Source organism: Apium graveolens, chromosome 6, assembly GCF_009905375.1.
Source record: "Apium graveolens cultivar Ventura chromosome 6, ASM990537v1, whole genome shotgun sequence".
Classification (NCBI taxonomy): Eukaryota; Viridiplantae; Streptophyta; class Magnoliopsida; order Apiales; family Apiaceae; genus Apium; species Apium graveolens.
In genome coordinates this window covers 213,557,431-213,701,609 of record NC_133652.1, presented here as the reverse complement: position 1 = coordinate 213,701,609, position 144,179 = coordinate 213,557,431, and the positions used below count along the sequence as shown (strand labels likewise).

At 37.0% G+C, this 144,179-nt stretch overlaps 2 protein-coding genes across 2 annotated transcripts; both read left to right on the top strand.

Moving 5' to 3' along the window:
- Window positions 1–30,537: 30,537 nt before the first annotated feature.
- Window positions 30,538–31,488, top strand: LOC141665722 (uncharacterized). The gene has a single exon (XM_074471707.1). It carries the CDS (start codon window positions 30,538–30,540, stop codon window positions 31,486–31,488), a length of 951 nt encoding a protein of 316 aa, XP_074327808.1.
- A 1,467-nt stretch (window positions 31,489–32,955) lies between these two features.
- LOC141665721 (uncharacterized) lies at window positions 32,956–33,666 on the top strand. The gene has a single exon (XM_074471706.1). The coding sequence runs from the start codon at window positions 32,956–32,958 to the stop codon at window positions 33,664–33,666; it is 711 nt and encodes a 236-aa protein (XP_074327807.1).
- The last annotated feature ends 110,513 nt before the right edge of the window (window positions 33,667–144,179 follow it).

Below are 144,179 nucleotides of genomic sequence, written 5' to 3'. Positions count from 1 at the left end.
ACACGCAAGTATACGCGTTCACAAGTAATATATAATACTTTCTAGTTCGTTCCCACAGAGACTCAGACTAATTATTGTTTAATTAACTCACGCACCAATGTATGATTACTTCTCAATGTTAAGATACTAACACTTAGAATTGTTGACTAAATATTAACTATAATTAATTACTTAATTAATCACTTCAATTAACAATATTAAAACACTCATGAGATCACAACTTCATTACTACTTCCTTCAATAGTTATTGTTATTACCTTAGCATGTGACAGTGATGATATTAATCGAATAACACAAAACTGATAAAAGCCAACTTTCATTGTACTCATACCATTCTACCAAGCATCCACAATTAAGATAGAAGTTGAATAGGCATCAATTATGTTGAGTTCCTATATGTCTACAGAAATTGACAACATAACGATTTTAAGCACAAGTTATTCCTTTTGATTACACAGGGCAAATAAAACTGTTAGAGTTACCCACTAATCATGCACATCATACATGAACCTATGCTAGCATGGCAAGTTCTAAATCTCAAGATCCACCGTCGCTTCACAAGAGATTAACACCCTATCTTATATGTTCGCGACGCACATAAGACGAATACGCACAACCAATACTAGATATCATACAATCATCACACACTAAAGTATTAAACAATTAACTAAATAATTCCATAGTAAATCCGTTGCGACCCCATGATCACGATTAGCCCATAATAGCACTTATCGTCATCATGGGTTCATATGAAATCATGATAAACAAACACAAGAAAATAATAACTAAACTAATTATATTAAATCAGAGTACGTCACAAGAGTAATTAAGCTCAAAGTAAGAAAACTAGCATCCAACGTTACAACGAAATAAGAATCACAAGAAAATATGCTTCCTTTTTGTGGCTGTGTGCTAAAACGGTCTTCTTCCTTATCTCCTTCGCTCCTTGCTTAATACCACCATCCTCTCCGTGAAACGTCTCTAAATCTACTTATATAATAGTCCCATAAAACTCAGATTACATAGAAGTGGAAGCCAAACAGAAGTAGAAGTCCTAAAATAATTTATCTTTTTTCCCGACCTTGCGCGGCCGCTCAGCATAGCTGAGCGGGCGCTCAGGACCCTACTGGAAAAATCCTGAGTTTGCTCCGTTTCTTCGCTGTAATCTTCCCATTTCCTTCCTTTCGCAATGGTGAACACATGCCAAGGCTTATTCTTGATGATTACTCCTCCGAAATACAACTAATACCCTGAAATGCACAAACACTAGAAAAATGCATCAAATACACAAAATACTTGATTTCAAGGCACCAATTTAAGCTATTTTAAGACGCTCTAAGTGGTATAAAATGCCACTTATCACACCCCCAAACTTAAATCGATGCTTGTCCTCAAGCGTCACAGACTCAAAAACAAATAAAAACATGCATGAATGCAATCTATATGAAATACAGCGATCCCCCTTACTACGAACAAACCAACCAAATTGCAACATCTCAACAAATGCAGTTAGGCGACTAAAGAACAATAAACTCATGCAAATGAACATACAGCCAGAAACGTAGTGGGTGCAGATGCTTAACAGATATGCTTCAGAACTAGACCAGTTATTATGACTCAACTATCATCAAGGCAATCACATGATTATACAAAGAATAAAAATTCTAGGCACAAAGTGACATATAACACTACAAGAATTCTGGAGCTTATTACGGAATCATGCTTTTTATTCACGACAACAATGCTTATTTGACCGTGCAATGAGTGAGGTCCACAAAAGACTTATACAATGGTATCCATGTAGCGAACGTTAGGTTAGCGGATCCCAGACTCTAAAAGCCTTAGGTCACTAGGCACAAAGTCCCCTAAGAACTTAATAACTCGAATACCAAAGAGCCCACTCGTGATCAATTATGCATAAACACAATTTTTTTTTCTTTTTTTTTTCAAAATTTCTGAGCAAGTGCGTTTCGCTCCATCTTGCTCAACCCTAGACTACTCGCATAGCATGCGAGCCGACTACTAGCCATTTGACGCCTAACCACAACTAGCAACAAATTCCATTTTTACTCCATTTTTTTTCTTTTTCATGCCTTTATCACTAAGAACCTATTATCAAATTCTAAGCATAATAAATAGATTATCCTCGAAAACAATCAGATCATAACAACAATCTAGCCCTTAAGCATTCTCTAAGACTTAGTGAAAATACAAGTGCTTCTAGCATGCATATCAACCTACACGACTCAATATCACTTTAATGCTATCACTACACTCGCATCAATATCACAAATCAGTCGATAAATCATCGCAAAAGGGATCATGGTATATGCATGAGCTATATGATATGACAAACAAATAAAGCTATATATATAAAAAAACTGTATGGCAAAAATTATGCAACTATATGAACTAACTAACATGAATATGCAGCTATATGACACACACAAAATATTCCTTAACTACCACCCCCAAACTTAAAATCTTCACTGTCCCCAGTGAAGGTAGTAGAAAGGAACACAGGGTATACCTACTCGGATAAAACTACAGATTCATTTCACAGAAATAGATGGTGAAAGATTTTCAATGACTCCCACCTTGGCCTTATCCACCTCAAGACCCTTGCCAGAGACCTTATGCCCAAGAATAATGCCTTCACGCACCATAAAATGACATTTCTCCCAATTGAGCACCAAATTAGTTTCCACGCACCTTTTGAGTACGGCACGAAGATTATTCAAACATTCATCATATGAATGTCCAAAGACGGAGAAGTCGTCCATGAACACCTCGACATTATTTCCAATCATGTCGGAGAATATAGCCATCATACATCTCTGAAAAGTGGCCGGGGTGCCACATAACCCAAACAAAACTCTGCGAAAAGCAAACGTGCCAAATGGACAAGTGAAGGTAGTCTTTTCCTGATCCTCTGGTGCAATACAAATCTGATTATACCCTGAATAGCCATCCAGAAGACAATAATACTCATGACCAGCCAACCTGTCAAGCATCTGATCAATGAATGGAAGAGGGAAGTGATCCTTCCTCGTGGCTTTGTTCAACTTTTGATAATCCATGCATACTCTCCATCCTGTTACTGTTCGAGTGGGGATGAGCTCTTTCTTCTCATTTGCTACCACAGTAATACCTCCTTTCTTAGGCACACATTGTACGGGGCTCACCCAAGAACTGTCAGAAATAGGATAAATGATGCCTACATCTAGCCATTTCAGAATTTCTTTCTTCACCACCTCCTTCATGATAGGATTAAGTCTGCGCTGCTGCTCAACAGTTGGCTTACTACCTTCCTCTAGCAGAATCTTATGCATACAATATGAAGGACTGATCCCTTTGATGTCTGCTATGGTCCATCCAATAGCTGATTTGAATTCTCTCAAAATCCTTAAGAGCTTGTCTTCCTCACTACCTGAAAGGTCAGATGCAATAATAACAGGTAAAGTAGATGCATCACCCAAAAAAGCATACCTCAAGTGTTCTGGTAATGGCCTGAGCTCCAAGGTAGGTGCTTCCTCTATTGATGGTTTGAGCTTTCCTTCAGCATTCTTTAGGTCAGAAGTACCAAGAGATTCAAACGGCATGTCCAACTTTCGCTTCCAGGGGGAAGCATTCAGATATTGTAATTGCTCATTGCCATCTTCATCATCACTGTCAAAATCCCCCACTAAGGCCTTTTCCAATGCATCAGACATTAGCATGCGATCGAGTTCTGAAGTAACCGCAGAATCAATCACATCTACTTTTAAGCACTCCTCCTCTTCTGTAGGGAATTTCATTGCCTTGAACACGTTGAAGGTCACATCCTGATCTTGTACCCACATAGTAAGTTCACCTTTCTGCACATCTATCAAGGTACGGCCAGTAGCCAAGAAAGGTCTTCCCAAGATTATGGGAATCTTCTTATCTTCCTCAAAATCCAGAATAACAAAATCTGCAGGAAAGAAGAGCTTATCCACCTTGACTAGCACATCCTCCACTATGCCCCTTGGGTAAGTAATAGAATGATCAGCCAATTACAGAGACATGTATGTGGGTTTTGGATCAGGCAAATCCAACTTTTTGAAGTTCGAAAATGACATCAAATTGATGGTTGCTCCCAAATCACAAAGGCACTTGTCAAACGACCACTTGCCAATGGTGCAAGGAATGGTGAAGCTACCTGGATCTTTAAGCTTTGGAGGTAACTTTGTTGCAGAACAACACTGCATTCTTCCGTTAGAGCAACAGTCTCAAGGTCATCCAGTTTCACCTTCCTTGAAAGAATACTCTTCATAAACTTCGCATAACTAGGCATTTGCTCCAGAGCCTCAGTGGAAGGTATATTGATATGAAGTTTCTTGAACACCTCCAGAAACTTACCAAACTGTTTATCCAGCTTTTGCTGCTGCAATATCTTAGGGAAAGGTGGTGGAGGATAGAGCTGTTTCTCCCCGGTATTACTCTCAGGCAAAGTGTGTTCAACAGTAGTCTTCCTTGGTTCCGCCGCTTTCTCCTTTTGCTTAGCTTCTTCATCTCTAACTTCAGCTTCTCCTTCTTTTGCCTTTTCAGCATCAGCAACTTTCCCAGACCTTAAGGTAATAGCCTTGACTTGCTCTTTAGCTTCCTTCCTGCCTGGTACTTTCGTGTCACTGGGAAGTGTGCCAGGTTGACGATTGAGCACTGTATTGGCTATTTGACCGATTTGATTTTCCAAGGTCTTGATAGCAACCGCCTGACTCTTGCATAACAGCTTAAGTTCATCAAAATCAGCACTAGTAGGTGCAGCTACACTTCCCTATTGAGGACATGATTGCCTTTGAGTATACTGCTGTGGTTGCTAGAATCCAGGTGGATTAAACTGTTTACTCACACCTTGCTGATATGGTGGCTGAATAGCATTCTGATTATTACCCCAGCTGAAATTTGGATGATTTCTGTTGTTAGGATGATAAGTAGCTGGCACAGGCTGCTGTTGTCGCTGATAATTATTCACATACTGAACAGATTCATTGATAAGAGAACACTGATCCGTAGCATGAGAACCTGCACAAAGCTCACAAATCATAGCTAGAGAATCAACCTTCATTGACAGCGCCTGGAGCTGCGCTACAATAGCGGTGGCTGCATCGACTTCCAGAATACCTGCTACCTTCCCAGGCATCATCCTCTGAGTTGGGTTTTGATGCTCATTTGCAGCCATAGTCTCGATAAGATTATAAGCCTCAGTATAGCTTTTGGCCCATAAGGCGCCTCCAGCTGTTGCATCGAGCATGGGCCGAGATTGGGCCCCCAAACCATTATAGAAACCAGTGATCACCATCCAATCGGGCATTCCATGATATGGACACTTTCTCAACATTTCCTTGTAGCGTTCCCAAGCTTCGCACATAGATTCTGTCAGTTGCTGCGCAAACCGAGTAAGAGCACTCCTCATAGCAGCAGTCTTTGCCGTCGGATAAAACTTCACCAGAAACTTTTGCGCAAGATCTTGCCACGTAGTGATGGACCCAGCTGGTTCAGAATGTAACCTGTCCTTAGCTTTGTCCCTCAGTGAGAATGGAAAAAGCCTCAGCTTGATAGCCTCATCAGTCACACCATTATACTTGAAAGTGCTGCAGATCTCGACAAAATTCCTTATGTGCATGTTGGGGTCTTCAGTCGCAGCTCCTCCAAAAGAAACAAAATTCTGCACCATCTGAATAGTGCCCGGCTTGATTTCAAAGGTGTTAGCTTGAATAGCCGGATGAAGAATACTTGACTGAATGTCATCAATTTTAGGCCGAGAAAATTCCATAAGAGCTGGATCAACCTGAACAATACGATCACCCATGATTACTGGTTCTTTCTGCTCAGTTCCTGAATCCGAATCTTCAAAATCTATCTTTTTCGGAATATCAAGAACTTCGTCTGTCTCCTCAGCTGTATCTAAAGTCCTCTTGCGAGTACGAGAATGAGTTTGCATAAACACTCGCTAAAGTACCTGAAACACAACCAGAAACAATAAGTAACAACTACGTCCTAATCATAGAGTCCTAACGACCAATGATGGTAAGTACATAAACTAAACAAATACGCCGAGTCCCCGGCAGCTGCGCCAAAAACTTGTTAGGGCGGAAACACGCGCTAAAAATACACGCAAGTATACGCGTTCATAAGTAATATAGAATACTTTCTAGTTCGTTCCCACAGAGACTCAGACTAATTATTGTTTAATTAACTCACACACCAATGTATGATTACTTCTCAATGTTAAGACACTAACACTTAGAATTGTTGACTAAATATTAACTATAATTAATTACTTAATTAATCACTTCAATTAACAATATTAAAACACTCATGAGATCACAACTTCATTACTACTTCCTTCAATAGTTATTGTTATTACCTTAGCATGTGACAGTGATGATATTAATCGAATAACACGAAACTGATAAAAGCCAACTTTCATTATACTCATACCATTCTACCAAGCATTCATAATTAAGATAGAAGTTGAATATGCATCAATTATGTTGAGTTCCTATATGTCTACAGAAATTGACAACATAACGATTTTAAGCACAAGTTATTCCTTTTGATTACACAGGGTAAATAAAACTGTTAGAGTTACCCACTAATCATGCACATCATACATGAACCTATGCTAGCATGGCAAGTTCTAAATCTCAAGATCCACCGTCGCTTCACAAGAGATTAACACCCTATCTTATATGTTCGCGATGCACATAAGACGAATACGCACAACCAATACTAGATATCATACAATCATCACACACTAAAGTATTAAACAATTAACTAAAAAATTCCATAGTAAATCCATTGCGACCCCATGATCACGATTAGCCCATAATAGCACTTATCGTCATCATGGGTTCATATGAAATCATGATAAACAAACACAAGAAAATAATAACTAAACTAATTATATTAAATCAGAGTACGTCACAAGAGTAATTAAGTTCAAAGTAAGAAAACTAGCATCCAACGTTACAAAGAAATAAGAATCACAAGAAAATATGCTTCCTCTTTGTTGCTGTGTGCTAAAACGGTCTTCTTCCTTATCTCCTTCGCTCCTTGCTTAATACCACCATCCTCTCCGTGAAACGTCTCTAAATCTACTTATATAATAGTCCCATAAAACTCAGATTACATAGAAGTGGAAGCCAAACAAAAGTAGAAGTCCTAAAATAATTTATCTTTTTTCTCGACCCTGCACGGCCGCTCAGCATAGCTGAGCGGTCGCTCAGCTTTCTGCGCGGCCGCTCAGCATAGCTGAGTGGGCGCTCAGGACCCTACTGGAAAAATCCTGAGTTTGCTCCGTTTCTTCGCTGTAATCTGCCCATTTCCTTCCTCTCGCAATGGTGAACACATGCCAAGGCTTATTCTTGATGATTACTCCTCCGAAATGCAACTAATACCCTGAAATGCACAAACACTAGAAAAACGCATCAAATACACAAAATACTTGATTTCAAGGCACCAATTTAAGCTATTTTAAGACGCTCTAAGTGGTATAAAATGCCACTTATCAGAGCAGTTGTTCGCAGTTCAGGAGGAAGAGCCATGGTTTGTAGATATTGTGAATTATCTTGTCAGCAATATAATGCCTCCTAATTTGACCACATCTCAAAAGAAGAAGTTTCTGCATGAGGTGAAGTGGTATATGTGGGATGAACCGTATTTGTTTAGACAGGGAGCTGACCAGATCATCAGGAGATGTATCCCATTCTCTGAGATGGAGGGGATATTAGGAGACTGCCACTATACAGTTTATGGTGGACACTATGGTGGTGAGAAGACGGTAGCTCGTATTCTGCAAGCAGGTTTTTTCTGGTCTACTTTGTTTAAAGATGCTCATCAGTTCGTTTTAAGGTGTGATCATTTCCAAAGAGTGGGAAATCTTACGAGAAAGGATGAGATGCCGTTAAATGTGATGCTTGAAGTCGAGGTCTTTGATGTTTGGGGAATCGATTTCATGGGGCCTTTTGTCTCGTCCTGAAATAATCAGTACATCTTGCTGGCAGTCGATTATGTCTCAAAATGGGTAGAAGTCAAAGCTCTACCGACGAATGATGCAAAGGCGGTGTTGAATTTTCTTCATAAGCAGATTTTCACAAGGTTTGGAATGCCACGAGTAATTATAAGTGATGAAGGGTCACCTTTCTGCAACCATAAGTTTACTTCTATGATGCAGCGCTACAATGTGAATCATCGTGTTGCTACTGCCTATCATCCGCAAACGAATGGTCAAGCGGAAGTGTCTAACAGAGAGACAAGCGCATTTTAGAGAAGGTTGTTTCTCCGTCAAGGAAGGATTGGTCTTTAAAGCTCGATGAAGCTGTTTGGGCTTACAGAACAGAATATAAGACTCCATTTGGGATGTCCCCGTTTCAACTTGTGTATGGTAAGGGATGTCATTTACCTGCGGAGCTTGAGCATAAGGCCTATTGGGCGTTGAAGAAGTTGAACCTGAATCTAGATGCAGCTGGAAAGAAGCGAATGCTTCAGCTTAATGAACTTGATGAATTTCGACTCCAAGCATACGAGAACAACAAAATGTACAAAGAAAAAGTGAAAAGGTGGCACGACAGGAAGCTTCATCCTAAGTTATTTGTGCCGGGGCAGCAAGTTCTTTTATTCAACTCTCGTCTCCGACTTTTTCCTGGAAAGTTGAAATCAAGGTGGTCTGGACCTTTTATTGTCAAAACTGTGTTTCTACATGGAGCGGTGGAGATTTTTGAGAATGATCCGGATCAAACATTCAAGGTTAATGGTCAGCGTTTGAAGCACTACTACGGGGACACGGCAAACCGGGAAATGGTTAGTGCCATTTTATTGTCAACTTGAGTAAGGTGCTACGTCAAGGTAATGACGAAAAAGAAGCGCTTCTTGGGAGGCAACCCATGATTTGTTGTTACAGGAACCCTTAGAAGTTAGTAACCTATCCAAAACCACAAAAAAATCAGAAAAACAGGGCAAGGAAAAAAAATTTCCAGAAGACCCCTGAGCGCCCGCTCAGCTCTGCTGAGCGACCGTTCAGGGGCCGACTAGGAGAAATTTTTTAAGTCCAATAAAAATCCAAAAAAAAATTTGAAAAAAAAAATGCAGCCCATTATCCACGACCTATTTCCCCATTATCACATGTTTTTAACCCTCAAACCCACTCCTAATCAAATTTTACCCTAGTCCCTACCCTATATATACATACACCTATTCCATATACTCCCCATACACTTTCAAACCTTAAACTCTCTCCCAAATCCAAAAACACAAATCTTAAACACTTTTACTCAGTTTCGATGACACCCAAGAGATCCAGGACTATCGATAGCAGTAGCACTGTCCCTACTGCTGATTCTTCGAGGGGTAGTGCTGCGAGGCCTCGTTTGAATGATATGGCTGCTAAGGAGGAGTATACTAGGCTTCTGGGTAAGCCGATTTTGAAGGAGAGGGGGTTCTTACCATCAGGGAGGGATGGTAAGTTGTTGCCTATGATTGCTGAGAAGGGTTGGATTGCTTTTTGTGAGTCTCCTGAAGCAGTTCCGATGAGCGTGGTTCGCGAGTTCTATGCGAATGTGAAGGCTGAGAAGAATGGGTATTCTGTGGTTCGGGGGATGACGGTGGATTATCACCCTGCGGTGATTCGCCGTGTGATTGGGCAGCGACAGAGGAAGCCCACAGAGGAGAATTGGAATGAGAAGACTGCTGAGGATTTTGACTTGGACTTTATTTGTGCTACTCTCTGTAGGTCGGGCACAGTTTGGACCTTCAAGACTGGGACTAACGAGTATCGCCATTTTCCGGCGATTGCGATGAATAGGTATGTCCGTGCATGGAATGCTTTTATTTGTGCTAATATTCTACCTACGTCATATGCACATGAGGTCACAGTTGAGAGAGAACAGTTGTTATGGGGAATTTTGAATAAGGAGTACTATGTGGACCTTGATGAGTTCATCTACCAAGGAATTCTGAAGTTTTTGAGGGGAGCTAAGCACATGAACATCCCTTATGCATCTACGGTTACAAAGCTTTACCGAGTAGTGGGAGTTCAGTGGTCGTCTCATGAGCAGTTGTAGTTGCCGGCCGCTCCTATTGACTCCGGGACTCTGCATGCGATGCAGGAGTGGACCGGTGGTGAGCCCGAGGAGCATGGGCTGGGTTATCGTCTTCCAGGACGGCGTCCAACACGAGGAGCTACCATGGCGAGGCCAAGGCGAGATGAGGCTAGTTCTTCTAGAGCTCAGGAGGGTGCTGGGATGGCTGATGCCCAGTATAAGAGGCTGTCGAGGAGGATGGATGCTATGTATGAGACACAGAGCAGGTTTGCTCAGGAGCTCACCCTTGCACTTGTGACTGCTTTTCGAGGCCTTGGAGATGACATCCAGTGGCCAGTTTTTGGTGAGGACTCTGCATATCCGCCTCCTGATATACCACCCTCTGAGGGTGATGATGATGATGATTTCTCCAAGTAGGTATACCCTGTGTTCCTTTCTACTACTTCACTGGGGATAATAAAGATTTTAAGTTTGGGGGTGGTAGTTAAGGAATATTTTGTGTGTGTGTCATATAGTTGCATATTCATGATAGTTTAGTTCATATAATTGCATATTTTTTGCCATATAGTTTTTTTTATTATTTATAGCTTTATTTATCATGTCATGTAGCTCATGCATATACCATGATCCCTTTTGCGCTGATTTACCAATTAATTTGTGATGTTGATGCGAGTGTAGTGATAGCGTTAAAGTGATGTTGAGTCGTATAGGTTGATATGCATGGTATAAACACTTGTAATTTCACTAAGTCTTAGAGAATGCTTAAGGACTAGATTGTTGTTATGGTTTGATGGTTTTCAAGGTTAATCTATTGATTATGCTTAGAATTTTATAATAGGTTTTTAGTGATAAAAGGCATGAAAAGAAAAAAATGGAGTGAAAAATGGAATTCATTGCTAATTGTGGCTAGGCATCAAATGGCTAGTAGCCGGCTCGTATTTTTATGCGAGTAGTCTAGGGTTGAGCAAGATGGAGCGACACGCACTTGCTCAGAAAGTTTGAAAAAAAAAGAGAAAAAAAAATAGAAAAGAAGAAAAGAAAAGAAAAGAAAAATAAACAGTTAATGCATAATTGATCACGAGTGGGCTCTTTGGTATTCGAGTTATTAAGTTCTTAGGGGACTTTGTGCTTAGTGACCTAAGGCTTTTATAGTCTGGGATCCGCTAACCTAACGCTCGCTACACGGATGCCATTACATAAGTCTTTTGTGGACCTCACTCATTGCACGGTCAAATAAGCATTTGTTGTTATAAATAAAAAGTATGATTCCGTAATAAGCTCCAGGATTCTTGAAGTGTTATAAGTCACTTGGTGCCTAGAATTTTTATTCTTCGTATAATTATGCAATTGCATTGAGGATAGTTGAGTTATGATAATTGATCTAGTTTCGAAGCATATCTGTTAAGCATCTGCACAAACCACGTTTCTGGCTGTATGTTAGTTTGCATGATTTGATTGATCTTTATTCGCCTAATTGCATTTGTTGAGATGTCGTAAGTTGGTTGGTTTGGTCGTAGTAAGGGGGATCGCTGCATTTCATATAGATTGCATTCATGCATGTTTTTGTTTTGTTTTTGAGTCTATGACGCTTGAGGACAATCATCGATTTAAGTTTGGGGGTGTGATAAGTGGCATTTTATACCACTTAGAACGTCTTATTTTAGCTTGAATTGGTGTCTTGAAATCAAGTATTTTGTGTATTTGATGCGTTTTTCTAGTGTTTGTGCATTTCAGGGTATTAATTACATTTCGGAAGAGATTTCATCAATAATAAGCCTTGGCATGTGTTTAACATTGCAAGTGGGAAGATAGGAGCATATTGCATCGAAGAAAAGGGAGAAAAATGGATCAGTTTCCAGTAGGGGGTGAGCGCCCGCTCAGCTCTGCTGAGCGACCGCTCAGGAAGCTGAGTGTCCGCTCAGGAATGCTGAGCGGCCACGCAGGGACGGATTTTCAGAATTAATATTTTAGACTCCTATTTCTGTTTGACTTCCAAATTATGAGTTAGCTGGGCTTTATGGGACTCCTATATAAGTAGATTTCAGAGATGTTTCACAAAGGTTGGATCGTAGTATTAATCGAAGAGCGAGGAGATAAGGAAGAAGACCGTTTTAGCACACCGCAACGAAGAGGAAGCATATTTTCTTGTGATTCTTTATTTCGTTGTAACATTGGATGCTAGTTTTCTTTACTTTGAACCTATTTACTCTTGTGACGTACTCTGGTTTATTATAAGTAGTTTTAGTTATTATTCTCATGTATTATTATCATGTTTTCATATGAACCCATGATGACGATGAGTGCTATCATGGGCTAATCGTGATCATGGGGTCGTAACGGATTTACTATGGAATTCTTTAGTTAGTTGTTTAATACCTTAGTGTGTGATGATTGTATGATATCTAGTATTGGTTGTGCGTATTCATCATATGTGCGTCGCGAACATATAAGATAGGGTGTTAATCTCTAGTGAAGCGACGGTGGATCTTGAGATTTAGAACTTGCCATGCTAGCATAGGTTCATGTACGAGTATGCATGATTAGTGGGTAACTCTAACTGTTTTACTTGCCCTGTGTAATCAAAAGAAATAACTTGTGCTTAAATCGTTATGTTGTCAATTTCTGTAGACATATAGGGACTCAACATAATTGATGCCTATTCAACTTCTATCTTAATTGTGGATGCTTGGTAGAATGGTATTAGTACAATGAAAGTTGGCTTTTATTAGTTTCGTGTTATTCGATTAATATCATCATTTTTGCATGCTAAGGGTAATAACAATAGCTATTGAAGGAAGTAGTAATGAAGTAGTGATCTCATGAGTGTTTTAATATTGTTAATTCAAGTGTTAATTAAGTGTTTAATTCTCGTAGTTAATTGTAGTTAATAACTAGTTAATCAAATCTAAGTGTTATTTTCTTAACATTGAGAAATAATCATACACTGGTGAGTGAGTTTAATTGAACATAATTAGTCTGTGTCTCTGTGGGAACGAACTTGAAAGTATTCTATATTACTTGCGAACGCGTATACTTGTGTGTTATTAGCGCGTGTTTTTGCCCTAACAGCAACATCAAATGAATGTCTCTATCATTCTTTTCTATCTCAGACTGAACCAAAGAAAGTGGAAGAAGCTCTTCAAGATGCTGATTGGGTGCAAGCAATGCAGGAAGAGTTAAATGAATTTGAAAGAAATAAAGTCTGGACCCTAGTTCCAAGACCAAAGAACAGATCAGTTGTTGGCACAAAATGGGTGTTCAGAAACAAAACTGATAGTGATGGCATAATTACAAGAAACAAAGCAAGGCTGGTTGCTAAGGGTTACTCTCAACAGGAGGGTATTGATTATGATGAAACATTTACACCAGTTGCTAGTTTAGAAGCCATAAGAATCTTTTTGGCTTATGCTGCTCATAAAAAGTTTAAAGTCTTTCAGATGGATGTGAAAAGTGCTTTTCTGAATGGAGAATTGGAAGAAGAGGTCTATGTTGAACAACCTCCAGGCTTTGTAGATTCAAAATTTCCAAATCATGTCTACAGGCTTGACAAAGCACTTTATGGCCTTAAGCAAGCTCCTAGAGCATGGTATGAGACTTTAGCTCAATTCCTTCTAAAAAGTGGATTTCACAGAGGTACAATTGATAAAACACTGTTCTACCTTAACCATGGAAAGGACTTACCTTTGGTACAGATATATGTTGATGAAATCATATTTGGTTCTACAAATACCAAACTCTGTGAGAGGTTTGCAAAGCTAATGCAGTCAAGATATCAAATGAGTATGATGGGAGAACTTAGCTATTTTCTGGGACTTCAAGTCAAGCAAAATGAAGAAGGTACTTTTATTTGTCAATCCAAGTACACCAGAAATTTACTGAAGAAATTTGGAATGCAAGATTGTTCAACTGCATCCACTCCCATGGCCACTACAACCAAGTTAGATAAAGATACTGGTTCATCAGTAGATATTACTAACTACAAAGGTATGATTGGCTATTTACTATATTTAACTGCAAGTAGACCTGATATCATGTATGCTACCTGTTTTATGCAAGATTTCAGGCTGATCCAAGAGAATCTCACTTAATAGCCGTGAAAAGAATTTTCAAGTATCTTAAGGGTACAGCTGATCTGGGATTGTGGTATCCTAGAGAATCAGATTTTAAGCTAATTGGTTACTCAGATGCAGATTTTGCAGGATGCAAAATAAACAGGAAAAGCACTAGTGGAAGCTGCCAATTTCTTGGAGGAAGATTGGTTTCTTGGTTTAGCAAGAAATATAAGTCAATTTCCACATCAACTGCAGAAGCAGAATATATTGCTGCAGGAAGCTGTTGTGCACAGATTCTTTGGATGAAGAATCAGTTACTGGATTATGGGTTAGAATTTTCTAAAATCCCTATTTATTGTGATAATCAAAGTGCTATTGTTATGACAGGTAAATCCAGTTCAACACTCAATGACAAAGCACATCAGTATTATGTACCATTTTATAAGGGAACATGTGATGGAAGGTACAGTAGAATTGCATTTTGTTCCAAGAGATCAACAACTAAAAGATATATTTACAAAACCACTATGTGAAGCTACTTTTACAAGACTGGTAAATGAACTTGAAATGGTTTCAGTTCTTTCTCTAAATCTTCTTAGTTTTTATTCTCATGCATCAGACTTTATGATCAGTGTTTACGGATTGTCTTATCTTCATGAAAATCTGTTCTTAAAATGATAATTCATTAAATGCTGATTGTTATCTGATGTGGATCTTTAAACTCTAATAGTGTTTTGAATGTTCTGTGACTATTCAATCCAATGAGGATAACTGTGCTAGATGCTGACCTAATAGTCTTTAACATACCAGAAATCCCATGTTTAAATTAGTTGTTTATGTGGAAACTCATTAACACAGACAAATTCTGATTTTGAGCTTAGTCAAGTTTACTTTGTGCATCTTATTACTAAGTCACAAACTAGATTCTTGCTTCTCATCTGTTAAATTCTGATGTCAGTAAATCTTAAGGATGAACTAAATGCTGATAAGCCTCACTTATCAAAAGAAAAGAAAATAAAATATAAGTCAGTTACTCTTTTGAGATCTAGAGTAAATATGTGGAAGGGAAGACCCAAATGCATTGCTGGTATTAAGTAATATGCATTAGAAAAGAAATTAAATTTTCTTGGTGACTTTTCACATTCTCTGATTACTGGAGAAATACTCTGACAACAACATAAATTCTGATAAGTAGTCGTGACTCACTTACACTGAGAAGCCACTGTAAAAAGGAATTTCAAAAGATGCATAAAATGAGCACAAACAGTTGAGGTGGACTCTTGCATAAATTTGTTCTATAGTAGACTTCATGATTGATGACAGATTTTAAGCACTTTTCTTAGTTATGCCTTATTTCTAAGATGTACTGAAGTTTATCAGACTGTAATCTTTATCTGATATTCTGCTGAATGCACACACTTTCACTCCATATGAATGATGAAAATTACTGTGGTGATTAAGTTGTTTTTGACAAACAATTAAGTGTCATTTGCATAAATTCTGAGGAAAAGTTCTGATGGAAGTTCTGATGATTCTCTGAAGAATCAGGTCAGTATTTGTATGAAGAATCACTGAAAAAGATGTTCACTTTTTGAGTTGAGAAGCCATATTCTGATGACTGTTAAAATCTGATATAAGTTAAGTTCTGATATTAAATCCTGATGGAATCCTTGATGCTTACGTGGCATTATTCTTTACTTGACTTATTTGTGGTAAAAACTGAAATGGTCATATTTAATCAGAATATAATTAGGTGAGATAAAAATAGTCATAATCATTATGGGTTAGTGGTAAACGTGCCTGTCCTGAAAAACTGCATGTGCGCGGTAATTATTGCTTATTTTACGTGCCCATTTACTCATGCTTTAACTTTTTACTGACTATTCACATGTTGCCAAGTGTAAAGTGTATCCCATGCTTCAAAAATGTAACTGTTGAGTGGAGAGAGTATATATATGGGAGTTAAAAGATTTTCTAATCTTTTACTTACTTTTATATTCTTAATCTCTTTTATTCTCTCTCTCTCTAATATTCTCTGAAGCATTTTCTTACAGGACTTTTATCAAACACCTTGCAAACACTATCTTTCTCACTTAATTTCTTACAGAGATGGCACCAAAAGACTTGATTTTCCATGGAGCTAAGTTTGTTCCTAACAACTACTCGTCTATTCTTAGCAAGGCTGAAGCTCCATCGGAACTTCACTTTATTCAGGATTTCCTTGCTAATTCTGATATTGGGTATGCTTTGACCCAACCTGAAGTAATCTATGGAACCCAAGTGCTGGAGTTTTGGAGAAGTGGAATCTATGATGATGGTGGTGCTCAAGGGTCCCCAAGTATTATCTTTATAACAGGGGAGGATGAGCATGTTGTGACTTTGGCTACGGTTCACCAAGCATTGCAGTTGCCTAAGAACTGCGCTTATACAACTGTTGAGGAGCCAGTTCTTCAAAATATGATGGCCAGTCTGGGGTATGAAAAGACATTGGCAAAGCTGGGTCAATTGAAGAGACCTTACATAAGGAGGGAATGGAGTTTCTTCTTTGACTGCATTACAAAGGCCTTCGCTAATAAATGTTCTAATTTCGATGCAATCCCTATACTCAGTCAACAAATTGGGTATGCTCTCATTAATCAAACTGATTTTGATTATGTAAGTGTTGTTTTAGGCTTTATTGGGGATACGATGACAGAAGATAGGAATATTGTCTATTTTGCTAGATTTTGTCAGCTTATCTATAGTGTTTGTTGTTCTGATAAGCCCCAATTAGCTAGTGAATCACTTTCACCATTTAGACTAGCTAAAAGAGCTTTTAATGACTTATTATCTACTGATAATAAGAAGGCTGTGTTAAGACCCCTCCAAATTCCTTTATCTGTCAAACAAGCCTTAATAACCTATGATCCAGTTACATACACTGAACTATATCCTGTTGTCCAACCATCTGAACCTCAACCATCAACACCTACCACCACTACCCAAACACCTCAAACTTCTCAACCACAACCAAAATCTACCATCAGGACATCTTTCAAACCAACAACTCAATCATCTCAACCTGAATCATCAGTACAAATAATCAGATCTTCATCTTCCAGGCCAAAGAGGACAAAGTCTGTTCCTCAACCTCCACAAAAGAGAAGGAAGATGATTCTCAGAGATGAATCTGATAGTGAAGCGGAAACATTTGAAGCACAGGTTCATGCATCAGAACCTGTGATAGTTGGAGCTGAGAATGTTACTTCTCAGAAAGAAACTGCAGCTCAAAGTTCTTATACTTTGAAGAGGAAATCTGTAAGTTCTGAAGCTGCTAAAGCAACTCCTTCACTGGCAAGGAGACTAAAGAAAATGAGGGCAGAAAGGTACAAGGCCAAGCCTATATCTGAGGATTCAACTACAGCTGAGGAAGGGGATCAGGAATCTCTGATCTCATCAGAACCTGTGGTAATTGAAGCTCTGCCATTCCCTACTCAAGCTCAGGATACTGTATCAACACCTCATGTCTCTCCTATTTAAGCTACAGATGATGCTAAAGAACAAACTGAAAATTCTAAAATAGATATTCATAATCTGAATATACCAACAATTCTTTATCTGGAAATTTGTAATAACTCGAATTTTTGAGACCTTGTAAAATGTTTAATGAATAGTAACCCTGACGGACGGGAAAAACTTTTGAGCTCACACTATGTAGTGCATGAGAAAATGAGTTTCGGATTTGATATTACGATTATACGTACTAAATGAGTGTATCTAAACGCTATTAGTTTTCGAAGAAAAGAACTTTGAAAAATGACAGTATTTACGACTCATCGAGGATTACGGGAATCACAACATAATTACGAGATTAAAACCCTACGGATTTATATTAAAGTAGGATAAATAAAAATATAAGGAATAAATACGAAAGGAATTACATCGGGAACCATTTACGAGTGAGTATTACGAAGAACGTTTAAGTAACCGAGCGAACGCGTAAACGATTAAATAAACGTAACATACTACCTAAACCATGGTAAGGAAGTAACCATGGTTACTTCATCAAATAGTGAGCTAACCACAGGATGATCAAGCTAGCTAGCAAAATAGTGTACTAAGGAAGCTAAACCTTGTAGTTAGCTTGTAAGCTAGCAAGCTACAAAGATTTGTCCCTAAGATTTGCAACCAAGAATCAACCTAGAATGCTATGCTAGGAGAATAAAATCAATTTCAAAGATATCACCTCATCTTCCTAGAAGCAACCTAGCAAAACATCCAAGATAACCAACCAAGAGTAGTATAAATAACCCCCATCCCAATTGCTTCCATTCGACAATTTGAAGAAAAAAAGGGGAATTCAAATTCAAATCTCCAAGTTCTAGCTCTTATAAAATCATCCAATTAATTATCAAGCCTCCTAGAAATTAAACTAAGGTAATAAAATTCTTTCATCCCTTTTTATCAAGGTTTGATGGGTGGAATAAATTCAAGAAACTCACTAGTGAATAGTATGAATAGTAACCTCTCTTTGGTTTCTTGATTTCAATGGTGGTTTTAGGTTCTAAAAATCATACCAAGCACTTCCAAGACTCTACCATCCTCAAGAACATATCTCAAGCTTTCAAGAAAGGTAAAAATCTTTGGCCCAACTTTATTTAAGATTCATTTGAAGATCCATTTAGTATGTGGTAGTAAACCTAGTATAATGAGTGTTATGGGTGAAATCTTGATGATTAAGTTAAATAGATTTAAGGTTGGTTATTGTTGCCTCAAGAACATGATGTTCTTGAGAGGAGTTTGTGTGTTGATAATGATATGATGATGGTTGGTGGTTGTGTTAAGAGTTAGGGCGTAAACGAAACCTCGATCGTAAACGTAACTCTGTTAAAACCAACAAATTGTAACTTTAAGTTTTATAAGGATCGTTTAAGCGCTTGAATCGCTTGATTCCGATTTACGGATCAAAAGTTATGGTCGTTTTACTAAAAGTGATTTACGCGACAAAAACTGCTACGAATCACGAACTTTGAAAATATAAAGGATAGACTTAAATGTGTTTATAAATCATGAAATATTTACAGAGAGTAACATATTGAGTTTCTTAACTTCCATAAAAATTTCAAGTGAAAGTAATGATTTCTCAATTTTATAAAAATATCGGAGCCGAGACCGCGCGAGTAGAAACCCTGAGAATCCATAAGCGGAGCCGACGACGATAATAAGAATGAACCTAAGATACTTAGGAAAGTGAAGTGACCATAATGTGAATACGACTTAAAGAATGATAAGGGTATTGTAAGTTGAGAGGGTGCATAATAAGTAGCGCATGAGTGCGGGTTGCCGTAAATTAGAACGGAACCTAACGAAATGAAATGTGTTTATGGTTATAGATTTCCGAGCGGAACCTAGAGCATCCTCCACCTCGAGATACCCAGACAAGTTTACGAACCCAACTCCATTTTTACTGTTGTGTTGTGAAACGATTGTTTTACTATCTTTGCATAAATACCATGCTTGCCATGATACGTAGTTGTTGAAATTTCGCATAATGTAGCGATGTTGTATGATAAAGTATATATCGTGAAATGTTATTTCGCTTTAAGCGTGACGTATTATATAAGACCAAGAGTCGGTCAGGATTTAAGATAAAACCCGAGAATCATTCAGGCGATACTATAGGACGGTTATAAGTCCATAGTAGTACGTTTTAAAGGGACTCATCGTCCACTTACGAAACATTAAAACACCTCGAACTTTTATTAAAATGATTTCCCAACGATAATATTCCCTCAACTATATTTTATGATTCGAATAATAAATACTATATACTTATTCCTTATTATGGGAACAGTATACTCCAACATTTATTTATTTCAAACCCGATTAATCACTATAGATTATTAATTATGGAGACACAAACTAGTTGAGGAATATTATTTTAAATATTCTTTTAGAGAGTAAACCCATTCGGGGTTTAATTATTTATCGATTATCATTTAATTATTTATTAAAGGGTTTATTATTGATTTAAAAATTATAGATCCTGATTTAAAATATACTTTCTGATTTCAGAATATCATTCAAATAATTTCAGATCGTCTGTGAATATTATCCCGACTTATTTAATATCTTGAATATAGTTTCAAAGAGAAACTTTCCCCCCTTATTAATTATCTGTTGACAACGGTCAACTCACATCCTTAGTACTTCCTCCGAAATTCTCGGAAGTACATATATACATATATATACACTTATATCTTAGAGAGATAAGCTGTTTTTATCAACAAGCAAAATGATTGGGGAACTTAGATGTGGTTCGAGTTCTCGAGATTGATAGAATTCTTTTAAAGGACAAGGGAGGGGTAGACTTTGGTACTATGTGTGCTAGATGGACTACCAAAGGTACCGCAGGCAAAGGTACTCAGTGTACTCAGGAACTTGTGAAGTATGTGTATACCCGAAAATGGGACACGTAGCCCGAATGCGGCAAGGGTGATAATCGGGATACGAAGGTGTCATCCTTCTACTAGTAGAAAAGGTTAATATTATCATATTACGACTGATCATCATATACGGTGGCTCCAACGAGTGTCCTAATTCTTCTAATTGGAATTGCGATGCAATAGCGTAACCTAAGCCTAGGTGCTGGGATTACTATTAAGGTATTCGCAGGATATTTAAATCCCTTAAAGAATTGTTTTCATAAGAAGGTGTGTATCACCAAGGAAAACTATTTTCGAATAAAACATAACTATCATATATGATGTTATCATACAATCATTTTCATACTGTACTTTATTATGCTGGGCATTATAGCTCACACTTGTTTTCTTAAATTGACACAACACAACAGTGAATCAAGATGCCTGCCAGGAGAACCATAGCCAGGAAACAGGTAGGAAATGGCCAGCTGTTCCGTAGATTATTTGGTGTTGTACCACAGGTCGTCAGAATAAGTTGGATTAGTTTTCAGTTGTTTATAGTTCGGCTTATTTATAAGTATGACTTATGTAAGGTAAGAAACAAGAAATGTATATTTGGCTGGCGGACTAGCCTTACTTAAAGGTTCCTCCCGGTAAGATTAATTACTTTTGGGTTGTAATAAATATCACTTGATGGTTGATAATTACTCTAGTTATGATGGTTCATTTCCAAGACTATAACCTGTAAGTGTGTGTGTGTGATAAGAGTGAGGTCGTGAAGCGTGAGTATTTATATACTGTAGTGTGAGTTGAAGCCCAACATTGAAGCCCCCAGCCTCAGGGATGAGCAAGCTGCACCCAACCGACCCCTAGCTGCTAGGACCTTCAACATGACTGTTCAGGATACTGTCCGAAACACCGACGTAATAGCAGGTACCCTTTTGTTAAATTCTGAACATGCAAATGTCCTATTTGATTCTGGAGCAACCAAGTCTTTTATATCTCAAGATTTTTCTAAAAAGTTAAAACTTAATTCCATACCCTTACGTAAGATATTATGAGTGGAAATAGCAAACAAAGAAATAATTCCTGTAAATCAAGTACACCCTAAGTGCAAGTTGAAATTAGAAGGGAAGAGCTTCGAGGTTGACCTAATCCCATTCGCGTTAGGAGAATTTATGGTAATCTTAGGAATGGATTGGTCCATCTAGTAACGGAGCGCAAATAGATTGTGAATGGAAGAAAGTAAAGATAAGAGTGCAGAATGAAAAAGAAGTAGTGTTTAAAGGTCAACGACAGATCAGAAATTTTTAACCATGCTACAAGTAAAAAGATTGTTAAGGAAAGGTAACGAGGCCTATTTGGCTTATGTGATAGATACCAAGAAGGAAGTCCCTAATATACAGGACATACCCGTAATAAATGAATTCGAGGATGTATTTCCAGAGAACTTACCAGGATTGCCACCTGACCGAGAAATAGAGTTCGCTATAGAGTTAACACCAGGAACAACACCAGTATCCAAGGCCCCATATAGGCTAGCCCCATTTGAGATGAAGGAACTAGCTTCTCAACTGCAAGAGTTATTAGATAACGGAATGATAAGGCCCAGTGTGTCGCCATGGGGAGCGCTAGTACTGTTCGTAAAGAAAAAGGACGACAGTATGAGATTATGCATAGACTATCGAGAGCTGAATAAGCTGACTATTAAGAATAGGTACCCTCTCCCTAGAATTGATGACCTATTCGACCAACTCAAGTGAGCTGTACATTTTTTCAAAATAGATTTAAGAACAGGATATCACTAGTTGAAAATCAAACCAGAAGATATACCGAAGACTGCTTTTCACACTAGGTATGGACATTATGAGTTTTTAGTTATGTCGTTTGGGTTAACCAATGCACCCGCAGCCTTTATGGATTTGATGAACAGGGTGTTCAAAAAGTATCTGGATATATGTGTGATAGTTTTTATCGATGATATTCTGATCTACTCAAAGACAGAGCAAGAACACGCAGAATATTTGAGGATAGTCTTAGAAATTTTGAGAAATGAGAAATTGTATGCCAAGTTCTCGAAGTGCAAGTTTTGGTTGAGAGTAGTTCAGTTTTTAGGACATGTGGTGAGTAGCAAAGGAGTTTTAATCGACCCTGCCAAGATAGAGGTGGTATCCAATTGGGAAAGACCAACTACCCCAACGGAGGTTAGGAGTTTTGTGGGTTTAGCAGGATATTACCGAAGGTTCATGCAAGATTTTGCTAAGTAGCCGGTCCACTGACTAGACTTACCCGGAAGACAGAAAAGTTTGTATGGACAGAGAAATGTGAGGAGAGTTTTCAAGAACTGAAAAAGAGGCTGGTGTCAGCACTAGTGCTCGCTCTTCCCGATGGAAAGGGAGAGTTTGTAATATACAGCGACACATCGCTTAAAGGATTAGGATGTGTACTGATGCAACACGGTAAAGTTATAGCATATGCCTCTCGACAATTGAAGGAATATGAGAGCAGATACCCTACGCATGATCTAGAATTAGCAGCCATAGTGTTTGCCCTAAAAATTTGGAGACACTACCTATACGGTGAGAAATGTGAGATCTACACTGACCATAAAAGCCTCAAATATATTTTCACTCAAAAGGAACTGAACATGAGACAGATGAGATGGTTAGAGTTGATAAAAGACTACGACTGTGAAATTTTGTATCACCCGGGTAAAGCCAATGTGGTGGCTGACGCCCTTAGTAGGATGGAAAGACTCAAGATGATAATGACATCAGAGGAGTTGATTAAGGAATTTGAGAAGATGGAAATTGACGTGAGGATGACCGGTAGGGGAACCGAAGGATAATTTGAGATTAAGATAGTGCCAGAGCTAACGGAAAAGATACGAGTATGTCAGAAAAGGAAGATGAGTGAGGAAAGAGGAACGTTGACCGGTGAAAAAGTGAGATGCGAGAAGGATGAGAAAGGGATCATGAGGTATGCATCCCGAATTTGGATTCCAAATGTGCAAGAGTTAAAAGATGAGCTGCTGCACAAAGGGCACAACTCTAGATATTCAATCCACCTAGGAAGTACTAAAATGTACCGTGACCTTAAGGAATATTATTGGTGGCCTAACATGAAGAGAGAAGTAGCAGAGTGGGTCAGCAAGTGCTTGACATGCCAGAGAGTGAAGGCTGAACATCAGCGACCTAGTGGACTATTACGACCCCTAGAGATTCCGGAATGAAAATGGGACCATATAGCCATGGATTTTGTGACAGGCTTACCAAGAACAAAGGCCAATCATGATGCCATATGGGTTATCATAGATAGATTGACCAAGTCCGCACACTTCCTACGAATCAACGAAAGATACACCGTAGACAAGTTGATAGATATTTACTTGAAGGAAATTATAGTAAGACACGGCGTTCCTGTAGCCATAGTGTCAGATAGAGACCCAAGGTTTAATTCCCGATTTTGGAGAAGCTTCCAGAAATGCGTAGGCACTAGACTAAACATGAGTACCGCTTACCACCCCAAACTGATGGACAAAGCGAAATGACTATTCAGACTCTAGAAGATATGCTACGAGTATGTGCCATTAATTTCAAAGGAAATTGGGATGACCACTTACCCCTGATCGAATTTGCTTACAATAATAGCTATCACGCTAGCATAGGAATGCCCCCATATGAAGGTCTTTACGGAAGAAGATGTTGCTCTCCCCTATGTTGGGATGAAGTTGGAGAACACAAGATATTAGGACCAGAGTTAGTCCAGTAGACCAGAGAAATGGTAGGACTCATCAGGAAAAGACTATTAGCAGCCCATGACAGACAAAAGAAGTACGCCGACCAGACCAGGAAGGATAGGGAATATGAAGTAGGATATTATGTGCTATTGAAGGTATCTCCGTGAAAAGGAGTGATGAGATTTGGAAAGAAAGGGAAGTTGAGTTCCAGATTCATAGGACCCTTTGAAATTTTAAGAAGAATAGGACCTCTAGCTTACGAGCTAGCCTTGCCTCCTAATTTGCAACAAGTACACAACGTGTTCCACGTGTCCATGTTAAGGAAGTACCATGCAGATGCACGACATGTAATAGAATACGAGCATGTAGATTTACAAACAGAACTGACCTACATCGAGCAACCAGTAAGGATAATGGACCAGAAAGAACAAGTGCTGATGAACAAGACTGTGAAGCTGGTTAGAATCTTATGGAGAAATCAAAATGTCGAAGGGGAAAAATATCAAGTCGGTCACTCGTTTCTAACAAATATATCAAGTATGTCATTACTTTCCAGTTTGACTCAATTTGATCATTAATTTGAAATTTTATATCAAATAAATCATCTTCCGATGACAAAATCGATACAAAATCTTAACTTTTAAATAACTAAATTGATACAAAATTTCAAACTGGTAACCAAATTGAGTCAAACTGGAAAGTAATGACATATTTGATACATTTGGATAAAATGAGTGATCAATTTGATATTTTTCCCAATGTGAACAGTCAACTTGGGAACTTGAAGACACAATGAGAAATAGATATCCCCACTTATTTTCTAATTGATTCCGGGACGGAATCCTTGTTAGAGGGGAAGACTGTAATAACTCGAATTTTTGAGACCTTATAAAACGTTTAATGAATAGTAACCCTGACGGACGGGAAAAACTTTTGAGCTCACACTATATAGTGCATGAGAAAATGAGTTTCAGAGTTGATATTACGATTATATGTACTAAATGAGTGAATGTAAACGCTATTAGTTTTCGAAAAAAATGAACTTTGAAAAATGACAGTATTTATGACTCATCAAGGATTACGGGAATCACAACATAATTATGAGATTAAAACCCTACGGATTTATATTAAAGTAGGATAAATAGAAATATAAGGAATAAATACGAAAGGAATTACATCGCGAACCATTTATGAGTGAGTATTACGAAGAACGTTTAAGTAACCGAGCGAACGCGTAAATGATTAAATAAACATAACGCACTAACTAAACCATGGTAAGGAAGTATCCATGGTTACTTCATCAAATAGTGAGCTAACCATAGGATGATCAAGCTAGCTAGAAAAATAGTGTGCTAAGGAAGCTAAACCTTGTAGTTAGCTTGTAAGCTAGCAAGCTACAAAGATTTGTCCCTAAGATTTGCAACCAAGAATCAATCTAGAATTCTATACTAGGAGAATAAAATCAATTGCAAAGATATCACCACATCTTCCTAGAAGAAACCTAGCAAAGTATCCAAGAGAAGCAACCAAGAGTAGTATAAATACCCCCCATCCCAATTGCTTCCGTTCGGCAATTTGAAGAAAAAAAGGGGAATTCAAATTCAAATCTCCAAGTTCCAGCTCTTGTAAAATCATCCAATTAATTCTCAAGCCTCCTAGAAATTAAACTAAGGTAAGAGAATTCTTTAATCTCTTTTTATCAAGGTTTGATGGGTGGAATAAATTCAAGAAACTCACTAGTGAATAGTATGAATAGTAACCTCTTTTTGGTTTCTTCATTTCAATGGTGGTTTTAGGTTCTAAAAATCATACCAAGAACTTCCAAGCCTCCACCATCCTCAATAACACATCTCAAGATTTCAATAAAGGTAAAAATCTTTGGTCCAACTTTATTTAAGATTCATTTTAAGATCCATTTAGTATGTGGTAGTAAACCTAGTATAATGAGTGTTATGGGTGAAATCTTGATGATTAAGTTAAATAGATTTAAGGTTGGTTGTTGTTGCCTCAAGAACATGATGTTCTTGAGAGGAGTTGGTGTGTTGATGATGATATGATAATGGTTGGTGGTTGTGTTAAGAGTTAGGGCATAAACGAAACCCCGATCATAAACATAACTCCGTTAAAACCAACAAATCGTTACTTTAAGTTTCTGCAGAAAGTCCCAAAGTTGTAAACTGTAGTTTCTTGAAAAATAACCATTTTTAGGATAGATAATGTTATAAGGATCATTTAGGCACTTGAATCGCTTGATTCCGATTTACGGATCAAAAGTTATGGTCATTTTACTAAAAGTGATTTATGCGACAAAAACTGCTACGAATCACGAACTTTGAAAATATAAAGGATAGGATTAAATGTGTTCATAAATCATGAAAGTTTTACAGAGAGTAACATATAGAGTTTCCTAATTTCCATAAAAATTTCAAGTGAAAATAATGATTTCTCAATTTTATAAAAATATCAGAGCCAAGACCGCGCGAGTAGAAACTGTGAGAATCCATAAGCGGAACCGACGGCGATAATAAGAATGAACCTAAGATACTTAGGAAAATGAAGTGACCATAATGTAAATATGACTTAAAGGAATGATAAGGGTAGTGTAAGTTGAGAGGGTGCATAATAAGTAGCGCATGAGTGCGGGTTGCCGTAAATTAGAACGGAACCTAACGAAATGAAATGTGTTTATGGTTATAGATTTCCGAGCGGAACCTAGAGCATCCTCCACCTCGAGAAACCCAGGCAAGTTTACGAACCTAACTCCATTTTTATTGTTGTGTTGTGAAAAGATTGTGTTATGCCCAAAAGTTGGTATAACCAATATTAATATTGAGATTGATAAAATAGGCAAAATCGAAGGAGAAACGCCTAAAATCTAGGAAAAGATAAGATTGATTTTCCATAAGGCGCGTCCTAAGAACGTGCCCTATTGACTGAATAGCTGATTGATAGTTGTGGTTACCGTGCCTTAAAGGTGCGCCCTCAAACGTAGTGGGGAGGCGCGCCAAATAACTGAAGAGGGGTTGAGGAATTCCTTGATTGAGTTATGTCCCATGGTGAGCCTTAGGGCGCGCCCTAAGTGAGAAAGACTCCTTGGACGGATTACTCGGACATGATTACTTTGACAGACTCATACCTTGGCTTTACTTGGACAGAGTTAGGGCAAGCCCTAACGGTGAATAATTTAGGGCGCGCCCTATAATGTAGAATAACAAAAGAAGAGATCAAAGGCTGATGACACAGAGCAGCGCCAATGTACAGAAATGTTTGGGCGCGCCCTTAACTTCTACTTGGCACATAAATGCAATTTTGACATGCTACTTGAATGAACTCTTTGGAAGATTCAAGGAAGATGGAGAATGTTATTACTAACCTATTTGATGCAGGTACTCTATTGAAGAACTCCTTCCTGTAGCACATCTACAGGAAAGGCGGTGTCCGTGGTCAGAGACCTCCAGGGGTATGCCTGGACTGAAGGCCTCCTCCTGTAGTCAATGGGTGTCCTCATTGGGGATGTGGGGTGAAATCTGGTGTGTGCTTTGGGAGCTCTGTCTCTGTAGTCAACGGGTGTCCTCGTTGGGAGACTTTGGAGTATCCTGCACTTTGCACCCAAAAGCTTGGGATCACTTGTCCTGCAATCTGGTAGGGGTTCCTTATCGGGGGACAATGATGCATCCAATATTTGGCGTGAACCATGGCTATACCTGCGTACGTGGACTAGAGAAATAGCTGGTAGCGGAGGGTTATCCTTGGCCAGGGAGATGCCTTATCCGTGAAGTCTCAAAGTCGCGGACGAGCCCTGGGCCTTTGTGGTTGGGCCTCATCGGCGGACATTCATAAAGCTAGTAGAAGACGGTTTCCAGTGGATTTCCTACTGGGCCTCGGGATAAAAAATCTAAGCCCATTAGGTTTCTTGTTCCCCAAGAACTACGTGGGCTTGATCCCCTATAAATAGGGGTACTTAGGCAAATTGTAAGGGTTCAGAAGCGAGAGCGCAAAGGAGCCACCACTAACCCTAAGCAATCTCAGCCCCCAATAATCACCACAACCAAACACTGTTCATCTTTTTCGACGAATACTGTTCATCGGATCCACCGGTTACTGTTCACGTTTCCGACGAAGAACCGCCATCACAGATCTTGTTTCCGGCTACGAACCTCAAGTTTTGTTGCTCCCAAATTCCTCCGTCAACAAATTGGTGCTAGAAGGAGGGGCTCGAACAAGATCTGCATCTGGGAGGAAGGATGTCTCAATATCATGATGGAAGTTTTTATGATGGAAGTTCTGAAGAAGATTCTAATCACGGCTATGAATATGAACCCTACGTTCCGCCAATGACTGATCGTTCTATGCCGGACGTTGGGGGATAGCCGCCTGTGCTCATCAGCAACGCCGACTTGTTGGAACAACTGTATCGCATGGGCGATGCTTTGAATGATTTCGATTCAAGGTTGAGCACCGTGGAGCGACGCAAGGCCAGGAGGGGTCTTCGCCTCGGCCGTGCAACTCACGCACTTGGAAAAGCACCCATGACTGATAGGGATGTCTCAGCCGGCCATGGCCACACCGAAGGAGGGCGTGTGCCGATAACCCCGCGGTGCCTGGACTATTCCAATGACACGTCCCCAATTATCGAGCTAGTGGAAGAAGATGCTGATGGTCGGGAAATTCTGCGGGCGGGTAACCAGGGAGCCACCCATCCGCACCGGTCTGGACGTAGTCTCGAGAAACGCCGACAGGCGGAGTCGATGCCGAAGAATCAGCAACGGGGCTTCGCAGCTTTGAAAGATCGCTTGGGGATCCACTTGGGCGATGATGATTTAAGAATGTTGTTACTTGAATGGCAGAAAGAAGCTGATCGTGGAGATGTGACGCCCCATGATACAATGCGTGTGCCCCTGAATTCCCAGAAAAATCGGGAGCGGCACCGCGATTCAACGCATGTGCCCCTGAATTCCCAGGAAAATAGGGAGCAACATCGCGATCATGAGAAAGCTCCTCCCCGCAGATCGCTGGATCGATATGGGCGTGGGTATGGAAACGATCGTTGGAGAAGGCCTCAATGGAGAGGAAGAGGTGGAGGCCGAGGTAGATATTTAGAGGGATACCGTCGTGACAATTACCGTGGTCACCTTGATTCCTGCTGGAATAACCGAGTAGACAGCTATGACTATGCGGAAAATGATGATCACAGAGACGTAGAAAACTATGATCGCGGTACGGCTCGAGGCCGCGACCAGGGTCAAGAAGAAAACCAAGGGAGAAATCAAGGACGGAATCCTGAAGTAATTGTGATACCCGAAGACGCCCAGAACACGAACCAGCAGCAAGCCCCTCCCGGGGGGAATCAAGTGGAGGTACCTCCATTGCAACCCCAAGGTCCGCAGCCTCAAATGCAGACCATACCAGGCGTGGGAATTTTCAATGTGGGAGATCTAAAAAGGCTACTTAACCACCTGGAAGGCAGAGTGACGACCACAGCTGAAATCCCTTCCCCATTCTCGGTGGCGGTAAGAGAGGCACAGTTGCCGGCCGGGTATCGCAACACTACTAGCGATCTCCGTTTCCACGGAAATTCAGATCCAGTGGAATTCCTGGGTCATTTTAATATAGAGATGGATGTGTACCAAGTCCCGGACTTGGCTCGATGCCGTCTCTTGGCAACAACCTTTAGAGAAAGTGCCCAACAGTGGTTTCAAAAGCTCGGGCCAGGAGTGATCACCTCATGGGATCAGATGAAAACTCTGTTCTTAACCAAGTTCCAAGCCGCGGTGAGATACGCGCCCTCTGTCATAACTCTTGCCAATGTTAGGCAAAGGGAAAATGAAAGCTTGACATCGTACTTCAAAAGGTTCAATGCTGAATCTACCAGCATGGGGGAGCATTAGGCGAAGCCTTGAAAAGCTTCTTGATCGCGGGATTAAGGGTTGGCTCGGACTTTTGGAAGCACTTACAAGGGAAAGACCCGGCTACTCTAGCAGATGTCTTTTCTTTGGCAGAATCGTTTAAAGCTATAGAACAATCTCTGGCAGAGGTGCAACCGACTTCAGAGTCAAGTGAGAGAAGCAAAGGAAGATGGATAGGTCTCCAAGCCCAAGGTACAGAAGGATCAGTCGAAGCCCAGACCGGGTGAATACCGCGAGCACGAGGAGGGGATGGAGTCCTCCCTCAAACTATGACTACAGAACAAGCCGGTACACGCCCTTGGTCGCATCTATCGAGCATATCTTCGAAGTAAACAAAAATAGAGGGCTATTTAGAAAACCTAAAGCTTTATCATCATGGTAAGCAAAGACAAGAAAAAGTATTGCGAATACCATGAATCATCTGGACATAACACGCATGAGTGCCGACATTTAAAAGATGAAATCGAAGTGCTTATCAAGGAAGGATACCTTGGTGAATGGGTAGTCAAGGAAGTAAGGAAGCAGAAGGATGACAGAGCAAAGGAAGAAGAAAGGCGAGCCCCGCGCGGGTCAAACAATGATACCCTGGAGGAAAATAAATTTATCAGGGATGGCAGTATCCGAACAATTTACGGGGGAGATCTCGGGATGGAATGCAGTAACCAAGCCTTGGCAAGATACGCTAGGGAAGCCCGGTTCAGGCCTCTCACAGACATTCATAGGGTGGAAACTCGACCGCCCAAAGTATTTAAGGGCGAGTCCATGAATATCACCTTCAGAGAAGCAGATGCCCGATGGGTACATCATCCCCACAATGATGTGCTGGTTATTTCCATCCAGATCGGAACCAAAAACATCCATAGAGCCTTCGTGGATAATGGAAGCTCGGCAAATATCCTCTACTACAGCACCTTCAAGAAGATGGAAATACCTGATCGGGATATGTCGGGGGAAGACTCGTGGGTCTATGGCTTTTCTGGCGCAGGAGTTAGAGTCATGGGATCGATTCGGCTGCCATGTACTTTGGGGGAAAGCCAGTTGTCGGTAACAAAGATGTTCGAGTTTAAGGTCCTGAATCAGGAATCATCCCACAACGTGTTGCTGGGACGACCTTTTCTGCGGGAGATGAGGGTTATCACTTCAATCCACCACCTAACCATCAAATTTCCAACGCCAAATGGGGTGGGAAGTATAAAGGGTTCTCAGTATGACTCTCGGGAGTGCTACAGGCAAGCTATGAGAGGCTTTAGAAAAGACTCCCATGCTGAAGATACTTCGGACGAAGATCAAGAAAAGAGCATTGAGCAACCAATCGAGGAAATATGAGTCCACTATTATGTTGAGCAAGAAGATGAGCATCCCTCCGGGCTGCCCCCAATAACGTTGTACTTGGAAGATACAATCAGAATTGAGATGTTGGAAGAAGAGGAGGCATTGGACACCATAGTCCAAACATATTTCAATGGGGAACGGTTAGAAGGAAGATTCGATGTCTTGCAAAGCCTCAGATAGGATGAGTGTGAGGTAGATGCCATTCTCCCTGAAGGAGCACCCTTACCCACAAAACACACCAATGAAGCTGATGCCCCTGCTATGCAGGGCGCGCCTTCTAAAGAAGTCGACACTCCTCCTAAAGGGGATGCGCCTTCTCTACAAGACAATGAAATCCATGATTCACCTGACCTAGATCCCCGGATACCAATGCCGATGGAGAAGATGGGGCCAGCAGAAGATACAATTGAAATCCCTATCGATGAAAAAGATCCGAGTAAAGTTTTGAGAATAGGATCTCAGTTGGCACCAAGGTTGAAGGAGGGTCTTTCAATATTTCTCTTGGCGAACCTTGATGTATTTGCATGGAGCCATTCTGATATGGTAGGAATTGATCCAGAGGTAATGTGCCACCGATTGAATATCAACCCCAAACATAAAGGGGTTTGACAAAAATGCAGGGCCGTAAGCGGAGAGAGAGCTATAGTCCTAGCAGAGGAAGTAGAGAGACTCCTGGACGTCGGACTAATTCGAGAATCCTTCTACCCAGAGTGGCTAGCAAACCCGGTGTTGGTAAAAAAGCCCAACGGTAAATGGAGAACATGCGTGGACTTCACCGATCTGAATAAGGCGTGCCCGAAAGATAGTTTTCCCCTACCAAGAATCGATCAGTTGGTCGACGCCACGGCAGGACATGCCTTGCTCAGCATTATGGACGCATACTTCGGGTATAACCAAATTTATAGTATGAGCCTGACCAGGAGCACACCTCTTTTATTACCGATAGAGGGCTCTATTGCTATATCGAAATGCCATTTGGTCTGATCAACGCCGGTGCCACTTATCAAAGATTGGTAAACAAAATGTTCAAGAAACAGATTGGGAAGACGATGGAAGTATATGTGGATGATATGCTCGTAAAGTCTAAAAGGGCGGAAGACCACATCGCCGACTTAGCTGAAATATTCCATATTCTGAGACAATATTAGATGAAGCTAAACCCACAGAAGTGTGTGTTCGGTTTGGAGTCGGGGAAATTCTTTGGATTTATGGTCAACCACCGGGGGATTGAGGCTAACCCGACGAAAATCAAAGCTCTGCTAGACATGAAATCTCCCACCAGCGTCAAACAAGTACAGAGCCTGACAGGAAGGATTGCGGCCCTAAATCGATTTGTCTCAAAGTCATCAGATAGGTGCAAAATTCTTCAAGGCAATCAAAGGAAGGGGGAAGGATTTTTTGTGGACCCCTTAGTGTGAAGAGGCTTTTCTGAAAATCAAAGAGCAGTTTAGAAATCCTATGATGTTGGCCAAGCCAGAAGATGGAGAAACATTGATTCTTTACTTGGCAGTGTCTGAGTACTACGTCAGCGCGGTGTTGGTAAAGGAAGAAGCAAGCCACCAGTGGCCCGTATACTATGTGAGCAAAAGGTTGTTGGATGTGGAAACCAGGTATACCAACATGGAAAAACTGGTGTACGCTCTCATTCTTGCGGCACGAAAGTTAAGACCATACTTTCAGGCTCACCGAATAGAAGTTCGCACCGCTTATCTGCTTCGGCATATTCTACATAAACCTGAATCATCAGGGAGAATGTTAAAATGGGCAGTAGAGCTAGTACAATTTGATTTGGAGTATTGTCCTCGCACTGCAATTAAGGGACAAGCGCTGGCTGATTTCATACTTGAGTTCGATGCAGAAGTTGATGACAAGGCCATAGTGTTGGCGGAACCTACCTCGCAAGGAAGTTCTCATGATGAAAAGAGGCAGGAACTACCACACCCTTGGTGGATATTACATGTCGATGGGGCCATGAACAACAATGGATCAGGTGCCGGGATTGTCTTGGTCACTCTAGAAAGGCACTGTTTGATAAGTGCTATCCATTTCAAGTTCTATACTACTAACAATGATGCTGAGTATGAAGCTTTGATCAACGGTCTGAAACTAGCTCTGGAGGTGGGGGCCATGAATCTGATAGTCCAGAGCGATTCCGAATTAGTTGTGAACTAGGTGAACGGAGGTTTCCAGGCCCGGGGACCTCAGATGGAGTTATATATGAGATGTGCACAACGCCTATGGAATTTTTTTTTAAGTACCAGGCTAGAAAGTGTCCCGCGAGAAGAAAATAGTAATGCAGATGCTTTAGCCAAGATGGGGTCACAGATGGACAGCGTCCAACTTGGACAAATCCCTTTGGGAATCCAGGAAATCCCAAGTATTCCGGAGGTAGAGGTGTTTCACATGCAAGAAGTCCCATGAGAAAGCTGGATGGCCCCCATTCATAACTATATTCAGACAGGAGCTGTACCAGAAGACAAACTACAGGCTCGACGCCTTCGGTACCAGGCTGCAAAGTATGTCGAATATGACGAAGTATTATACAAGAGAGGATTTAACCAGTCACTGTTACGTTGTGTGGATATGGAAGAGGGAAATTATATTCCCAGAGAGGTGCACGGAGGGATTTATGGCAATCATTCGGGGGTGGTTCCTTGGCATTAAAAGTACTCAGACAAGGATACTACTGGCCAACTATGAGAGAAAATACCTTTAATTTTGTCCGGGCTTGTGATCGTTGCCAGCGATTCGCCAACTATTCCAACGCCCCGGCATCTACCATTACCTCATTGTCAAGTCCTTGGCCTTTTGCCATGTGGGGAATTGATCTCATTGGAGTGTTTCCCAAAGCAAAGGGGGGTGTGAAGTACGCCGTGGTAGCTGTGGATTACTTTACCAAATGGGCAGAGGCTATGCCACTAGCCACGATAACGGAAAAGAAGATAAGGGATTTTGTTTTCAATTCCATAGTATGCAGGTTCGGTATCCCCTACAAACTCATCACGGACAATGGGAAGCAGTTTGATAGTAAAGAGTTAAGTAAGCTTTGTGAGGACTTGAAAATCAAAAAGGACTTTGCCGCAGTTTATCATCCGTACAGTAATGGTCAGATGGAAGCCATAAACAAAATCATAAAACATACCTTGAAGGCAAAGTTAGAAGAGAAAAAAGGAGATTGGCCAGAGGAGATGCCCATGGTCCTTTGGTCTTATAATACGACCCCTAGATCGACCACAGGAGAAACCCCCTTTCTGCTGACTTATGGGTATGAAGCCATGGTTCCGGTGGAGGTAGGAGCTGGATCCCTCCGGAGAGACGTGTTTGTTGAGAAATATGCAGAAGTTAACTAGAAGCTTCACTTGGATTTGTTAGACGAAGCTCGAACGAACTCTCAATTAAAGCTTGCTGCATATTAGCAGAGAATCGTAAGGTATTTCAATATAAAGGTAAAGTCCGTGCCGTTCAAGGTTGGAGATCTTGTGTTGCGAAAGGTCATGCCTAACACTAAGATAGCTCAGCACGGGGTGCTTGGAGCTAATTGGGAAGGACCGTACAAGGTCAAAGCTATACTTTGGAAGGGAACCTATCGCTTGGAAGATCTGGATGGTAAACTTATACCTCGAGCGTGGAATGCAGAACATTTACGGAAGTATTATCAGTAGGGTGCGGCTGTGTCCCCCTTATTTTTTGCTTAATTCCTATGTAATAGACTATTAGCAAATAAATTCCTCCTAGTCTAAGGGGTAGTACATGTGACTGCAAACTTTGGAACTAGCAGAAGAAAGAAAATTTTCAAATAATTTCCCCATAGAGCATAATAGCCATGGGACTGGTGTAATTTATACACTAGAGCGCATTATCAATAAAAGGGAAAAGTTACTTTAAATTGCTTTATCTGCTTGACATGAAAAATTTTCATTTAAAAAACACCAAAGGCGCGCCCTATGTTAAGGCACGCCCTATCGAATAACTGTTGTTTTATAAGATAATATGCATATGGCTAGCCAAATGAGCTAAGGTAAGAGTCCTGCATTTTAAGGCGCGCCCTTGGACTGACACTTAAGTAAAATATCGTAAAGGTATTACTGATAAGAAATAGTACGTGTTATTTACAAAAGAAATAAGGCGCGCCCTCATTGCTAAAATGTTACGAAAAAGGGGACAATTTTGAGATCACATAAAAAGAAAAACATCCGAAAATATGTTAAAAGGCGCGCCCTATAGTAACATAATTCATGGAAACATAAAATGGCCAAGAAAAAATCAAAGTGCCTTAACAAATTTTTATGCATACGGGAAAAGATAAAATTAACATTGAGCCATACGAAATGTCATGATGCTAAAGTAAAAGAGTAGCAGAAAAATAAGTCGTACAACTTTGCACAGTATCAAAAGAGGGCTGGCTCCTCAGAAGTATTTGAAACTTAAGTACGAATAAAAGAAAAACATAAATCAAGGCGCGCCCTGAGACTGGTCTGTTGGAGGAATAGTTTGAAGAGGAACAGTGGGATCAACTTCAGGCGCATCCTTGGGGACTTCCTCTCGTGGCGCGCCCTCACCTTCTTCCTCCTCCAACCCAAGTTCTATTGTCCTTGCCTTGATTTCAGTAGCATGCTCCTTCTTAAATTCCACCATCTCAGCAACTGTCTCTTCCCCAAACTTCTCGAAAGTATAATCAGGGTCATTGGCCACAAAATCAACCCTGTAGAACTGAAAACCATTGGCAAATGCTTCATCAGCCATTTCCCTCTTCTCATCAGGCCAGCCCGTTTTCTGTTGCTCCTCAAGGTACTCAATCCTCAAGTTGGCTCCACCAAGCTCAGTGTGGAAAGAGGTAGCCTTTTTGTTAGAAATCTCTAGCTGAGAAGTAAGATTGACCACCTCATCCTTGAGAAAAGAGATTTCATAGTCCTTAGCTTTAATGTCCTTGGCATGCAGAAAGTCTTTGTCTTTGAGGGTGTTCCTCAGAATGTTATTATCACCCTGCAGCCTCTCTAGGCGCGCCCCCTCTTCAAGAAGCTTGTCCACCACTCGGGTGGAGTGGATGAACAACTAGAAAGATGCCTTTATAGAGGCACGAACGGCATCTCCCAAATCCATGGCTTGCCACTGTTCCACTTCTTCATCTGAAACGTGAAGGGAACCCATGGGGCCAAAAGCGTTCAAAACAGCAGATGAGCCAGATAACGCGCCCTCTGCTCCGTGCTTCTTGGGCGCGCCCTGTTTATCTGTGAGGCCAATCACGGGCCTTTTCAGGACATGAGTTGTTTTAGGGATATGAGTTGGAGTGGGGATGGATGCCTGTGCTGCAGGAGCATCTTTCTTTGGCTTAGGCTTGGGTTTATCACTAGGGCGCGCCCCAAAGGATTTGGGGATTCTTGGAGGAGCCATTTCTGCATAAAACATATAACATGTTAATTGAACGTGACAGTTAGATGTGCTGAACAGAGTAATAAATAAAGGCAATTGATAAAGATAACATTGATAAACATGTATAAAGTGCTACGCCTAGAGTGAAAGGGCGCGCCCTAAGGGGCGAAAAGATTGACCACAGTAACAAGGATTTATATCTAGTATGCAAATACAAAAGCTAAAAAAAAAGAAGAAGAAGCTAGGACACGCCAATTATAGAAGGGCGCGCTTCTAGACTCTGCAATTATTGAACCTGAAGGATCTTGGCCTTGAAAAGAGCTGTCTTCTGCTTCTTCTTCTTCTTCAGCCTCTTCTTCACTATCTAGGTCAATGACGCGAGAAACAAGAGCACCTTTCCTAAATTTTACATATTTACACTTCGTTCCTAATTGGTCAGAAAGGATTCCTACTCGCATCAAGTTGGTCCGGGTGACTAAGGTTTTTAAGTTCCACCTGTCAGCAGCCACTCTAAGAAGGGCTTCAGCTCCTTTTTTGGGCTCGCCCTTAAGTGGTTTAGCCACTGGTCTGTCTGAAAAAGTATAAAGATGTGAAAAGGAATAAAGAACATAGAAATAATGCAAGGAAAAGAAAGAAAGGGTGCGCCCTTACTTGGTGACTTGTTGAATCTTATCCTTAATCTGGGAACGTCATACAAGTAAAAGAAGTTTTCCTTCCAGCTTTTTTTATGGCTAAGCTTGCCAGAGGAAAAACCCTTCTTGTTGTGCTGCTTGTCTACAACCAAGTAGTTGTACCCATGGTGAGACTTTCTTAGGTTGAAAAAATAAGTGACTTCAGCCATTGAAGGCTAGGGGAAACCCAAGTCCGTATAGAGGATAAATAGAGCCAGAATAAACTTGTAGCTGTTGGGAGAAAGTTGGAGTGGAGCCACGCCATAGAGTTCTATCACTTCCCTAAGGTAGGGATGTAAGGGCACGCCTATACCCAAAGATGCCAGCTTGGGGCTGGTCACCATTCTAGGGATTTTGAAGTTCCTCCCATAGTTGAATATATGAGGCCGCATCATGCTTAAAGGGCGCGCCCATATACCTTCCATGTCATAAAATTCCATGAGCCATCCCAGTTGCTCATCTGAACAAGCTGAGGACAAGCCCACGCAGAAAAGCTTCCCGTGCTCCTTCCTGAAACGTTTCTTCACAGCTTCATTGCATGGCTCGAATTCATCCCAATCAAAGTCTAATTCACTGTCAGAAACTTCCCAGTATCGGAAGGGGATTAGAGAAGGTTCAGGAGAGGTAGAGAACTGGAAGGAATCCTCATCAAAGAAATTTGCTTCATCACGAAGTGGTGATGCATTTTCTTCAGGCGCGCCCTCGGAAATAGGAGAAGTAGGCGCGCCCTATGTTTGTTGAGTAGATGGGCTTGAGAAACAGCCCTGTAGGAAACTTTGGAAGGTCCAACACCTACATTGACACCCCTCTCAACACCCCTATACCTGTCGGTATTCAAACTCTCAAACCAGTCATCATCATCCAGTTCTGTCCTAAGTGGGGCTGAGGATCTATCCTTTTGGACCAGTTTCTGCTTTCCATGTCTACGAGATAAAGGGATGTTGTCCGTGGAAGAACTGTCTGAAGAGTCTGCCATCAAGGTACCCTTTTTGGAGTCTTGAACAAGGCGTGCCACCCGATTCAGAAATTTAGGAGTATGGTGAGCGTTTGGAGGCTGAGGATCGAAGTAAGTGTTTGGAGGCGAATAGATTCCTAAATTTATGAGGAAATCCTTGAAAGGGTTAAAAGGAGAAGACACGCCCTCGTCTTCCAGCTGTCAAGAAAACCAAAAGAAATATTGAAGGCGCGCCCAGTTCAGAAATTAGGAAGAAGGAAAACTAAAGAGCAGTGAAAGGAGGGTATTGAAAAGATACCATGCTCTAATAAAGGGGATGGGATTAAAATTATCCTATCACAAAAGACGAGACTTCTCATGAGAAGGCGCGCCATAAAGAAAATTCTAGCCTATTCGTAAGGATGTGTTTTATTACAAACAGGCGCGCCTTGTTATGGACATGTACAGATTATAAGAAGCTAAAGATAGGGCGCGTCCTAAGTTGCTGGTAAATTCTAAAGGCACAGATGGTCATGTGCAGATTGTAGGTAACGATTGAAATTCTCAAAAACACAAATTTAAAAGTTAGACCCAATGATTTTGGATCTAAAACAGCAAAATTCGGAGTTATACATATAAATACATAGATACATACATCATTTTATGTATATTATCAAGAACAGAAATGGGAGATGAAAAGGTAATATGACATGCAATGTGATTTACTTAACGGAATTCAGAAATATAAGAAGCTTTTTGTACCTTTTCGAATGGAGAAGAAGTTGACTAGAAAAGATCGGGAGAATGGTAACAGAGAAGGCTGGTTCTGAGCAAAAGTTCGCCGCTGGAGTTGAAGCTTTTGGTGAGGAAAGAGAAAGGGGAGAGTAAAAGTAAAAATGAAAATGACTGACAGTGACCTGTATTTATAGGTAAAAAGGACAGCTGTCAAATCTGTCATGTCAATCACGATTCCCGAAGAATAAGGAAAACCGTTTCAAATCATTTCAAATTTTAGGACGCGCCCTCTTGAAGGCGCGCCTCATAAGTTTGACGGCAGTTTGAAATTCGGAATGCGCGAAAGTAAGAACTCTTAACAGATCAAGCCCTGTTTAGGGCGCGCCCCAGTAAGTAGTACTAGAAAATTGTTTATACATATTTTGTTAAAGATAAAGAAAAATTCCAATCCCATTCTTAATGACATATGGAATTTGGGGGTAGTTGTTATGCCCAAAAGTTGGTATAAATAATATTCAGATTGAGATTGATAAAATAGGCAAAATCGAAGGAGAAACGCCTAAAATCTAGGAAAAGATAAGATTGATTTTTCATAAAGAAGAAGGCGCGCCCTAAGAACGCGCCCCATTGACTGAATAGCTGATTGGCAGTTGTGGTTACCGTGCCTTAAAGGCGCGCCCTCAAACATAGTGGGGAGGCGCGCCCAATTACTGAAAAGGGGTTGAGGAATTTCTTGATTGAGTTCTGTCCCATGGTGAGCCTTAGGGCGCGCCCTAAGTGAGAAAGACTTCTTGGACGGATTACTCGGACATGATTACTTTGACAGACTCATACCTTGGCTTTACTTGGACAGAGTTAGGGAAAGCCCTAACGGTGAATAATTTAGGGGTAATGTAGAATAACAAAAGAAGAGATCAAAGGCTGATGACACAGGGCAGCGCCAATGTACAAAAATGTTTGGGCGCACCCTTAACTTCTACTTGGCACATAAATGCAATTTTGACATGCTACTTGGACGAACTCTTTGGAAGATTCAAGGAAGATGGAAAATGTTATTACTAACCTATTTGATGTAGGTACTCTATTGAAGAACTCCTTCCCGTAGCAAATCTACAGGAAAGGCGGTGTCCGTGGTCAGAGACCTCCAGGGGTATGCCTGGACTGAAGGCCTCCTCCTGTAGTCAATGGGTGTCCTCATTGGGGAGGTGGGGTGAAATCTGGTGTGTGCTTTAGGAGCTCTGTCTCTGTAGTCAACGTGTGTCCTCGTTGGGAGACTTTGGAGTATCCTGTACTTTGCACCCAAAAGCTTGGGATCACTTGTCCTGCAATCTGGTAGGGGCTCCGTATCGGGGGACAAGGATGCGTCCAACATTTGGGGTGAACCATGGCTATACCTGCTTACGTGGACTAGAGAAACAGCTGGTAGCGGAGGGTTATCCTTGGCCAGGGAGATGCCTTATCCGTAAAGTCTCGAAGTCACGGACGAGCCTTGGGCCTTTATGGTTGGGCCTCATCGGCGGACATTCCTAAAGCTTGTAGAAGACGGTTTCCAATGGGTTTCCTACTGGGCCTCGGGATAAGAAATCTAAGCCTATTAGGTTTCTTGTTCCCAAGAAGTACGTGGGCTTGATCCCCTATAAATAGGGGTACGTAGGCAAATTGTAAGGGGTCAGAAACGAGAGCGCAAAGGAGCCACCACTAACCCCATGCAATCTCAGCCCCCAATAATCACCACCACCAAACACTGTTCATCTTTTCCGATGAATACTGTTCATCGGATCCACCGGTTACTGTTCACATTTCCGATGAAGAACCACCATCACAGATCTTGTTTCCGGCTACGAACCTCAAGTTTTTTTGCTCCCAAATTCCTCCGTCAACAGATTGTTTTACTATCATTGCATAAATACCACGCTTGCCATGATACGTAGTTGTTGAAATTTCGCATAATGTAGCGATGTTGTACGATAAAGTATATATCGTGAAATGTTATTTCGCTTTAAGCGTGATGTATTATATAAGACCGAGAGTCGGTCGGGATTTAAGATAAAACCCGGAAATCATTGAGGCGATACTATAGGACGGTTATAAGTCCATAGTAGTACGTTTTAAAGGGACTCATCGTCCACTTATGAAATATTAAAACACCTCGAACTTTTATTAAAACGATTTCCCAACGATCATATTCCCTCAATTATATTTTATGGTTCGAATAATAAATACTATATACTTATTCCTTATTATGGGAACAATATACTCCAACATTTATTTATTTCAAACCCGACTAATCACTATAGATTATTAATTATGGAGACACAGACTAGTTGAGGAATATTATTTTAAATATTCTTTTAGAGAGTAAACCCATTCGAGGTTTAATTAATTATCGATTATCATTTAATTATTTATTATTTATTAAAGGGTTTATTATTGATTTAAAAATCATAGATCCTGATTTAAAATATACTTTCTGATTTCAGAATATCATTCGAATAATTTCAGATCGTCGGTGAATATTATCCTGACTTATTTAATATTTTGAATATAGTTTCAAAGAGAAACTTTTCCCCCTTATTAATTATCTGTTGATAATGGTCAACTCACATCCTTAGTTCTTCCTCCAAAATTTTCAGAAGTACGTATATACATATATATACACTTATATCTTAGAGAGATAAGTTGTTTCTATCAACAAGCAAAATGCTTGGGGAACTTTGATGTGGTTCGAGTTCTCGAGATTGATAGAATTCTTTTAAAGCACAAGGGAGGGGTAGACTCTGGTACTATGTGTGCTAGATGGACTACCAAAGGTACCACATGCGAAGGTACTCAGTGTACTCAGGAACTTGTGAAGTATGTGTATACCCGAAAATGGGACACGTAGCCCGAATGCGGCAATGGTTATAACCGGGATACGAAGGTGTCGTCCTTCTACTAGTAGAAAAGGTTACTATTATCGTATTATGACTGATCATCGTATATGGTGGCTCCAACGAGTGTCCTAATTCTTCCAATTGGAATTGCGATGCAATATCGTAACCCAAGCCTAGGTGCTGGGATTACTATTAAGGTATTCGCAGGATATTAAAATCCCTTAAAGAATTGTTTTCATAAGAAGGTGTGTATCACCAAGGAAAACTATTTTTGAATAAAACATAATTATCATATATGATGTTATCATACTGTCATTTTCATACTGTACTTTATTATGCTGGGCATTATAGCTCACACTTGTTTTCTTAAATTGACACAACACAACAGTGAATCAAGATGCCTGCCATGAGAACCACAGCCAGGAAATGGGTAGGAAATGGCCAGCTGTTCCATAGATTGTTTGGTGATGTACCATAGAGTCAGAATAAGTTGGATTAGTTTTCAGTTGTTTATAGTTCGGCTTATTTATAAGTATGACTTATGTAAGGTAAGAAACAAGAAACGTATATTTGCCCGGCGGACTAGCCTTACTTAAAGGTTCCTCCCCGGTAAGATTAATTACTTTTGGGTTGTAATAAATATCACTTGATGGTTGACAATTACTCTAGTTATGATGGTTTGTTTCCAAGACAATAACCTGTAAGTGTGTGTGTATGATAAGTATGGGGTCGTGAAGCATGAGTATTTATATACTTTAGTGTGAGTTGTGTGAGTTTAGATGGCATGGCCTCCGAGACTCCTGACCCCGGGTTTTGGGGCGCCACAAAATTCCATCCACAGCAGCGCAACAATCTCCAACTCATTCTCCAATTTTAAATGCTGAGATATAATCTACACCAACCACACCAGCTCTGGAGATAAATTTTGATGCTCAGAATTTAGATAATGTTGTTCATGAATCTCTAGTTGCATCACACACTCTTGTACTGTCAGAACATAATGAGTCTTCCTCAAGTTCTGAAGATAGTGTTTCTATTGAGACTCCAGTTCCTATACTAGGCAAGGAAGCATTGGTAAAGAAATTTGTTGAACAGGATGCACCTATTCCTTGGGAGGATACTCACAGAGGTGTGGAATGGACCAAGAAGTGGAATGACACTGATTTCATTCCAAGTCCTAAAATTTTGTCAGAGCATATTGCTAAAGCTGATGAGTTGCTCACAAATGCTGATTACAAGACACACCTCAAGATCACAGCTCTGTCTACCAAACATCTTCAAGGTCTACATTCGTCTACTCATGAAAAGGTTGATACACTAAAGGAACATGCCGATAAGCTAGATCTACAGATCAAGCTTCACAAGAATAGATATATCAGACCTACTCTTGAGAAAATTGAAGCCATTGAGAAGATTCAAGAGAAGCAACAGGCCCAAATTGATGAGGTTCTGGCTAAGCAAGCTTCTCAGAAAGCTAAAATGGATGAAATCCAATCTTCAATTGAACTTCTTCTCTCTCTCTCTCTCTCTCTCTCTCTCTCTCCCCGATGATGCCAAAAAGGGGGAGAAGGTAGTTAAGTCCAAATGCTCACCTACTAAAATACTGAAGAAGAAGGATGACAAAGGTGATGACCAGGGAAACTCTGATAAGAGCAGAGGTCAAGGAAAAGTTCAAGGAAAATCTTCACAGAAAGTAATTTCTAATGTTAGCAAATCTTCTACACAGAACAAGTCAAGTTCTGATAAGCAAAGTCTGATGTCAAGTTCTGATATTCTGATTCAGTCAGGATCTAAAGACTCTCAGAAGTTTTTACAAACTCTGAAGCTGAAAGGGAAGCAGACTACTGTTTATTACAAAGATCCTAAAATCTAGACACTTGATGAGGAGATAGCTAGAAGATTATTTCTAAAACAAAATCCAGGAATGGATTTGGAAACTCTCAAGGAGGAAGAAGCTAGATTTGCAGCTGAGAAGACAAATCTTAAGTCTAAAGCTTCTGATGCAAAAAAACCTCAAAGGCCTAAGGAAAAAGGCATTGTGATCAGGGAAAAGTCAAATTCTGAGACTTCAAAGTCCAAGACTAGATCACAAACTGAGATTGATCCTAAGTCAAAAGGAAAAGAAAAGGTTGGTGAACCTTTAAAGATTGAGAAAAAGATAAGTTCTTCTGTTCCACTCTATTAAACTACAATGCATGATGATGATTTGATAGAAGATGAAACTGTTCAAATTCTGAAGAGAAGAAAGATAATTAAAGAATCTAAAACAACCTCTGACATTGCTCAAGTTGTTCAGAATGAAGAACAGCAAGTTACAGAAGAAATGTAATAACCCCAATTTTTGGAATTTTTGAAACCCTTACGAATAGTGATTTTGCTGATTATGCTGAATAAGAAAACTTTTCATACCACACTATGTAGAGGTTCTTTTATTGATTTTCTGAGATCTTATTAGTACTCTATATGATATATAAGTGTATGTAAAGATCGTCAGAATCCAAATTCGAACACTTTGATTTTTCCCGAAAATTCACCAGATATCGAAAGAATTGAGTATAAGGGAACAAGATAAAAATGATTTAAATTCAAGGATTATAAGAGAGGATCATAAAAGAAATATAATGTATTGAGAAAGGTTAAGGGAACCCAAGTAATAAGATCCCGGGTATGATCCCTCAAACGATAAACGAGAACGAAAGTTAAGCGAACCGTAAAACAAATAAACGGTCAAGAAATAAGCTTGTAAAAGAAGCAAGGGAGATTAATCAAGTGGAGTAGAAAATAGATGACATCATCACTCCATAAGAATTAGACAAGTGGCTAGATGGTGAGGTAAGCATGGTGATGCAAACATTAATCAAGATATTTATCCAAGATTAAACCTCCACCAAGTATTCTAATCACATTTTTTAACCAAGTAATCAACCAAGCAACTCCTTTCCTCTCTCCCCACCTTGTAGCTTCGACTTTTTCATGAAAAATGGAGGTTTAGAAATTCAAAGTCCAAGCTTGGCTCATTCATAATTCTCAAGGTAATTCCCATGGCTTCTTGATATTATAACTTAGTTATCCTAGAAGTTTGAGCTTCAAAAAATCATGTCTTTCTTAGCTAATTAATTCATCAAAGATGATGATGAATAGTAATGAATAGTAACTTTCAAGAACTAACTTTGATTTCTTGATTTCTTTTGGAAGTTCAAGGTTGTTTAAGCTTAGATCAGGGCTCTCTTAGGAATTTCAAGGCTCTTTGATGGTATTAAGAAGCTCCAAGAAGGTATAACCAAGCTTTCCCATTTGATTTAAGTTATAAGTTTGTATGAGCTTGGATTGTAAATGGAGGTTTTAATGGTTGAATTAGTGAATGAGAGATTAAGCATGTTTAGTTATGTATGTAAGTTATTGTAGTTAATTATTGAGCCGTTATTATACTTGGTATTAAAATTACGATCCATGGATGTTTTAACTTAGAAAATGGTGGAGTAGTATGTTGGTTTGTTTGTGGTTGATGTTTGGATTGTTGTGGTTGGTTTGGTGTTTATTGGTGGTGATTTGATATTAAATTGATTTGGTAAAATTTGGGAATCGCTAAGGTATAGCCGTCGTAATGCCCAATTTTCCTTAGACTGTTTTGTGCATGACTTTTGCACCCAAACACTAACTACCATGAACTGACCATTACCATTATTAGATAGTTTATGATTCAAGCTTCGTTTTGATATGTGGTTCGCTTGAATCCGATGTACGGTTTAGGAGAAACGACCGTTTTAAGTAACGACGTTTCGCGAACGAACCATTACCCCTCGCTTTACTTTGAAACCTTGGTTAAGGCCCTTAAATGACTAATTGGAGTATGAGGTAAAGTGGATTAGGCAGTTGGTAGAGTACTCGCGAAAGAATCGCCTAAAAATTCTTAATGGTTAATTTATTAAAAATGGTGGAGCCGGGGGTACTCAAATGACTTATGTGATTCGTTAAGCGTAGAAGTGACCATAAGCGAACGTTAGGGTTCAATTGGTTAAAGTCTAGCTTCTTAAGCGACCGGGGTTTAATTCCGACTTATGTTGTTGTTCATAGGTTATCGGACCCACTCTAAGCTTAAGTCTATCCGGGAACACTCAGGCAAGTTTTCTACCCGTTATACTGTTGTTGTGATGTATATATGTATATGCATTATCTTGTGATAAGTGCATGATTGTTATTAGCAAATCTTGCGGTATATTGGAGCATGTGATATGGTATATATGCATGTCTGTTTCATAATCTTGATATCTAATTGTTGATTCAAATGCTTATAAGTTGCATAATACCTATGCTAGAGATAAGCAGTAGTTGCGTATACCCTTAGTATAGGGGACCCAAAGGTGAACATTTTCTAAAACCGGGAGTCGATGTTCCCGAGTAAATTATATATATATATATATATATATTTATACATATATATTAATATAGTTTTCAAAACTATTAATCGAATAAGGTTTATTCGATAACTTTATTTTATTAAATGAATATTATTTTGAATATTCATTCGAGGGCTTATGACTCCGTTTATTTTATGAATGAATATTATTTTGAATATTCATTCGAGGACTTATGACTCAGTTTATATTATTTAATGAATATTATTTTGAATTTTCATTTGAGGACTTATGACTCCGCTTATTTATTAAATAATATTCTTTATTTTATTAAAGAATAATGTTTCGATAATCAAACTTATTTTTGATTATTCAAATAAAGATCGTACTTTCGTATAAGTATATCTTTGGTTATTTATTATTCATTTCAAGTATAATTTTTAAAACTTTACTTCAATTATTTTATAAGGATTATCCTTATGGGAATATTATTTAAATAATAATATTCAGATATTTTCTAATATATTGGGACTGATTTATTTTATTAAATCAGCATTACTCCAAACATTCTTAAAAAATGTTTTCGAGTCTTCAAAATAATTTTTAAAAGTTAGGGCGGATCCCAAAACTCATTTTTATATTTAAGATCCTCCTTTCGAAGGGGATTTAAATACTCGCTCAAAACCTGAGGGATCCGGCTCTGTGGTGTATTTTATATTCGCAACGAGGTTGCTGTTTTGAGAAAACAATTTGATTACTTTCCCAACGTTCGGGAAGTAAGTCCATCTAATTGAGTCGGCATAAGCGACAGGCCGGGGTACGGTCTACGAAGGTGTAAGAGGTTGGGTGACAGTCCATCCACGCGTGGGTGGCTGGGTAACGGTCTAGCGCGAGGTCCTAATGCGGCCAGGGTGATGACCGGCGAGGAATTCATCCATCTACAGTAGAAAAGGTTACTTATTGGTATCTTTGCCTGATCAGCAAGATATCGGGTTTATGCCAAAATTCTTTTCTTTCCAAATTCATTGGATATTGCAACTCTGTTCATACTTTACATGATAGAGGTTTTCAGGAAATGTGTGAGAGATATATATGGATATATATATATCGGGACTTAATGAAGTATCTCGTAACTTCATTTCATTCAATAATATTTCAAAGATTGAATCTATTCAAGTCTTTTCTTGTAGTCTCATCTATGTGATGAACTTTTGAAACTGATGATACCTTGAACGGTGGTAGTTCAAGTAGTATCCAGAAAAGATATAAGTATATTGGAGTATCTTGTCACTTCATCTTTTGAACTTATATCTAGTAAATGATTATCTTATGCATGTCAAAGATTTTCAGAAAAACGTTGAGACAAGGTTATATATATGTGATCACCTTGCAACGATATTTTCATACAGTTATAAACTGGAACTCTGTGTATATTATACATTCCAGAGGATTTCAAAGATTATGAAAAATATATATACTTATATATTGAATATTTTGCGACTTGGTCGCGTTAAGATATCAAACTTGGTTCATTTCTTCTTAACCAAGACTTTCTTGAGTACTATGAGAATGCTCATATATTGTTAATTATTATACATATTATTTCGGTGGGCTTGTTGCTCACCCTTGCTCTCTTCTTTCATCACACAACAACAGATAGATAAGATGAACATGATCAAGCTCCCAATTCGCGAGCAGATAGGAAACGTTCCGCAGTTTCCTGTAGGCGTTGATGCCGTGTAGCTGAGGTAGTATCTACCAATAGGCTAGGCTTTCAACTTTCGATGTACCAGACTTATGTATATTTATGAATTTTAATCATGGCAAATAATATGTAAATTCTTCATAAACCCTTTTTAAGGTGAAATGGTTTATAATTGTGGAATAAAATGACTTGTGTTATTTTTGGTATTCATCTCTGAGACTAGAACTTGTGGTGTGTGTGTGTATATTGTGGGGTCATAGTACGCAGTAGTTGGTTGACTGTTAAGATTAAGTACTGATAAGGGAAATGGAACTCGTGACAACCCGAATCCCCGACCCCGGATTTGGGGGTGTTACAGAAATGGTATCAGAGCTAAGCGTTATAAACCTCAGAGATGATATGACGTTAAAATAATAAGTTCACTAAGATTATAAGAACTCTTGCCAAGTTCATAGTCGGACTACCTAACGTAGTACTGACAGTTAAAACCCTTATGGGAACCCTTATAAATATCGTGATAGAAGCGTAGTTCGTTATCGTATATAGAAGCGGGACTCCGAACCCTGAGGTTGAGGAGCAACATCGCGATGATGTTTTATTACTAATTGGAGATCGGATTGTGGATCCGATAGAGTGTCCTAACGCAGGACCGGATGATGTTCATATTGAGGATGTAGCGGTTGAGGATGTTGTCCTAGAAGGGATTGTTGCTGAGGAGGATCCCGTGGAGGATCCTGACAAGAATGAATAAAGAACCACTAAGGAATTGATGACTATGGTTAGGGAAACTACCAGAAGTAGGATTGGCCGGTCACTACCGGAGGTTCGTTCAAGTTTGTAAAGATAGTAGCCCCTTTAACGCGGCTTACTCGTAAGACTGAGAAGTTTGAATGGACAGAGAAATGTGAGAAAAGCTTTTAAGAACTAAAGCAAAGGTTGGTGGCGGCCCCTATATTGGCGTTGCCGGATGGAAAAAGGAGATTTCGTGATGTGTAGTGACGCTTCGCATAAGGAATTAGGGTACTTCTTATACAGCACAGCGAGATAATCGCGTACGCGTCAAGACAATTAAGGGAATATAAAATTCGATATCCCCACCCATGAGTTTGGGCTCGTGGCAATAGTTTTGCCCTAAAGATTGGAGGCACTACTTGTATTGAGAGAAGTGCGAGATTTACCTAAGCCATAAGTGCTCTAGTACATTTTCCCGTAGAAAGAGCTCAACATACGCCAGAGGAGGCGGTTAGAGCTAATCACGAATTATGATTATGAGATTCTTTATCATCCAGGGAAAGCCAAAATGGTGGCTAATGCCCTTAGTATAAAGGAGAGACTCAAGATGAAAATGTCTTTGGGAGAGTTGATAAGAGATTTTGAGAAAATGGAAATAGAAGTGAAGGTAACCGGTGCCGGTACCGAAACGCTGTTTGAGATTGCAATATAGTCCGAATTATCGGAAAATAACATATTGTGCCAGAAAAAGTGATGAATGAAGGCAGAAAGCCAACAATTAGATAAAAGATTAATACCGAGAAAGATGATAAGGGAATAACGAGGTATTCCTACAGAATTTGGGTTCCAAACGTTTAAGAGCTTAAGGACTGGATCTTAGATGAAATCCATAGCTCGAGGAATAAAATTTAGGGCAAACCCCGAATGTGATAGTTAGGGAGGTTGCCATTAAGAAAGAAGGAGCCCATAACATAATGAAGTGGAAAACAAGGATTTTAACGTATAAGATAACCCCAAGTATGGGAGAAGGATGAAACATTTCATATTAAGGAAACAGAAAGTCAAGTAAGGAAAGGATACCCGAGACGGTACTCCTATACGGCAATTCATGGACCTGTCTAAAAAGAACTTAGACTATTATCCCCAACCACCACCCTGAGGAGACAGTGCGGTTGGAAATTCTTTCAGGACCTTTAAGTCGCTAAGCTCTCAGAGTTCCAAGGAACAAGCGAACCCAGTAGAGGCGAGAGCCTGGCTAAAGAAAATATAGGAATCATTTGAGATTCTAAATGATGGACGAATCACAAAAGACTGTTTTTGTCATTTACCCTCCTAAGAGAGAGGCCACCCGCTGGTGAAAGACCAAGAAAGGCACGGAGCCAGAGGTTAGAATAAACTGATTAAAAGTTAGTCAATTGTTTTCGGGAGAGTAATTCCCAAGGTTATGGAGATAGTGTAAAAGCTTTAGAGCCAGAACAAAGGCGGACGAGTATGATGAAATATGAAGCTAAGTTGTAAAAGTTGTCAAGATTCATTCTGATGACAAGAATCCCAGAACGATGTGATGTTTGAAGTCAATGATTAGTGGGTTCATGAAATAATGATAAGAGAAAGGAAAATAAAAAGAAACTGAAGTGGAAAGGAATATAAAGGCAATAGAGTTTGAGGAATGATAAGGGAGTTGGGTATGAGGAAACCCTAAAGACTCGTAGCAATAGAAATAGAAAAGTATGTAATCGTCAGGATGAGGGTAATTCACCATGAGTTAAAGTTGATGATTGAAGGAATAAGAGATACATATATTTTATCCCCTGTAAGTTGGGAGGATTCGAGGAAACCTTGAGATAGTTCGAAGGATAAATAATGAGACGCGGATAGACTGAGGAGGCAATGAAGTAAGAAATTAGGAAAATTGGATGAAGGAAGTGACCTTCAAGAATGTGAAGTATAAGACCGGTGGCTTGATACCCAGAAAGGGAGACACCAGGTATGAAAGATATCCCAACATTGAGATGACTGTTGAGATAAACAACAAAAGTAAATAAGGAATTATTAAGAAGAAGTTTAGGTTGAACACGACCAATATCTTCCAGAACATCCTTGTTATCATTACCAAATTAGGCAAGAAAAGCGGATAACCGTTGTTATCTTTTGGAGGCCATATTGATTGACCTCATTTTGAATACATATATTATTGTAAAATTAGGCATATACTATCGAGGTGGGAATGATTGAATAAGACACCCTCATCAGGGATATATGACTTGATTTATCCATGGAAGGATGCATGTACTTTTTCTTAAGGTGGAATTAAGGATAGAACATCGGTAACTTAAAATGAATCCTAGGGGAATGCATAAAGGTTGGCATTTCACCTTTAATAGGGATAGTATGAGTTTGACAGTATGAATTGGAAAGGATTAAGGTAATAACAACCTTTAAGAATCAGTGGAGAAATTTTTCAGAAGTATATAGACAATGATTCTGGTATTAATAAATGGTATCTTGATATGCCCTGTATCTAGGAATACAGGAGAACGATTCAAGGATAACCTTAGAGGTTTTACAAGGAGAAAGGTAATATTCAAAATTCTCAAGAATAGAAATGTTGATAAAGGAAATATGACGTAATTATAATGATGCCAAGTGGGGCACGTGTTAAACCACGAGAAAGTATGGATCGAACCAGTAAAGGTCAAAATTGTTCAGGGCAATTAGGACCTAAGATAAAAGATGTTCTAAGTATGATTGAGAGTCAGTCGTGACAGTGATTAACCTCTAAAGACTGAGGCAATAACTTATGGAAAAATGGTGATATTTTTTTTTACTCGTCAGATTTTAAGGAAAACATCTTCACATAAGCAGTGATTGAAATGAGGTAGAAAATTTATTTGGAGGTGGTTAAAATGACATTGACTGTAAGGAAATTTTACTATCAGGAAAGGCCAAAGAGGTGGCCGACACCTTAAATGTAAGAGGATAATTATAGGCACTCGTGCCAGAGGAATGCAGTGATAATGGTGGAAGCCGTGAAGGTTGTATTATAGTTTGGAAGATTGACATTCCTTCTGATGACTGTGCAATACCCAACCGTAATAGTAGTTTGGTAAAGGTTTAATTCGTGTAATTGCCATGAGCGGACTATCTATCTTAGAAGGAACTATCTTGAGAATAAGCCAGGACCATGTTTCAAAAAGGACTAAATGAACCTTTGAGCTTCATGTCTCCTAATATAGACATATGATTAAGAATGGTATTAACCTACTATCGTTGCTTTCATTAAAACTCTTCTGCATTTTATCTGCTTCATGTCATGAAAGTACGTCAGGATCTGGATTGTTCTTCATGAATTATGAATGGGGATTATGTGAAGTCCTTAGAAGAATTCGATACGATATGTATGGACTCCGTATGGTTAGCTATTAAGACTTCATAGAAAGCGAATGACTACAGTAGGTCAGTGGTGGACCATAGTAATGCTCCAATGAGTCTATGAATAATGAGACAATGACAACTGTGAGAGTTGTATTATAATGAATATTGAGATTGAGTACCACTAATTGGGTCGTGGTGATGTATTAGTTATCATTGAATAGACTAAATAAGTAGATTATTTACCTATTGATTATTTATTCCTCCTTATCAATAAAGGGTCGTATGACTATACGAGGAAGGTTGCGATGCAAGCATAGAATTCTGGTAACGATGATGTCTAGAATGAGATCCCAGATTCGATTTTCGATGTCGAGGGAGTTTCAAAGGTGATTGTGTATAAGCTCGAGGAAGAGCATGGGTCCATAGAATGATGAACGGAATAGCAAAAATATTTAGGCATGTGAAATACGATGCTATAATACTTGATGTTGATATAAATACATATATGTTTTGTTCTCCTATGACAAACCTCTATAGTTCAGAGGTAGATTCTAAGCCAGATATTTTGTGGCAGTATATATTTTAATATATATACAATTCTCTTCAATTCGTTCTTTTCTCTCCTTTTCATTTCACGTAAGCTGAGAAGAACAACCCTTCTAGAAGGGGAGGTATTGTCGAATGACTATCTATCTGTGTGATAGAAGCCTAGTATGATACCATCTATTGTTTAATTGCTTGTCAAGTACTAAAGGCTGGCCACCTTCTATACTAACTATGCAATAGAACAAGTGTTCATGATCAAAGTGATCTCTCAACAAATTCCTTTACTTCTATATGATTGATCAAATTTTGGAAAATAGAAACAACTGAAAAAGGAGTGGTAAAGTTATGGTGGTATTCGGAATGGAAACACATTCGTGATACTAAGGTTGACGTGGTTATTAAAAGGCTATAGAACGCTAACAAGCAAAAGTATAACCAGTATAATATTAGGAACGGAAGGTAGTAGCGATTACGAACTGGAAAAGAATGGGTATTGAGAAGCAAAAGCTCTAATGCTAAAAGCTATAATGAGAGTCTGTGCAATAGACTTGAAAGAATTTGGAATGATCACTTAATGCGGATTGAGTTTTCTCACGATAATAGATCATATGTCATTATCGAGATGTCGCCTTATGAGATCCTTGAGGGAAGACAATGTCGATCTCCCTTATGTTAGGATGAAGTTGTAGAGCACAAGATGCTCAGAACCGTGGTAGTCCAAAGGACCAGGGATATAATAGATCTAATCAGAGGACGGCTGGTAGTAACCCAATATGGACATAAGAGGTATGCTGATTTGACTCGAAAGGACAAAGAGTATGAAATAGGGGACCTAGTAATGTTATAGGTATCCCTTGGAAAGGATTGATGAGGTTCGGAAAGAAAGGAAAGCTAAGTCCACAAATTGTTGGACCCTTGGATATATTAAGACGTATTGGGAAGTTAGCATATAAACTAGCCCTACCCCCAAACATGTAGCAAGTCATAACGTGTTTCACGTATCAATGTTAAGGAAGTGTAATTCGGATGCCAGATAAATAGGGGCATATAAGCGCATAGACATGCAACCAGACGTAACCTATATGGAGCAACCAGGAAGGGTTATAGATTAAAAAAAAAAAGGAACAAGTGCTTAGGCCAAGTGAAACTGGTATACGGAGGAGTGTCGTGTTGGAAAAGTTTTTTTGGGTACTGAAATGGGTGATCTTAAGCGTACAATTAGAGAATCACCACTCTCGCTATGACAATTCAGTTTGGCCGGAGAAAACTAATATCATTTGTTGGGATAAGCAAAGGTTATATTTCGAGGAATGGCGTGTTAGAGAAGTTATTGATTATTTCGAAGGTGTATGAGAGGTTGGAAGGAGGTACGAGTAGAGTAGAAGTTGTTGCACAAATTGGATAGCTGGTAAAGAATTAGGTGAAGCAAGTTACCAGTCTGAGAGGGTGCATTCATTAAATGGTTGAGTGCGCAAATGTTGTGATATTTCTTTCTTCATGTGACTGATACATAAAGAAGGAAATATCACAACATTTGCACCTTCAACCATTTGATTAGTGTACCCCCTCTAACGCAGGTAACTTGCTTCACCCATTTGTTTGCATATGTCCGATTTGTGCAAGAACTGCTTCTTTCCTTGGGTTTTCTTCGAAGCTCTCATACACCTCTGAAGTAATCAAGAACTTCTCCAACATGACATTTTTCTGAATATCGGCTTTGTTTACCCAACAAACGATATTTGTTCTGTCACACCGAACTGCATTGTTGGAGCCTTCTGTATGAAGAGTACTGATTCCACGGTTGTAGACTTGGATCTCCCCATTTTTGTATCAGAAAAATCCTTCTATAATGCATTTCTCTAAAGTTCAGCTTAGCTTGGCCCATCAAGCAATATTTGTTCTGTTAGGCCAAACTGGATTTCTGGAGTCTTCTGTACGAAGAGTCGTGAATCCCCAATAGATGGATTCATAATATCTACGATGAACGGTAGGGCCAAAAGATATAATCTCGAGTAAGTACTTCCTTCTATAATTTGTGTTAGTTAATGGATTTGTTGTTATTGTATTTTATATTTGTATATACAGAAGGCTTTATGAAACTAGTTTGGGTTGACATAACTAGTATTCGTTGTTAGTATTCGTTGTTAGAAAGTGCAATGCTAAGAAAGTATCCCTATTCATTTTCTATCTGATTCCGGGACGGAATCCTTTTAAGGAGGGGAGACTGTAATAACCCCAATTTTTGGAATTTTTGAAACCCTTATGAATAGTGATTTTGCTGATTATGCTGAATAAGAAAACTTTTCATACCACACTATGTAGAGGTTCTTTTATTGATTTTCTGAGATCTTATTAATACTCTATATGGTATATAAGTGTATGTAAAGATCGTCAGAATCCAAATTCGAACACTTTGATTTTTCCCGAAAATCCACCAGATACCGAAATAATTGAGTATAAGGGAACAGGATAAAAAAGATTTAAATTCAAGGATTATAAGAGAGGATCATACAAGAAATATAATGTATTGAGAAAGGTTAAGGGAACCCAAGTAATAAGATCCCGGGTATGATCCCTCAAACGATAAACGAGAACGAAAGTTAAACGAACCGTAAAACAAATAAACGGTCAAGAAACAAGCTTGTAAAAGAAGCAAGGGAGATTAATCAAGTGGAGTAGAAAATAGATGACATCATCACTCCATAAGAATTAAACAAGTGGCTAGATGGTGAGGTAAGCATGGTGATGCAAACATTAATCAAGATATTTATCCAAGATTAAACCTCCACCAAGTATTCTAATCACATTTTTTAACCAAGTAATCAACCAAGCAACTCCTTTCTTCTCTCCCCACGTTGTAGCTTCGACTTTTTCATGAAAAATGGAGGTTTAGAAATTCAAAGTCCAAACTTGGCTCATTCATAATTCTCAAGGTAATTCCCATGGCTTCTTGATATTATAAATTAGTTATCCTAGAAGTTTGAGCTTCAAAAAATCATGTCTTTCTTAGCTAATTAATTCATCAAAGAGGATGATGAATAGTAATGAATAGTAACTTTCAAGAACTAACTTTGATTTCTTGATTTCTTTTGGAAGTTCAGGGTTGTTTAAGCTTAGATCAGGGCTCTCTTAGGAATTTCAAGGCTCTTTGATGGTATTAAGAAGCTCCAAGAAGGTATAACCAAGCTTTCCCCTTTGATTTAAGTTATAAGTTTGTATGAGCTTGGATTGTAAATGGAGGTTTTAATGGTTGAATTAGTGAATGAGAAATTAAGCATGTTTAGTTATGTATGTAAGTTATTGTAGTTAATTATTGAGCCGTTATTATACTTGGTATTAAAATTACGATCCATGGATGTTTTGACTTAGAAAATGGTGGAGTAGTATGTTGGTTTGTTTGTGGTTGATTTTTGGATTGTTGTGGTTGGTTTGGTGTTGATTGGTGGTGATTTAATATTGAATTGATTTGGTAAAATTTGGGAATCGCTAAAGTATAGCCGTCGTAATGCCCAATTTTCCTTAGACTGTTTTGTGCATGACTTTTGCATCCGAACACTAACTACCATGAACTGACCATTACCATTATTAGATATTTTATGATTCAAGCTTTATTTTGATATGTGGTTCGCTTGAATCCGATGTACGGTTTAGGAGAAACGACCGTTTTAAGTAACGACGTTTCGCGAACGAACCATTACCCCTCGCCTTACTTTGAAACCTTGGTTAAGGCCCTTAAATGACTAATTGGAGTATGAAAAAATTATGTAAAGTGGATTAGGCAGTTGGTAGAGTACTCGCGAAATAATCGCCTAAATATTCTTAATGGTTAATTTATTAAAAATGGTGGAGCCGAGGGTACTCAAATGACTTATGTGATTCGTTAAGCGTAGAAGTGACCATAAGCGAACGTTAGGGTTCAATTGGTTAAAGTCTAGTTTCTTAAGCGACCGGGGTTTAATTCCGACTTATGTTGTTGTTCATAGGTTATCGGACCCACTCTAAGCTTAAGTCTATCCGGGAACACTCAGGCAAGTTTTCTACCCGTTATACTGTTGTTGTGATGTATATATGTATATGCATTATCTTGTGATAAGTGCATGATTGTTATTAGTAAATCTTGCGGTATATTGGAGCATGTGATATGGTATATATGCATGTCTGTTTCGTAATCTTGATATCTAATTGTTGATTCAAATGCTTATAAGTTGCATAATACCTATGCTAGAGATAAGCAGTAGTTGCGTATACCCTTAGTATAGGGGACCCAAAGGTGAACATTTTCTAAAACCGGGAGTCGATGTTCCCGAGTAAATTATATATATATATATATATATTTATATATATATTAATATAGTTTTCAAAACTATTAATCGAATAAGGTTTATTCGATAACTTTATTTTATTAAATGAATATTATTTTGAATATTCATTCGAGGGCTTATGACTCCGTTTATTTTATTAATGAATATTATTTTGAATATTCATTCGAGGACTTATGACTCAGTTTATATTATTTAATGAATATTATTTTGAATATTCATTTGAGGACTTATGGCTCCGCTTATTTATTAAATAATATTCTTTATGTTATTAAAGAATAATGTTTCGATAATCAAACTTATTTTTGATTATTCAAATAAAGATCGTACTTTCGTATAAGTATATCTTTGATTATTTATTATTCATTTCAAGTATAATTTTTAAAACTTTACTTCAATTATTTTATAAGGTTTATCCTTATGGGAATATTATTTAAATAATAATATTCAGATATTTTCTAATATATTGGGACTGATTTATTTTATTAAATCAGCATTACTCCAAACATTCTTAAAAAATGTTTTCGAGTCTTCAAAATGATTTTTAAAAGTTAGGGCGGATCCCAAAACTCATTTTTATATTTAAGATCCTCCTTTCGAAGGGGATTTAAATACTCGCTCAAAACCTGAGGGATCCGACTCTGTGGTGTATTTTATATTCGCAACGAGGTTGCTGTTTTGAGAAAATAATTTGATTACTTGCCCAACGTTCGGGAAGTAAGTCCATCTAATTGAGTCGGCATAAGCGACATGCCGGGGTACGGTCTATGAAGGTGTAAGAGGCTGGGTGACAGTCCATCGACGCGTGAGTGGCCGGGTAACGGTCTAGCGCGAGGTCCTAATGCGGCCAGGGTGATGACCGGCGAGGAATTCATCCATCTACAGTAGAAAAGGTTACTTATTGGTATCTTTGCCTGATCAGCAAGATATCGGGTTTATGCCAAAATTCTTTTCTTTCCAAATTCATTGGATATTGCAACTCTGTTCATACTTTACATGATAGAGGTTTTCAGGAAATGTGTGAGAGATATATATGGATATATATATATATATATATATATATATATATATATATCGGGACTTAATGAAGTATCTCGTAACTTCATTTCATTCATTAATATTTCAAAGATTGAATCTATTCAAGTCTTTTCTTGTAGTCTCATCTATGTGATGAACTTTTGAAACTGATGATACCTTGAACAGTGGTAGTTCAAGTAGTATCCGGAAAAGATATAAGTATATTGGAGTATCTTGTCACTTCATCTTTTGAACTTATATCTAGTAAATGATTATCTTATGCATGTCAAAGATTTTCATAAAAACGTTGAGACAAGGTTAGATATATGAGATCACCTTACAACGATATTTTCATACAGTTATAAACTGGAACTATGTGTATATTATACATGTCAGAGGATTTCAAAGATTATGAAAAATATATATACTTATATACTGAATATTTTGCGACTTGGTCACGTTAAGATATCAAACTTGGTTCATTTCTTCTTAACCAATACTTTCTTGAGTACTATGAGAATGCTCATATATTGTTAATTATTATACATATTATTTCGGTGGGCTTATTGCTCACCCTTGCTTTCTTCTTTCATCACACAATAACAGATAGATAAGACGAACAGGATCAAGCTCCCAATTCGCGAGCAGATAGGAAACGTTCCGCAGTTTCCTGTAGGCGTTGATGCCGTGTAGCTGAGGTAGTATCTACCAATAAGCTAGGCTTTCAACTTTCGATATACCCGACTTATGTATATTTATGAATTGTAATAATGGCAAAGAATATGTAAATTCTTCAGAAACCCTTTTTAAGGTGAAATGGTTTATAATTGTGGAATAAAATGACTTGTGTTATTTTTGGTATTCATCTCTGAGACTATAACTTGTGGTGTGTATGTGTAGATTGTGGGGTCACAGTACGCAGTAGTTGGTTGACTATTAAGATTAAGTACTGATAAGGGAAATGGAACTCGTGACAACCCGAATCCCCGACCCCGGATTTGGGGGTGTTACAAGAAACATCAAATTCTGATCAAGTTGATTTGGAAAAGATGATAATTGCTGATAAGAAGAAGCTGTTATGGAAGAAAGCTACTCTAGTTGAACCAAAATCCAATCTTATGATGAATCAACTCGCAACATTTGGGTTGAGATCCAAGCAACCTAGAGATAGAGCCAGATTATGTTTTGATGAAGAGAAGATACAAACAGGAGTAGAAGTTACTCTAAGAGATCCTTTCATGTTGACAGACAAACCATATGAACAAATCAAATAAAAGCACCTTGACAAAGTGTTGTCTTCTCAAATTGTGATAGATGCTCATGATAAGGATAATCTAAAGGAGAAATTGATTTTATTTCTCAATGATGGACTAACTTACAGACTAGCTGATACTGATATGCTAAAGAAGTTTGTCAGAGAGCTTCAACATATTCACTATCTTCTGGAAGTAAAATATGATATTACAAGAAGATGGTCAGAATACATTTTGAAGGCTATAAGAGATGTACTTAGAATCTCTGGTACAAAGACTTCTAAGTATATACCAATGATTACTGAAGGTGATGGAAGAGAAATTCCTATGCTGAAAAACTCTGCTAAGGTGGAAGTTATTCTGAAAGGAAGATGCTTATGTTATAATGAAAACTCTTCACATCCTAGAGTTATCAGACTTGGTGATGGACTTGAAAGAACATCAATTCAAGCTCTCATAATAGCCATTTATCAAAGTGGTGACAATAAAGATGAAGAACTGATGCAGGTCAAAGCACAGTTAGTTGAAGTTCTGAGAAAAGCCGAAGATAAGCTGGTAAAAGATTTTGTTAAGAATCATTATGGATTTACATTGATCCAGTGATGTTGGTAAAGCTACAAGGACTGTAAGTTGTAGTTAATACTCTTATTAAACTCTCATTGCATTTGAACTTAAATGTTTTTGACATCATCAAATCTATTAACTTGTATATTTTGCATAATTTACAAGTTGGGGGAGATTGTTAGATATATTTGAGATGTCATGTCTAATATGTTTCATGTTTAGTTTTCAGATCTTAACAAACAGGAAATATCAGTACTTACTGGAATCAGTACTTACTGGAAGTCAGAACTTAAGGATATCAGAACTTAGGTTATCAGAAGATAAATATCAGAAGATAGATATCAGAACTTAAGTATGGGAGGACTTACAGTTAAGGAAGGAAGCTGATTTACAGGATAGAAGATCGAGACTAAAACAAAAGAAGATATGCATGGAAAGAGTTAGAAGATAAGAAGACTTGTATAAGATATCTGATTGATATATTTTAGGAGACAGAATTATATTCCATATCAATTGGAAGTTATCTTATAACTGTGTACTATATAAACATAGAAATAGGTTTACACTATATGTGTTATCATTATCGAGAAGATCATACATTGTAACCTAGCAGCTCTCGTGATATTTGTTCATCACTGAGAAAGAACAGTTCCATTGTAACAGAGTTTATTATATTGAATATATCTGATTACTGTTACTTGTGTTCGAAATCGATTTGATTGTATTAAACATTGTATTCAACCCCCTTCTACAGTGTTGTGTGACCTAACACTTATAATTGATAACTAGTCTTGGGGTCCCTCTCTCAGTTTTAACATTTTTGTTAAGAGAATCGCATATCGTAGATAAAAAATTCGTGTAGGTATGCTCACCATGCAAGCGTAAGGAAAAGAGTTGCTGATATTCCTTACAAAGGACGAAGTGGAAGGATGAAGGATGTCATTGTTAAAGGTGACAGAAGGTAGAGAAGATCGTACACGCCCTTTAAATACCATTGGTAGTAGTTCCCAATAAACGCGGATACGTCTAAGGAGCTAGCCAGAATAATGAATACGACCTTGAGGGCACTACTAGAAAAACATCAATAGACATCGGCTGAAAACCGATGTCTATGAATAAAAAAATCTGATATCTTTGTGGGTGATTGTTAGGGCGAAAACACACGCTATAACACAGTCAAGTATACGCGTTCGCAAGTAATATAGAATACTTTTTAGTTCGTTCCCACAGAGACTCAGACTAATTATGTTCAATTAAACTCACTCACCAATGTATGTTTACTTCTCAATGTTAAGACAAAAACACTTAGAATTATATTAACTAATTGTTAACTACAATTAACTACTAAAATTAACCACTTAATTAACACTTCGGATTAACAATAATAAAACACTCATGAGATCACCACTTCATTACTACTTCCTTCAATAGTCATTGTTATTACCCTTAGTATGCAATAATGATGATATTAATCGAATAACACGAAACTGATAAAAGCTAACTTTTATTGTACTAATACCATTCTACCAAACATCCACAACTAAGATAGAAGTTGAATAGGCATCAATTATGTTGAGTCCCTATATGTCTACAGAAATTGACAACATAATGATTTAAGTACAAGTTATTCCTTTTGATTACACAGGGCGAATAAAATGGTTAGAGTTACCCACTAACCTTGCAACATCATACATGAACCTATGCTAGCATGGCAATTTCTAAATCTCGAGATCCACCGTCGCTTCACAAGAGATTGACTCCCTATCTTATATGTTCGCGACGCACATAAGACGAATACGCACAATCAACACTAGATATCATACAATCATCACACACTAAGGTATTAAACAACTAACTAAAGAATTCCATAGTAAATCCGTTACAGCCCCATGATCACGATTAGCCCATGTTAGCACTTATCGTCATCATGGGTTCATATGAAAACATGATAAATAAACACAAAAGAATAATAACTAAACTAATTATATTAAACCAGAGTACGTCACAAGAGTAAATAGGTTCAAAGCAAAGAAAACTAGCATCCAACGTTACAACGAAATAAAGAATCACAAGAAAATATGTTTCCTCTTCGTTGCGGTGTGCTAAAATGATCTTCTTCCTTATCTCCTTCGCTCCTCGAATAATACAACGATTCAACACACGTGAAACGTCTCTGAATCTACTTATATAGAAGCCCCATAAAACTCAGATTACATAGAAGTTAGAAGCCAAACAGAAGTAGAAGTCTAAAATAAATATTTTAATTTCCCGACCCTGCGCGGCCGCTCAGCATAGCTGAGCGGGCGCTCAGCTTCCTGCGCGGCCGCTCAGCATAGCTGAGCGGGCGCTCAGACCCCTACTGGAAAATGTCTGATTTTTGTTGCTTTTCTTCGCTGTAATCTGCTCCTTTCTTCCCTCTCGCGATGCTAGACACATGCCAAGGCTTATTATTGATGATTACTCCCCCGAAATGCAACTATTACCCTGAAATGCACAAACACTAGAAAAACGCATCAAATACACAAAATACTTGATTTCAAGACACCAATTTAAGCCATTTTAAGACGTTCTAAGTGGTATAAAATGCCACTTATCAGTGATGTTAAAGACCCCCCATTTAAAATCATTTTTAAACTGATGTGAAAGGGGACATATAACATCGGCTTTTAATATGAAACCGATATCTATATCTTGATGTTAAATTTTAATGCACATCTATCATTTATATATTACTATAATATGATATTTTTATCAATTTAAAGATATGTTGGATAAGCAATAATTTTGCCTTTGACAGGTATAATTTAGGTAAAACTGATGTTACAAATACCATTGATATCGGTTTTCATAATAGAGTGATGTTACTAATAGCTTTAACATCAGTTTTTCTAAAAAGCTGATTTTTATAGTAGATGAACTAACGTCTATCAGTATAATTAACGTCACTATTTTGTAAGAAAACGTTGTCTAATGTACTCTTTATCATTGGTTTTTTAATCAAAAGCTTTTTTCTGTTGTGGTATTTAACATCTGGATGAACTAATGTATATATACTACTAAAACTGAAGTTATTGTATTAAATTAATATCATTTTTCATTGAAATAAAAGTTGCACATTTTAAAAATATAGATGTCAAAAAAATTGTCAAAAGAAGAAACTATTAAAATCAAACTCCAATTATCATTACCAAATCAAACCAATCAAGTTTACAATGATGAAAAACCAAAAACTTGTAATTCTCATAGCTACGCCTATAATACCATTCATACATCTATTTAATACATGACAATTGATTACCCCACATATCATTTGCCAACTAAACTAGTCAAAGTTCCCTCATCATATATAAATCTCCATAACCGATATGTCCTGAATTCTGGGGAGCAATTTTCCAATCCATCTGCTTAATTGAATAAGGTTTGCAACGCCATTTTAACATGTCAAAGTTGATTAGGTTTGTTAGGTCACACAATACTGTAGAAGGGGCTTGAATACAGTGTAGAATATAATCAAATCGATTTATAACACAAGTAACAGAAAACAGATGTATACGATATAATAAACTCTGTTATAATGGAACTGTTCTCTCTCAGTGATGAACAAATATCACGAGAGCTGCTAGGTTACAATATATGATCTTCTCGATGATCGTAACTCTTATAGAGTAAACCTATGTCTGTGTTTATATAGACACACAATTTTAAGATAACTTTTAGTTGATATGGAATATAATTCCGTCTCCTAAAATATATCAACCAGATATCTTATATAATTCTTCTAGTCCTCGAACTCTTTCCATGCATATCTTCTTCTTGTATTAGTCTCGATCTTCTTTCCTGTGAATCAGCTTCCTTTCTTAACTGTTAGTCCTCCAGTACTTAAGTTCTGATATCCATCTTCTGATATTATCTTCTGATAATCTAAGTCTTGATATCCTTAAGTCCTGACTTCCAGTAAGTATTGATATTTCCTATTAGTTAAGATCTGAAAACTAAACATGAAATATATTAGACATGACATCTCAAATATATCCAACAATCTCCCCCAACTTGTAATTATGCAAGAATATACAAGTTAATAGATTTGATAATGTCAAAAACATTTAAGTTCAAATAAAATAATAGTTTAATAAGACTATTAATTACAACTTACAAAACATCCAGCTTTACCAACATCACTGAATCAATCTGAATCCATAATGATTCTTAACAAAATCATTTATCAAATTATCTTCAGCTTTCATCAGAACTTGTAACGCCCCCAAATCCGGGGTCAGGGGATTTGGTCATCACCATGAAATCTCAATCCAAAATAACCTGTTTAATCAAAATTAAATGCCAGCGGAAGATATTTATCATAAATGACCCCAAATTAATCCAAGATCTTTTAAGGTTACAGTTCTAGAAACAAGAATTCCAAATTCCATCAATAAATTTTTCACTTTCTTCTAAAACTCTTTTTAATAAATTCCAACTCAAAACTAAACCCACTAGTATAACTTCGAAATGAAGTATAATAGGCCCAAATAAAATACACAACTATAATATAATATAATATAAACAACTTTACACAATAAAACTTACACTAGTCTGCAAACCCTGGACCAACCACCTTCCAAAAGCTTCTTCTTTGCTTCCTCGAATTACGCAGCTAAACAACGCAAGCTAATCCTCACTGGAGGTTAAATTTAAAAACAGGCAAGTATGAGCGAAAGGAATGCTCAGCAAGATCATTACATCATATATCGGGTCGTTTTGATATAAAACCGACATCTGCAATAGCGGAGAATATTTTAAAATCATAATTGCTGAATCATAAAATTTTAGTTGAGGAATCCCAGAATTGATTCCTTAATTGTATTCAAAACCATTTTGATATTTTTGAGTGAAATGCTTCAGCAATACTTTGAATCTTGACGAGAATAAAACTCTTAAAACAGTGTTTACGGAAATATCGTAAACAATAATAACAAGAAACAATGATTATGGATTGAATCATAAACTTTACTCAAAACCGAACTATTGAATTTAATACTTATTTTGCTGTCATATCAAATTAGATATCAATACGAACTTTGATGTTCACAACACCCATACTGAAGTCAACATCAATCATCTATACTGATACCACATTTGATATTTAACAACAACATAAGTATTAAAATAAATCAGAAACTGAATCAAAATCGCAATTCACTTTTAATCCAGAACAGAATCAGTTGATAAATCATTTGTTCTATGATTATCAAAACAATTTAGAAAACCATATTTTAGATTGGAACCAATAATATTTCATGTTGTTCCCGATGATCAGTCACGAAACAACACGGGTATCCCGCAACCATACCGTAAATATAGGTACTACTCGTATCCCGATGACATACGGTACCTATAGGGCGCCAGAAAAGGCATAACTAGCCTTGAAAGATATTACAGCTGGACCAATATCTCGATCACCTACATTGTAACCAATAACCATTCCAATCTTAAAAACTGTTTTATTGAAAAAGGAGCCGAATCCTTCGACATCCTCAATAATTTTTATTCCTCCATTCACTTGGGCAGGAATACTCGCAACAAAATCATCTTTCTCAAAATCTAAAATATTTATAAATCCAGTAATTTGATAAGTAAAATCACTTAGCTATTCTGAACATAGAATAGCAGCAAAAGAATACTTGCATAAACAGAATCATTTAATTCAGCGATATGTAAAACATTTATCTATTACGAACTGAATAGGGAGAACAATACTTGTATGAGAAGATTTAAAATAAATATCACTTGAACAATAAGTGATGATAGGGATACTTGCATAATATGATTCAAAATAAACGTCACTTGAACGATATCACCGTCTATTCTGACATTCTGCCTCAAAATATCACGTCTATTCTGACATTCTGCCTCAAAATATCACCGTCCTTCCTTTCAACACTTTACTGATATGTTGCTCCTGCGATTGCTAGAAGCCAGATACCCAATACCATTCCATCTTATTCTTTATCCAACATCTTATCCCGATCAACTGGAGAGATCCGCATCTATAATTAAAATATAGAAATTTAATCGTCTAAACGATAATAACTCGACGAACTGCGCGTCAAACCCTAATGTCTACCCATACGATATTCCACACATAAAGAAAACAGACAAATACGGGACTCTTGATCCATATACATATGTAATTCACATAGCACGTAAACACATAACCCACGTATCACATAATTCATATCACATATGACTCGGTTCATCAAAAGGGTCGACTCGGTATGTTTAAATCTGAAATCGGGTCAAAATATGATTTTTCGATCAAAAATCAACTCAGAATGATTCGTAAAATAAGCGACCTTTCGAAATAAAAGGATTTGGGTCTTGAAAGTATTTTATTGAAAGCGGAATATTTTTTGAGTCTAGAGGCTTTCGTTTCGTATTAAACGGACGAACGGTTGATTTATTATGAATTTTTGAACATTTTTCGGAATTAAAAACGGGTCTCCAAATCATTTAATAATTAAATAATAGGGCTCAAACACTCAAAAATAATATTATAAGAATTATCGATCCAAAAAAAATAATTTAAAATAATAATTTAAAGCTCGAAACTATATTTCAGAATTTTTAAACCAAAAATAAATAATTAAATCTAATTAAATAATCAATTAAAATTAATTAATAACTAATTAAATTAATGAATCAATTAATATTTAAATTAATTGACTGATTAAATAATTAATTATCAACTAAAATTAATTAACTAAATAATTTGGATTTATTTTTGAATTAAAATAAATTTTCAGAATTAAAATAATGATTTACAAAATAAAAATGATTTTTTAGAAATTTAAAACAGGATTTTTGAATTATTTTTAAATAGAAATTCCCAGAAACAGTTTTTAAAGTCTGCATAATGGGTCAGGAGGATCAAACCCGGGTCCTTTACATAACCCAACGGGTCGGGAACCGGGTCAAACCGGGTTGCCAAGAACAACCCAGAATCCGGCGGCGTCGGGAGTTCCGGCGAAACGCCAGCTATCCCCAAAACATGGCCAGGCAACTGGGTTTTCGATCTGTTTTCATCCTAAAATCAACTAGGAGTTCACTCAAACCAATCACGCTTACACCCCACCACTCAGTCGTCTTCTCCGGCGATATTCAAGAGTTTCCCGGCCAAAAAACGGCGGAAACCCGACCACCATAAATTCGAAACCAAAATTAACCATACATATATCAAAATAAAGATAATTCAACCTACAATCTACTCGTATAATCAAAATAAACACCCATGTCTTTGATAATCAAGAAAAATCGAAATTAAAAATGAATAAAATAAAAATAAACAAAACTTCGATTTAAGCATTCTAGTAATCATTTGATGCTAAAAATTATATGAATCAATTGCAAAAGACATAAGGAAACTATTCCTCTCATCGAAATCCGTCAATAACCTCTGAATCGATAATACCCCAAATCAATTGAAACTGTTCTTGAAGAAGAACCCTAATTTTATTTTTTCCAGAATCGAATTCATTTTTCTACATGATGCAAACCTCAAAATCTGATATATTATCTACCAAAATGATCAGAAAATTATTCTCTACACTATTATGCCATCAAATCATATCAACAACATCAAGAACAAAAATTCATAATTTAATCCCTATTTAATTAGAATTAAAATAATTAAATTAGAAAAATACCTTGATTTCTGCACTGAAATGGTTAGTTGAATCAGAAAGGACTTTTCGAGAGCTTCGTTTTGATATGCTGCATGCCCGAATCAGAGTTCGATAACGCCTTCGTTCGTACGATTGATTATCGGGAACGTATCGGTTTCTTGGGTTTTTCTCTGTATTTACTATATTTTACTGGTTGCAACTGAATAAACGAAATAAGAAATAGGCTATTTATATTTACGAAATATTGGTTCGTTCTGGATCGTTTTGGATCGTTAAATTAGTTGCTTAGCCGCTAAGTAACTACAAAATGATCCAAAGTTAGATTACTTAGCCGCTAAGTAACTATAAAAACGGTACAATTCAATACCAGAATTGGATAATTATCAAACCGGGCTTTTCATAAAATACTATATAACGAAAATAATGTAAAAATATCCCATCTCTCGAGAATACGGGTTTTGTTGATTTATCGAAATGGTTATCGTACCGAAAATCTTGCGTCAGGCCGCGCACGGGTCAAACTGCAATCCGGATTGAAAAAGTCAAAACACAGAAAATGTCCGGAATTACCATATTAGGTTAGGAAGGAGTTTTCGGAAGAGTTTCGGGTTGTAAAAACGTAAAAACGGTTGAGGTTGGACGATTCCCGGCTTTATAAAATAATTTTGTAATTATTCAGAAAATAATTAATAAATACATAAATCATTATAAAATCATCTAACAGTCCAAAAATTACCAGAAAATATCACAATTATCTATATTTTATTTTGAGCACATAAAAATTAAAATACTCAAATAATATCACATATAAACACCCAAACACTAATTCCAATTATCAGATAATTCACCAAAATTCACATAAAAAATCACATAAACAATTCCAAATAATAATAATAATAATAATATTTGAAAATATGGGATATTACAGAACTTCAGCTAACTGTGCTTTGACCTGCATCAGTTCTTCTACGTTACTATCACCAATTTGATAAATGGCTGTTCTGAGAGCTTGAATGGATGTTCTTTCAAGTCCATCACCAAGTCTGATAACCTTGGGATGTGAAAAGTTTTCATTATAACATAAGCATCTTCCCTTCAGAATAATTTCCACCTTAGTAGAATTCTTCAGCATAAGAATTTCTCTTCCACCATCTTCAGTAATCATTGGACATAATGAGAAGTCTTTGTACAAGAAATTCCGAATAGATCTTTTATAGCCTTCAAAATATATTCTGACCGTCTTCTTGTAACATCAGATTTTACTTCCAGAAGATAATGAATATGTTGAAGTTCTCTGATAGACTTCTATAATACATCAGAATCAGCTAATCTATAATTCCTTCCATCAATGACAAATAAGATCAATATCTCTTTTAGATTCTCCTTATCATGAGCATCTATCACAACTTGAGCAGACAACACCTTGTCAAGGTACCTTTGTTTGATTTGTTTATATGGTTTGTCTATCAATATGAAAGGATCTCTTAGAGTACTCCTGTTTGAATCTTCTCATCGTCAGAACCTAGTCCATCTCTATCTCTAGGTTGCTTGGCTTTCAACCCAAATGTAGCAAGTTGATTAATCATGAGATTGGATTTTGGTTCAACTGGAGTAGCCTTCTTCCATAACAGCTTCTTCTTATCAGTAATTGTCATTTTATCCAAATTAACTTGAGCATTGTCAGTAGTTGATGTCTTGATAGCTTGATCAGAATTTGCTGTTTCTTTTGTACCTTCCTGTCCTTTATTCTGAATAACAACTTGAGCAATGTCAGAGGTTATTTTAGAATCTTCACTTATCTTTCTTCTTTTCAGAATTTGAACAGTTTCATCTTCAACAAGATTGTCATCAGATACTTGAACCATTTCACATAATGGTTTCATCAGATCTTGAGAAGTTTTCAAGTCCAGTGACTTGGTTGGTTCATCAATTTTTGCTTTCCCTTTGTCTTTGGGATTACTCTTAGTCTGTGATCTAGTCTTGAACTTTGAAGTTTTAGAATTTGACTTTTCCTTGATCACAATGCCTTTTTCCTTAGGCCTTGGAGGTTTCTTTGCATCAGAAGCTTTAGACTTAGGATTTGTCTTCTCAGAAGCAAATCTAGCTTCTTCCTCCTTGAGAGTTTCTAAATCCATTCCTGGATTGTGTTTCATAAATAATCTTCTTGCTATCTCCTCATCAAGTTTCTGGATTTTAGGATCTTTGTAATAAACAGTAGTATGCTTCCCCTTTAACTTCAGAGTTTACAAAAACTTCTGAGAGTCTTCAGATCCTCACTGAATCAGAATATCAGAACTTGACATCAGACTTTGCTTATCACTACTTGACTTCAGTATTTGAGCATTCACAGCATCAGAACTTGACTTGTTCTGAATAGAAGATTTTCCTTGAACTTTTCTTTGACCTTTGCTCTGTTCAGAGTTTCCCTGGTCATCACCTTTATCATCCTTTTTCTTCAGTTCTTGAGTAGGTGATCATTTGGACTTAACTACCTTCTCCCCCTTTTTGGAATCATCAGGAAGTAAGAGAGAAAGAAGAAGTTCAACTGAAGATTGGATTTCATCCAATTGAGCTTTCTGAGAAGCTTGATTAACCAGAACCTCAGCAATTTGGGCCTGTTGCTTCTCTTGAGTGTTCTCAATGGCTGCAACTTTTTCAGAAATAGGTCCGATATACCTATTTTTGTCAAGCTTGAGCACTTGATCGAGCTTATCAGCTTGTTCTCTGATTGTATCAACCTTTTCATGAGTAGCTGTATGTAGACCTTGAAGATGTTTTGTAGACAGAGTTGTGATCTTGAGTTGTGTCTTGAAATCAGCATTTGTGAGCAACTCATCGGCTTTTACAATATGCTCTGTCAGAATTTTAGAACATGGAATAAAATCTGATTCATTCCACTTCTTGGTCCACTCAACACCTCTGTGAGTATCCTCCCAAGGAATATGTGCTTCCTTCTCTACAAATATCTTCACCAATTCTTCCTTGCCCAGAGTAGGTACTGGAGTCTCAACAGAAACACTATCATCAGAACTTGAGGAAGACTCATTCTGTTCTGATAGCTCAACAGTGTGTGAAGCAACTGGAGATTCAGGAATAACATCATCTAAATTCTGATCAGCAGAATTTATCTCCAGAGCTGGTGTCTTTGATGTAGATGGAGCTTCCAGATAAAGAACTTCAGGTATATTCAAATTATGAATATCTATTTCAGAAATATCAGTTTGTTCTTTAGCATCATCTGTAGCTTTAATAGGAGAGACAGGAGGGGTAATAACTGTGTCATTAGTAGTGTCTTTGGCTTGAGCTAGAAGGGCTTCAATGATAATTGGTTCTTGTAAGATCAAAGATTCTTAATCCCCTTCCTCAGCTTCTTCAGTATCTTCTGATATAGCCATAGCCAAATACCTCCTTGCCTTCATTTTCTTCAATCTCGTTGCCAATGAAGGAGTTGCTTCAGCAACATCAGAATTTACAGCTTTCCTTTTCAAAGTATCAGAACTTTGATCTGTTGTTTCTTTCTGAGAAGTAGCATTCTAAGCTTCAACTGTCACAGGTTCAGATGGATGAACTCGTGCTTCAATTGTTTCCTCTTCAAATCATCAAAATTTATTATTGACCATTATTAAATCAAAACATTCATCATAGGATGTTAGGTCACACACACTGTGGAAGGGGGTTGAATATAGTATCTAGTACAATCAAATCGAATTAAGAACACAAGTATAAAACACATAATAATATTATTAATGAAACAATATTACAATGGAACCGTTCTCTCTCAGTGATGAACAAATATCACGAGAGCTGCTAGGGTTACAATGAATAATATTCTCGATTAAGATAACACTTATAGTGTAAACCCTATGCTGTGTTTATATAGACACACAATTACAAGATAATTTTTTAATTGATATCGAACATAAGTCTGCATCCTAAAATATATCAACTAGTTATCTTTTCTTCCAAGTATTCTATTCTTCATAGAATTCTTCTCCATGCATATCTCTTCTTGTGTTTGCCTTAATCTTCTTTCCTTCAATCAGCCACCTTCCTTATCTGAAAGTCTTCTTAAGTCCTGATATTATCTCCTGATAAATATCTTCTGATATCTTAAGTTCTGATAACTTAAGTTCTTATATCTTAAGTTCTGACTTCAGTATAAGTATTGATTTCCAGTTAAGTCCTGATTTGTCCTGTTAGTTAAGATCTGAAAACTAAACATCACAAATATATTTAACAATCTCCCCCAACTTGTAAATTAGCATAATATACAAGTTTAATAGATATTCGATGATGTCAAAAACATTAAGTACAAATACATATGAGAATTTGACTAAGTAACTACAACTCACAGTCCTTGTAGCTTTTACCATCCTTAAAGTCTGATATCATCTTTAGCCTGTATAACCTTCAGAATTTAACAGTTGAAGTTCTTGACTTAGATTCAGTGTGTGATCTCTCTAATGTCAGGAGTTGTTCTGAGATAGTTCTTCAACAGACTTCTCTCAACATATTTAAGTTCATTCTACATCCTCCTTTTTGTATCTTTAAGTTCAACTGTATCTTCACCTGTTTGAAAGATAGCAGCCCTGAGATCATTTATTTTTGCTTTCCTTATATCCTGATCCAGTCTGATGACATAGGCTTTATCAGACTCTAGATTGAATTCAATACCTTTAATACCAAGAAATGTAGTGATGATTTTGGCAGTATTAGGCTTCATCTCAACTATATCACCATTATGAGCTCTGTACTTAGGATAGTAAGGTCTGTCAGACTTTACAGAGTAAAGTTTCTTCTGCCTTTGAATATCAGATTTTAAATAACTGGCAGCACCATCTGTTGACCTGTTTTTCACTTGAAGTAGAAATAACACATGTTGGAATTCTTCAAAGTACTTCAAACGAATAACATTCTTTCTAATCAGGAATACCCTCCCATCTATCATGAAATATAGTATGATATCTTCTTTCAGTACAGAATGGTAAACCATTTGTATAGACTCCAGTTGATTCAATCTTTCAGGAGTTGTTCCTACTCCTGGTTCACTCAAAGAAGTTGGATCAGAGGTAGTATTATCTACCCTCTTTTATTTAGAACTACCCAATCCTGATTTGTCTCTATCTTCCTTTCCTCTAATAACTCTTGCTTCAAAACCACTTGATGTAGTCTTCAAAAGTTGTGTAGATTGTTAAGCTTTAGTATACCCAGGTAGTAGAATTTTTGAAGGTTTAACATGAGCAATGTCAGAGGTTTCCATTCCTTTATCTTCTGATATCAAGCCAACTTGAGCTCTGTTAGAGGTTGCTTGCTTCATTGTAATATCAAAATTTACTAAGTCCTGATCTTGAACAACATGAGCTATGTCAGAGGTTGTTTGAATATTCTTTTTCTTCAAAATCAGACTAGTATCTTCATCAGATTTTGCTTCAAGATCCATGATTGGCATATATACCTTTACAAGTTCATCAACTTTAGCTTTGCCCTTGGATCTAGGATCAACTTTCACCTGTGATTTGGCTTTGGATTCATATTTGATTGCCTCAGAGTTTGTCTTCTCTTTAATCACAATGCTCTTAGGCTTAGGTGGTTTCTTTGCAGTAATAGAAGCTTTAGACTTGGATTTGACATTTTCTTCTTTAAGTCTGGCTTCTTCTTTCTTCAGACTTTCAAAGTCCATTCCTGGATTGTCTTTGAGAAATAGTCTTTTTGAAATTTCTTCATCCAGCTTCTGTAACTTGGGGTCTTGATATTAGACTGATGTTTCCTTCCCCTTAAGCTTCAATGTCTGCATAAACTTATGTGATTCTTGACTTTCACCCTGTATCAGAATATCAGGCTTAGTCAGAACTTCCTTATCAGAACTTATTCTTCTTCTATCAGCATCAGAACTCGATCTTTGTGTAGAATTTTCTGCTTTCTTAGATGAAGAGCCTTTGCCTTGACCATGACCTCTACCCCTTTCAGAGTTTTCCTGGTCTTTATTATCATCATCCTTACCCTTCAATGGTTGATCAATTTTGTATTTGGACATAATCACTTTCTCCCCCTTTTTGGCATCATCAGGTAACAGGAGAGAGACAAGCAATTCCACAGAGGTTTGGATTTCATTGAGTTGATCTTGTTGAGCAGCTTGATTCTTCAAAATATCAGATATTTGAGCTTGCTGCTTTTCTTGATTCTTTTCTATGTACCTAATGCGGTCAAAGGTTGGCTTAAAAAAACCTGTTCTTTTCCAATTTGACATTCATGTCTTGCTGAATTAGGGTTTCTTGAATTTTGTTCACCTTGGCTTGAGTTACTGAGTGTTGACCTTGAAGGTGTCTTGTACTCAATGCAGTAACTCTGAGCTGTGCTTTGAAGTCATCATTCACTAGCATCTCATCAGCTTTAGCCAGGTGCTCAGCAAGAATATTTGCAGTAGGAACAAAATCAACTTTGTTTCACTCTTTTATCCATTCTTGTCCTCTTGGAGTTTCACTCCAAGGTACTGGTGCATCCCCTCTCACAAACTTTTTAATCAAATCAGCTTTATTAACTGCTGGTACAAGTGCATTTCCTGAAGGACCAGCTGCATTAGCATTTTCATTTATAGCAGCTTCACCAGTAGTGTCAACATTTGCAGCATCAGAACTTACAGAGCCTGCAGAATTAGCTTCCTCTGATAAAATGATAGTGTGTGAGGCTATAGAGGTTTCAAAATCATGCTCTAAGTTCTGATCAACATCCAAATTTTGATACTCACCTAATAGCTGATCTTCATCATCTAGATTCAGAAGAGGTGTTGTTGGAATATCTGCATTGAGATTAGCATCTAAAATTGGTGTTGTTGGTGGAGTATGTTGAGGAATGGTTGGAGCTTCTAAGTATAGAACTTTAGGCACATTCAAGTTGTGAATGTCTATTTCAGCACTTGTACCTGTAGTTTCAGCATGTACTTGTTCAATAATAGGTGACACAGGAGGTTTGGGCACTCTGTCTTGAGCAGTGTCTTCAGCTTGAATTGGTGACAGTGGAGGTGTAGATGCAGTGGCTTCAGCAAATTCTGGTTGTGTAGAAGGAAGGGATTCAATCACAATTGGCTCCTTTGAGATCAGAGATTCCTTATCCCCTTCCTTAGCTGCTGCTTCCACATCCTCTAAATCTGACTCAACTGTGTCCCTGTTAGCTCTTTGTTTCTTCCATCTCTTCAAGGGTGGAGAGACTTTGGGAGCTTTGTCATCAGAATTTATCTTTCTAAGCCTTTTGAGGGGCCTAGAACTCCCAGTTTCTGGAACTTTCTGAGAAGAGACCTTCTCAGCTACTTTAGCAACAGGGGTTGAACCTGTACCTCCTCATCATCAGACTCATCTCTTAAAATTATTTTCCTTCTTTTCTGTTGTGTCTAAGGTACAGTCTTTGTCCTCTTTGCTCTAGAAGAAGGCTTCACTATAGGTGCTGATGGTTGAGTGGTATGTGCTGATGTTTGTGGTTGCTATGGTTGAGTGATGGTTGGTTCTGGTGGCTGTTGTGTGTTGGTGGGTTGGACATCAGGATATAGCAATGAATATATAGCAACATCAGCATTTACAAAGGCTTGCTTTACTGATAAAGGAATGCTAAGGGGTCTCAAAACTCCCTTCTTATTGAGTGAAAAGATCAATAAATGCCCTTTTTACTAACCTAAAAGGTTCTATAAGTTCACCTGCTAGTTTTGGTTCATCTTCTGTACAGTAATTATAAATTAATTGACAGAACCTAGAATAGTAAACTATATTCCTGTCCTCTTTCATTCTATCTCCTATAAAACATAACACAGTCTTTGCATAATCAAAATGAGACTGGTTTAGGAGTGCATACCCAATTTGTTGTGTCAGAATAGGAATGACATCAAAATTTGAGCATTTGTTGGCAAACGTCTTCGTGATGCAATTGAAGAAGAAGCTCCATTCCTTTCGAATATATGGGCGTTTGAGTTGACCCAACTTAGCCAAACTCCGTTCATACCCAAGATTAGCCATCATTTGCTGTAGCAGGGGCTCTTCAACAACAGAATTAATCTGACAAGATTCAGGTAGGTGTAGAGCTTTTCGAACTGCTCCCGGAGTAACAACATACTCAACTTCATTTGCTGTAAATACAATGCTAGGAGTCCCATGCTTACCACCATCATCATAATGTCTAGTACGCCAAAATGTCAGAACTTGAGTTCCAGATATACTGGTTGGCTGTGTCAATGCGAAGCCAATTTTACTATGAGATGAGAAATCCTGAATAAAATGAAATTCCGAAGGAGCTTCACTCTTAGTGAGAATGGCAGCATAGTTGTTGGGAACGAACTTTGCTTCATCAAAGATTATATCCTTGGGTGCCATTGAAAATAGGTGAGAAGTTAGAATGCCTGAAAAGTGTTTGATAAGATGTCTGTATAGTAAACCGTCAGAAAATGTGAGAGAATAAGAAAAAGAGAGAGAGAGTGAATAGGATAGAAATGTAAATAAAAGATTTGAAAATATTTTATCTCTTTTACTTAGACACCCCACATGACAACAGTTATTGAGAAGTGGAACAGACGTTACACCTGTCAGGCATGCAGTAGTTAAAACAAAAGTTAATGGGCATGGGAAATAAGTAATGATTACTATGCACATTCAGCTTTTCCAAAAAAACTGTTCCCACGAAACAAATGATTATGACTGCTTTATCTCACGTAATCCAATATTCTGATAAAATATAACCATTCAAGTATTGACTTAAAAATAAATCAAGTAAATAAATACTGCCACGTAAGCATCAGAACTTGATTATTATCAGAATTTAAAAGTCATCAGAATATAGCTTCTTAACTCAAAAAGTGAATGTTTATTTCTATAATTCTTCACATAAATACTGATATGGTTTCCTCAGAACTTAATCATCAGAACTTCCATCAAAACTTGTCCTCAAAATTTATGCAACTGACATTTAAACTGTTCATCTAAAACAACATTGATCACCACAGTAATTTTCATCATTCATATGGAGTGTAAATGTGTGCTTTAAGCTAAATATCAGACAAAGAGTAAAGTCTGATTCACTTCAGTACATCTTAGAAATAAGGCATAACTAAGAACTTTGCACAAAATCTATCATTAGTCTGAAGTCCACTATAGAATGAGTTCATGCATGAGTCCACCTCAACTGTTTTGTACTCATTTTATGCATCTTTTGAAATTCCTTTTTACAGTGGCTTCTCAGTGTGAGTGAGTCACGACTGCTTATCAGAATTTATGCTATTATCAGAGTATTTCTCTAGTAATCAGAGAATGTGAAAAGTCACCAAGAAAAATTTATTTTGTTTTTTCTAATGCATATTACTTAATACCAACAATGCACTTGGGTCTTCCCTTCCACATATATTTTTCTCTAGATCTCAAAGAAGTACCTGATTTTTATTTCTTTTTCTTTTCTTTTTCTTTTAATAAGTGAGGCTTATCAGCACTTAGTACATCCATAAGATTTACCAACATCAGAACTTAACAGATAAGAAGCACTATTCTAGTTTTTGACTTAGTAATAAGATACAGAAAGTAAACCTAACCAAGCTCAATATCAGAATCTGCTTGTGTCAAAAGATTTCCAAATAAACAATTACTTAAAACTTGGGATCATTAGTATATTAAAGATTACAAGGTCATCATCTAGCACAATTATCCTCATTGGATTCAATAGTCACAGAAACATTCATATCACTATCAGAGTTTAGAAATTCACATCAGACAACAATCAGCATTTAAGTAAATTTCAATTTAAGCACAGATTACATAAAGATAGTAATATCTGGAAATACTGATCATAAAGTCTGACGTATCAGAACATAAACTAAACAGATTTAGAGAAAGAACCTGAAACCATTCCAAGTTCATTTACTAATCTTGTAAAAGTAGCTTCACACAGTGGTTTTGTGGAGATATCTGCTAGTTCTTGATCTGTTGGAACAAAATGCAATTTCACTGTACCTTCCATCACATGTTCCCTTATAAAATGGTACCTTATGCTGATGTGCTTTGTTATTGAGTGTTGAACTGGATTATCTGTCATAGCAATAACACTTTGATTATCACAGTAAATAGGAATTTTAGAAAATTCTAACCCATAATCCAGTGCCTGATTCTTCATCCAAAGAATCTGTACACAACAGCTTCCTGCAGCAATGTACTCTGCCTCTGCAGTTGATGTAGAAATTGACTTTTGTTTCTTGCTAAACCAAGAAACTAATCTGCCTCCAAGAAATTGGCAGCTTCCACTTGTGCTTTTCCTGTTAATTTTGCACCCTGCAAAATCTGCATCTGAGTAGCTTAATGTCTGATTGCCTAGGATACCACAATCCTAGATCAACTGTACCCTTAAGGTACTTGAAAATTCTTTTCACAGCTGTTAAGTGAGGTTCCATTGGATCTACTTGAAATCTTGCACAAAGACAGGTAGCATACATGATATCAGGTCTACTTGCAGTTAGATAGAGTAATGAGCCAATCATACCTCTATAATCAGTAATATCTACTGATGTACCAATATGCTTATCCAATTTTGTTGCAGTGGCCATAGGAGTGGATGCACTTGAACAGTCTTGCATTCCAAATTTCTTCAACAAATTTCTGGTGTACTTAGATTGACAAATAAAAGTTCCTTCTTCATTATGTTTGAATTGAAGGCCCAGAAAATAGCTAAGTTCTCTCATCATACTCATTTGATATCTTGACTGCATTAGCTTGGCAAACCTTTTACAAAGTCTGTCATTTGTAGAACCACAAATGATATCATCAACATATATCTGCACCAAAAGTAACTCATTTCCATGGTTGAGAAAGTTTTATCAATAGTCCCTCTGTTAAATCCACTTTTCAGAAGAAACTGAGCTAATGTCTCATACCATGCTCTTGGAGCTTGCTTAAGGCCATAAAGTGCTTTATCAAGTCTGTAGACATGATGAGGAAATTTTGAATCTACAAAACCTGGAGGTTGTTCAACTTATACTTCTTCTTCCAATTCTCCATTAAGAAAAGCACTTTTTACATCCATTTGAAAGACTGTAAACTTTTTGTGAGCAGCAAAAGCCAAAAATATCCTTATGGCTTCCAATCTAGCAACTGGTGCAAATGTTTCATCATAATCAATTCCCTCATGTTGAGAATATCCTTTTGCAACCAGCCTTGCTTTATTCCTTATAATTATGCCATCACTATCATTTTTGTTTCTGAACACCCATTTTGTACCAACAACAGATCTGTTCTTTGGTCTTGGCACTAGGGTCCAGACTTTATTTCTTTTAAATTCATTTAACTCTTCCTGCATTGCTTGCACCCAATCAGCATCTTGAAGAGCTTCTTCCATTTTCTTTGGTTCAGCCTAAGAAAGAAAAGAATGATAGAGACACTCATTTGATTTGTTGTTCTAGTTCTAATACCTGCTTCAGGATCTCCAATAATCAAGTTAGGTGTATGTGCTTTAGTCCACTTCCTTGCAGATGGAAGGTTATCTCTAGAACTGGATGCTCCCCCATGATCCATGTTGTATCCATCAACATTTTCTGATGCTCCCCCTGAAATCATGCTCTCTGAGTTGGATCCTTCAGAATTTGAGTTTCCAGAATTATTAGAACTTGGCCCATCAGAACTTGATGAATCAGAATTTAAGTTTCCAGAATTATCAGACCTTGGCCCATCAAAACTTAATGAATCAGAACTTGAAGAGCCTGTTCTAGGTTCTGTTGCTTCTTGAGATGTGGTTGGATCTTCAATATGCTCCCCCTGCACAGGTGCATTTTCCTTTGGCGTAGTCACCACAATTTCAATAACATTAGAGTTTAACCCATCAGAGTTTGCAGTATCAGGAGACTATCAGAATTTACAGAATCAGAATTTAAAACTTCATTCTCAAATCTCAGCTGATCATGATCATTGAAATCTTCAAGTCCAGTAATCTTATTATCATCAAAAGAGACATTGATAGATTCCATGACAACTCTTGTTCTTAAATTGTAGACTCTGAAGGCTTTTGTGGAAAGTGGATATCCAACAAAAAAAATTTCATCGGCTTTTAGATTAAATTTAGATAGCTGTTCAGGATGAGTCTTAAGAACAAAAAATTTGCATCCATATACATGAAAGTACTTCAGATTCGGCTTCTTTTTCTTCACCATCTCATATGGTGTCTTTCCATGCTTGTTGATAAGTGTTGCATTCTGAGTAAAACAAGCAGTCTGCACAGCTTCAGCCCAAAAGTAGGTTGGTAACTTTTCTTCATCAAGCATAGTTCGTGCAACTTCAATAAGAGTTCTATTCTTTCTTTCAACAACTCCATTTGGCTATGGAGTTCCAGGAGCAGAAAATTCCTGCTTTATTCCATGGTCTTTGCAGAACTCTTCTATAATCATATTCTTGAACTCAGTGCCATTATCACTTCTTATAATTTTCACAGAGTCTTTGACCATCTTATCCAATTTTTTGACATGATCAATCAAGTTAGATGCAGTTTCACTTTTTGTGTGCAAGAAATACACCCATGTGTATCTAGTAAACTCATCTACTATGACCATAGCATATTTCTTCTTTGCAATAGACATGACATTCACTGGACCAAATAGATTAACATGTAGTAGGTGATAAGGCTCAAGAATTGAAGTTTCAGTCTTGCTCTTGAATGAAGATTTTCTTTGTTTTGCCTTTTGACATGAATCACAAAAGCCATCAGGAGCAAATACTGATTTTGGCAGTCCTCTCACAAGATCTTTCTTGACTAGTTCACTTATATTGTTGAAATTTAAATGAGAGAGTTTCTTGTGCCAATCCCAGCTTTCTTCAATTGATGCTCTACTTAACAGACAGATTGCAGAACCATCAGAACCTATTGAAAGCTTAGCTTCATAAATGTTACCATGCCTGTATCCCTTTAGAACAACTTTGCCGGTAGATTTGCTTACAACTTCACAGTATTCTTCAAATAAATCCACATGATAACCTCTGTCACAGATTTGACTAACACTCAGCAGATTCTGTTTAAGTCCTGAGACTAGAGCTACTTTTTTAATGATGACATTCCCAAGATTGATATTTCCATATTCCAGAGTTTTTCCCATATTCCCATCTCCATAAGAAACTCCTGGGCCAACTTTCTCCACAAAGTCTGATAGCAGGGCTTTATTTCCAGTCATATGTCCTGAACATCCACTGTCCAGAACTAGGATGTTTTTCCTGTTGCCCTGCAATCACAAAGACCACTAATGATTAGTTTTAAGGACCCAGACTTGCTTGGATCCTTTGGCCTTATTAAGTTTGTTAACATTTGCAGTGGATTTAACATCAGAGTTTATGTTAACATTTTTCTTATCAGAATTTACAGTATCTGACTTTGCATCAAAACTTACACTGGAAGGAATAATGCTAACTTTCTTTAAAGAAGGTTTTATTTGATAATAATCATAGTACAAATTATGATATTCCTTACAAGTATAAATAGAATGCCATAAACTACCACAATAAAAACAAGGATTTTGTGGATTAAACCTAACAGACTGACTCTTAACTCCTGACTTAGAAGGTAAGGAGTTTATATTCTTAATCTTCCTGCAAAAAGAATCCAGATGGTTAGAATTTCCACAGTTATAGCATTTCTTTCTAGGAGCATTATGAACAGGCATAAAATTATTACTTTTATTCACACCTTCCTTTCCATTCCTATTTTTCCTAGTTGGCTTTACCTTGTTTACATTCTTAATCTTTTTCAGCTTATACTTAAGCTGCTTCTTTGTCATTAAGCCTATGTTAACTTCAATTGTCTTATCCTATTTCAATTTGTCAGAAGTTGACTCTGCCTTTACTTCTGTCTCAGTATCTTTCATCTTTTCAGAATCAGACTTTACAGAGTTAGCTACAAACTTAACAGGATTTAACTTTGTCTTAGTAGTCTTTTTAACAATAATTGGCTTAATTTGTTCAGTTCATGTTTCTTTTTAACCTAATCCCTCTTTCCAGTTTCCACTACTTAATAAATTTTGTGTTGTTCTGCCAGAGTTAGTCCAAGTCCTGATAATCTCTCTTTCCTCTTCTAACTCATTTTTTAGAGATTGATTCAATTTTAACACTTCATCTCTAACATAAAAAGTATCATCTCTTTCTTTCTGAGTTTGATGGAACATAACTAACTCTTTTTCTAAATAGTCATTCCTTTTCTTAAAAGCCAGATTTTCAGAAGTTAACCTATCACAAGTTAAATTCTGATCTCTATAACTAATGAATATGGTTTTAAGATAAGATCTCAACTCAGTAATATCATCAGTATGAAAAGCATAAGTTGTTTGAGGTACCTTTAACTCATCAGCTTCAGAACTATTATCAGCATTTGCCATCACGACATAGTTCACCTTATTCTCAGAATCTGAAGTGTTTGTCCAGCTTTTCTTCTTTGTGACAAGTGTCTTGCCTTTGTCACCTTTTCATTTCTTACAATCAGGAGATATGTGGCCTTTCTCACCACAATTGTAGCATTTAACATTTGAGTAATCTCCTCTGTCAGACTTTCCAGCTTTGCCTTCAGATTTTCTGAATCCCTTCTTATCAGAACTTCCACTTTTCCTGGAAAACTTCTTTCCCCTTCTGAATTTCCTGTAGGCTATCTTTGTGATACCCTTCACCATAAGAGCACACAATTTCATCATCTCTTCATCAGCATCCATCTCAGATAGACTTTCAGTGTCTGAATCCTCATCACTATCAGAACTTGATGACTCAGTATCAGATTTGTGATGAGAGCCTTTCGTTTGCCTTTCTTTGAGAAAGCCACTTTGGGGGATTCCTCCCCAGCCTTAAGAGCAACTGTTCATGACTTTCTCCCATGCCTCTTGCTTCTTTGATCCATCTCAAGTTCATGAGTTTTGAGCATACCATAAATTTCATCAAGAGTAGTTTCATCAAGAGCATAGTTGTCTCTTATAGTAGTTGCCTTCAAATCCCAACTTTCAGGAAGAGCTAAAAGGAATTTAAGATTAGTATCTTCAAGATCATATTCCTTATCCACCAGTGACAGATCATTCAAGAGTTTGACAAATCTGTCATATAAACCAGTTAATGACTCATCAGGTTTTGAGTCAAAGTGCTCATACTCTTGAGTGAGTATAGTCCTCCTGTTCTTCTTAATTGAATCAGTTCCCTGGCATCTTATCTCCAAGGCATCCCATATCTCCTTTTCAGTCTTGCAGTTAATTACCCTGTTTGACATGACATTATCAATGGCACTATGTAGCAAATGCCTCACGTTTGCATTCTTGGCAATAGATGAGATATCTTCAGCTGTATACTCACTTTTCTCCTTTGGTAGAGTCTGTGCTGGCTGATCTGCAACTACAACAGAGAGCTTGGTTGGCTTATGTAGACCTTCATTAATTTTGTCAAGGTATTCTGGATCTGTAGCTTCCAGAAACATAGTCATCCTCACTTTCCATATGGGATACTCAAAAGGTTTCAGTATGGGAACCCTAATAGTCTCATATCGATTATGGATTTGAGTTTTTGGAGTTTCTTCAGTCTTGGTGGGCTTGGTTGGAGTTTTCTCTTCTTCAGACATGATTGTTTTGGATCTTTACTGTATATGTGTTAAAAGACTGCTCTGATACCACTTGTTAGGTCACACACACTGTAGAAGGGGGTTGAATACAGTGTCTAGTACAATCAAATTTAATTAAGAACACAAGTATGAAACACAGAATAATATTGTTAATGAAACAGTATTACAATGGAACCGCTCTCTCTCAGTGATGAACAAATATTACGAGAGCTGCTAGGGTTACAATGAATAATATTTTCGATTAAGATAACACTTATAGTGTAAACCCTATGCTGTGTTTATATAGACACACAGTTACAAGATAATCTTCTAATTGATATCGAACATAAGTCTGCATCCTAAAATATATCAACTAGTTATCTTTTCTTCCAAGTATTCTATTCTTCATAGAATTCTTCTCCATGCATATCTCTTCTTGTGTTTGCCTTAATCTTCTTTCCTTCAATCAGCCGCCTTCCTTATCTGAAAGTCTTCTTAAGTCCTGATATTATCTCCTGATAAATATCTTCTGATATCTTAAGTTCTGATAACTTAAGTTCTAATATCTTAAGTTCTGACTTCAGTATAAGTATTGATTTCCAGTTAAGTCCTGATTTTTCTGTTAGTTAAGATCTGAAAACTAAACGCAAATCATTATTAGACATGACATTAAATATATCTAACATAGGATAAAGATAAAAATAATGAAGTAAAGATTAACAGATTACAAGTAAAACATGTACAGTCATATAATTTGAGAAACAAAGAACAAATCTTGCAATTAAAGGAAATTTCATTAATATATCAGATGAGTACATTTCATGAAATTTATCAATTATATGCAAAAATTACAAGATAGTTCTATTCTAAGATTCTTAACATCAACAGCCCTAGTCCTAGTCTAAGAAGACCTATCGACTAGCTCCTTCTGCTGCTGATGAAGAGCACTGCAAGACGGATGATCCGTTCTAGCTGACGGAGAGCTTCTCTTCTTTCCTCTTCCAAACGATCAAGATGGAGGTGGTAGTCCATCGAAAAGAACAAGAGGTCTGTGTGAACCTCTTGTGGAACTCAGTTCCAGATCTCTTCAAGAATGGCAGTGATATGCCACTCATGTTGCCAATCATCACAACTCAACTCGATGGTGAAAGTTTCATAGTTCAGGAACAAGTTGAAATGAACCATTTTTGTTGATAAAAAAAATTGAGTTTGTGAGAAAATGAAAGATGTTTTGGCTGGGATGAATAGTCGGTTTAAATAGCTAATAGAATGCCAAGGGACGCGATGATTTGTTAACAATTACAAGTAAAAATAATGATCCCTCGACTCCCTAGACTGATGTGTAATAATAACAGTCAGTAAAAGATCTAAAGTAAGAGTTAATGGGCACGGGAAATAATTAACAATTACTGTGCACATGAAGTTTTTCAAGATATACACGTTAACCACTAACCCATAATGATTATGACTGTTTTTTATCACACCCCAATTTTATTCTGATTTAAATATGACTGTTTCATATTTTACCACAAATAAGTCAAAGAAAAATGCCAACGTAAACATCAAGGATTCCATCAGGATTTAATATCAGAACTTAACTTATATCAGATTTTAACAGTCATCAGAACATGGCTTCTGATCTAGAAACTGGTGTAAATGTTTCATCATAATCAATACCTTCCTGCTGAGAGTAACCTTTAGCAACCAGTCTTGCATTATTCCTTGTAATTATGCCATCACTGTCAGTTCCGTTTCTGAACACCCATTTTGTACCAATAACTGATCTGTTCTTTGGTCTTGGCACTAGGGTCCAAACTTTAGTTCTTTCAAATTCATTTAACTCTTCCTGCATTGCTTGCACCCAATCAACATCTTGAAGAGCTTCTTCCACTTTCTTTGGTTCAGTTTGAGATAGAAAAGAATGATAGAGACATTCATTTGAAGTTGCAGTTCTAGTTTCGACACCTGCTTCAGGATCTCCAATGATTAAATCAGGTGTATGTGCTTTAGTCCACTTCCCTACAGATGGAAGTTGATCTCTAGAACTGGATCCTCCCCCATGATCCATACTGTCTCCATCAGCATTTTCTGATGCTTCCCCTGTAGTTATGCTCTCTGTGACTTCAGAATATAAGTTTGATTTTTCAAGAGTTGAAGAATCAGAGCTTCCAAAATTATCAGAATTTGGCTCATCAGAACTAGATGAATCAGAACTTGAAGAGCCAGTGACAGGTTCTGATGCTTCTCGAGAGTCTTGAGATGTGGTAGGATCTTCAGCTTGCTCCCCCTGGACAGGTGCATTTTCCTTTGGAGTTGTTACCACAGTTTCAATGACATCAGAACTTAATCCATCAGAACTTACAAGATCAGAATTTTCAGAATCAGAAATTAAATCTTCATTCTCAAATCTCAGCTGACCATGATCATCAAAATCTTCAAGTCCAGTAATCTTCTTATCATCAAAAGAGATATTGATAGATTCCATGACAAGTCTTGTTCTTAAATTGTAGACTCTGAAGGCTTTTGTGGAAAGTGGATATCCAACAAAATTTCCTTTATCAGCTTTTAGATCAAACTTTAACAGCTGCTCAGGATGAGTCTTAAGAACAAAACACTTGTAACCAAAATACTTGAAAGTATTTGAGATTTGGCTTTTTCTTCTTCACCATCTCATATGGTGTTTTTCCATGCTTGTTTATAAGTGTAGCATTTGTGTAAAACAAGCAGTCTGCACAGTTTTAGCCCAAAAATAGGTTGGTAGCTTTGGTTCATCAAGCATTGTTCGTGCAGCTTCAATGAGAGTTCTGTTCTTTCTTTCTACAACTCCATTTTGGTGTGGAGTTCCAGGTGCAGAAAATTCCTGTTTGATTCCATGATCTTTGCAGAACTCTTCCATGACTAATTTTAACAGAATCTTTGATCAATTTATCCAGCTGTCTGATATGATCAGTTAGGGTAGATGCAGTTTCAGTCTTCTTGCGCAAGAAGTACACCCATGTGTACCTTGTGAACTCATCCACTATAACCATAACATATTTCTTCTTTGCAATAGACATGACATTCACTGGACCAAATAGATCAATATGTAGTAGGTGATAAGGCTCAAGAATTGATGACTCAGTTTTGCTCTTGAAAGAAGATTTTCTTTGTTTTGCCTTCTGACATGAATCACAAAGGCCATCAGGAGAAAATCCAATTTATGGCAGGTCCTCTCACAAGATCTTTCTTTACAAGCTCATTTATATTGTTGAAATTTAAATGAGGGAGTTTCTTGTGCCAATTCCAGCTTTCTTCAATTGATGCTCTACTCAACAGACAGATTGCAGAACCATCAGTACTTGTTGAAAGTCTGGCTTCATAAATGTTACCATGTCTGTATCCTTTCAGAACCACTTTGCCTGTTGAATTACTTAATACTTCACATTGTTCTTCAAAGAAATCCACATGATAACCTCTATAACGACTCGTGTATTTTTGAATTATTTAAATATGTAACTATGGAAATTATTAAATAAATAAAATATGTGTATCGGTTTTGACCGCTATGTGTTGTTTGATTAGTAGCTATGTGTGATTTATGGTGTACCGGGTTGTCCGCATGATTAATTATGGAGTCATATTGAATTGATTTCACTTTCAAAAGTGGATTTATTGCAAATTTATTTGCATAAATATTTGAAATGTCTCTAAAATTGTTTTTATGGTTTTACAATTACAATAATTATTTTTGGGATTATACAAAATTTAGAAATCAATATTTCATCAATTATTTAACCCTGTATGATTTTATGAGTGCATTTATTTGTAAAATCTACATTTAATTCCAGAATTCTTTAAAAATCATGAAACTCATATTTATTTAAGTTTGGAATATTTCGAAAATTTTAAAATTATTTCAGAAATTTTTGGGATTAATTTAACCTGCGCGTTGTTTCGTTAATTGCTAAAAAGCGGGTATAAATTGTGTTTTAAAAATTGTTTTAAAATTTTGAAATTTATGTTTTAATTAAATTTGGGATATTTATAACATTTTAAAACTTTTCTCATGATTTTCTGAAATTATTTTAAGTGCAACTCGGTTCGTTAATTATGAAATGCGAGTACGCGTTATGTTTTAAAAATACTTTAAAAATTTTGAAAAAAATATTTTTAATAACTTTAAATTATTCTTGACATTTTAAAAATTTATTTGAAATTTTTCGGGATTATTTTGTTTGCGCGATGGCTCGTTAAATTTGCCAAAATGGGATAAATGGGGCTGTGAGAAAAGGAAAAGGGGCACGTGGCATATTTTAGCTATCCAACTGATTCGTGGCTGTTACTCAGTGGTTGCTGCGGAATAAAAAAACAAACAAAAAAAATGTATAAAAATAAAAATAGCAAAACCCATGTTCTGTTTTCCCCACCCCGTGCCATTCCCTTCTTCCTCTCAACTTAAATCTCTCTCATCTCTCCTTCGGTTTTATATCGGGTTGCCTGCTTCGATTCATGGCCGCTTCCTGTTTTCCGTTCCGGTGAGCCGCCGTCCAACTCCGGCTGGTTCCAATTGTTGAGTCTTATTTTCTTTTACCTGATTATATAGATATATATACATACGTCTTGGTGTGTATTATAGTTCAGTGTTGATACTGCTGTGCTGCTTTTCTTTTACCTCTTATATCCGAACGCCGCCGCGTGCTTTTCCGGCATGGTGGCCGGCGTGCGTGCGATGCACGCGCGTGTGTCCAGTTGTGTTGCTGTTGTGTTACTTGTTGCATTTGGTTCGCTGTTACTCGAAGTTGCCATTTTATGAATTTAATTTATTGATTGTGGTAATATTCGTATGACTTTATGAGATTATGCGAATCATGGATTTCGATTATTTCGAATTTTATCGGTGAAACCCGAGATCGGAAATCCGAATTGGGCACCTCCGGGTTTTTGCCGCCGTCAGCAATGAACATTAGTGAGCTGACGGTGGACGATGATGATGTATATTCGAGTCCTAGTATTTTAAAAGAAATAAATACAAAAACGCGAATAATAATAATTAGTTGGTTTAAATCAGTGGTTGAGATTTATGGAATTGGAATGTGATTGGATAATTGTTGCGATTGCTGTGTTTGGGATTTGACGTCGATTGATGTTTCGACGGGTAGTCCGATAAACAAAGGAGACGCTGCCCGATTTTCAGAAAATCAACTATAGAAATGCGGGAGCGTATCCGGTAATTATCGGGACGTCGAGTGAATATATATACACTTATACTTTATAAGAACTTGATTGTGTGTTGTGGTAAATGTTTTGTCCAAAACTCAGTAACCCTAATTTCGTAAAATGACGAGTATACGTATTTTCTGAAAACGAACACTAAACCGATTTCGAGAATGTGAACCCTAATTGTTGTATGTGTTATTATAATATGAATAATTACGAGTCGGAATATGCTATCGTATGGGTAGGTTATTAGCGAGGATATGTCATAACTGGGTGTCTAATATATAGTATTTCGACCATGTAGGTTTTAGTCGGGATACCGAAAGTGGACGCTGGACAAAAGATGACCTAGTGGTCAGTCGACGAGCAGTAGAATTTTAACAGAATAACCTGAGTGTCGAAGTCAAATCCAATGTGATCTAGTGGTTGGACGTTAAAGCCTGAGTGGCAGAGTCGGCTCAGAGTTGATCAATAATAGTTGTAAAGCCCTGTAAGGCAAGTACTTCTAAAACTTTTTCGAGATATAATGCAAATATTTCTAAATTCTCTTTTGACATATTGTTAAGTATTCAAAATAGCTCTGTTTTATATTGTAAGTACTTGAATCCTTCAGCCTTGAACCTGAGCCACACCATTTGATCTTTGAGCCATAAGCCTTACTCTTTGTAAACCATCCTTTGTTGATTTTCAGATACCAAACCACACAAATATGATACTACTCCCCAAATGAATAACTACCAAACATCAAACACTGGAAGAGAATTGTTTGAAAACACAGAAACTTTTATACCCCAACCATTCTTTATAACATCAAAGAACTAAACCTTGAAAAATCATTATTCATCTAATACCTGATCCTTTTACAGGGTAAAAACCGTTTCTCATACATATTCAGATATACCCTTGTGATACCCATGAATTGCATTATGCTTTTATTCAAGTGTTTTATCATCATTGATTATGATCTTGTTTTATTGAAGTATATTGTTTATCATATTGAACTATTTTAGAATTGGATAGTTTTCTTATGTGGACCAGATTTGTAACACCCCCAGATCCGGGATCGGGGATTCGGGTTGTCACGAGTTCCATTTCCCTTATCAATACTTAATATTAACAGTCAACCAACTACTGCGTACTGTGACCCCACAATATACACACACACACCACAAGTTATAGTCTCAGAGATGAATACCAAAAATAACACAAGTCATTTTACTCCATAATTATAAACCATTTCACCTCAAAAGGGTTTCTGAATAATTTACATATTCTTTGCCATTCATAATATACATAAGTCTGGTTCATCAATAGTTGAAAGCCTAACCTATTGGTAGTTCCTACCTCAGCTACGGCGGCATCAACGCTTCCAGAAAACTGCGGAACGTTTCCTAACCGCTTGCGAATTGGAAGCTTGGTCCTGTTCATCTTTTCTATCTATTGTTGTGTGATGAAAGCAGAAAGCAAGGGTGAGCAACAAGCCCACCGAAATAGTATGTATAATAATTAACAATATATGAGCATTCTCATAGTATTCATGAAAGTCTTGGTCAAGAAGAAATGAACTAAGTTGATATCTTAACGCGTCCAAGTCGCAAAATATTCAGTATATATATACATATATACTTTTCACAATCTTTGAAATCCTCTGACATGTATAATATACACAGAGTTCCAGTTTATAACTATATAAAAATATCGTTGCAAGGTGATCTCATATATCTAACCTTGTCTCAACGTTTTTTTGAAAATCTTTGTCATTCATAAGATAATCATTAACTAGATATAAGTTGAAAAGATGAAGTTACCAGATACTCCAATATACTTATATCTTTTCCGAATACTACTTGAACCACCACCGTTCAAGGTATAAACAGTTTCAAAAGTTCATCACATAGATGAGACTACAAGATAAGACTTGTATAGATTTAATCCTTGAAATGTTGTTTAAAAGAAAAGAAGTTACGAGATACTTCATTTGAGGGAAACATCATTATAACTGTTTGACCCTATCAATTCCTCAGCAATCACCCATCCGTAGCCTTTCGATCGAATGCTCCGGGTAGTGTTGCAGAAATATCCAAACTGGATGATGAACTCATTACGGGAGTTTGCCGCGCCAGGAAGACCACTTACGATGATCAGTCGCAGTAGTAAAACCCCACCATTTTCTACATGTAGAGGAGAACCTGTCGGATTTACTTGTCAACTGAACACTGGACTCCTAAGGAATGGACCGTCTTAGCGGAACTTCCAGGCCATTTGGGCCAATATAATAAGGCTGGGCCGGCGCCACTCGACCACTTACGCCACTCCTAGTTCAGATGAAATCCATGACTCTGAAACGTAAAGCTCGTCTCCCCTTTCCCCAAGTAGGAACTTGTTGATATGACTCCACCAAGAAGTCGCATCTAGTTGGAAAGAAAAACTCACCGATATTTCCCAGGCGATGCCTGTTAATGGATAAACTTATTCCAAGAATTTTACTTCCCGAGTGTTGGGTAAGTAATCAAAAACTCTTTTATCAAAACAACAACCTTGTTGCGAATATAAGAATACATCACGGAGCCGGATCCCTCAGATTTTTGAGCGAGTATTTAAATCCCCTTCAAAAGGAAGATCTTAAATTTGAAAACGAGTTTTGGGATCCGCCCTAACTTTTAAAATCATTTTGAATACTCGAAAACATTTTTAAGAATGTTTGGAGTAATGCTGATTTAATAAAATAAATCAGTCCCGATATATTAGAAAATATCTGAATATTATTATTTAAATAATATTCCCACAAGGATAATCCTTATAAAAATAATTGAAGTAGAAGTTTTAAAACTTATACTTGAAATGATTAATAAATAACCAAAGATATGCTTATACAAAAGTACGATCTTTATTTGAATAATCGAAAATAAGTTTGATTATCGAAACATTATTCTTTAATAAAATAAAGAATATTATTTAATAAAATAAGTGGAGTCATAAGTCCTCAAATGAATATTCAAAATAATATTCATTAAATAAAATGAGTGGAGTCATAAGTCCTCGAATGAATATTCAAAATAATATTCATTAAATAAAGTGAGCGGAGTCATAAGTCCTCGAATTAATATTCAAAATAATATTTATTAAATAAAATAAAGTTATCGAATAAACCTTATTCGATTAATAGCTTTGAAAACTATTTATATATATATACATATACTATACTCAGGAACATCGACTTCCGGTTTAGAAAAATGTTCACCTTTGGATCCCCTATCCTAAGGGTATACGCAACTACTGCTTATCTCTAGCATAGGTATTATGCAACTTATAAGCATTTGAATCAACAATTAGATATCAAGATTATGAAATATGCATGCATATAAATATCATATCACATTGTAAGTCATATGTCATAGGCCTATTTGTATATTCGAGGATTCAACTCAACTCAAATAAGAATATAATAAGTTAATAGTGGATCTACCGTCAGAGAGATCTCGCAAAGTAACATATGTCAGAGGATTCAGAAACAAGGTTCATCTACAGACTTGAGGAGTTAATTCACTGGAAGAAGCTCAAGGAATTGATCAAGCCTCAGTGATACAAATCAAGATTGTGGATTTAATCAAGTGACAGAGATCTCGTCAGAGTATCATTAATTACAAGGATTTAATCTGAAGAAAATCAGAGTATCAAAGTCAAGACATGAAGAAACGTCACGGAAGTTAGTCACTCATGAACCAGACAGTACATCGAGTGTCAACATTGAAGTGGTGGAATTGATTCATATATTTCAGTGATTTTCAGAAGATATACAGAAGAATAAATGCTGCTCAAGATTAGTATTAATTCTCTATTAATTAATTAAGTCATATAATTTAATTAATAGAATAAATTATATCTGCAAAGATTAATTTATTTGATTAATTGAATTAATTGATTAATTAACTCTGAATTAATATTAAGAATTTTCAGAATTTAAATTGGTTTAAAAATCTGTTTAATTCAACAAAGACAACTGATTGTATTAGTATGACAATCGGTATGACAATCAATAGTCATACCGAAAGTCATGCTAATTCAAAAGGATTGTCTTACCAGAATTATTATAGGATTTAAATCTATTTATTTTCAGCAAAAACAATCTGTTTGAACTACTATGACAATCAGTATGACAATTGATTGTCATGCCGAAAGTCTTGCTAGTTCATTCTGATTGTCTTGCTAGTTCTAAAAGATAGTCCTACCGAAAGTCTTGCTGAGCCAAAGAGATTGTCATGCCAGTTCAATTCTATTCGGTTGATTGATTAAAAGAAGCAGAAGCTGTTCAATCATCAACAACACAGAACACAAAACAAGAACACAGAAAGCAAAAGCAGCCGCCTCTGAAACATTCCATTTTTCATCTGCTTAATTCAAGATCACATTTCTAGTTTGTAAAGTTAAATCCAAAGCACTAGAATTATTTATCTTTTTCTTGTGTAACAATCTAGCGGATCAAAATCCCTAGAACTTAATCTCAAATTGCGTTTAGCATTTGATTCTAATTATTACAAAAATAGAAAAAGTTCATGTCGAATTTATTCTAGATTTGTGATAATTAATTTGAGATTAATTCCTTGTAATCGATACAGTTGTTGTAACACCTTTCAAGTTTAATAATATTTTTATTTAACTTGAATTTTGTTTCACATTTTTTATTTCGCATTTAATTCGATTATTCGGTACTGTTTGTATTCAACCCCCCCTTCTACAAACACATTGGGACCTAACAATTGGTATCAGAGCCTTCTGATTAATGAACAAATCAAGATCCTAGACTTTTGTGATTTTTCAACTCCTTGAATTTTTATTTATTCAAAAATTCATAATGACTTCACAAAAAGTTGGAACCGTTAAAATTCCACTATTTGATAAAGAAAATTATATCATGTGGAAGAAGAAGATGCTCTTGTTTTTACAAGTTGCCAATCCCAAATATCTGAACTTGTTAAAGAAGGGTCCAACTCCAATGGTTATTGAACCAGAGGTGATAGTAGATGATGTTGTGATTACTAAAGCTAGAACCTATCCAAAAGAGCCTGAAGATTTTACTCCTGCTGAAAAGGAAGAAGCCTCCTTGGATGGCAGCCTTCAATTAATATTAATTGATTTCCTTGATCCCTTGATGAACAGACATGTGATGAACTGTAAAAATTCCAAACACATGTGGGAAACTATTGAGGTGATTAATGAAGGCACAGAGGAAGTTAGGGAGAACAAGTTGGAGATCTTAACCTCTGAGTATGAATATTTTAAATCAAATCCAGGAGAAGGAATTACTGAAGTGTTTGAGAGGTATAATGCGTTGATCAACAACCTGAACATAAATGGGAAATATTATTCAATCAGGGAGGTCAGCAAAAAGTTCCTTTTAACACCGCCAACTCATCTTGAACATAGAATCACTGCCATTAGAGAAGGTAGAGATCTGAGTGAGATTTCTTTGGATAGACTCTATGGTGTGTTGAAAACCTATGAGTTGGAGCAGATTCAACAAAAGGAAGTCTACGGGAAAGATAGAATGGTCAGTACATCTACTGCTCTTGTAGCTGAAGGTCAACAACAACAACAATCTCAACAGTCGGAGAGAATGGTACAGTTTTCCAAGGCTGAGGAAACTATGTTAGTAGCAGAATATGATCCTCCTACTACAAATCAATCCAGTGATGATTTTTATTCCTTGGAAGAACTGGAGCAATTGGAAGATGAGTCAATGGCCCAAATTGTCAAGAGATTCTCAAATGTTAGATTCAGGAGGAATCCCAAGCTTAAGTACTAGTCCAACTACAACAAATTCCAGAAATGTGGATCTTCATCCTCTAAAACCAGCAGTGGTGGATACCAAACAGGGATGGTTGATCGGGGCACCATTAGATGCTATAACTGCAATGAGTTGGGACACTTTGCCACAGAATGTAGGAAGCCAAAGCAAGTAAGGAAGAACTCTTATGATTCAAATCAGAAGAGTAACTCTGAAAGGGCTTATTTGGCAAAGGGAAGAAGCTGGGATGATACTGATAGTGAAGATGAAGAAGAAGGGAATCTTGTTCTTATGGTTATTGATGGAAAAGCTTCATCATCAAGAAAAGAGGTAAAATATACTGATGCTGAATTAGTTTATCATCTAGGAGGTAACTTAGATTGTGCTCGTCGTGATAATGAACTGTTAAGTTCACAGATCAAAGACCTTGAGAAAGAGGTCAATGAATTAAGACTTGTGTATATTAATCAAGACAAGTTAAAAGAACAAGTATCATTTCTAGAGAATAGAGTTGGTTGTTATAGAAAACTCGAAACTATTCTCAAAGACAAGATCACCGGTCTTGAGACTAAGGTTAGAGCCTACTTCAATTCTTGTTCGAAGGCTAAAGAGTTCTACAGTAAGCAAGCTGTTAATCAAACATCTGGAATAGGTTATGATTACAATGTTGCTATTGGAGAATTAGGCATAAACTCCCCTCCTCATGTCTGTGCTAAAGGGAGGGAAGTACCACATGTGCTTAAGGGTGTTGGTGAACCCCTCTATAAAGCATCAATTGCTGAACCATTTGATGCGACCTCTTCTGTTATTCAAGAAGAAATACGTGCTGAAGATCATGCTAATGAGAAGATTGTTTCCAAGTCAAGTGAGTCAAAAGTTCCAGTCAAAGTTGTGAAAGCAACTGAGACTAACTCAGACACACATGAGTTGGATAACAAAAATGCCATGTCTATCATGCATAAATTGCCTGCTGTTAATCACTCTCATAAAGCATGTGGTGTTGCTAATTGTATGTCTTGTGCTTTTAATTTGATGTATGCTTAATTTAATGGTAAGCATGCTTCTAGTGATAAGACTACTCCTCGTCAGCATGTGAATAACAAGAAGCATGATAGGTCTAAGACTGCTAGTCCTTCTAAGGCTAGAAAGGAGACATTTGTGCCTAAGCCTAACCAGAAATTTGTTAAGGCTGTTTACAAGGTCAAATGTTCAGTCATTGAGGATGTTGAGACCATTAAAATTAAAAATGTTGTTTTGCTTAACAAAGGACAATTCTACAAGTATGTCGGGCCCAACCAAGTTTGGGTTCCGAAGAAGGTCTAATCCATTTGAAGTGCAGGGCAGTATACAGGTGTAACCGGTAGTGTGGATTCTTGACAAGTGGATCATCAAGACATATGACCGGAGATAGAGCCCTGCTATCAAATGTGGATTGAGAAAGCTGGCCCCCTGGTTACCTTTGGAGATAACAGCAAAGGTTTATCTGAGGGATATGGCTGTTTGCAAGCTGGATATGTTATCAGTGAAATTTTGTATATTGTGCTAGGTTATTATTAGGAAGCAGTATCTAACATATAGCACCAGTGATGAGACTTGAGAATATTACGACATATCAGGCACCTGATGCACATTACACTTGGAATTGGACTCTAGTAAGATGTGTACAAGTGTACTCCTGGTTGGTGAGTCAAAAGTGGAAGTCAATGCACCTCAGTTCATGGACTTTGCAGTTGCAGATCTATTGGACTATGCAATCTCTTCTTCACGATCTCACTTCAGGTTGGTATGAACTAGTGTACTACTCAAGAAATCGTCAAGGACATGGTATGGCACTCTAACTGAAGTTATAATTTGATATGAACTAGTAGAGTCGTCATATTTATAACTCTCCTATCACTAGGCACAATCATATTGTTTTATATGTGCAGTGAGTTCTAGGAGTAAATCAAACTTCTTTCTACATTAGTGATTTCTTATTTCATGTAAAATCTTTTCAAATCACTATTGTACATCATCTCTCTCAAAAGATTAAATGTATAATTTTCATTCATTATATATCTTAAGTACATTTTATCTCTCTATTGCCATATGTTTTGTGATACAGGTTCAGTCTCCAATGACTTTCTTTCATTGACAGTCATGAGGTTGAAAACCCACAACATCTATCCCAGACTGTAAAGACAAACACAGAAACAGAACCAACCAACACTCTCTTACCACTAAATGTAGTATGAATGAGCGTGAGGGAGATAGTGCCTTAGTGCACCACATAAGGAAGGTTCTGTAGTCAACCCAGTAGCTCTGTCTCCTACATAGATGAGTAGTATTTAGACTGAGACAACTGCTAGCCCCCATACATCTTCTCAAAAAGATGTAATGACTGAAAAGGCACAAAAATAGTTACTAGATTCATTCTCTCAACAGGGTGCGTCTATTGAATTTTGCCTGTCGGCCAAGGCATCCGATGTACTGTCACCACTTCAAATATAAACAATTATTGATGCACAAGGAGAGGTTACATACACAAAGGATGAGTTGACGGAAACAAGAGTTTCGACCATTTTAAGGTCAGATTCGATTGTTTAAGGTTCGTTAATGGACCAATTGCCTTTACAGGTATTCGGAGAGGATACTGATCCAAAAGCCATATGTCAGTGGTCAGTGTCTACCTCCCCAGGCTTAAATCCCCTGGATGCATCTGCGGATAGTGGATCTGACATAGGTACAGATCGGCAACTTGTTGACAATGATTCAGATATTACCTGATAAATCACAAGGAAATGTCTTCACAGACATTAGAAGGGAACTTTGATCTTTATGCTAAATTCGTTGGATCATTGTTTACCTTCCCAGAATTCAAATCTGGAACCCTAAAAGGGAAACTAGCAACTTGTAGATTATGACTCAGATTCATCTGACGAGTTTAACAAGGATGGGGATTTGTGAACTCCCATTGCACCACCTGTGACCTCCTTAAGGATGGCTAAGGTGATTTTCCTTGCAGGTACAGCTGATTTTTGGAGCTATGAGAGGAGTGATACACTTGTGAGAATGAGTGTAAACACGAGTGGAGAGAAGAGTGAAACACATGTGAGGTACACTAAAACAGAATCACACACTCACAGTGAGGAAGTAAGAGAAACTACTTGTTATTTCTGTTCCAACCAAGTGAAATATGAGAACTCCTTCAGACAACGGCATACATTCCTTCTCTAAGAGGGAGATAAAAGCTTAAGAAATAGTTTGAAGGATTCCTCAACTAAGGGGGAGAAATAGCAGGGAGGAAGAAAAAGATCCTACATGTACACTACACCACACCATTGTTGTTTGTAACTATGGATCCTATTGTACGGGAGAGGTGGTAAACACAAGGTGATTTTCTAGTAAGGGAAGAAGCTGTTAGGGGAGTACCATTGGTTTTTATCTGCGGATCCTATTGTACGGGAGAGGTGATAAATGAAGGTGATCTTCTTTAATCAGTTGATTCTCATAGGGGGAGAAGCAAGAGAGATATGTGCTTCTTAACAGGAAATGTGGTTGTACAAATGAAGATGAAACTACTTGAAGATATGTTCAGTCTAGAGGAATATCTACTTGGAATCTGGAAAATGTTAAATGTCTTCCAGAAACTTTTCTACTATTTACTTTGCATTTCAGTTTATATCTTTTTCTTATTTGTTAGTTGAGTTATCCTCTAGGTATTTGTGTGTTATTGTCTAACAAACAAATAGGGGGAGATTGTAAGTCATATATCATAGGCCTATTTGTATATTCGAGGATTCAACTCAACTCAAATAAGAATGTAATAAGTTAATAGTGGATCTACCGTCAGAGAGATCTCGCAAAGTAACATATGTCAGAGGATTCAGAAACAAGGTTCATCTACAGACTTGAGGAGTTAATTCACTGGAAGAAGCTCAAGGAATTGATCAAGCCCCAGTGATACAAATCAAGATTGTGGATTTAATCAAGTGACAGAGATCTCGTCAGAGTATCATTAATTACAAGGATTTAATCTGAAGAAAATCAGAGTATCAAAGTCAAGACATGAAGAAACATCATGGAAGTTAGTCACTCATGAACCAGACAGTACATCGAGTGTCAACATTGAAGTGGTGGAATTGATTCATATATTTCAGTGATTTTCAGAAGATATACAAAAGAATAGATGTTGCGCAAGATTAGTATTAATTCTCTATTAATTAATTAAGTCATATAATTTAATTAATAGAATAAATTATATCTGCAAAGATTAATTTATTTGATTAATTGAATTAATTGATTAATTAATTCTGAATTAATATTAAGAATTTTTAGAATTTAAATTGGTTTAAAAATCTGTTTAATTCAACAAAGACAACTGATTGTATTAGTATGACAATCGGTATGACAATCAACAGTCATACCGAAAGTCATGCTAATTCAAAAGGATTGTCTTACCAGAATTATTATAGGATTTAAATCTATTTATTTTCAGCAAAAACAATCTGCTTGAACTACTATGACAATCGGTATAACAATTGATTGTCATACCGAAAGTCTTGCTAGTTCATTCTGATTGTCTTGCTAGTTCTAAAAGATAGTCCTACCGAAAGTCTTCCTGAGCCAAAGAGATTGTCATGCCAGTTCAATTCTATTCGGTTGATTGATTAAAAGAAGCAGAAGCAGTTCAATCATCAACAACACAGAACACAAAACAAGAACACAGAAAGCAAAAGCAGGCGCCTCTGAAACATTCCATTTTCATCTGCTTAATTCAAGATCACATTTCTAGTTTGTAAAGTTAAATCCAAACCACTAGAATTATTTATCTTTTTCTTGTGTAACAATCTAGCGGATCAAAATCCCTAGAACTTAATCTCAAATTGCGTATAACATTTGATTCTAATTATTACAAAAATAGAAAAAGTTCATGTCGAATTTATTCTAGATTTGTGATAATTAATTGGAGATTAATTCCTTGTAATCGATACAGTTGTTGTAACACCTTTCAAGTTTAATAATATTTTTATTTAACCTGAATTTTGTTTCACATTTTTTATTCCGCATTTAATTCGATTATTCGGTACTGTTTGTATTCAACCCCCCCCCCCTTCTACAAACACATTGGGACCTAACAATTGGTATCAGAGCCTTCTGATTAACGAACAAATCAAGATCCTAGACTTTTGTGATTTTTCAACTCCTTGAATTTTTATTTATTCAAAAATTCATAATGACTTCACAAAAAGTTGGAACCGTTAAAATTCCACTATTTGATAAAGAAAATTATATCATGTGGAAGAAGAAGATGCTCTTGTTTTTACAAGTTGCCAATCCCAAATATCTGAACTTGTTAAAGAAGGGTCCAACAACTCCAATGGTTATTGAACCAGAGGTGATAGTAGATGATGTTGTGATTACCAAAGCTAGAACCTATCCAAAAGAGCCTGAAGATTTTACACCTGCTGAAAAGGAAGAAGCCTCCTTGGATGCCAGCCTTCAATTAATATTAATTGATTCCCTTGATCCCTTGATGAACAGACATGTGATGAACTGTAAAAATTCCAAACACATGTGGGAAACTATTGAGGTGATTAATGAAGGCACAGAGGAAGTTAGGGAGAACAAGTTGGAGATCCTAACCTCTGAGTATGAATATTTTAAATCAAATCCAGGCGACGCTTTCGCGAATACCCTACCAACTGCCTAGTCCACTTTACATAATTGTTTCATACTCCAATTAGTCACTTAAGGACCTTAAACAAGGTTTCAAAGTAAGGCGAGGGGTAATGGTTCCTTCGCAAAACGCCGTTACTTAAAATGGTCGTTTCTCCTAAACCGTACATTGGATTCAAGCGAACCACATATCAAAACGAAGCTCGTAACATGAACTATCTAAACATGGCAATGGTCAGAATCTAACAGTGAGTGCACGGGTCCTGAAGTTTAGAACAAAAACAGTCTAAGGAAAATTGGGCATTACGACGGCTATAACTTAGCAATTCCCAAATTTTTACACAATCAATTCAATATTAAACCACCACCAATCAACACCATTCAACCATCATTCAACCACAAATAAACCATACAACCAAACTTCATCCAAATCCTATTAAATCAGTCCATACTTCATGTTTTATCCATCTTATTCAATCACAACAAGAGCTACTAACTATACTTAAGGTTCATCAACCAACAACCAAGATTTATAACCCAAAATCATTATAATTCCAACCAAACTCTAAACATACAAGAATCATGCTCTCATGAACTATAACAAACAAAACCAAACCTAATACTCAAAGTACAGTTGGGGTTTGGAGGGGTTATACCTTCCTTGGAGTGATTAGAGTAGCTAGGAAGCCTTAAGAAGCCTTGAGATAGCTTAGGAATGCTTGGATCTTAAAGGAAATCAAAGAAAATAAAGTTAGTAATCTTGAAAACACTATTCATCATCTTCTTCCTTGATTTATTAGAAGAGTTTCATGAAGAATTGGAGGCTTAAACTTCTAGGATAGCCATAACTAATCATAAGGAACCTTGGATAATTACCTTGTAATTTAACAAAGCTTGAATCTTGATTTTTGGAGATTTTCTCTTCTTTAGGATGAAGAAGCCGAGAGCACTTGTTCTTGGGAGGGATTTTACTTTGCTAAATGAGTTTGTGGTGGAAAATGGAAGTGAATGGGATATTTGGGTGATTAATTGGTTGAATAAAGTGAGTGGAGTGTGACTAAGCATGACATCACCTTGGTGACTTCATCAATTACCACTTGTCATCACTTGGTGGTGGAAGCATCTTTCATGCTAATCCTTGCTTATTTTCTTGATTATCATCCTTAATCCTTGCACTAATCTCTCTTGCATTACCTGTCGTTTAATTGTTTTACGACTCGTTTATCGTTCGTTCTTACTAATCGTTTGAGGGATCATATCCGGGATCTTATTACTTGGGTTCCCTAAACCTTTCTCAATATATTATATTCCTTTTATGATCCTCTCTTATAATCCTTGAATTAAAATCCTTTTAATCATGTTACCTTATACTCAATTCTTTCGGTATCTGGTGGATTTTCGGGAAAAATCAAAGTGTTCGAATTTGGATTCTGACGATCTTTACATACACTTACTTACTTTATGGAATACTAATACGATCTTAGAATTTCCATAACAGTACTCCTATATATCGTGGTCTGATAATTTTTCCTTAATCAGCATCATCAACAAAAGTTACTATTCATCAGGGTTTCAAAAATTCCAAAAATTAGGGTTATTACAGTCTCCCCTCCTTAAAAGGATTCCGTCCCGGAATCAGATAGAAAATGAATAGGGATACTCTCTTAGCATTGCACTTTCTAACTCTCAAGTAAATTTTCACACATTGTGGTTCTACCATCAAAATCTGACTAGTTTGATAACCCTTCTCCTAAGCACTTGTTCCTTTTCAATCTATAACCCTTCCTAGTTGCTCCATATAGGTTACGTCTGGTTGCACATATGCCCCTATTTGTCTGGCATCCGAATTACACTTCCTTAACATTGATACGTGGAACACGTTATGAACTTGGTACATGTTCGGGGGTAGGGCTAGCTCATATGCTAACTTCCCAATATGTCTTAATATCTTCAAGAGTCCAACAAATCGTGGACTTAGCTTTCCTTTCTTTCTGAACCTCATCAATCCTTTCCAAGGCTTTCCAAGGGGATACCTTTCACAACACTAGGTCCCCTACTTTATACTCCTTGTCTTTTCATTGTCAAATCAGCATACTTCTTATGTCCATCTTGGGCTACTACCAGCCGTCCTCTGATTAGATCTATTATATCCTTGGTCCTTTGGACTACTGCTGGTCCGAGCATCTCGCGCTCTACAACTTCATCCTAACATAAGGGAGATCAACATTTTCTTCCCTCAAGGATCTCATAAGGCGACATCTCGATACCTGACATACGATCTATTGTCGTGAGAAAACTCAATCCGCGTTAAGTGATCATTCCAAATTCTTTCAAGTCTATTGCACAGACTCTCATCATAGCTTCTAGTATTATAGCTTTTGTTCCTCAATACACATTCTTTTCCAGTTCATAATCGCTACTATCTTCCGTTCCTAATATTATACTGGTTATACTTTTGCTCGTTAGCATTCTATAACCTTTTAATAACCACGTCAACCTTAGTATCATGAATGCGTTAGAATCGGAATACCACCGTACTTTGTACCATTTCAACTCTAGTTGCCTCCATCTTCAAAAGCTTGGTCCTTCATATAGAAGTAAAATAATTTATTGAGAGATCACTATGATCATGAACACTTGTTATATCGCATAGTTAGTACAGAAGGTGGCCAGCCTTTAGTACTTGACAAATAATTAAACAACATGTGGTATCCTACTAGGCTTCTATCACACAGATAGATAGTCATTCGGCAATACCTCCCCTTCTGGAAGGGTTGTTCTTCTCAGCTTACATGAAATGAAAAGGAGAGAAAAGAACGAATTGAAGAGAATTGTATATATAAAAATATACTGCCATAAAATATCTGGCTTGGAATCTACCTCTGAACTATATAGGTTTAGCATAGGAGAACAAAACATATACGTATATAAATCAACATCAAGTATTATAGCATCGCATTTCACATGCCTAAATATTTTCGCTATTCCGTCCATCATTCTATGGACCCATGCTCTTGCTCGAGCTTATACACAATCACCTTTGAAACTCCCTCGACATCAAAAATCGAATCTGGGATCTCATTCTAGACATCATCGTTACTTGAATTCTATGCTTGCACCGCAACCTTCCTCGTATAGTAATACGACTCTCTATTGACAAGAAGGAATAAGTATTCAATAGGTAGATAATCGACTTAATTAGTCTATCAATAATGACTTATATATCACCATGACTCGATTAGTAGTACTCAATCTCAACATCCATTCCTATACAACTCTCACGGTTGTAATCGACTCATTACTCGCAGAATCATTGTTGCATTACTATGGTCCACCGTTTTCCTACTGTAATCTATCGTTTTCCTTAAAATCTTAATAGCTAATCATATGGAGTCCATACTTACCGTATCAAAACCTTCTAAGTAGGTAACATATCACCGTTTGTGATCCATAAAAGACATTTCCTGAACTTGATGTATATATGACATGAAGTAGATAAAATTGCAGAAGAATATCAATCAAAGCAACAATAACAAGTTATTACCGTTAGTAATCATATGTCCTCAATAAGAGACTGGAAACTCAAGGGTTCATTTAGTCCTTTCATAATATGGCCATGGCTTATCTCAAGATATGACCTTCTAAGATAGATAGCCCTCTTACGGCGGTTGCATAAATTAAATCTTTACCAAACTACTATTACGGTTGAGTATCGCACAATCATCAGAAGGAATGTCAATCTTTCATACCATAATACAACCTTCACGGCTTTAACCATCATCGCTGTATTCCTTTGGCACGAGCGCCTATAATTGTCCTCTTACACTTAAAATGTCGGCCACCTCTTTGGCCTTTCCTGATAGTAAAATTTCCTTACAATCAATGTCATTTTAACCCCCTCCAACTAAATTTTCTACCTCATTTCAATCACTGCTTATGTGAAAATGCTTTTCTTAAGTCCTGGTGAGAAAAAAAATCACCATTTTTCCATAAGTCATTGCCTTAGTCTTTAGATGTGAACATTGCCACGACTGACTCTCGATCATACTTAGGACGTCTCTTATCTTGGGTCCTTCTTGTTTTCACCAATGTCGACCCTCATTGGATCAATCTATACTTTCTTATGGTTTAACACGTGCCCACCTGGCATTATTATTATTGCGTCATATTTTTTTCTCTCAAAATTTCTATTCTTGAGAACTTTGAATATTACCTTTCTCCTTGTAAAACCTTTAAGCTTATCCTTAAATCCTTCATCATGTACACCCTAGGTATAGGGCATATCAAGATACCATCTACTAATACTAGAATCATTGTCTATAGAGTTCTGAAAACTTTCTCCACTGATCTTTAAAGATTGTTGTTGCCCTAATCCTTCATTCCATACTATCAAAACTCATACTGTCCCTATTAAGGGTGAAATGCCAACCTTTATGCATTCCCCTAGGGTTCATCTCTAATTATCAAAGTTATATCCTTAATTCCACCTTTAAAAAGGTACTTGCATCCTTCCATGGATAAATCAAGTCATATATGCTTGATAGATTATCGTATTCAATCATTCCCACCCAGATAGTTTATACCAATTTCACAATAGCATCCTTATTCAAACTGAGGTCAACACATATGGCCTTCAAAAGATAACAATGGTTACCCGCTTTTCTTTCCTAGTTTGGTAATGACAACAGGGGTGTCCTGGAAGATATTGGTCATGTTCAACGTGAACTTCTTCTTAATAAATCCTTATTTACTTTTGTTGTTTATCTCAACAGTCATCTCAATGTTGGGATGTCTTTCATACCTGGTGTCTTCCTTTCTGGGTATCATGCCCCAGGTGTTACATACACTTCACATTTTTGAAGGTCACTTCCTTTATCCCATTTTTCTAAATTCTTGTTATCCTGTCTCCTCAGTCCATCCGTATTTCCTTATTAATCCATCGATCTATCTCAAAGTTTCATCGAATACTCTCAACTCCAAGGGAATTAACTATACGTATCGCTTACGCCTTCAAACCTTGAATTTATCTCATGATCAGTCACCATCGCGCTGATGATGACACACTTCTCTATATTTATTTCAAGGGTTTCTTAGGGTTTCCCATACCTACTCCCTTATCACTTCTAAACTCTATTTCCTTTAATATCCCTTTATACTCCTTCCCCTTTCAGTCTTTTATTTTCGTTTCAATTACAACCATTACATGAACCAACACGATATAAGCATTGATTTCAAACATCCCGTCATTCTGGATTCGTGTCCTCATAACGAATCTTGATAACTTTTACAACTTAGACCTATAATTCATCATACTCGTCCGCTTTTGCTCTGGCTCTAAAGCTTTTACACTATCTCTATAACCTTGGAAATTACTTTCCCGAAAACAATTGACTTAACTTTAATCAGTTTATTATAATCTCTGGCTCCATGCCTTTTTTGGTCTTTCACCAGCGGGTGGCTTCTCTCTTAGGAGGGTAAGTGACAAAAACAGTCTTTTGTGATTCGTCAATCATTTAGAATCTCAAATGATTCCTCTATTTCCTTTAGCCAGGCTCTTGCCTCGACTGGGTGAGCTTGTTCCTTGGAACTCTGAGAGCTTAGCGACTTAAAGGTCCTGAAAGAATTTCTCACCGCATTGTTTCCTCAGGGTGGTGGTTGGGGATAATAGTCTAAGTTCTGTCTAGAAAGGTCCATAAATTGTCGTATAGGATTACCGTCTCGGGTCTCCTTTCCTTCGTTTCCTTAGTCTGAACATTCCCTCCTCCTCCCCATAATCGGGGTCATCCTACATGTTTTAAATCCTCATTTTCCACTTTATTATGTTATGGGTTCTTTCTATCTTGATGGCAACCTCCCTGACTATCACGTTCAGGGTTTGCTCTAAATCTTATTCCTCAAACTAGCTTTCATCTAAGATCTCATTTTTAAGCTCTTGAACATTTGGAACCCAAATTCTGTAAGAATACCTCATTATTCCCTTATCATCTTTCTCGGTATTAATCTCTTATCTATTTGTTGGCTCCCTGCCTTCATTCATCACTTTTTATGGCACAATATGTTCTTTTCCAATAATTCGGGCTGTATTGCAATCTCAAACAGCTTTTCGGTACCGGCTTCGGTTACCTTCACTTCTATTTCCATTTTCTCAAAATCTCTTATCAACTCTCCCAAAGACATTTTCATCTTGAGTCTCTCCTTTATACTAAGGGCATTAGCCACCATTGTGGCTTTCCCTGGATGATAAAGAATCTCATAATCGTAATCCTTGATTAGATCTAACCACCTCCTCTGGCGCATGTTGAGCTCTTTCTGCGTGAAAATGCACTAGAGCACTTATGGCTTGTGTAAATCTCGCACTTCTCTCCATACAAGTAGTGCCTCCAATCATTAGGGAAAAACTATTGCCACGAGCCCAAGCTCATGGGTGGGGATATCGAATTTATATTCCCTTAATTGTCTTGACACGTACGCGATTACCTTGTTGTGCTGTATAAGAAGCACCCTAATTCCTTATGCGATGCGTCACTATAAATCACAAAATCTCCTTTTCCATCCGGCAACGCCAACATAGGAGCCGTCACCAACCTTTGCTTCAGTTCTTGAAATCTTTTCTCGCATTTCTCTGTCCATTCAAACTTCTCAGTCTTGCGAGTAAGCCGCGTTAAAGGGGCTACTATCTTTACAAACTTGAAAGAACCTCCGGTAGTGACCGGCCAATCCTACCTCTGGTAGTTTTCCTAACCATGTTTATCAATTCCTCAGAGGTCCTTTATTCATTCTTGTCAGGATCCTCTACGGGATCCTCCTCAGCAACAATCCCTTCTAGGACAACATCCTCAGCCGCTACATCCTCAATATGAACGTCATCCGGTCCCTCATTAGGACACTCTATCGGATCCACAATCTGATCTCCAATAACTAATAAAATATCATTGCGTTATTGGTCCTCAACCTCAGGGTTCGGAGTCCCGCTACCATATACGATAACGAACTACACTTCTATCATGATATTTATAAGGGTTCCCATAAGGGTTTTAACTGTCAGTACTATGTTAGGTAGTCCGACTATGAACTTGGCAAGAGTTCTTATTATCTTAGTGAACTTATTATTTTAACGTCACATCATCTCTGAGGTTTATAACGCTTAACTCTGATACCATGTCTGTAACACCCCCAGATCCGGGGTCGGGGATTCGGGTTGTCACGAGTTCCATTTCCCTTATCAATACTTAATCTTAACAGTCAACCAACTACTGCGTACTGTGACCCCACAATATACACACACACCACAAGTTATAGTCTCAGAGATGAATACCAAAAATAACACAAGTCATTTTACTCCATAATTATAAACCATTTCACCTCAAAAGGGTTTCTGAATAATTTACATATTCTTTGCCATTATTACAATTCATAATATACATAAGTCTGGTTCATCAATAGTTGAAAGCCTAACCTATTGGTAGTTCCTACCTCAGCTACGGCGGCATCAACGCTTCCAGAAAACTGCGGAACGTTTCCTAACCGCTTGCGAATTGGAAGCTTGGTTCTGTTCATCTTTTCTATCTGTTATTGTGTGATGAAAGAAGAAAGCAAGGGTGAGCAACAAGCCCACCGAAATAGTATGTATAATAATTAACAATATATGAGCATTCTCATAGTATTCATGAAAGTCTTGGTCAAGAAGAAATGAACCAAGTTGATATCTTAACGCGACCAAGTCGCAAAATATTCAGTATATATATACATATATACTTTTCACAATCTTTGAAATCCTCTGACATGTATAATATACACAGAGTTCCAGTTTATAACTGTATAAAAATATCGTTGCAAGGTCCTCAACGTTTTTCTGAAAATCTTTGTCATTCATAAGATAATCATTAACTGGATATAAGTTGAAAAGATGAAGTTACAAGATACTCCAATATACTTATATCTTTTCCGAATACTACTTGAACCACCACCGTTCAAGGTATAAACAGTTTCGAAAGTTCATCACATAGATGAGACTACAAGATAAGACTTGAATAGATTCAATCCTTGAAATGTTGTTTAAAAGAAAAGAAGTTACGAGATACTTCATTTGAGGGAAACATCATTATAACCGTTTGACCCTGTCAATGCCTCAGCAATCACCCATTCGTAGCCTTTCGATCGAATGCTCCGGGTAGTGTTGCAGAAATATCCAAACTGGATGATGAACTCATTACGGGAGTTTGCCGCGCCAGGAAGACCACTTACGATGATCAGTCGCAGTAGTACAACCCCACCATTTTCTACATGTAGAGGAGAACCTGTCGGATTTACTTGTCAACCGAACACTGGACTCCTAGGGAATGGACCGTCTTAGCGGAACTTCCAGGCCATTTGGGCCAATATAATAAGGCTGGGCCGGCGCCACTCGACCACTTACGCCACTCCTAGTTCAGATGAAATCTATGACTCTGAAACATAAAGTTCGTCTCCCCTTTCCCCAAGTAGGAACTTCTTGATACGACTCCACCAAGAAGTCGTATCTAGTTGGAAAGAAAAACTCACCGATATTTCCCAGGTGATGCCTGTTAATGGATTAACTTATTCCAAGAATTTTACTTCCCGAGTGTTGGGTAAGTAATCAAAAACTCTTTTATCAAAACAACAACCTTGTTGCGAATATAAGAATACAACACGGAGCCGGATCCCACATATTTTTGAGCGAGTATTTAAATCCCCTTCGAAAGGAAGATCTTAAATTTGAAGACTCGAAAACATTTTTAAGAATGTTTGGAGTAATGTTGATTTAATAAAATAAATCAGTCCCGATATATTAGAAAATATCTGAATATTATTATTTAAATAATATTCCCACAAGGATAATCCTTATAAAAATAATTGAAGTAGAAGTTTTAAAACTTATACTTGAATTGAATAATAAATAACCAAAGATATACTTATACGAAAGTACGATCTTTATTTGAATAATCGAAAATAAGTTTGATTATCGAAACATTATTCTTTAATAAAATAAAGAATATTATTTAGTAAAATAAGTGGAGTCATAAGTCCTCAAATAAATATTCAAAATAATATTCATTAAATAAAATGAGTGAAGTCATAAGTCCTCGAATGAATATTCAAAATAATATTCATTAAATAAAATGAGCGGAGTCATAAGTCCTCGAATAAATATTCAAAATAATATTCATTAGATAAAATAAAGTTATCGAATAAACCTTATTCGATTAATAGCTTTGAAAACTATTTATATATATACATATTCTATACTCGTGAACATCAACTCCCGGTTTAGAAAAATGTTCACCTTTGGGTCCCCTATCCTAAGGGTATACGCAACTACTGCTTATCTCTAGCATAGGTATTATGCAACTTATAAGCATTTAAATTAACAATTAGATATCAAGATTAGAAATATGCATGCATATAAATATCATATCACATGCTCCAATATATCGCAAGACTTTGCTAATAACAATTATGCATTTATCACAAGATAATGCATATACATATACATCACAACAACAGTATAACGGGTAGAAAACTTGCCTGCGTGCTCCGGGGGTAGACTTAAGCTTAGAGTGGGTCCAGTAACCTATGAACAACAACATAAGCCGGAATTAAACCATGGTCGCTTAAGAAACTAGACTTTAATCCATTGAACCCTAACGTTTGCTTATGGTCATTTCTACGCTTAACGAATCACATAAGTCGTTCGAGTACCCTCGGCTCCACCATTTTTAATAAATTAACCATTACGAATTTTAAGGCGACGCTTTCACGAATACCCTACCAACTGCCTAGTCCACTTTACATAATTGTTTCATACTCCAATTAGTCATTTAAGGACCTTAAACAAGGTTTCAAAGTAAGGCGAGGGGTAATGGTTCGTTCGCAAAATGCCGTTACTTAAAACGGTCGTTTCTCCTAAACCGTACATCGGATTCAAGCGAACCACATATCAAAACGAAGCTCGTAACATGAACTATCTAAAAATGGCAATGGCAAGAATCTAACAGTGAGTGCACGGGTCCTGAAGTTAAGAACAAAAACAGTCTAAGGAAAATTGGGCATTACGTCGGCTATAACTTAGCAATTCCCAAATTTTTACCCAATCAATTCAATATTAAACCACCACCAATCAACACCATTCCACCATCATTCAACCACAAATCAACCATACAACCAAACTTTATCCAAATCCTATTAAATCAGTCCATTACTTCATGTTTTATCCATCTTATTCAATCACAACAAGAGCTACTAACTATACTTAAGGTTCATCAACCAACAACCAAGATTTATAACCCAAAATCATTATAATTCCAACCAAACTCTAAACATACAAGAATCATGCTCTCATGAACTATAACAAACAAAACCAAACCTAATACTCAAAGTAAAGTTAGGGTTTCGAGGGGTTATACCTTCTTTGGAGTGATTAGAGTAGCTAGGATGCCTTAAGAAGCCTTGAGATAGCTTAGGAATGCTTGGATCTTAAAGGAAATCAAAGAAAATAAAGTTAGTAATCTTGAAAACACTATTCATCATCTTCTTCCTTGATTTATTAGAAGAGTTTCATGAAGAATTGGAGGCTTAAACTTCTAGGATAGCCATAACTAATCATAAGGAACCTTGGATAATTACCTTGTAATTTAACAAAGCTTGAATCTTGATTTTTGGAAATTTTCTCTTCTTTAGGATGAAGAAGCCGAGAGCACTTGTTCTTGGGAGGGTTTTTACTTTGCTAAATGAGTTTGTGGTGGAAAATGGAAGTGAATGGGATATTTGGGTGATTAATTGGTTGAATAAAGTGAGTGGAGTCTGACTAAGCATGACATCACCTTGGTGACTTCATCAATTACCACTTGTCATCACTTGGTGGTGGAAACATCTTTCATGCTAATCCTTGCTTAGTTGTTTGATTATCATCCTTAATCCTTGCACTAATCTCTCTTGCATTACCTGTCGTTTAATTGTTTTACGACTTGTTTATCGTTCGTTCTTACTAATCGTTTGAGGGATCATATCCGGGATCTTATTACTTGGGTTCCCTAAACCTTTCTCAATATATTATATTCCTTTTATGATCCTCTCTTATAATCCTTGAATTAAAATCCTTTTAATCATGTTACCTTATACTCAATTCTTTCGATATCTGGTGGATTTTCGGGAAAAATCAAAGTGTTCGAATTTGGATTCTGACGATCTTTACATACACTTATTTACTTTATGGAATACTAATACAATCTTAGAATTTCCATAACAGTACTCCTATATATTGTGGTCTGATAATTTTCCTTAATCAACATCATCAGCAAAAGTTACTATTCATCAGGGTTTCAAAAATTCCAAAAATTGGGGTTATTACAAGATTCGTGGTCAGACCAGATTCGTGGTCGAGGTAGGCCAATGTTTTATTGAATCATCCCATTTGAACATTGTTTAACCTCAGTTATCACTGTTATGACTTGCTGAGCTAGTTACCTCACTCTTGCGATTCTTTTATGTATTATACAGTTAAAAAGAATATGGTTGATAGCGAGGTTCCTCCGTCCAGAATACGAGCTAGGATTCCAGATTGAGTTGGATTGAGCTAGCAAGAGCTTATATTGGTAATGAGATAGTAAGATTGTAAAAATAATTTCATTATCAGTTATAAGTTAAACTAGTTGAGATTTGGTACGTTGTAATAAAAGATAAGGTTGTGGCTTGTTTTCATACTTTAACCTGTTGCGATCCGTGGTTATGTAAGGCAGGGTCATTACAAATAATATTTCTTATACAGGTTTTTATATTGTATATGTGTTGTGGACCCCAAACTTCTGACCCGGGTTTGGAGGGCGCCACAGGTTGGTATCAGAGCTACATGTTATAAGTCACTGAAACAAGCCTAGATTGTCGGGATTGGGTAGAGTGTTAGGATTAGGAATAGGAAATAGAAAGATAAGACATCGTGAGGCTGAGTGCGACTGTGTAGTAGGTTTTCGGTACGATTCGTGTTGCGATTCGAGATTCTTAGCTCGCGATGTGATTTCTAGACAACGGTAATGGCAGATCCTGATTTCCCTGTATCATCTGATCGTTTAGAGCTTTCCGTTCGAAGATCGTCATCTTCTCTCAGATTTGATTTGCACCTTGTTCCTCCATCAGTATTAATGGTACTACCTTCTGTTATAACAGTTGCACCTCTTCAAGCTATTCTACGCTATTTTACCACCTCTTGATATGAGACGACCTATTTAAGAACCTCCATCTATTTATTCTTGTTTTACTGGACATTCGGCTGTGAATGCATCTTTTCAGTTTACCCTACACCCTGTTCTATACCCCCAATTTAAAACCTGTCCTATGAAGCAATAATACCTACGAGGATGGATTCGAGAGTTACAGTAAATGGTGAGTACTTGAGATATAAATAAAGGTGATAAGAAGTTTCGAAAGAAGATTCAAGTATTCTGGAGGATAGATGCTACCCGATTAATAGAAGCTATTAGTGACTAGGCCACCCATGATTAGTTTGTGGAATGGATTAGATGAGTTTTGAAAGAGAGTTAGAGAAGATTATGGATCTGGAGCTTTCTTGAAGTTAGATAATGATGTTATGACGATGTAATATATTTATAGTAAGAGTGTGATGTGACATCAGCCGATTTGTTGACTATTGGATAGCCTGTTCTATTTAACGATTACAAAGATGATGACAGGAGTATTACCAGTATGGAAGCTTTGATATGAAGCTACGAATAAGATAATATGCAACGACAACTGAATTTTTCATTGATTAAGAAAGACAAATGGACCCAATAAAGGAGAGAAGGTAGATTGAAGTGAATGGACCTTTATGTGATCGTTTCTTTAATTTGGTACCTTGTTATAGGTAGGAAGGACAACAACCAACTCATATAGTAAGGACAACCAGATTTGTGATTTTCAAAATTTTTAAACAAGTTTTTGAAAAAGATTTTCCCTTACAAAATTTCTAAAAGCCTTTTTCAATAAATAAATTTTTAAACCTTGGTTGTCAAGTTACTACTTGAGCTTCTTGTTTGTTAAAAGACCCTGATTACCTGGAAGGATACTTATTTCAGACTTAGTATTGTTAATTCAGAGGATAAAGTAACCCGCGATTATGAAGAAGTTGATTATTCCTAACAGTAAGGTGCACATATTGTTTGATAAGATTAACAACAGAATTAGCGTACGGAGTAACTATTCATCCAATTACTAGGACTATCAGAGTTCAAAGAATTCATTGATTTAACAGAAGCCTGGGCATGACTGAAGAAGATTGGGAAGATTTCCAGACTTTTCAAAAAGAAGAATACTATTAACAAAAGGATCGTTATATTGAATGATTCGTGGTTATTCTAAATTAAAAAGAGGAAACTCGAGGTTCTCTGGTAAGAATTCCATTATGATCGAATTGTTAAAATATTATACGTGTAGGTGCGATGTTGAACACGCAAGACGTGACAAGTAAGAATCTACCATAATGCTTAATTTGCGAAGGCATTTCAGCGTACTTTCTAAAGTTGTTATATGACATAATTGGGATATGATCGAACAAGCTCGAAAGATGAATACAAGTGAAATGTGGAGGGTGATCAATGGTATCATTCTTGTCTATAATATTACAACATATATTCCTTTTTTATTCCTAAATATGCATGAACTTCTTTTCTTAATAAACTCTTTGCTATGATATGGAAAAGGAGGATATTGCATTCCTTTCAAATTTAATTTTCCCTCAAGTTTTGCTCTCTGATTGGGACAAACAGTGTTATGGTGAGACGCTTTGTCGGGATGACGAAGAGTCGGGTGGGACGCCACCTAATCATGTGTTGTATGCCATATGGTACGAAAGACTGGCCATCTTAAGTACCAATGTGGTTGTCTGATTCATATTCAAATCCTTACTTCTTCTTTCTTTTCAACTCTAATTTTTGGTTGAATTGTGAACCCTTCTAGTTGTCTTGTCGTACTGTTGTTCTTTGCAAAAGTTTTCAAATAAAAATCAACGTATTCTGAACCAAACGAGTAAAGTTTTATCTACCTCTCACGCATGGAAAGAAAACAAGGGCATATGGCGAGGATTCAAATCACTAGCCCCAGTCAGGGATGCACTAAGAGCCAAGGGAATTTAGTCCAATAAGGAATACGTCTCTAAGAACGAGAGTTTACAAGTTGTCTGTAAAAGATGTTATTCAGAATACGGACGTGAATGATTATTGTGAATACCTTATGTGTTAAAATATTGAAAGATGAGGGAGCAACTTGATTGTTTATCTCTCAAATTTTTATTAATAAGATGAATTACTCTGTTGAACCGATAAGATTATGACTAAAGGGCTAGCAAATCAAGAACGTGTAATTTTTAAATAAGTGAGTACCCATAATGGAATTGAGATTCCTGGCAATAAGTTATGAGGATTAGACATCATTTAAGATACGAGAAATTGACATTATTATAGGAAATGGACTAACTATTTAAGCGTAATTCCCAGATAGATTGTCGTGATGAAAAGATAGTTCTGAAGACGCCAAATGAGAATATGATGAGGTTTAGAGGACGAAGGAAAGTAAAGAATTGTTAACGATGATTTAAGCTAAGAAGTTACGGTAATCAAGATATAAGCACTATGGTGATTATGAATAGAAGTCGGGAGCAAACAAAATTTGAAGATTTTATAGTAATTAATGAGTTTCAAGATATGTATCCAGATGAGTTACCAATATTTCCTTCAGATAGGGAAATTAAGTTCGCGATTGACTTATCACCTGAAATGAAGCCGGTGTTTAGGGCCCCGCGCAAAATAGCGCCAGTTAAAATGAAGGAGGCAGCAAGGCAAATGCAAGACATGTTAGAAAAAGGAGCGATTAGACCTAGTGTACCCCTTAAGGTGCACCAGTACTGATTGTTAATAGGAAAGATGGAAGTATGAGCTTATGCGTCAACTAGCAAAAGTTTCACAAGTTTACTATCAAGAGCAAGTACCCGTTACCTCGAACTAATGATTTGTTTGATCAGATGAAAGAATCAGAGTATTTTCTAAGATTGATTTAAGATTTAGGTATTATCAATTGAAGAATTAACCTATGGACATATCAAGATAATTTTCAGAACTAGGAACTGTTGTTATAAAATTCTAGTACTATCATTTGGATTAACCAATATACCATTAATATTTGAATTTGATGGACAGAATCTTTAAGGAATATGTGGATAAGATGTAGTTGTGTTACTTAAAGTCAACGGAGGACCATGTAAAACATTTAATGATAATTGGGGAGTCGGAGAAGAAAGAAATTGTATGTAAAGTTTACAAGGTGAAAGCTTTGATGGTAGGAAGCATAATTCTTAGCATAAATAGTCAGTGAGGAGAAGACGAAAAGGGGATCCAACAGGGATTAAAGTTACTATAAATGAAGAAAGACCAAAAGCACCAATAAAAGTAAGAAGTTTTACCATGGACCGGTTATTATCGAAAATTTGTGCAAGATTTCTTGAAAGTTGCAATACCTTTGATGAAGCTAACCAAGAAGAGCAAGAAGTTTATATGAAATGGAGAAGGGTGAAGAAAGTTTTGCGGAGTTAAAGTAAAGAATGGTTACATCACCTGCTTTATCACTTTGAAAGTATCAAGGATATTTGGTAGTTTATAGTGATACTTCTCATAAGGGAATAGAATGTGTGTTAATGCCGCATAATAAAGTTATTGTATATGCATCCAGACAACCGAAACCTTATGAGCAGAAGTATCCTACTCATAATTTGGGACTAGTAGTAATATTATTCGCTTTGAAGGATTGAGAAACATGATGTGTATGGAGAAAGGTGCAAGATCTATACGGACCACAAGAGTTTGAAGTATGTATTCACGAGAAAAAGCAAATATAGTGGCAAGCGATAAGCAAAAAGGAGAGAACGAACATAGAGATTGTACCAGAAGAATTATCTAAGGAATTTTAGAAGTTGGAATTAGAAGTCAGAGTTCATAATCCAAAAAGAAGCGAGGTAGGATAGTATGACCTCTCAGCCAGAGTTATTAAGAGAAAATAATGGGATATCAAGAAGAGATAGTGGATCAGGATGTTAAGGGTTTAGTAAGAAAATTTATGCACTTAAAAGAATGAACGATATCCTCAAACTTTTATTTAGAACTTGGATGCTACGAGTGGCAGAATTATGGCAAAGAATCAAAGGCCTAGTGGACAAGGCAGACCAAGGAGTGGTTTTACAAGGAGCGAATCATAAGGTGTACCAGTGATGTTGTTAGAGAACAGGGATGAAATTATGAGATTGTGTATTGATTATCGGGAGTTTAACAAAACAACGAATAAAAATAAGTGACCCCTATAAAGAATTGATTATTTACGAGACCTAATTTAAAAAGTGTGTTATGTCTCAGAGATTAACTTAAGATCTGACCTGAGAACATATCAGAGATTATGAATAAAATGAGTTATGAGCATTGCAAGCTCTGGTGATATTATGTGAAATAACAAGTGTATCAGTTGACTATAAGGGATTAAGGAATATGGTGTACAAGGAGTACTCGGATAAGGGAACTGTACTTATTAATAACATCCTCAGCTATTCAAAGAATAAGAAAATCTGTGTGGAATGCCCAAGGATTTTCCTCCAGAGATTAGAAGGAAAGTAACTATACGTTGAGTCTTCAAGTATGAAATTTTGACCGAGGTTAACAAAAGATTCTGATTAATCCATTAACAACTACCTAAACAAAGCCGTATAGTAACAGATGCCTTGTGCAGAAAGAAAAGATTAGATGTAAACAAAGTGGAAAGAGTGGAATATGAAGTTCAAATACCTAAATATGATAATAAGTGAATATATGAGATTACTTTTTTCCTTAACCGATAGAGATGAATAGGAGATGTTTAAATTTTTGAAAACTAAGTTGAAAATGAGCACCACCTATCATCCTCAAACGAGGGGTCAAAGTGAGGAAGCGATTCAGGAAAAATAAGATGGGTTGAGAGGTTGAGTTTTAAGGAAAACTGGGATGATCATTTATCATCGATGTCAGCTTTAGAATGCCACTTTACTAAGTCTTATGTGGACGCAAGTGTAGGTCCCCACTTTATTGAGATAAAGTGGGAGAAAGGAAGTTGTCAAATCCTAAGTTAATTCAGCATACCAAGAGTGTAGTGATATTGATTGAAGCAGCTCGGAGCAGACAAAGAAAGAAGGCGGATTGGTATCGAAAGAGAGTATGAATATAGAAATAGGACCAGTAGTGTTAGTAAAAGTTTCACCTTGAAAGAGGTTGGATAGGTCTGAATAGAAGGGACAAGTTGAGTCCTAAATTTAGTGAACCATTCGAGGTATTGATAAATATAGATAAAGTTATTCTTGAGTTGATGTTACCGTCACACCAGTGTGTACATATAATGTGTTTTGTCTGTCAATGTTAAAGCGATAAGTATCTGATTTAAATTAAGTGATTGATTAGGAGCCAATGAGCTCTTGTCCAAGTTTGTTTTGCATATAGTGATCGATCCAAATTCTCGATCGTTAAAGGCGAGTCCTTGTAAATTAGTGTATATCCATAGTAAATACATTTGAAATCCTCGAGTAGAAGAGTCTACTTGGGAATTAGAGTCAGATATGCTTGACAAATATCCTCACTTGTTTAGTTAGACCAGATTCTGAAGACAGAATCTTTTTAAGGGGGGAGGATATAACGACTCGTGTATTTTTGAATTATTTAAATATGTAACTATGGAAATTATTAAATAAATAAAATATGTGTATTGGTTTTTACCACTATGTGTTATTTGATTAGTAGCTATGTGTGATTTATGGTGTACCGGGTTGTCCGCGTGATTAATTATGGAGTCGTATTGAATTGTTTTCACTTTCAAAAGTGGATTTCGTGCAAATTTATTTGCATAAATATTTGGAATGTCTCTAAAATTATTTTTATAGTTTTACAATTACAATAATTATTTTTGGGATTTTACAAAATTTAGAAATCAATATTTCATCAATTATTTAACCCTGTATGATTTTCTGAGTGCATTTATTTGTAAAATCTGCATTTAATTCCAGAATTCTTTAAAAATCATGGAACTCATATTTATTTAAGTTTGGAATATTTCGAGAATTTTAAAATTATTTCGGAAATTTTGGGGATTAATTTCACCCGCGCGTTGTTTCGTTAATTGTTAAAAAGCAGGTATAAATTGTGTTTTAGAAATTGTTTTAAAAGTTTGAAATTTATGTTTTAATTAACTTTGGAATATTTATAACATTTTAAAACTATTCTCATGATTTTCTGAAATTATTTTAAGTGTAGCTCGGTTCGTTAATTATGAAATGCGAGTACGAGTTATGTTTTAAAAATACTTTAAAAAATTTTAAAAAATTATTTTTAATAACTTTAAATTATTCGTGACATTTTAAAAATTTATTTGGAATTTTTCGGGATTATTTTATTTCCGCGATGGTTCGTTAAATTTGCCAAAATGGGATAAAATGGGGCTGTGAGAAAAGGAAAAGGGGCACGTGGCACAATTTTAGCTATCCAGCTGATTCGTGGCTGTTACTCAGTGGTTGCTGCGGAATAAAAAAACAAACAAAAAAATATATAAAAATAAAAACAGCAAAACCCCTGTTCTGTTTTCCCCACCCCGTGCCATTCCCTTCTTCCTCTCATCTCTTCTTCGGTTTTATATCGGGTTGCCTGCTTCAATTCGTGGCCGCTTCCTGTTTTCCATTCCGTTGAGCCGCCGTCCAACTCCGGCTGGTTCCAATTGTTGAGTCTTGTTTTTTTTGCCTAATTATATAGATATATATACGTACGTCTTGGTATGTATTATAGGTCAGTGTTGATATTGTTGTGTTGCTGTTCTTTTTCCTCTTATTTCCGGCCGCCGCCGCGTGCTTTTCCAGCGTTGTTGCCGGTGTGCGTGTGATGCACGTGCGTGTGTCCAGTTGTGTTGTTGTTGTGTTACTTGTTGCATTTGGTTCGCTGTTACTCGAAGTTGCCATTTTATGAATTTAATTTATTGATTGTGGTAATATTTGTATGACTTTATGTGATTCTGCGAATTATGGATTTTGATTATTTCCAATTTTATCGATGAAACCCGAGATCGGAAACCCGAATTGGGCACCTCCGGGTTTTTGCCGCCGTCAGCAATGAACATTAGTGAGCTGACGGTGGACGATGATGATGTATATCTAAGTCCTAATATTTTAAAAGAAATAAATGTAAAAATGCGAATAATAATAATTAGTTGGTTTAAATCAGTGGTTGGGATTTGTGAAATTGGAATGTGATTGGATAATTGTTGCGATTGCTGTGTTTGGGATTTGACGTTGATTGATGTTTCAACGGGTAGTCCGATAAACAAAGGAGAAGCTGCCCGATTTCCGGAAAATCAACTATGGAAATGCGGGAGCGTATCCGGTAATTATCGGGACGTCGAGTGAATAAATATATACTTATACTTTATAAGAACTTAATAGTGTGTTGTGGTAAATATTCTATCCAAAACTCAGTAACCCTAATTTCGTAAAATGACGAGTATACGTATTTTCAGAAAATGAATACTAAACCAATTTCGAGAACGTGAACCCTAATTGTTGTCTGTGTTATTATAATATGAATAATTACGAGTCGGAATATGCTATCGTATGGGTAGGTTGTTAGCGAGGATATGTCAAGCATAACTGGGTGTCTAACATATAGTGTTTCAACCCTGTAGGTTTTAGTCGGGAAACCGAAAGTGGACGTTGGACTAAAGATAACCTAGTGGTCAGTCGATGAGCTCAGTAGAGTTTCAACAGAAAACCTGACTGTCGGAGTCGAATCCAATGTGATCTAGTGGTTGGACGTTAAATCCGGAGCGGCAGAGTCGGCTCAGAGTTGATCAGTAATAGTTGTAAAGCCCTGTAAGGCAAGTACTTCTAAAACTTTTTCGAGATATAATGCAAATATTTCTAAATTCTCTTGTGACATATTGTTAAGTATTCAAAATAGCTCTGTTTTATATTGTAAGTACTTTGAATCCTTCAGCCTTGAACCTGAGCCACACCATTTGATCTTTGAGCCATAAGCCTTACTCTTTGTAAACCATCCTTTGTTGATTTTCAGATACCAAACCACACAAATATGATACTACTCCCCAAATGTATAACTACCAAACACTGGAAGAAAATTGTTTAAAAACACAGAAACTTTTATACCCCAACCATTCTTTATAACATCAAAGAACTAAACCTTGAAAAATCAGTATTCATCTAATACCTGATCCTTTTACAGGCTGAAAACCGTTTCTCATACATATTCTGATATACCCTTGTGATACCCATGAATTGCATTACGCTTTTATTCAAGTGTTTTATCATCCTTGATTATGATCTTGTTTTATTGAAGTATATTATTTATCAAACTGAACTGTTTTAGAATTGGATAGTTTTCTTATATGGACCAGATTCGTGGTCAGACCAGATTCGTGGTCGAGGTAGGCCAATGTGTGCCTTGGATCCAGTAATTTGAGCAGAGTTGTGTGCCTTGCTCGGGGTTAGTGCGTGACTGATCAGCAGCCTAACCTTGGTTTTAAAACTTAAAATGAATATCCAATTCTAACGATTGTTTAACAATAAACTTAATTCTTCTGAATCATCCCATTTGAACATTGTTTAACCTCAATTATCACTGTTATGACTTGCCGAGCTAGTTAGCTCACTCTTGCGATTCTTTTATGTATTCTACAGTTAAAAAGGATATGGTTGATAGCGAGGTTCCTCCGTTCAGAATACGAGCTAGGATTCCAGATTGAGTTGGATCAAGCTAGCAAGAGCTTATATTGGTAATGAGATAGTAAGATTGTAAAAATAATTTCATTATCAGTTGTAAGTTAAACTAGTTGGGATTTGGTACGTTGTAATAAGAGATAAGGTTGTGGCTTGTTTTCATACTTTAACCTGTTGCGATCCATGGTTATGTAAGGCAGGGTCATTGCAAATAATATTTCTTATACAGGTTTTTATATTATATATGTGTTGTGGACCCCAAACTTCTGACCCGGGTTTGGAGGGCGCCACAACCTCTGTCACAGATTTGACTTATACTCAACAGATGTGTTTAAGTCCTGAGACAAGAGCTACTGATTCAATGATGACATTCCTTAGATTGATCTTGCAATATCCCAGAGTTTTCTCAATGTTGCCATCTCCATAAGAAACTCCTGGGCCAGCTTTCTCCACAAAGTCTGATAGCAGGGCTTTATTTCCAGTCATATGTCATGAACATCCACTGTCCAGAACTAGGATGTTCTTCATGTTGCCCTGCAATCACAAAGACCACTAAAGGTTAGTTTTAAGGACCCAGACTTGCTTGGATCCTTTGGCCTTTTTAAGTTTGTTAACATTTACAGCGAATTTAACATCAGAGTTTTTGCTAACAATTTTGTTATTAGTATTGACAGTTTCAGACTTTGCATCATACTTTACACTAGAAGGAATTAAAGTAACTTTCTTCAAAGAAGGTTTTATCTGATAATAATCATAGTAAAAACTATGATATTCCTTACAAGTATAAATGGAATGCCACATACTACCACAATGAAAATAAGGATTTTGTGGCTTAAACCTAACAGACTGACTCTTAACTCCTGACTTAGAAGGTAAGGAGTTTATATTCTTATTCTTCCTGCAAAAAGAAGCCAGATGGTTAGAATTTCCACAGTTATAGCATTTCTTTCTAGGAGCATCAGGAACAGGCATATAATTGTTGCTTTTATTCACACCTTCCTTTCCATTCCTATTTTTTCTAGCTGCCTTTACCTTGGTTACACTGGTAATCTCTTTCAGCTAATGTTTAAGCTGCTTCTTTGTCATTAAGCTTATGTTGACTTCAGTTAGTTTATCCTGTTCTAATTTGTCAGAAGTTGACTCTGCTATCACTTCTGTCTCAATATCTTTTATCTTTTTAGAATCAGACTTTACAGTTTTAGCTACAAATTTAACAGGATTTACCTTTAGCTTAGTAGTCTGTTTAACAATAATTGGCTTAACTTGTTCAATTCCTTTTTCACTTTTCTCATCTCCATAACGTAAGCCCTCTTTCTAGTTTCCACTACTTAGTATATCCTGAGTTGCTCTGCCAGAGTTAGTCCAAGTCCTGATAATCTCTCTCTCCTTTTCTAACTCAGTTTTTAGAGATTTATTCATTTTTAGCACTTCATCTCTAACATAGAAAGCATCATCTCTATCATTCTGAGTTTGATGGAACATAACTAACTCTTTTTCTAAATAATCATTCCTCTTTTTAAAAGCAAGATTTTCAGAAGTTAATCTTTAACATGTTAAAGTTTGATCTCTATAGCTAATAAACATGGTTTTAAGATATAATCTCAACTCAGTAATATCATCAGTATGAAAGGCATAAGTTGTTTGAGGTGCCTTTAACTCAGCAGCATCAGAATTGCTATCAGCATTTGCCATCAAGGCATAGTTCTCCTCATCTTCAGAATCTGAGGTGTCTGTCCAGCTTTTCTTCTTTGTGACAAGAGCCTTGCCTTTGTCACTCTTTCCTTTCTTGCATTCAGGAGATATGTGGCTTTTCTCACTACAATTGTAGCATTTGACATTTGAGTAATCTCCTCTGTCAGACTTTCCTCCTTTGCCTTCAGATTTTCTGAAGCACTTCTTATCAGAACTTCTACTTTTTTGGGAAAACTTCTTTCCTCTTCTGAATTTCCTGTAGGCTATCTTTGAGATACCTCTCACCATAAGAGCACACAGCTTTATCATCTCTTCATCAGCATCTACTTCGGGTAGACTTTCAGTTTCTGAATCATCATCATCAGAACTTGATGATTCTGAATCAGACTTTATGATGAGAGCCTTTCCTTTTCCTTTCTTTGAGACAACCACTTTAGGGGATTCCTCCTCAGCATTAAGAGCAACTGTTCTTGATTTTCTCCCATTTCTCTTGCTTCTTTGATCCATCTCAAGTTCATAAGTCTTAAGCATTCCATAAATTTCATCAAGAGTAGTTTCATCAAGAGCATAGTTATCTCTTATAATAGTAGCTTTCAAATCCCAACTTTCAGGAAGAGCTAAAAGGAATTTTAGATTTGAATCTTCAATGTCATATTCCTTGTCCACCAGTGACAGATCATTCAAGAGTTTGACAAACATGTCATATAAGTCAGTTAATGACTCATCACTTTTTGAGTCAAAGTGTTCGTACACTTGAGTGAGTATAGTCCTCATGGTTTTTTTGATTGCATCAGTTCCCTGACACCTTGTCTCCAAAGCATCCCATATCTCCTTTGCAATCTTGCAGTGAATTACCCTATTTGACATGACATTATCAATGGTACTATGCAGCAAATGCCTTACCTTTACATCCTTGGCAATAGATGAGATATCTTTAGCTGTGTATTTACTTTTCTCCTTTGGTACAGTTTTTGCTGGCTGATCTGCAACTACAAAAGAGAGCTTGGTTGGCTTATGTGGTCCTTCATTAATTATGTCAAGGTATTCTGGATCTGTAGCTTCCAGAAACATAGCCATCTTCACTTTTCTTATGGGATATTCAGACGGTCTCCGCATGGGAACCCTGATAGTCTCATATCGACTATGGGTTTGAGTCTTTGGAGTTTCTTCAGTTTTAGCGGGCTTGGTTGGATTTTCTGCTTCTTCAGACATGATTGTTTTGGATCTTTACTGTATGTGTGTTAACAGATGTGCTCTGATACCACTTGTTAGGTCACACAACACTGTAGAAGGGGGTTGGATACAGTGTATAATACAATCAAATCGATTTAAAGCACAAGTAACAGAAAACAGATGTATTCGATATAATAAACTCTGTTACAATGGAACTGTTCTCTCTCAGTGATGAACAAATATCACGAGAGCTGCTAGGTTACAATATATAATCTTCTGGATGATCGTAACTCTTATAGAGTAAATGTGACGGTCTCAACCCCGGGGTCAGGAGTTGACGTCACCAAACACAACAACTAAAATATAAATAACAAGCTTATAATTAAAATATACTAACTTGACCCCAAACCAAGATCTGATCCAGGTTCAAGTATAATTCAGGTTCTCATTATTACAAACCCTTTATTCAACATCTAACACACACTAACTTTATTCAGCAACTCATCAGACCTTATGGCCTGATACAAACTACCTCCGAGGAGCTGGGTCCAGTAGGGGCGGGAACATGGGTATGTCTGACTGATCTTCTAGGCATCTGTGAGATATACATAACATTTTGCAAGGGTGAGCATAATCACTCAGCAGTACCAAAATATGAATATCGGAATAAAACAGTAATCTAACAGTAATAGGAACAGAGCCGTAATCATGATATCAACATTATGTAACGAAAATCAGAGATAACTGGATATCATTAACTAGCATGCTTTATCAAAACAACATAACAGTGTGTTGTAACAATACCAGAGTCCAATTTTAGCATGCTAATCACATTTATAAAACCGTTGTATCAACTACTCATGCCCTTACGGGAATCACAAATCCAAATCAGATACGTAGCAGATATATGAAGATAGCTGATCAGGCTATCAACACCAGACGGCTCCAACTGCCATCTCATTTACCTGTTCCGCAACTCAGAGACTAGCTAGGTCTCTGACCTGCTGGACTAATCAGTTATACAGTGCGCACAACCGAATTAACCTCTTACGCCACCTCAATAGGCCTACTCTGGCCCCAACGTATCCCATATCAGATCGTTTTATCCAGTTTTCAAAATTACTTTTACCTATCTCTTTTCAAAATCAATTATGTCACAGCACACTGTTCAAATCCTCTTGTTATTTTAATCACATTTAGGGATAGGTATTTTCAGAAGTTACTTTTCCCCAAAACATAATTTTAAACATCATTTTCACATACAGGGGATACGTAACTTAAAATGTTTATGTTCCATTACGAAAGTAAAACAATTAGTTATTCGTAAGCACTAAACCATAAAAAAAATGGTCAGGGGTACTTGTCTTGCAACGCTTTACAAAACCCTAATTAGCTTTCACGCTGACTTTAACCCTGGGAAAACTCGATCGGAATCTACAAATACATAATACCCTAATCAGTAACACTGACATGCTTGATATCCTCAAATTCTAACAACTCAATCTGATAACCCGACTCGTATTATTATTATACACATAATCACACAATCACGTAGTCAGAATACTATTAGGGGTAACACGTATAATATAAATTCGTACATTTACAAATATATTTTTAGGAAATTTTGGCAGCAACCTTTTTATTTATAAGACTACCAGTCGATCATAACCGACGTCAACAATCGCAACAATCCACAATATTACTTCACCATTTTATACAACGTACATCCTCAACACCAATCGATATTAATTATTTAAGTCCGAAAATATTTTACGTACTCATTTTATTTATTTATAAAATTTAGGACTAAGAACATCATCATCACCGTCCACCGTCCGCTCGTAACGAGTCATCGCGGTACGGCGGCAAAATTTCGCGGGTACCAAATAAATTCTCGGGTTTCCAACACAAAATTTCACCGATTTATCCTTAAGAATTATTCCACACAAATAATTAATATCATAAATATTAATCAAAAATCCTGCAGAAAATAGGAAATGAAATTAAAGGCTGCAATAATCGAGCCCAACTGCAAAAACTAGGTCCAACAGTAGAGGCCCAAATCAACTAGGCCCAACTGTGAAGCCCAAACCAATCCAACAGAGAACATAACCAACCCGCACAACACACTACACAGCCGCGCACACACGTGCCACCGCGCCACACACACATATATGCACACACAACTTCACACACATGTACACACATAAATAATCATATGCATATACATAACTGAATAACACAAATCAAACCAGCCAAGCAAGAAAATCAAGCGGCGGCTCACCGGAATCGGGCCGGAAAACAAGAACGGCGACAACCAGGTGCAACAGCAAGGGGAACAGGAGAGCAAAGAGAGAGAGAACCGAGACAATCAAGAGAGAGAATCGAGAGAACAAAAGAAACAGCCGAAGCCGAGAGACAAAGAAGAGATGATGTTTTCACTCTCCCAAAACCAACTGCTGACACGTATCTGTTAATTGGATACGTGTCAATTTCTTTCATAAGATTTTGACACGTATCCCTGATATACCCGGGAACCAAAATTTCGCCCCGAAATCTGAATTTAACAAACCAAGCCACCCTTAAAATAGTTTCGAAAATTTACCAAAATAAAGTTAAAATAACATAAATATCCCAGAGTTTATAAAACGCAAATTTCAAAAAAAATTAAAATACTTTTTAAGGTGCTCTTCGTACCCGCTTTTTAATAAATAACGAAACGACGCGCGGGTAAAACTATTCCCAAAAATTTCCAAAATAATTTTAAAATTCTCAGAATATTATAAACGTCATAAAATATGAGTTTCGTAATTTTTGAATATTTCCATAATTAAATATGGATTTTACAACCAAACACAATCATAAAATCATTTAAAAATAAATAATTAATAAAATATTGATTTCTCAATTTTATAAAGTCCTAAAAATAATTATTTAAATTATAAAATTATAAAAACCAATTTTAAAAATCATCCAAATATTTATGAAATTAAAATTACAATAAAATCACTTTTTATAAGCAAAATAAAATCATATATCTCACTAATAAATTACACAATTTAATCCCACATAACAAAAATCATAAATAATTAAATAACAATCCATAACTGCTGCCAAAACCAATACACACATTTTATTTATTTACTTAAACCTTTATTACACTTCCAAATATTAGAAATAAAATAAAAATACACGAGTCGTTATATCCTTTCCCCTTAAAAAGATTCTGTCCCCAGAATCTGACTTAGCTAATCAAATGAGGATATTTATCAAGCATGTCTGATTCTAATTCCCAAGTAGACTCTTCTACTCGAGGATTTCTCCACAAAACTTTTACTATTGGAATCGACTTATTCCTAAGGACTCGTTCCTTACGGTCTAGGATTTGGACCGATTGTTCCATATAGGACAAATCTGGTTGAAGCTCAATCGGTTCGTATTCTATGACTTGATTCGAATTAGGGACATAGGGCTTCAACATAGACACGTGGAACACATTATGAATGTGCTGCCACTGCGGGGGTAACGCTATCTCGTAAGCGACTTTTCCTACTTTCTTCAGAACCTCAAAGGGTCCTATAAATCTAGGGCTAAGTTTACCCTTCTGACCAAATCGTATTAACCCTTTCCAAGGTGATACCTTTAGAACACCAGAGCTCCTATCTCGAAGTCCATATCCTTCTTATGTAAATCTGCATACTTTCTCTGTCTATCTTGGGCTGCTTCTAACCTTTTTCGAATCAACACTATGGCATCTCTAGTTTGTTGAACCAACTCGGGACCTAACACTTTCTTTTCTCCTACCTCATCCCAATACAAAGGTGATCTACACTTTCTTCCATACAAAGCTTCATAAGGGGGCATCCCAATACTGGCATCGTAGCTGTTATTATACGAGAACTCAATCAAAGGTAGGTGTTAATCCCAATTACCCTTAAAATCCAGAACATAAACTCTCAACATATCCTCTATGGTCTGAATCGTTCTTTCACATTGGTCGTCCGTCTGAGGGTGATAAGTGGTGCTCATTTTCAATTTCGTTCCTAGGTACTCTTGGAATTTAGTCCAGAACCTGGAATTAAATCTCGGGTCTCGATCTGACACTATAGAAATAGGCACTCCATGTTTGGTAACTATCTCATCCAAGTATAACTTAACTAGCCTTTCCAACGAATACCTTTCATTGATCGGAAGGAAATGCGCCGACTTAGTCAACCTATACATGATTACCCAAATAGCATCATTATTCGCTCTCGTCCTTGGCAATCCTACTACAATATCCATGGCAATCTCTTCCCATTTCCATTGGGGAATCTCCAAAGGTTGTAACAATCCACTGGGTCGTTGATGCTCTGCTTTCACCGTTTGACATACACGACACTTACTTACCCAATTGGCAATATCCTTCTTCATTCCCGGCCACCAAAAATTTCTCTTCAAATCCTGGTACATCTTGGTACTACCAGGGTGGATAGAAAACCTAGAGTTATGTGATTCCTGCAATACTTCGTTCTTCAACTCTGTTACATTAGGAATCCAAACTCTGGATGAAAATCTATACAAACCTTGGCTATCTTTTTGAGTACACAACTCTTCTCCTGTTAAAGTATCCAACTCCTGTTCCATAACTCCTTCTTGACACCTTCCGATCTTTTCCATCAATGTCGGTTGGAAAGTGACTTCACATAGTTGCTCCTGACTTCCGCTAGGTACTCGAACTTCAATCTCCATTCTTTCCAAGTCTTGTACTAATTCCTCCGCAATCTTAACCAGATTCAACCTTTCTTTTCTACTCAGGGCATCAGCCACCACATTGGCCTTACCAGGGTGATAATTAATCAAACAATCGTAGTCCTTAATCAGCTCTAACCACCTTCTCTGTCTCATGTTCAAATCTTCCTGCGTGAGTATGTACTTCAGGCTCTTCTGGTCTGTATAAATATCGCATTTCTCTCCATACAAGTAGTGACGCCATAACTTTAAAAAAAATACTATAGCCGCCAACTCAAGGTCATGAACGGGATATTTCTGCTCGTGAGGCTTTAACTGTCTGGAGGCATAAGCAATAACTTTATCATGCTGCATTAACACACAACCCAATCCTTTCAAAGAAGCATCACTATAGATTACAAAATTTCCCGTCTCATCTGGCAATGCTAACACTGGAGCCGTCACTAATCTCCGTTTCAATTCCTGGAAACTTTCTTCACACTTTTTTGTCCAAACGAACTTCTCATTTGTCCTGGTCAGCTTGGTTAATGGGGATGCAATCTTCGAGAAACCTTTGACAAACCGTCGATAATATCCTGCTAATCCAAGAAAACTTCTTATTTCCGTTGGTGTCTTCGGTTGCTCCCACTTTGATACGGCTTCAATCTTTACTGGGTCTACTTTGATACCTTCCTTACTTACTACATGACCAAGAAACTGTACTTCCGTCAGCCAAAACTCACACTTAGAAAACTTCGCATACAGTTGCTTTTCTCTTAACTTCTGAAGGGCAATCTGTAGATGCTTTGCGTGATCTTCTGGATTATTCGAATATATGAGGATATCATCAATAAATACAATAACAAACTTATCCAGATACTCCTTATATACCCTATTCATCAAATCCATAAAAGCCGTTGGCGCATTCGTCAATCCAAACGACATCACTAGAAACTCATAATGGCCATAACTTTTTCTGAATGCAGTCTTGGGGATATCTTCAGGCTTTATCTTCAGTTGGTGGTAGCCAGATCTTAAGTCAATCTTCGAGAAGTAACAGGCTCCCTTAAGCTAATCAAACAAATCATCAATTTGTGGCAAAGGATACTTATTCTTTATTGTCAACTTGTTCAGCTCTCTGTAGTCAATACACAATCTCATACTTCCATCCTTTTTCTTCACAAACAGCACTGGAACACCCCATGGAGAAATACGGAGTCAAATGACTCCCTTTTCCAATAATTCCTGAAGTTGCTTAGCCAATTCTTTTATTTCCATCGGGGCCATCCTGTATGGAGCCTTAGAAACTGGTTCAGCTCCAGGGATCAAATCAATAGAAAACTATATCTCTCGATCAGGTGGCAATCCTGGTAACTCTTCTGGGAAAACATCAGGGAATTCTCTTACTATAGGAATCTCATCCAATATAGGGGTCTCTTTCTTCGTATCCACCACATGAGCTAAATACGCCTCGCATCCTTGTCGCAGTAATCTCTTTGCTTGCATTACTGAGAGGAACTTCCTATCTTGTCTCTGTCCTTGGTAACTGATCCTTTTATTATCAGGGGTATGCATAACAACTCTCTTTTTCTTACAATCAATATTTGCCTTATATCGAGATAACCAATCCATACCTAAAATAACATCAAAGTCTCCCAACTCGAAAGGTATTAAGTCAATAGGGAACATATACCCTGAAATCTCTAGGGAACAACTAGGAAAAAAATTGTTTTACATGTACTTTATCTTTATTAGCCACTTCTATGGTCAGAGGTTCGTCTAGGTCTTCTAACATCAATTGCATTTTATTCACATAATTCACAGATATAAAAGATTTAGACGCTCCCGAATCAAACAAAACGTTAACAGGTACGGAATTAAGAGTAAGCGTATCTGCAACCACAACGGAGTCATGAACTGGAGACTTTTGGGTCATCTTGAAAGTCCTAGCTCTAGCAGTACTGGTTGCTGGTCCTTGGGACACACTCCTTCCCGCATTACCTTGGGTCACTGACTTGCAATTCCTAGCTATGTGTCCTACTTTGCCACAACTAAAACATGTAACTCCTTGAATCTCAGACTTACATTCCGTGGAATAGTGACCTTTCTGTCCACACTTAAAACAATTAACATTCTCTCGGCACTGTCCACTGTGCTTTTTTTCCCACACGCCTTACAATCAGCCACTGGCTTACTCATCCTCGTCGGGGCAGAGTTAATTGAAGTAGTACCGGGTTTTGCCTGGGGAAAATCCTGCCTCTTGAACCTCTTATTCTTATTCCTTCCAAAACCAACGCTGGAACTTCCGACTCGCTATTCCTGATTCTGATCTAGCGGGTCCACTTTCAAATTTCCTTTTCTTCTCACCCTGTTCCTTTGTAGCTAATTTCTGATCGCTCTCTATCACTAGGGCATCCTGAACTACTGAAGTATATATCTTGAGTTGTAAGGCTACAACTCCACTCCTTATTTCTGGCTTCAACCCTTGTTGAAACCGCTTCGCTCGTTGAGCTTCCGAACTCACATATTCCAGTGCTATACGGGCCAACTCCGTAAATTTCACTTCATATTCCGTGACACTCCTATCTCCTTGTTTCAACTCTAAAATTCCATCTTCATTTGACTATGGAGACAGTCTGGAAAGTATTTCTCCGAAAACAACTCTGTAAATATGGCCCATGGAACTGGACCTTCTCCTTCCAGGGCTCGCGTAGATTCCCACCAATAATTCGAATCATTCTTTAGAAAATAACTAGCATAATCTGTCTTTAAGTTCTCACTCACCTTGGTGAGCGCAAACGCCTTTTCCATCTCCTTTAACCATATCCTGGCAGCAACATGATCTACTTCTCCTTTAAACTCTGGGGGTTTCACTGCTTGAAAAGACTTAAAACTAACACCCTGATTTTCCCCTCTTATCTCATGCTGCTACTGGATTTGTACTTGCTGCTGTTGGATTTGCTATTGTTGTTGTTGTATGAGCTGGTGTTGCTGGTGTTGTTGTTGCAATTATTGCTGTTGCTGCTGGAATTGTTGTTGCTGTTGGGCCAGCTGTACAGACTGCTGATACAACAAGTTCATCATGTCACTCACGGAAGGATCCCCAGCAGATCCGTTATTGGGCTGAGAGTTTCTCTTTGGTGGCATCTCCTGAAACATAACAGTCATATATAAGAAAATAGATTGCTCCAGCGGGTTATATTTATCCATCAGGAGAGCGTTGCCACTAAGACAATATTCTCATCCCCGGTTTAATTGGATCCGTCCTGAGTGAATGTTTATAATCTAAAAATGCCAGCAACAAAAATAACAATAATAATAATAACAATAATAGTAACGCACAATATATAAAAACTGAACTATAAGATAAAGCAGCTGAAATACAATAACCAACAGAATCCAACTAGTACAACTGAAAATCCAACTGGAAAGAACCCATCCGAGTACACACCAAAATTGGCTGGCATAACAGCCTCACCTACTACAAACTATCACAACATAATGTACATATACAAAGTAAACAACTACAGAACTCCTAAAAGGCAACTATGAGCTCTGTATCTCTCTGATGTGACTCTGTCTAGCCACTACCACTGCCACCAATGGAACCTAGCTCGAACACTAGCCAGTTTAATAGGTCCTGATACTGCACAGCTCTGAACTCTGAACTAATGAAACGGTGAACAGATCTAGCCCTCTCTATAGCCATCTGGGTCAATGCTCTCACACGGGCTCGTACCTCAGGGGAAGGGGCATAAATACCCTGGAATGATGCAATAGGTACCTGATCAAACTGAGCAGCAAACTCCGGACTCTGATCTCTAATAAAGGAAGTATTCACCGCCCTATGAACATGGTAAGGGATCGGTAAAGAAGTACCACTAGGGGCCACAGGAGGTACTGGAGGTCTCGCCATGGAAGAACTGGGACCACAGCCGGGAGGGAAATCCTTGACAGCAGACACAGACCTACGTACCCAACGGGGACGAGGACCAGATCCAGGGATGTCTCTAGGCACAAAGGAAGGGATGGGTGGAGGAGGCATAGAGGTCTCCTCAGTAACAGCATCAAGGGGTCTCTCAGAATCTGAGCTATCCGAATCAGAAGGATTCTCCCGTGATGGAGAACTCAAAATCATAATAGGCCACTGCCAACATAATAAATATACAGGAAAGACACAACCAGATCAAGGCAATTCTATCAAAACATTTAATAGATGCCAGGGTAACCCCGTCGGAACCCTCGACTGACTCTAAAGGTTTGTTCCTCTATATCAGTTGCTGACTCAAACTTAAAGACTCACGTTATCACCTACTCGACACAATCCCCAACCTGAATCAGGGACTTGAACCTGTAGCTCTGATACCAACTGTGACGGCCTCAACCCCGGGGTCAGGAGTTGACGTCACCAAACACAACAACCAAAATATAAATAACAAGCTTATTATTAAAATATACTAACTTGACCCCAAACCAAGATCTGATCCAGGTTCAAGTATAATTCAGGTTCTCATTATTAAAAACCCTTTATTCAACATCTAACACACACTAACTTTATTCAGCAACTCATCAGACCTCATGGCCTGATACAAACTACCTCAGAGGAGCCGGGTCCAGTAGGGGCGGGAACATGGGTATGTCTGACTAATCTTCTAGGCATCTGCGAGATATACATAACATTTTGCAAGGGTGAGCATAATCGCTCATCAGTACCAAAATATGAATAACGGAATAAAACAGTAATCTAACAGTAATAGGAACAGAGCCGTAATCATGATATCAACATTATGTAACGAATATCAGAGATAACTGGATATCATTAACTAGCATGCTTTATCAAAACAACATAACAGTGTATTGTAACAATACCAGAGTCCAATTTTAGCATGTTAATCACATTTATAAAACCGTTGTATCAACTACTCATGCCCTTACGGGAATCACAAATCCAAATCAGATACGTAGCGGATATGTGAAGACAGCTGATCAGGCTATCAACACCAGACGGCTTCAACTGCCATCTCATTTACCTGTTTCAGAACTCAAAGACTAGCTAGGTCTCTGACCTGCTGGACTAATCGGTTATATAGTGCGCACAACCGAATTAGCCTCTTACGCCACCTCAATAGGCCTACTCTGGCCCCAACGTATCCCATATCTGATCGTTTTATCCAGTTTTCAAAATTACTTTTACCTATCTCTTTTCAAAATCAATTCTGTCACAGCACACTATTCAAATCCTCTTTTTATTTTAATCACATTTAGAGATAGGTATTTTCAGAAGTTACTTTTCCCCTAAACATAATTTTAAACATCATTTTCAAATATAGGGGATACGTAACTTAAAACGTTTCTGTTCTATTATGAAAGTAAAACAATTAGTTATTCATAAGCACTAAACCATAAAAAAATGGTCAGGGGTACTTGCCTTGCAACACTTTACAAAACCCTAATTAGCTTTCACGCTGACTTTAATCCTGGGAAAACTCGATCGGAATCTACAAATACAGAATACCCTAATCAGTTACACCGACATGCTTGATATCCTCAAATTCTAACAACTCAATCTGATAACCCGACTCGTATTATTATTATACACATAATCACACAATCACGTAGTCAGAATACTATTAGGGGTAACACGTATAATATAAATTCGTACATTTACAAATATATTTTTAGGAAATTTTGGCAGCAACCTTTTTATTTATAAGATTACCCGTCGATCATAACCGACATCAACAATCAAAACAATTCACAATATTACTTCACCATTTTATACAACGTACATCCTCAACAACAATCGATATTAATTATTTAAGTCCGAAAATATTTTACGTAATCATTTTATTTATTTATAAAATTTAGGACTCAGAACATCGTCATCACCGTCCACCGTCCGCTTGTAACGAGTCATCGCGGTACGGCGGCAAAATTTCGTGGGTACCCGATAAATTCTCGGGTTTCCAACACAAAATTTCACCGATTTATCCTTAAGAATTATTCCGCAAAAATAATTAATATCATAAATATTAATCAAAAATCCTGCAGAAAATAGGAAATGAAATTAAAGGCTGCAATAATCGAGCCCAACTGCAAAAACTAGGCCCAACAGTAGAGACCCAAATCAACCAGGCCCAACTATAAAGCCCAAACCAATCCAACAGAGAACACAACCAACACGCACAATACACTGCACAGCCGCACACACTGTACAGCCGCACACACACACGCCACCGCGCCACACACACACATATGCACACACAACTTCACACACAGGTACACACATACATAATTATATGCATATACACAACTGAATAACACAAATCAAATCAGCCAAGCAAGAAAATCAAGCGGCGGCTCACTGGAATCGGGCCGGAAAACAAGAACGGCGACAACCAGGTGCCACAGCAAGGGGAATAGGAGAGCAAAGAGAGAGAGAACCGAGACAATCGAGAGAGAGAATCGAGAGAACAAAAGAAACAGTCGAAGCTGAGAGACAAAGAAGAGATTATGTTTTCACTCTCCCAAAACCAACTGCTGACACATATCTGTTAATTGGATACGTGTCAATTTCTTTTATAAGATTTTGACACGTATCCCTGATATACCCGGGAACCAAAATTTCGCCCCGGAATCTGAATTTAACGAACCAAGCCACCCTTAAAATAGTTTCGAAAAATTACCAAAATAAAGTTAAAATAACATAAATATCCCAGAGTTTATAAAACGCAAATTTCGAAAATTTTTAAAACACTTTCTAAGGTGCTCTTCGTACCCGCTTTTTAATAAATAACGAAATGACGCACGGGTAAAACGATTCCCGAAAATTTCCAAAATAATTTTAAAATTCTCAGAATATTATAAAAGTCATAATATATGAGTTTCATAATTTTTAAAGATTCCCATAATTAAATATGGATTTTACAACCAAACACACTCAGAAAATCATTTAAAAATAAATAATTAATAAAATATTGATTTCTCAATTTTATAAAGTCCTAAAAATAATTATTGAAATTATAAAATTATAAAACCAATTTTAAAAATCATCCAAGTATTTATGAAATTAAAACTACAATAAAATCACTTTTTATAAGCAAAATAAAATCATATATCTCACTAATAAATTACACAATTCAATCCCACATAACAACAATCATAAATAATTAAATAACAATCCATAACTGCTGCCAAAAGCAATACACACATTTTATTTATTTACTTAAACCTTTATTACACTTCCAAATATTATATATAAAATAAAAATGCACGAGTCGTTATAGTAAACCTATGTATGTGTTTATATAGACACACAGTTACAAGATAACTTCTAGTTGATATGAAATATAATTCTGTCTCCTAAAATATATCAACCAGATATCTTATATAATTCTTCTAGTCCTCGAACTCTATCCATGCATATCTTCTTCTTGTATTAGTCTCGATCTTTTTTCCTGTGAATCAGCTTCCTTCCTTAACTATTAGTCCTCCAGTACTTAAGTTCTGATATCCATCTTCTGATATTATCTTCTGATAATCTAAGTCCTGATATCCTTAAGTCCTGACTTCCAGTAAGTACTGATATTTCCTGTTAGTTAAGATCTGAAAACTAAACATGAAACATATTAGACATGACATCTCAAATATATCCAACAAGGTTCATGTTTATTACTTCAGGATGAATAAAGAAGTCTGACAAATAGCGGAAGATGAGCATTCTAAGATTTTAAAATGTATCAATCAATTGCTTACGAAATGGTACTTCCTTCGAGATGGCAACGGGACCACGATGTGCCTTACATTACTACAGGAAGATATGTTAAATCTGATGCTGAGCGTGTAATAGGAGACGAGCGTGTAGAAATACAACGAAAACTTCGTACATAAAACGATCGACAGAGATGATGCACCGAAATAAGCAAACGTTAAGGAACGAAACTCTATAACTAATAAGAGTGATGGTGGGGAACGAATAAGTTGAAAGACCCTTCCAAACACTAGAAGATGCGCTAATAGTCCATATAAGGAAAATGAAGTGACCATTTTACGTTAATTGAATCACCGACAATAACGAGTTATCATGCGGGTATAGGAATGGCTAAAAGCTTTGTACGAAAGAAGGAATCGTTTCCCTTGGGATTGGGAAGAAGTTAGTAAGCGGAGGGTACTTGAACTTCGTTTGAGTTAACAAACCAAAGGAAATCATAGACCTCGGCAGAATCCGGCTAGTGGCATCCCGAGACAAATAATAGGGATATGCGGGCCAAACCATAAGGAGAGAGAGTACGAAGTAAGAGATCATGTATTGATGAAAGTGTCTTCTTGGGAGGGGGTGATGAGATTTAAAAGGAAAGAAAAGCGGAGCCCAAGGTTTATTGGACTGGTTGAAATCCTTAAAGGACTAAGAAATTTGGATTATGAATTAACACTGCCCCTGAATAGTCGATAAGTTTATAGCATGTGTCACGGATCGATGTTAGGGAATTTAACCATCAACATCAGGCAACGATTAAAAATGAGCAAAGAAACTTGCAGTCAGACTTAGCATATGTAGAACAACATGTAGAGATCATGGATCTACAAGAATAAGTATTATGAAACATATTTGACAAGTGAGTGAAAATTTTGTGAAAAGATTAAATACCGCGTAATCAACATGAGGTGTCGAGGTTGTCATGTGAGAAAAGTATCCCCACATGTTTTTAATTTAATTCCGGGACAAAATTCTTTTTAGAGGGGAAGACTGTAATAACCCAAATTTTTGGGACTTTGTAAAATATTTGATGAATAGTAACCTTGACGATCGGGGAAAACGTTTTAGCCCACACTATATTATGCATGGAAAATTTAGTTTCCGGGTCCATTATGATTATATGTACCAAATGAGTGTATGTAAAAGTCATTAGTTTTCGAAAAAAATGAACTTTGTAAAATGACCTTATCTTACGAACCATCAAGGAATACGAGAATCATATTACAATCATGAATCTAGAATTCTATAAATCAAAACTCAAGTGCAAGGTTTTAAATCATAAAGGACTTATAAGAAAGGATTTACCCGTGAATCGCTTACAAAGATTTATTACGAAAATGAATAAGCGACCAAGCGAATACGTAAGCGAATAAATAAAATGTATCAATCCATGAAACTTCCCATGCAATCCATGCAAACTAATTAGTAAGAATGCAACCAATGATTGACAATCAAATAGTAATCAATTAAAGAGCATAGTAACCTAGTATGGTGAATAGTAGCAAGAATAGTAGTTGTAGTACTTGGCTAGTAAACTAGCTTTGACAATTGGCCATGCTAGTAAGATATGCCTATCTAAGGATTATATACACAAATAATATATCACTTATTCAAGAAGAAAACTAATCAAGCAAGAAAAAAATATCTCTTCTCTCTCCCAATACCTTCCATTCGGCCATTTCAAGAAAACCAAGAAATACAAACTCAAACCTCAAGATCTAGCCATGGATAAATGCTATAATTAATTTCCAAAATTCCTAAATATTCAAATAAGGTAAGATAATTTTTTCATAGCATTTCATTAAGGTTTGGTTGGTTAAATAAATCCATCAAAGTTGTTAGGTCACACACACTGTAGAAGGGGGTTGAATACAGTGTTTACTACAATCAAATCGAATATAAGAACTCAAGTAACAGAACACAGATTTTATTCAACACATATACTCTGTTACAATATGGAACTGTCCTCTCTCAGTGATGAATAAATTATCACGAGAGCTGCTAGGGTTATATTGAATAATAACTTCGATTAAGATAACACTTATAGTGTAAACCCTATGTCTGTGTTTATATACAACACAGTTACAAGATAATGTTCTAATTGATATGGAATATAATTCTGCTTCCTAAAATATATCAACTAGTTATCTTTTCTTCCAAGTATTCTATTCTTCATAGAATTCCTTCTTCATGCATATTTCTTCCTTTCTTAGTCTCGATCTTCTTTCCTTTCAATCAGCCGCCTGCCTTATCTGAAAGTCACCTTAAGTCCTGATATTATCTCCTGATAAATATCTTCTGATAACTTAAGTTCTGATAACTTAAGTTCTGATATCTTAAGTTCTGTCTTTAGTATAAGTGTTGATTTCCAGTTAAGTACTGATTTGTCCTGTTAGTTAAGATCTGAAAACTAAACACAAATCATATTACACATGACATCACAAATATATCTAACAATTTCCCTCAACTTGTAAATTAGCATAATATACAAGTTTAACAGATATTTGATGATGTCAAAAACATTAAGTACAAATGCATGAGAATTTGACTAGATAACTACAACTTATAGTCTTTTTAGCTTTACCATCTGAAGTTCTGATAACAGCTTTAGTCTGTATACACTTTAAGAATTTAAGTAGTTGTAGATCTTTGACTTGGCTTCAATTTCTGATCTCTTTGATGTCAGGAGTTGTTCTGAGATAGTTCTTCAATAAATATCTCTCAACATATTCAAGTTCATTGACCATCCTCTTTTTAGCATTTATCAATTCAGCTGTATCTTCACCAGTTTGAAAAATAGCTGCTCTGAGATCATTTATCTTAGCTTTTCTTATCTCCTGATCTAGTCTGATCAGATATGCCTTGTCAGACTCTAAATTGAATTCCACAGCCTTATAACCTAGAAAAGTAGTTATGATCTTAGCAGAGTTCGGCTTCATTTCGACAATATCATCTTTGTGATCTCTGTACTTAGGAAAGTATGTGCTGTCAGACTTTACAGAATAAAGCTTCTTCTGTCTTTGAATTTGTGACTTTAAATAACCTGTAGCACTATCTGTTAATCTGTCTTTCACTTGAAGTAGGAATAGAACATGTTCCAGTTCCTCAAAATAATTCAGTGGTATAGCATTCTTCCTGATATGGTATACCCTTCCATCTGTCATAAAATATAACAAGATATGTTCTTTCAAAAAGGTATGGTAAACCATTTGTACAGATTCAAGTCGATTCAATCTTTCAGGAGTTGCTCCAACACCTGGTTCACTTAAGGAAGTTGGATCATTGGTAGTGTTATGTACTCTTCTTTCATCAGAACTACCTAATCCATATTTATCTCTTGCTTCCTTTCCTGTAACAACTCTTGCTTCAAAACCACTTGTTGCAGTCTTCAAAGATTGAGTTTGTTTAGCTTTGGTGAATCCTGGTAGGAATATCTTTGAAGGTTTAACATGAGCAATGTCAGAGGTTTCCTTATCCTTATCTTCTGATATCAAGTCAACTTGAGCTATGTCAGAGGTTGCTTGCTTCACTATCATATCAGAACTTACTACATCTTGACTCTGAACAACATGAGCCATGTCAGAGGTTGTTTGAAAAATCTTCTTTGAAATCAGAGTAAGACTAGCATATTCTTCAGTTATTTCTTCATCCATGACTGGCATTTACAGGTTCATCAACTTTTTCTTTGCCCTTGGACCTTGGATCAATTTCCACTTGTGATTTGGCTTTTGTTGCCTCAAAATTTGTTATTTCCTTTATCACAATACCCTTAGGCTATGGAAATTTCTTTTCAACAACTGAAGCTTTAGATTTTGTCTTGACACCTTCTGCTTTGAGTCTAGCTTCTTCTTCCTTTAGACTCTCAAAGTCCATTCCTGGATTTTCTTTAAGAAATAATTGCTTTCAAATTTCTTCATCAAGTTCCAGATGTTCACCAGAACTTATCAGTTTACCAGTATCAGGACTTATTCTTCTCCCAGTATCAGAACTTGTTCCTTGACTTGTAATTCTAGATTTACTTGATGAAAATCCTTTGCCTTGACCTTGACCTCTACCCTTATCAGAGTTTCCCTGGTCATCATTTCCATCATCATTTCCCTTCAGTGTCTGAATAGATTTGCATATCGACTTAATCACTTTCTCCCCCTTTTTGGCATCAGTAGGTAAAAGAAGAGAGACAAGCAATTCCACTGAGGATTGGATCTCATTGAGTTAAGTTTGCTGAGAAGCTTGATTCTTTAAAATTTCATCAATCTGAGTTTGTTGCTTCTCCTGAGTTTTCTCAATGTAGGCAATTCTGTCAAAGGTTGGCTTGAAAAATCTGTTCTTTTCAAGTTTCACATTCATATCTTGCTGGATCAAGGTTTCTTGAATTTTATTCACCTTGGCATGAGTTGTTGAGTGTTGACCCTGAAGGTGCCTAGTATTCAATGCAGTAACTCTCAGTTGTGCCTTGAAATCATCATTTAACAACATTTCATCAGCTTTTTCCAGATGCTCAGTAAGAATCTTTTCAGAAGGAACAAAACTAACTGTGTTCCATTCCTTAGTCCACTCCTTTCCTCTAGGAGTTTCACTCTCAGGTACTGGTGCTTCCGTAACAAACTTCTTGATTAGATCAGCTTTATTAACTGTTTGTTGAGGTGCATGTCCAGATGGACCAGCTGCATCAGTATTTAGATAGGTAGCAGCTTCACCAGTAGTTTCCTCATTGGCAGCATCAGAACTTGCAGATCCTGCAGTATCAGCATCCTCTGATAAAATAGCAGTATGAGAGGCTTCAACATCATCCTCTAAATTCTGATCTGCAGCCAGGTTCTGATCAACATCCAAAATTGGTGTTGTTGGTGGAGTGAGTTAAATTGGTAGAGCTTCCAAGTACAAAACCTCAGGCACAATCAAGTTATGAATATCAATTTCAACACTTGTACCTGGTTCTTTAGTATGTACTGGATCAACTATAGGTGACATAGGAGGTGTAGGTATTCTGTCTTGAGCAGTTTCTGGTTGTGTAGAAGGAAGTGATTCAATAATAATTGGTTCTGTTGAGATCATAGATTCCCGATCCCCTTCCTTAGCTACTTCCACTACATCCTCTGAATCTGACTCAACTATGTCCCTGTGAGCTCTCTGTTTCTTCAATTTCTTCAAAGGTGGAGACACTGTAGGAGCTTTATCATCAGAATTGAACTTTCTAAGCCTTTTGAGGGGCCTAGAACTCCCAGTTACAGTATCTTTCTGAGAAGAAACCTTCTAAGCTTCTATAACAACATGCTCTGATATTGTAACCTGTTCCTCAGTTGTTTTATCAAAACGTCAAAATTTAATCAAAACATTCATCACAAAATAAAATTAAAAATCGATGAAGTAAAGGTTAATAAATTGAAATTAAACATGCACAGTCACATAATTTAAGAAACAAAGAACAAATATTGCAATTAAAGAAAATTTCATTTATATATCAGACGATTGCATTTCATGAAATTTATCAATTACATGCAAAAATTACAAGATAGTCCTATTCTACGATTCCTAACATCAACAGCCTTAGTCCAAGTCTAAGAAGCCTGACAAAGCTAATGGTGAAGAGAAACGAATGGATGACAATTAATTCTTCTTCCTACTTTCAACAAAGAGAACAACAAGATGAATGATTTGCTCCTGCTGTTTAAGAATACGAAGATGAGCTTCTCTTTGTAAAGACAACAGATAATTTTTAATGTTCTCTAGAAGTTGAATCCAGATGACAAATGGAATGTTGTTGATAGAATATGAAATCGGAATTCCATTTCGAAAGATAGTCACAGTTTCTGTGCCATAACAGTAATACCAACTAAAATGTGCCATTGTTTGAGAGAAATGAACAGATGTGATTTTACTGATGAATGATCAGTCATTTAAATAGGCAATGGAATACTAAGGGACGCGAGGAATGTGAAACAATTACAAGTAAAAATAATGATCCCTCGACTCTCTAGACTGATGTGTAATAATAACAGTCAGTAAAAGATCTAACGCCAGAGTTAATGGGCACGGGATATAATAATAATTACTGTGCGCATGCAATTTTTCAAGACATACATGCTAACCACTAACCCATAATGATTATGACTGTTTTATCTCACATTAACCAATATTCTGTAAAAATATTATCGTTCAAGTAATTACCAAAAATAAACCAAGTAAATAAATACTGCCACGTCAGCATCAGAACTTGATTATTATCAGGATTTAAAAGTCATCAGAATATGGCTTCTTAACTCGAAAAGTGAATGTTTATTCCTGTAATTCTTTACACAAATACCGATATGGTTTCATCAAAACTTAATCATTAGAACTTCCATCAGAACTTATCCTCAGAATTTATGTAATCTGACATATATACTGTTCATCTAAAATAACATTTATCACCATAGTAATTTTCATCATTCATATGGAGTGTAAGTGTGTGCATTAAGCTAAATATCAGACAAAAAGTAAAGTCTAATTCACTTCAGTACATCTTAGAAATAAGGCATAACTAAGAATTTTGCTCAAAATCTGTCATTATTCTGAAGCCTACTATTGAATGAGTTCATGCATGAGTCCACCTCAACTGTTTTGTGCTCATTTTATGCATCTTTTGAAATTCCTTTTTACAGTGGCTTCTCAGTGTAAGTGAGTCACGACTGCTTATCAGAATTTATGCTGTTATCAGAGTATTTCTCCAGTAATCATAGAGTGTGAAAAGTCACCAAGAAAAATTTTTGCTTGTCTAATGCATATTACTTAATACCAGCAATGCACTTGGGTCTTCACTTCCACATTTTTACTCTAGATCTCAAAGGAGTACCTGATATTTATTCCTTTTTTCTTTTTCTTTTGATAAGTGAGGCTTATCAGCACTTAGTACATCCATCAAATTTACTAACATCAGAGCTTAACAGATAAGAAGCACTATTCTAGTTTTTGACTTAGTAATAAGATACAAAAAGTAAACTTCAACTAAGCTCAATATCAGAATTTGCTTGTGTTAAATGATTTCCACATAAACAATTACTTCAAACATGGGATCTCTAGTATATTAAAGACTACTAGGTCAGCATCTAGCACAGTTATCCTCATTGGATTGAATAGTCACAGAAACATTCATATCACTATCAGAGTTTAGAATTCACATCAGACAACAATCAGCACATAAGCAAATTTCAATTTAAGCATAAAATACATAAAGATAGTAATATATGTAAATACTAATCATAAAGTCTGATGTATCAGAACATAAACTAGGTAGATTTAGAGAAAGAACCTAAAACCATTCCAAGTTCATTTACCAATCATGTAAAAGTAGCTTCACACAGTGGTTTTGTGAAGATATCTGCTAGTTGTTGATCTGTTGGAACAAAATGCAATTCCAATGTGCCTTCATCCACATGTTCCCTTATGAAGTGGTACCTAATGCTGATGTGCTTTGTCATTGAGTGTTGAACTGGATTACCTGTCATAGCAATAGCACTTTGATTATCACAGTAAATAGGGATTTTAGAAAATTCTAACCCATAATCCAGTAACTGATTCTTCATCCAAAGAATCTGTACACAACAGCTTCCTGCAGCAATGTATTCTGATTCTGCAGTTGATGTGGAAATTGACTTCTGTTTCTTGCTAAACCAAGAAACCAATCTGCCTCCAAGAAATTGGCAGCTTCCACTTGTACTTTTCCTGTCAATTTTGCATCTTGCAAAATCTGTATCTGAGTAACCTATTAGCTTAAAGTCTGATTCTCTAGGATACCACAATCCCAGATCAGCTGTACCCTTAAGGTACTTGAAAATGCTTTTCACAGCTGTTAAGTGAGGTTCTCTTGGATCTGCTTGAAATCTTGCACAAAGACAGGTAGCATACATGATATCAGGTCTACTTGCAGTTAGATAGAGTAGTGAACCAATCATACCTCTGTAATCAGTAATATCTACTGATTTACCAGTATCCTTATCCAACTTTGTTGCAGTGGCCATAGGAGTGGATGCATTTGAACAATCTTGCATTCCAAACTTTTTCAACAAATTTCTGGTGTACTTAGATTGACAAATAAAAGTTCCTTCTTCATTCTGCTTGACTTGAAGGCCCAGAAAATAGTTAAGTTCTCCCATCATACTCATTTGATATCTTGACTGCATCAAATTGGCAAACTTCTTACAAATTCTATCATTTGTAGAACCAAAAATGATATCATCAACATATATTTGCACCAAAAGTAAG

Excerpts from the sequence above, each read along its gene's own strand:
- LOC141665722 (XM_074471707.1), top strand. The coding sequence starts at position 30,538 with ATGGTAAGCAAAGACAAGAAAAAGTATTGCGAATACCATGAATCATCT.
- LOC141665721 (XM_074471706.1), top strand. The coding sequence starts at position 32,956 with ATGTTGGCCAAGCCAGAAGATGGAGAAACATTGATTCTTTACTTGGCA.